Raw genomic sequence first — 144,179 nt, forward strand, 5'->3', positions numbered from 1 at the left:
ATGAAGAGAGAAAGTGTTTATTCTGGCTCACAGTTTAAAGGCACAGTCCACCATGGCAGAGAAGTCAAGGTCATAAGAGTTTGAAGCAGTTTATCTCATGGCACTCATGACCAGGAAGGAGAGAGCAATGAATGCATCCTTTGCTTGTTTTATCCATTTTATATACAGCCTAGGATCCCAGCCTAGGGAATGGTACCACCCGTAACTAAGATGAATCTTCCTACAACAATCAACACACTCAAGATAATCCCTCACAGACATTCTAGAATTACCTAGGAGACAAGCCTCTGGGCACACCTCTGAAGCTAATGGGTAGCCTTGAACTCACAGAGATCCAACTGCCACTGCCTCCCGAGTGTCTCCTGGTGATGACTACATTTTTAGCAAGGAGTGTCAATGTGAGTAGGACAAACTCAAAAGAAAAGGGGGTGGGGGAGTTAAAGAAAAATTTCTGTCTGGGGTAAACAATAAAGCATGATGTGGTGGTTGGAATGAAAATGGTCCCCATAGGCTCATATGTTTGAATGCTTGGTGTCCAGTTAGTGGAGCTGTTTGGGAAGGATTTGGAGGTGTGGTCTTATTGGAGGAGGTGTGTCACTAGGAGTGAGTTTTGAGGTTTCGAAAACCCAGACCAGACCCAATCTCTGTCTCTCTGCCTGCAACTTGTGGATCAGCTGTGAGCTCTCTGCTACTGCTTCAACACCATGCCTGTCTGCTTGCTGTTCCTCACCGTGATGCTAATGGACTGGCCCGCTGAAACTGTAAGCAACAAAGCAGTAACTAAGACGCATAGAAAAGGAGTGGTCTTACCCAGTTGTAGGTATAGAAAAAGGAGCTTCAGAGACAGAAGGCAAAAGCAGAGCCACAGAGGAAGGGAAGTGTGGAGCATCTCAAGACAGTGAGATCCCATGAGTGCTCCTCTGATGTATGAGCTCTTCTCCTCTCCCTCTCCTCTCCTCTCTTCTCTTCTCCTCTCCTCTCCTCTCCTCTCCTCTCCTCTCCTCTCCTCTCCTCTCCTCTCCTCTCCTCTCCTCTCTGCTATAACAAAACATTAAGACACTGGGCATCTTAAATAACTGAAACTTTTAAAAAAAAGAGTTCTGGAGGCTTTGAAGCCCACGATCAAGGTGCCTAAACAGCTGATTTCTTCTGAGGTCTCTCTGTCTTCCTGGATGACAGGTGGTCTCCTAGTTTTGTCTCATGTGTTCTTTAAGAATGAATGACTGGGGTCTCTTTCTCTGGTTTTCTACTTTGAGTGTGGACTCTAAGGACACTTGGCATGATATGTCTTATATCATTAAATTCATCAAAATTGAGGGTTAAATTTACTCACAAATAAATTTTCTGTGCAAGCTATGGCATATAATTTGTAGCAACTAACACTTGGTGATATTTATATTTTTTCTACTTCTGTTCTTCCTCCATACCAGATCTAACAGCAAGACCCTACAAATATTAAAAAGATTACTAAATGGGCAATGCTAAAAAAAAAATTCTCTATGAACATACTACTTTAACTGTAACTGATCTCATCTAAAACAAGGGGAGGGGGGTCATTAGTGCTTATAAGCATTAGTTCAAATGTTCAGGGAAGCAGCTGATGCTCTTCTAAATATAGGCCACCTGCTGTGCCTGAGGGCATCAGAGAAGAGCATTGGGGGGGGGGAGTCTCCATCCTGCAGCATCAGCAAGGAGCCTTCAGGAAGACTAAGGTGCTACCCCTGTGCCCAACAGCTGGCAATTAGGCACCAGCGCCTTCCCCCAGACACAAGTCAGCACTGATACCAACCTTAAGTATACATTCTCCAGGGACACAGGGAAGGTCTGACACACTTGGCAACAATCAACTACACCGAAGACATTGAGCTAGTGGGTGTCTACGGTACCTTATTTCATTCCATTATCATATTTTCATGTCACAGATAAGGAAACAAGCCTGGTAATGTGACATGTTCACAATGACGGGAGCAATGAGTGGAATATGCTCTTCTACCAAAGCCACACACCAAGTGTAGTGGATTTTCTCTCCCTGATGAGGTAGGTCACATTCTCTTTAGTCTTTGGTTTGAATTATGCTATCTGCTGTCTGCTGTCTGCCCTCTCTGCCAGACTGTAGTATTGGGGAGTGGACCACTGTTGAGGATTTGCTGAAGGAGCTGAGCCAAAAATCTCTCACCCTTCACTGAATAAGCAACATACGAAGTAAAACTATATGCAATCATTATAGGTCAAATTTTGTCAAAATTGGCAATTGAATGTGATTTACACTAATTGCTTATTTATGGTAATAACCCAAAGCACAGTAACTATTCATCTACTTCTCTTTGGAGAGTATCTACTGCACAGTCCCTTTGCCTCAGGCACACCTAGAAAATATGTCTTATACTGCCTGAGGAAAGAAGGCCAAAATTATCTTCCAGAAGCTTCCATCACCATCCACGTACAAGCTGGAAAGCAAAGAAGAGCTGTATTTGAATTAAGCAGAAGTTCAGGCATTCTCCCTGAGATTGTTATTTCTATAATTAAAGATGAGTGTGTCCTAGAAACACCAACAGAGTGTGTGGACAAAAACTAAAATACTAACCCAGAAGCAATCCTAAACAAGATCCTTCTCAAAGAGTCTTTAAACACTTAGCATAGAGCAAAGTCAGAAATATTGATGGTCCTTATACCAGAGAAGCCAATGCAAAGTTCATTTGAAGCCATTTATTCTGAAGGATGCTGCTGGATTCTTTACTGGCAAAGTCTGGAGTATATACAAAACACTGCATATCAGAACTTCAGGGAATGTCTCCACTTTTAAGTATTTTAAGTACCTTATACATTTTCATTTTTCCTCAAGTATTGGGAAGAAGGGTTCTGGAAGCGTTATGAAATCATACTTAATTAATGATTTTTACATCTCGTCTGTCTCCTTACCCACAAATGGAATGATTTCTGTTGAGGTGGAGGCTGGTAGAGGTGCCTTAACCAAGTTAGAGGCATAGCACTTTGCAAGAAGAGAAAGATAAAGAAAGCCTGGGCTGACTCGGAATCACCACTAGATTATTAAATTGAGCCCAAATAGTACTCACATCCCTGAATACAGAACAGCCACTACATTTCTTTAATTGTTTTTGTTTCCTAAGAAAAGAGGACTTGGATTGCAAACAATATAATAATGACAAAACTCGTCCTGAATGGACAGATACTGCTTTCATGGGTCTTAAATCCATCAAATTCGAGTTAGCAGACCAGTGTCTACAAACACTAGCTAATATTAACTGACTGTTTGCTTTATATCAAGCCCTTTACACATTTGTGGACTGATTTAATCTGAGCAAAGTTCCCACATACTGCTATCCATTCTATTTTAAAAATAAGAAACCTGAATTACAGAATGTTTGATGTCCCCAAGATCCCAGTGCCAGGAAGCAGAGGGCAGAATATTAAAACAGGCCTTCCAATTCCAGAGCCCATGTTTTTAATCACCAAGAACTGTGGCTCAGGTGCAGCAGGCTGGCTGGGCAGCCAAATCTTGCCCCCAAATATTATGAAGGTTTGATCACAAAAGAAAAATAGTCACTCTATTGTCAGAGAGAGACAGAGATAGAGATCTCCCACAAGACAAAATGACCCGTATTCTTTTGACAGTCCCAGCCTGTTTGTCTCCCCAACTGTAGCCATCCAAACACGACTGGTTGTGCCTGAAGACTAATGAGAAGGTCCAAAGTTCCCATATTAAAAATAGTCTCTTAATGAGGGGCCAGCCCGTGTTTCTTCTTTTCTTTCTGTAAAGCCGACCTTGGGTTGCTTTTGGTGTCCTGGGAGGAAGTGATGACAGCAGCTGGGCTCCTGTGATAACAGCTGGGCTCCCGTGCCACCAGCTTATGAGTAGCAGACTTCCTTAGCTTGGTCTCACACTTTTTTTAAAAACAAATTTACCTTTTCTTTTCTTTTTTATTTTTATTTTTAATGTGCACTGGTGTTTTGCCTGCCTGTATGTCTGTGTGAGGCTATCAGAGCTCCCAGAACTAGAGTTACAGACATTGTGACCTTCCCTGGGGGTGCTGCAAATTGAACCCGAGTCCTTTGGAAGAGCGGCCAGTGCTCTTAACTGCTGAACCATCTCTCCAGCCCCTGGTCTCAGGTTTTTGTCTTTGCCAACCAAATATGAACTGATTTAGTTTACAGTTATGTAATGATAAAATAAAATGTAATGCTTAGTCTCAACCACTGAAATTACAGAAAATTTCATTGACACACAAAACAACCCATGTTTGCTCTGATCAGACAGTGGTGTGAAAAGACTTCGTTCAGAGTTGCAGTCTTTGATACGAGTCATTAAAAAAATAAATCTTTGCACACGGTTCCCCACCGGGGACCTTTAAAGAAACATTGGAGCTATCTATTATTCAACTTTCTGGTCTCTGTCCTCAAGACAGATGAGGAAATGTCTCTGCCGAATGTCAAGATTAATGAGATATGCCATTTGTCCCAAATCTGCCAGGATAGTTGCAAACTTTAAACTATACCGCATACTGAGTATCGTATCCCCACATAACCGTGTCTGTAAGGGACCTGGAATTTTAAAGGTTACTCTGCAGTCTCTGTCAAGAAAAGCAAGAACTGCAGAAGGACACACACTGCCCCCTACTGAGAGGAGAGAAGAAATCAAAGCTTGTAAGCCCATAAACTCTGTAAACAGCAACATGTTCCAGGCTCATCAAAGGGAGCTAGTGGGCTCTTCGCTCTCCCTAATGGGTGCTCCCACTTGACATGTAGGAACAAATATATAAGCAACACGCCATATTTCCAGTAAAAGGGCATCAAAGGTTGCTTTGTCCAAAGTAATGAATCCAACGTTTCCTTACAGGCAAAATAAATGGTAACCTTCACCAGTATTTTACCTGCTGCCTCCCCAGAACTTTTCTGGGGTTTACATCTTTTAAAGGTTCACAAATCGTTCCCAAACCAATCTAATGCTTCCAGATAAGGGAAGAAAGTAAGGAGGGTAATGAGAGGTAAAGAGGGGCAATCGAGCCCAAATCATTTAAATTTCTGACTATGTGTTATCATTCTCTAGAGCTCACCATTCCTATTCCTTCCCTCTGGGTAAACATGCTGATTTATGAGAAAGTGTTGTAAGTATAAAATATTAAGCCTTTTTATAAGTAATGTTTATCTCATAAAGAAATAATCTTAAAAGGTGGGAGGAAGCCGGAGTAATTTAGAATTTTGTTCAGTTTCTGTTCCTAGTGCCAGAGTGATGATAAAATGGTAGCCATATGGAGGTCGGTAATGACTCTGTGGCTAGAGGAAAAAGAAGAAAGCGAGTTATCCCCCATTGGCAGAAATGGTGCTTCTGAGACAACATCAAATGTAAAGGATAGGGAGGGTAAGACGACAGTCATCCCTCTGTGACCATGGAGTTCTTTAACCATGTATTCAACCAAATATGGAACAAAGCTGTTTTTAAAAACTGGATTTATATGAGGAATATGGACCCCCACCTTAGTCATCTAAACTGACAGTCTTCTCACTTCTTAACATTTCTGGTTCAAGGACTAAGAACCACAAAAGAGAGTTGGGCGGTGGTGGCGCATGCCTGTAATCCCAGCACTCAGGAGGCAGAGCCAGGTGGATCTCTGTGAGTTTGAGGCCAGCCTGGCCTACAGAGCTAGTCCAAGACAGGCTCCAAAGCTACACAGAGAAACCCTGTCTTGAAAAACCAAAAAAAAAGAACCACAAAAGATAGTTATGGTTACCTGAACAAAACATGCACAGGTCAAGCCAGCCTGGAGTGGGGATGGGCTCACCAGCCCTCACCCCTGGCTGAGGGTCTATTAGCAGTTGATGGCTGCTAAGGGAAGGAGAATCAGTTTTCTTTAAGGGTGTGGCCTCTGGTAGGTCTATTATGTTCCACTGGATGGTCCCACATCCCTAAGTACATGGCCACCAAAAATTGCATAGTGGATTTAAAAAAAAAAAAAGGAACCTGGACACCTGGTACAGGTGGGAAAGTTGACCCCGGGGTCAAGATAGTGAAGAGTGGAAGAGCTGGCCCTGCCCCCGACTGGCTGCAGCACTTGGGAGAGTGGGTCTTGCACCTCACCTGGGCAGCACAGTAGAGCTGGCCCTGGTGGTGTAGGTGTGGGTGAGCTGCCCCCAAGGGAGTGAGAGCAGGAGAACAGGACCCATTCCCTGCAGCTTACTGCATAGAGTGAGCTAACTGGAGCAGTGATGAGAGCTCACCCTAGTGATGGGGATGAGGAAAGCTGGTGGGCTGACCAACCCAGCTACCCTCCAGAACCAGGGCTGTGAGTTGGCCCACCTCAACATCTACACCATCTATGATCTGCTGGAGCACATGAAGGGGCTAGTCCTGTAGATCCAAAGCTGCAGGATCAACATGATACAGAGCAACAGCAAGATGTCCAAGGGGAGTCTCAGTGAGGACCCAGCAGAAGCCAGAGGCCTTAGACCAAACCAATGACTCAGTTGCAGCGAACACTTGCAAGTAAAGATGTATGGACTAAAGGGGACACTGTGTGACTCACTGTGTCACACTGCAGCTTCCATGATGAGATTCTTTTTTCTTTTAAATTTTATTTTGTTTTTTGTGGGTTGCAGGGGCAGAGGGTAGACTTGAAGGGATGGGGAGAGGAACTGTTTTGGGATGCATGATGTGAAATCCACAAAGAATCAGTAAAAAATGAAAAAAAAAAAAGAGGAGGAAGAGATGTGAAATTGGGAGGGGCAGATCTGGAAGGAGTTAGGGGGAAGAGTAGAAGATGTATAGTAGAAAATATACTAACACAAAGACAACTATCCTAGGAATGTTAGATTTTATTTGATAAAAAAAGATCTATTTCTTCTTAAGACACTATAAAACATAAAATAGTTCAGATCATTACTACTAAAGTTCTGAAAAACATTGTGTTCTGTTTTCAAAAAAATATGTTCATATATCACAAAATTATTAATCATACAATTAGTAACTAATACGCATCACATGCTTGTACATACTAGATATTCATAATCCTCAAAATAGAACTATTATTATAACTTTTGAAAACAGGAGACTGAGAATCAGAGTGGTGAAGGCCTTCCCAACAATAAAGGGCAGAAGTCAGAGCATACATCTAGGTGTTTGTGGCCATACCACTCTGGGTATGTCTGACATCATAAACTAAGTGGGGCTGGTCCTGGTTAGTACCTGGATGGGAGACTGTGTATCCAGGCAACCTGACTCCACACTCCACAGGCTTTCTTATAGTATCATGCTGCCTTTAATTCAAATGAAAATAAATGGGATATGTTATTTTCCATATCATCTTGATTATTTAGGCACTTTTCTTTTGGTTATTTTTGAGACAGAGTTTCTCTGTGTAGTTTTGGTGCCTGTCCTGGATCTCACTCTGTAGACCAGGCTGACCTTGAACTCACAGAGATCCGCCTGGCTCTGCCTCCCGAGTGCTGGGATTAAAGGCGTGTGCCACCACTGCCTAGCATTAGGCACTTATTTTTAAGCAAGCTTTGGTGTCTAAAAATCTTAGTAAATATTCTTTTAAGAAAGACTTCCTTCCAGTCCTGGAATCTCAGGGCTATAATCCCAGCTTCTCAAGAAGCCGGGGAGGAAAACCACAAATTCAAGGCCAGTCTGGGCTACAGAAGGAATTCAAGTGCAGTCTGGGAAACTTGCCAAGACATATTCTCAAAAAGAAAAGAAACGAGGATGAGAGTACAGGTCAGTGGCAGAATGACTGCCTAGCATGTGCTAACCCAGGGTTTGATGCCCAGTACTGGGGCAGGGGTTGGGGGATGGGAGTGCGGGGGGCAGGGAGGAGTAAGACTTCATTGGTACATAAAGGCAAAAGGAATAAATCATTATCAGGCCAAAGCTGCCTACACCTTAGCTGGTTTATCAGACATTGAATGCCTACTAACACTGGCTGACTCTTTTGAATGGTGTAACAAAATAAGTACATAGAGTCGTATGAATGCCTTAGTTTGCTTTCTGTTGCTGTGATACAATAATGACCAAACCAATGTCAGGGAGGAAAGGGTCTATTTGGCTTATACTTCCATGTCATAGTCTGTCATTGAGGGATGTCAGGGAAGGACCACAAGGCAGGAGCTCGGAGCAGAAATTGACAGAGGAACACTGTTTACTGGCTTGCTCCCTCCTGCTTGCTTAGCTATCTTCCTCATAGAATTGAGGGCCACTTGCCCAGGGATGGCATGGCCTACAGTGGACTACACTGATTAACAAGATGTCCCACAGTCATATCCATAGGCTAATGCAATGGAAGCAATTCCTCATTTGGGGATCCCCCCCTTCTCAGATGTGTCAAGTTGATAAAGATTTTAACACATGAACTAAATCCAAAAGAGTCCCAAGCATGTGTCTACTCCTTTAGAGTCTTAAAAGTAGCCACCACAATGGAGAAATAAATAGGCTCTTTGATAAAAGTGTTGGAGAAACAGTTTCTGCATACAATAAATAAGACTATCTGTATTGCTGATTTGGATCTGGAACGTGTCCTGAAGTCCTATGTGCTAAAGGCTTGTTCTCCAGCTAGGCATTTCTGGGAGGTGGTGGAAACCTTAAGAGATGGGGCCATAAGGGAGGTTCCAGGTCAGTGGGGGCTTGTCCTCAAAAGGGATTATAGGACCCCCCCCATCGGGATGTTTCTCTCTCCCTCCATTTCTCTTCTATCTCTTTCCCTCCCCTCCATCTCTTCTTCTCCCTCTCCTTCCCTCCACACCTCCCATCTCTCACTTCTCTGCCTAGTCATGAAGTAAATGACTTTGCTGTGCCATATACTCCCTCATTTCCTTTATTACAAGCCCAGGAGCAACTGGACCAAGCAGTTCTGTATTGAACCTTCTAAAAACACAAACAAAATCAAATCTTTTCATAAGCTGATTTTTATTATCTTAAGATATTTGATCATAGTGGTGGAGAGCTAACTAAACCAAATACTGTACACTATACACAAAAGTCACCTCAAAATCCATTGGAAATTTTAACACCAAGACTGGGAAATATAAAACTCCCCGAAGAACCATAAGAGGAATGTACTGTGGCACTGTTCTTGACGGTGAGTTTTTGGACATGAGCCCAAAAGCACAGGAAGTAAAAGCAAAAAGTAATGAGACTATGCCATCTAAAGTACCTCCAAGGAAACCATAGGCAGAAGAGAAGCAGGGCTGGTGAGACGACCCAGTGGGGAAAGGCAAAGGCACTTGCTGCCAAGCCTGACAACCTGAGTCATCAACCCTGGGACCCCACGTGGTAGGAGAGAACTGATTCTATCACGTTGTCCTGTCGCCTACATGGGCGTACTGTGGCATAAACAGGTAAATGAACAGAGCATGCACATGCATGGATACAGAGAATTGCCTTATTTGGCAGGGAAAAGAGGAAAATTCTGTCATCTGTGAAACTAGAATAGTATTGAGGACATTGTGCTAATGAATTCAGTCAGGCACAGAAATACAAATAGTGCATGATCTCAGGCATATACACAATCTAAAAAAAAAAAAAAAAAAAAAAGCCAAACTCAACAGAAACAGTAGACCAGTGGTAACCAAGGGCTAGAAGGTGGATGAAGTGAAAAGATACTGGTCAAAGAGTAAAAATTTTTAGTTAAGTGACAAATATAAATTTAGGTTACCGTGTGGTGATGCTATGCCTTTAGATCTTTGTTAGTAAATCTTAACATTCTCATTATGAGAGATAGACAATGGATCGTTAAAGATTTGTGTGTGTGTGTGTGTGTGTGTGTGTGTGTATGTGTGTGTGTATGTGTGTGTGTGTGTGAGTGTGTGTGTGTGTGTGTGAGTGTGAGTGGGTGTGTGTGTGTGTGTTCATGAGTTTATGTGTACCACATAAATGCAGGTGACCACAGAAGACAGTGTCAGATTCCCTGGAACTAGAGTCACAGCCCACTGTGAGCTGCTTAATATGGGTGCTGGGGAATAACCCTGGGTCCTCTGAAATAGCAATAAGTGCTCTTAACTGCTGAGCCATCTCTCCAGCACCCCAAGACATTTTTAATATTTTAGCAACAGTTTGGTTGTTTTCTTTTATACTTCAATGGTTTCATTCAGGGTTTTTAAATTTACTTATCTGAATATATATTCTGTTTAACACATCCTTAGAGATAAACTTACCTACATAAATTCAATGCTACTTTCAATGCAGAATGTATTTGCTGATGATAACCATTTTATTCTTTGTTATCTTACCCTCCAAGCATATAATGAAACACTACTCACAAGAAATTTTGTCTAAAACCTTTATTGAAGAGAAACTGTAACATCAACCTTCAGGTAGAATCTAGAAGATTCTAGAATCTAGAAGTACTGTAAAGGCACTCTGACTCCATTTATCAGTATCCTGATGCTACTGAAACACAAAACACAACTAAAACAATCAGTGACATTAACCACAGATTATGCTTGTTCCTGCCATCACCTCAGATAACATCAAGAAATGATGTAAGTTCATCAGTTTTCACGGTCATCTCTGTAAGTGAAGGACAGGCCGCTCCATGGGTGAGTTGTACAAAAAAAAAGGAAGCAGAGGAAATAGGCTCACTTGTTCTCTGCGAGTTCAAGGTCTTGATCACTGTTGCCAACAGCCCTGCTCCACAGCAAAGCCCTTCGGTCAACGCCATATCCTGCAGGAATTGTCCTTGCTACCTGATGAAACAAATTGCACGATCATTTCCCCCTTATCTTACTTCTGTTATCCTCTCTTCAAACAGGCGGACTTTGTCCTGGGTCACTGCTACTCAGCCATGTGTGAAACGTGAGGCTTTGCAAAGGACAGCTCATCAGGAAGTCACACAATTGCTGATAGTTGGGAAAAATGTTCAATGCATATTCTTTTCCCTACATAGTAACACTTTAGCCAGAAAAAGCCAAGAAAAAGACGTTTAAATTTAACATCTCTACTGGGCCATTTTCCACATCATCTGTGGAAAATGAAATGTCCTGACTTGTTTACATTACTGGTGTCTACTACCATCAGCTGAGCAGTAACCATCAGAAAAGTAGAGTAACCAGCTAGACAAGTTCCAAAATGGCTGCTTTACCTAGAGCAACAGAATTGAATTAAATTCACCATCAGTGGCAGAGGGCACTCTTGTGAGTCCTGGTGCAACTAAGCGGGAACCTGGCATGGTGGCTAATATTTCCAACCCTAGCACTGGGGAGGCTGAGATGGAAGGATTGCTGCAAGTCTGAGGCCAGGATGTATAGCAAGACCCCATTTCAAAATACTTTTTAAAAGCCAATAGTAAGAAAAAAAAGTTCAATAATGGAAGTAAAATGAAATTCCAGGATAAGCCAGACCCCCTGGAAAAGTGAGCAGAGGTTGAGCATGAACTCCTTTTAGCATTCTTCTTAAAATTCTAGTAGGCAATTTAAAAGGAAAACTAGCTCTGTGATGTGTATTTCTCTCATACCTGTAATGACTATATTTCCTTTGTAGTTGAAAGCACATGAAAATATTTCATCAGTGTGCCCCTCCAAGACCTGGAGGCACTGGCCAGTCTGAACATCCCAGATTCTGGCTGTCTTATCAGAGCTGCCTGTCAGGAGTCGGTTTCCTTGGGGATTGAAAGAGATCTGCAAAATAACAAAAGAGATGATAATAAGTTGAAGTTTGGGTTAACATATTCCCATTAGCAAATAGAGGGCTGAGTATCCATCTTCTCCCTGACCTAGTGTTCATTTTTACTACAATTGCTTCCTGATGAGAAAAATACAGGGACTAATATTTGAAAATTGAAACCTAGATGCTAATGTTTAATTGCTTACTTTCTCACAATTCTAATCGTAAAAGACCAAAGTGCCTGAATACTTAGGATATTCCCCAACAGTTTCTTCACAAAGACTCATGGTTCCCTCCTCACCCAAAAGAGAGGCAGAGCCGGGTTATAGATAAAAACAAAGCAGGCTCTATCTGTCAAGTCCAATGTCACCACTGCCACACATTCTTCTGTCACTAAAACCACAGGGAACACTCCCCCCTACCCCCCCCCCCCCCCCCCCGCCCAATCCATCTGTCTGTACCAGAGAAAGAGCAGGCACCCAGGGCCGCAAGGGGATTTTCATCTACTGCCACCCAAAATGCATCATTTTCAGATAATACGTTTGGATGCTTCCCTGGGGCCAGGCATTCTCCTTCAGTGTCTGAGTGGCAGAGACATTCGCTGCTGGCCCTTGCATTCCTCTGATATTCCCAGTGATAGCCCTCTATATTTATCATGAGCCAATGATTTGAACCACTTCCACCGGGACTGGAAACATGAGGAGGACAAGTCCATGTCTGTTTCTCATCACTGTCTCACCAGTATCGGCCAACACCTGGTGTGGGGGAAGCTCTCCAAAGGTGATTACTGACACCTGCACTCATCTAAGCCATGCTAATGAAACCCACTGGATCACACACACAAAAGTACGTGAAGCTAGAAAGAGGGCTAATTGGAAATAGGAAAAGAATCACAGGAAGGACAAGGGAAGGTAATCGGGATAAATATGATCTCAAAACATTATATACATGTATGAAAATGTCATAATAAATCCATTATTGTACATAAGGAATATATCCTAATGTTTTACGTGTTTAGTGAATGAATATGTAAGATACTAATTGTTTGAGCTCTGTACTCCTTATAATTATTATTGGAACAGTAATTTCATGAGCAATATATTTTTTTCATATGCATATAATTTAATAATATAGAATTCAAGATTTTCTTATAGTCACATGCTCACAAAGACAAATACACACTCATTGAGGGGAAATGCCAAACATGACGGTAGCTATCCTCACAAATATGGCCCAGGCTGCCCTTCCATGTCCTGCTTTCCCATACCCTCCTGCCATCCCATTTCCTCTCAGTCCATGAAGTGGTCAGCAGCACCCATTGCCCTGGATACCAGCACCTACCAGCCACAGGGCAATGGCCACCAGCAATAGGGGTAAAAGATGGAGGGACAGGAATACACATGGTCAATGCTGGAATCTCGCTATAACCTTCAGAATTCTGAAGCCATCAAGCTATTATTTCATAAGGGAGTGGCAGAGAAGATCTCACATAGAAAACCAAGAATGTGGGCTGAGCTGGGAGTCAAGAGCCCTCCTTACTCAGTCTAGCATACGCTGTCATGTTCTGGGAACACATACAAACCTCAGACACTCACTGAGTGGCTCTGCTCTGTGAAGCTTCTAAAAAGTGTGTGATAAAACCCTGAGATACAGCCCTAGAGTTTCAAGGATAAGTTCACACTCTGTTAAATATTTCCAAATATCACTCCTTCCATTCCATCTAATTTACAGAGCCCTTGAGGCACCGCATGCTTTTTTGCATAATACAAACTTGCATGCTTACTAGAGCTAGAAAAAAGCACTTCACAAGCTCCTTAAATTGCTGAGTTGGGTATTTTCAGCTAATTAAATATTTGCTGGTGTTTGAAAAGAATACTGTTTCATGCTTTTTAAGTGTCTAGGAAATCATTTCTTTTTGCTGAATCAGAGGGGGTATGCTTAGAAAGAAAGGCTGAGGTAGTTGGGTTTTAGGGCAGGATGATATAATTAAAGAGACTTGAACACTTTAGTCCCAATACACCTGGCTTTTGTTTTGTTTTATTTTGTTTGTGGGGTTGGGGAGGGTGGTTTTGTTTTTTGTTTTTTTTGTTTGTTTGTTTGGTTTTTTTTTTGGTTGCTTGGGACAGTGTATCATACAGCTCAGACTGGCCTTGAACTCCTGATCTCCATCTCCAACATGCTACAATTACAAGCATGTGTCACCATGCCCAGCTAATCCCTGTAAGATCTAGAGAACACTGCATTTTATGTAACCAACACTAGATGTAGCTCCATCTCTATGTATTTCTCTATGAAATAAATGAGCTTACTAGTATTTTGAAAGAAAAATTAACTGTGGTGGTATTCTAATTGTACTGAAATGTGATTTTGATTGTATGTTAATAAATAAAGTTGCCCGGGGGTCAGAGCTATTAGAGCCATAGACAGAGTGTGGCGGTGGTGGCACATGCCTTTTATCCCATAGATCTCTGTGTGTTCAGGGATACAGCCAGCATTGGAGACATATGCCTTTAAGACCTAGGGGGCTGTACATTCAGACAGTGACAAGGCAGTCACGTGTTTGGGTTTACAACCAATGAGAAGGCAGAATGACTAGAAAAAAACGACTTACACACAGGAAATAGCTCTCTTTCGGGAAGCTGGGACAGCAGGAGGAAGGGTGAGATTTTAGCTCTGAGCTCTGACCTCTCGGCTTTCTCTTTTACATTGTTTCTGTGTTTCTTATGTAATAAGACAGTTGATTACATCTACAATTAACTGAAATTCCTGGACTCAAAATCCAGTCTGATTCATCCATGTTTCTCTGCTCTCCAACAGGAAGCCACTTTGGTAATGGATGTAGGAAAGATAATGAGTAGCTTCCATGGTAGATATTTTCTAGAGGTGTTATCAGTTGCTTTAAGTGGTGTTTTCAGTCACTCTACATGAAAATTACATTCATCTTAAACTAATCATCAAGTACAGATATGACATAAGCAAGTCCAATGATGTTTCTCCTGAGCCATTCAACTCCAGGATCTCTAGCAACACTGGACACCATGTTAGACTCATTGAGGGTTCAGCAATATGTCATTCTAGGGATTGAAGAGATGGCTCAGCGGTTAAGAGCACTGATTGCTCTTCCAGATGACCCAGGTTCAATTCCCAGCACCCACATGGCAGCTCACAACTGTCTGTAACTCTAGTTCCAGTGGATCTGACACCTTCACGCAGACATACATATGGGCAAAACTCCAATGCATTTAAAAATGAAAATCTTAAAAAAAAATGTCATTCTGTTCACTTAACTTGGTTTTATCTTTCTTCTTTCTACCTCAAGCCACTTGATATCAGAAACATTACTTCTCTGCCTGCTCCATATTAATAAATATGTTGGTTATGCTAAAGGGTGAGTTCTGATCTATTAATTCAGAGAGTTAATTTGTAGCCTCTATTATACTACTCATATTAAAGATGCTCTTCTATTTTTTTCCAGGGAACACATTGATCCAAATGAGAAGGCAACTCACCTTTGAGATTTCTCCTTCATGGCCTTCCAGTTTGGTTATGCATTTTCTTGTGGTTGCATTGTAAACTCTTGCTGTCCCTTTTGGAGAGGGATTGGAATATACATTAATCCATCTGAAATGCAAGACGTCATGTTACCTAAAAATCCATCCTCTGACAAATGAGCTCTGCACTGAGTTTGTCCTTCCTGTGTCTAGAGTCATGCTCAACCTTCTAAACGCAAGCTGTCCCACTGCAGAAGAGATGGCACAGGACGTGCACTCTGTCTCTGACATTATTGGAAGAGATCATGGGCTTCCAAGTAGAAGAAAGTATATGTGGAATAAAAAAAAAAGTGGAATAGATAAAATGATTTTTAATGTTATTTTAGAATTGGTATGTTTACACACATAAAGCTTACAGCTGAGATGCTTCACAATCCAGTAACACAGAAATGTGGGGCACCTTAAAAAGGAAGACTAGGGACTTGAAATATGGTATGTGATGCACAGACCCCTCTTTGATATCATCGCCATGTACAAGACAGGATAAGAATGAAGTCAGAAGGCAGACTGCTGGTCCCACATCCCACTCCATAATATCCTAACTCTGTGTCCTGACATGAGGTTCCTTAGCTACTTTATGTACACTTTAGCTCCCTCAGCTGCAAAATGAGGACAACAATTAGGCCAGCCTGGGTTAATTATCTTTTACTGTGCAACAAACTAATCCAAACTTATGAACCTCAAACAATAAACATTTGTCATTTTGGAGATAAACAAGAATGTTACACATCTCAATGCTTCTTAGGGAGTACAGAATTAGAAGAGGTTTAAGAATACCCTAAAAGAAAAAGAAATTGTTTTTGAAGTAATGGTTTGTAGAACAATGGAAGAACAGAATCACTATTGGAATGAACAACAGGTAGCAAGGAGATAACTAGAATGGAACTTGTACTTTAGCAAACACTTCATTCCTTGTAGTGGGTAGCTGTTCCATCTTTGACCTTGAAGCACTGCCCCTAGTGAGGAAGCAGGTTAACTGCCACACCTGTCTATGACCTGCCCCTGGGGTGTGGCCGAGACGAGACCCTTTAAGATCTGAAATGTGTATGTGCCGGCTCTCTTGGCTCCTCGTGATCCTGGATACTGGATTGCAGACCAAGTCCGAGTTCTCACCTCTTCTGGATCCTGTAACCAACCCTTTATTGGTTGTAAGTGACCCTGAAATAAACCTCTTTCAACTACCAGATAAACTACATGAAATTGCCTCATTAATTGCTGCTATAATTCCTCAGCTTTCTGATCCTCCAACCTTTTCCCCAGCAAATGCTGTGGAGTGACTTCCAATATTCTATGCAACCTAACAGTTTATGTAATAAATACGTATGGATGATTAATTATGTCCTGTCTTGCTTTCCATAACATAATTTCATGAGGAATATGTTGAATTATCCACAGTATGATAAACTACCACATAAAATCATAGAGAGTTTTCAAGGGCATGATGTAGATACCCGTGTTACATTATGTGTGCTGTTGAGCAAAGAGGAGAGATTATGCAGCATTCCACACTACTCTAAGAAAACATGACACAGGTACAGCTTGGCATCATACACAATAGACAGAAGTGGTTATACAGAAATATACACTAAGAGAGTAGTAAGGTCAAGTATCACACAATTTCATGCAATATTATCAAGGACCAGACCCAGCCTAAAGCCCACAGGTATTTACTATGGGTATGCAATATTGTGTAGAATCACACATTATTCTCAAGGATATGGTGTGCATTCAATATGATAGCTTACACAGATTGTTTAAAGATTTGTTTTCTTTTTAATTGTGTGTATTTGTATGCATCTGTGTGTAGGTATTATAGGTGAGTGCAGGTGCTGGTGGAGACCAGAAGGGAATGTTGCAACCAACAGAACTGAAGTTGCAGGCAGTGGTGAGCCACCTAACATGAGTGCTGGAAACCAAACTTAGGTCCTTCTTAAGAGCAGTAAGCACCCTTAACAACTGAACCATCTCTCCAGCCCCTCTTATACAGATATGATACAAAGATATGATAAAAAGCCATGTGTTACATCACTAAATAATGGAAGCATAGTGTGGTAGAATGCAAAATGTCAAACATCTTACACATAGAAAGTGTAGCATCAGTAAGGTCTTCAAGGACATGAAGTTAGTGTAGCATTACACACAATCATTGGGAAGAAAAAGCAATCATTGTGTGGCATAATATATGGTACCAGCAGCTGTCACAGAAATAGCATATCCACATATGTGGTTATACATTGTTTGGAGTGGCAGAACACGTAAAGGAGATATGTCATTCATATCCATGGTATCACATATACGTAAAAGAAATGTCATGACATATTGCAGAATCAAAGTTGAATGTGGTGTTCAAACATCATCACCATAAATGATATAGATATACACAGTATCAGCATATGAATACTCAGAATAAACTATATAACTCTGTACAGTGTTTTACCTCACTCTTCCTATAGCTCAAACCAGAGAAATCAGTATAGTCACAGACTGTCTAAATATGGTATAATATCATATTAGGGCTTTTGGAGGTAAGACAGAACAGTATGACATGGGATCACTGGGAATATGGCATTTATAGAATATTAAAGCTATGACACAGAAAAGAGAAAGCATGGCACTTGGCTAAACAGATAAAGCACACATAGTATTGCATTATGTTAATCCAAGGAGGCCAGAAACTCATAGTGTGTATCATACATGGTCAGCATGCATAGCGAGGCACCATAATGACACATATATGCTTCAATATGTCACTCAGTAACCAAGAGATGGCACATATACATTTTAATACACTGTCATCAAAGATAAACCTATAATACACTCTTTCATCATAAGTGGACAGCAAACTGATGTGACAGATGGCATTTCACCATATGTGTCTTTCACAGAGAGCATGAGGTAGTATCTCAGGTCATTTTCAAGGCCTTGGATCATATCATACCAGACAGACACAGACTATCACCAGACATAGTTACTGGGGACATGGAGACACAATGCAGCACCACATGTGGCCATCAGACAGATAACAGAGACAGTGCATGCCACCATCTGTGGTCTTTCTGGAGATGAGGCACATTCAGTGAAGATTTCTGTGTGCTGATCAAGGATATAACACAATATAGTATGGGACTTAGCTATTAAAGTGACATCAAAAACACAGTGGAGCAGCATAAGAGATGACTTATATTAGTGTACCATGCTTTATGGCTGAATGATGGCATTGACTCATTAAATACCACTTTTGTTCATTTGTTTTTGAGATAGGGTCTCATTACGCAGTCCTGGCTGGCCCGGAACTCACAGAGATCTGCCTGCCTCTGAGCCCTTTCTCTAGCACCTGCTCATAACAACCTTTGTTCAAAGTTGCAAAGCTATGTTATAAGAAGTGATATTTCCATGATTGGTTTTATGATATTGATTTTATGCAAACAAATTCCTAGATTTACACAGTATAGCAGTCTTTAGTCAAGAAAGAACCTATGAGACCTATCTAAATTAGTTGTTATAAATTAAGGAATATAATAACCAATAAAGAATGAGGACAGGGAAGCAGGTAAAGACTAACAAGAATTAAAGTCATTTAAAAGGACAGCATTTGGAGAACTTTTCTTTCCTGACATCAATATTTTCTTTATGCCATAGTAAATAGGACTGTGTGGTCTTGGCCAAAGAATAGACATAGGTTACAGAGAGCTCAGAAGAGGTACACACATTTGGTTCCCACCCATTGCCCAGTCCAATTCAATGGAAGAAATAGAATATCATATGGATGCAGGTATGGGAAGCAATGAGCTCACACTGCTATTTACTCCATATACAGAAACTACTGCAATGAAGTGTAAAAGCAAAAGCTATAAAATCTCTATATTGTATCTTGCTGCATGCAACAAGTTCCCCAAGACTTAGTAGGTTAAAGACTTGTTTATTACCTGATAGTCACTGTGTGAAGAATTCAGGAGGGGCTTTGAAAGCTAAGGATATTCTTGTTGGAACTAAAGGAGAGGGGGTGCCACCATGCTCAGTTTAAATACCATTCTTTATGAATATCCAAAAGAAGAAGTGTATAGTGATATTACAATGATGTTTAATTTATGATTAATATATAGGGCAGCTTCATATATCATCAAAAAGATGAACCAAAATAGAATGTTACTTGAAAATGTTATTTATGATATCGTGGATATTATAAATCATACACTACCATCATGCATCATTATCAAAAAAGGGGTGAAAATAGAGTTTTCATGCCTACAATGCTATCAGAGATGTCAATAATGGCAGGGCATCGCATAGTCTTTACAATATATCACAGTATGACCATACTATGACATAAAATTTAAATATGAGGTACACTGTGTTTTTGTCATATATTTTTGTCATGTATGTAGTTCAGGCACCTACAACATCATTCCACATCATCATAGACTTTCATAGCAGGATTACACACAGTTATCAAAGAGGCAAAGTAGTCAGACTAAAGTGCCATATGTAGTATTCTAAAGTGTATATATATATATATATATATATATATATATATATAGTATAACATGATACATAGTTGTCATGTACATTACCTACAGAATAGAATCATGAATAATTATCAGAAATTATGTAGACATACAATATCATATTATTAACAAAGAGCTGACATATTAATGCAGCATCATATATGATCTTCAAGAAGATTATATAAGCATTGTGTATAGCTGATACAGTTAGTGAGATAATAAACCCAGTTGTAACTGAGATTATACTTATATAGTATATTACCATTATTCAATGGATTATGTGACATTGAGATTATCTGTAGAGAATATAGAGTAAGATATTGTCAATATTAATAATGTATATATATATATATATATATTCAATGGATTATGTGACATTGAGATTATCTGTAGAGAATATAGAGTAAGATATTGTCAATATTAATAATGTATATATATATATATATATAGTAGCATTATATAGAGTAAGATATTGTCAGTAGAGATCACACACACTACAGGATTGTATAGAGTAAGGTATTGTCAATAGACATCATGTATACATATACTGAAGCATCATATAAAGTAAGATATTGTCAGTAAAGACAATGAAGATATATATCTTCATCATATAGAGTAAGAAGCTACCAGTAGAGCTCATATATATACATATATATATATATATATATATATATCTCACAAATATCATAAGGTAAATAAGATAAATGCGGCAACTAAACTGACATAAATTTACTGTAGTGTCAGAGGTGTTTTTTTTTAACTTATGACTCTGATACACTGTGGTATAAAACATGCTCATCCAGAGGGTGTGGCTGACTGTGGATTCTCATAAGTGATCATCAGTGAGTTGACAATATACTGTCATTTATGGATAGAAAGGAAGTGGCATGGCTTGACACAGCTTCACATATAACATTCTCAGATGTCATTCACACAGTGAACAGCATCATGAGTGGTATTCAAGGAGATGAAACATAGACTGGTACCATACATAGGCATTTATGTGACTGTTTAGTGTAGTACCATAACTGGTCATCAAAGCCATGACCTGCAGCAGGCTGCAAGAATATATTATAGAGATTCAGCTGTATATTAAAGCTATACCTAGAAAAGTCAAGGCATTTTTCTAGAGGAAGCCATTTATCAAGGAATATTTGGTGTTACTCAGTGTTTTTTTTTTTTTTTTTTTTTTTTTGGTTTTTTGAGACAGGGTTTCTCTGTGTAGCTTTGCGCCTTTCCTGGAGCTCACTTGGTAGCCCAGGCTGGCCTCGAACTCACAGAGATCCGCCTGGCTCTGCCTCCCGAGTGCTGGGATTAAAGGCATGCGCCACCAACGCCCGGCATCAGTTTTTAATATATCAGCTGTCTTTTGCTATGAAATTCTTGTGTACCCATATACTACTAGGTTATAGGCAAACAGTTTAGCTTCTCAGACCTACTGCTGAACTACTAGGTAACACCCCTGCAAGGGCCTAGGAGACAGAGAGGCACAGCTTTGTTACTTGTGTAAATGAAGTTCAGACCACCCCTTGCCTTCAGGCCAATACCATTATAGCGCTATTGACTCAGAACAATAGGGTTTTTTGCAGAACCAGGTGCAGTGAAGATTAGAGAGGAATTAGGCCAGCCAGAGCAGAGTCCCATGGCCAGAGAGAAAGAACAAGGCAGTTCCTGTAGATGATAGACAGAACCATGTAGGCAGAGAGAAGAGAACAGGGCAGAGTTTCTCAGAGCCAGGGGTAAGGAGCAAGGAAGGAAAGATGGAGGACGAAGGAACAGAAGAAGAGGTCGAAGGCATAGGAACTTAGCTGGGTTAATGACAGGGCAGTAGGTACAGAGAGGACCTATATGTGAGGATGGAGCTGAAGCTGTACAGATAGAATTTTGTCCTAGAGAAATAAAGTGATGGACAAAAGAGCATGGTGTACACAGATTCCTTTCCCTCAGATACCCCACTCTGGACATAGCATGTTCCCCAGGACCCTGGGAGGAATTTTCTCAGGGCAGGCCCTTGGGAAAATTCCATTAATGACCAAGAGCATAGTGTTGGAGAATGGACATGAAGGAGACTTCATGGATACTGTGTAGCATCATGTGTGGTGATCAAGGACAAGGGCACACAATATTATAGCACCATTTGTAGTTAACAAGCAGCATCATATATGATAATCAGGCCAATGGTACAAAATCAGAGTGAGGACTTGGTGTTTCAAAAATATACAGGATCATCAGATGATGAGGACATAATATGGTATTGTCTGTCTTTGCCTATGAACAAGGTAATGGAAGCATACTGTAGGATATGTTTCTCACAGGGATTCGACAGCCATAGTGGAACAGCACATTATTTATAGAGTTCATGCAGTTTACTTTGGTTACATCAATAGTGACCAAGATGATAATCCCCAAATCCCAATAATCCCAAAAGAATGGAACATTGTGTGCAATCATCAAAGACATAACTGTGAACATGGGATATACACACAGAAGACATCAAGACCTGTGGAGACATGTGTGGCTCTATCAAGGAGGTGACACAGACAATGGAAAAACATCACATGTGATTATTAAGAATGCAACATAGACCCAGAATTTGTGAAACAATCATCAATGCCCACTATTCAGAGACTGAGGCAGAAGGATCACAAGTTCAGGCTAGCCTGGGCTATGGAGTAAATTCAAGTCCAAGATGGACAACTTAGAGAGATCCTACCTCAAAATAAGACTCAGGGGATATACTTCAGTGGGAAAAATGTTGCTGAGCTCACACTAAACAGTAGATTCAATCCCCTGGTATCACATACAGACAAAAAGAATGTGACAAGACACACACACGTCATCATGGAGATCAGACACATGTTTCTACCACAACAGGTTCTTGGGGAGATGGAGCATGGTATAGAGTCAGGCACCATTTCCAAGGCAAACATAAATTTCTCCATAAATTACCTGTGTGACAGATGACTTACCATCAGCAGAAGCTGTTGCAATAAGTTTTCCCGTGTAATCAAAGCAGCTGTCTAGTATTTCATCATCGTGGCCTGTTAAGGTTGCTACACATTTCCCACTTGTAGCATCCCACAACTGAAATTGGGAAAGACAGAAACCATCAACTAAGCAACTAAATCCCTCCCCAAATGGGAAGATGCCCAGTGATCTTCATGATATGAGTGTGCCTTGCTAAATAACTGTGCTAAAAGGATACGTATAATTCTCTCTGATCAGTTAATTCCACTTTGATTTATGACCAAAGACCACAGCCAACCATCTGGTCATGGGAAAATCAAAGCTGAGACACTCAGAGTTTTCCACATCATTAAGGAATTAAAAATCATCCTGAGTGATGTGCTTCAGGGATTGGTATGAAGGGATCTTTTCTGTGACAAAGATTTCAGAGGACTATGAGTTTGATCCCAGACTATTAAGACAGAAAATGAAAAGTATATCCATCGTGAGGTTTGAATGCTACTTGTATAAAGTTAAGTGACAAGTGATTATAACCTCTCAGTAATTATTGTTGAAGAGAAGAGACCCAATGGCAGGAAGAAACTTAGTTGAGGTTCTTTCAGGGCCATGCCAATTGAAGCATACTAAATAAACAGCAGGACACTCGATAAAATTAATGTAGCTTTTTAAACAAGACCTTTCTTGCCTTTGAAGCAATCAAAATAGTTTTTTCATCTCATAGTTCCTTCAAGCTTAGACAACTGGAAACTTGAAATAAAAAATAGCAATTATTATTATAAATCAATGTTTAACTGTATGTCTTCTTTGAAGTCTGTTAGTGTTATGACGAACACCTGATGTGGTATAAAGGACAGAGACACTGTATAAAGCAAGGCCAACTCTGAGCTCACCATGCAAGTCTTGTCCATGGAGCCTGTCAATATTAGAGAGCAATCCCAATTGAACAAGGCACTGCTGATCTCCGCACAGTGGCCAATTAAAGTGTGCACCTTCCTGCAAGACAGAAACGGTCACAGCTAGTAAACGATGTCCTGGTTTCATTTCTGTGTGAAGAAAGTGGCATAGGGGAGGAAGGGACTATTCAGCTCATCATTCTAGGGAACAGCCCATCATTTCAGGGAATCTAAGGCAGGGACTCAGACAGCTGGTCACATCTCAGAGGGAAGCAAGAACACCCCCCACCCCATGCTGCCTGCTCGGTGCTGCTTCTGTGCAGCTGGCTTTCTTCATTCTTAGCACAGTTTAGGGCCCAGGCCAGGAAATGGTGCTGCCCACATCCAGGGTGGGTCCTCCTACTTCAGTGAACATTCAACATGAATCTCCCACAGACATGTCCATAGGCCATCCTTATCAAAATGATTTCTCACTTGGAGTCTCTCTTCTCAGGTGACTCTAGGCCAGTGGTTCTCAACCTGTGGGTCACAACCCCTTTGGCAAACCTCCATCTCCAAAAATGTTTACATGACGACTCAGAAAAGTAGCAAAATTATAGTCATGAAGTAGCAATGAAAATAATTTTATGATGGAGGTCATCATAACATGAGGAACTGTACTTAATGGTCACAGCATTAGGAAGGTTGAGAACCACTGTCCTGGGTTGTGTCAGGTTAACAGTAAAAACTAGCTACCACGGGTGTTTTACTACAGCACATGCACACACAGTCAAACCCCCATGTGTGAACTAAATTTTAGTATTTACAAAATTACATTCTTTATAATGAAACAAAAATAGTTTCGCTGCTACTCAAAAAGAGAACACTAATTTCAGTAAAAAATACACGTAAGTTTTAAGCAACCAAAGATAATATGACTGAGGCTGGAGAGATGTCTCAACAGTAAAGAGGACTCACTGTACCCAGAAGAGTCACATTCAGTTCCCAGCATCCATATGGCAACTGACAACCACCTATAACAAGTTCCAGGCGATCCAATGTCCTCTCCAAGCCTCCCTGGGCACCAGATAGGCATGTGATGCATATACGTACATGAATGCAAAAACATTCATATACATTAAATAAAAATAAATCTTTGTTTACAAAGGAAATATGATTGTGTCTGCCTTATTCCAGCCCCAGACAGTCTCTGTTTTGATCAGAAACATATTGTATCATGTATTCACATATCACACTGTACCCCATAAAGATGTACAATTATCATATATATATTAGTATGACTTTGAAAAAACGTATTGAAGGAGATGGAGATGTTAACTACTCTATTTTCATCATTGAACACTTTATACATATATTGAATTACCACATTGTACATATAAATATGTACAATTAAAATAAATTTTGAAAACTATAACTTTACTTAAAGTAACATTTCAGAAAACGCTGGGTAATGGCTCATAAAGATAGTCTCAAACTCTAGAAATGGTCTTAAAATCAATAAGTACAGCTGGGAAGGTAGCCCGGACGGCCGAGTGATTGCTTTCTTACCATGAAGAACACTCTGGGTTTAATAAGCCCCAGTACTACATGAATCAAGTATGGTGGCACATGACTATAATATCAGCATTCAGAAAATGGAAGCATGGAGATCAGAAGTTCAAGGTCACCCACAGCTACAAAGTGAGTTTGAGGCCAGCTTGAGCTATATGGGACTCTGACTCCAACAATAATTTATTCTAATTTATGAATGCATGCATGCATGCATGCATGAATGAATGAATGAATGAATGAATGAATGAATGAATGAAAGCATATTATTGGATCCCACAGAGCCATGGGTGTTCAGAAGCAGTGCATCAAATGGTTGCAAGGTCCTTTCTTCATTCGTGCTCTTGGGTAATGAACCCCTCTATCCAAATTTGGAGTTCAAGAATGGAGCTTTCCAACACAAACATGCTTATTTAGCTAACTCTTGACAAGTAAGACTAACAACCTTTAGAAAGGAAATTGAAGTCCCTGGGCTAAATTAAGTTTAGGAATTAACTACAAGTTTTAATTCATGATATTCAGCCATACCATAATAAGATGTCATTGAAACTTCATTATATAGTACATGGGACTAATAACAGCTACGTAACCAAGCTCTTCCTAACTATCTCCTTTCATGTTGCCCAGAGTTGTGGGAAATCCCTTATTTTGTGGTTCCAAACCACCAAAGAACCAACTCTGGAGATTAGGGAGATGACTCATGGTCAGGAGCACTTGCTGCTCTTGCAAAGGACCCGGATTTAGTTCCTAGCACCTACACAGTGGCTTTCAAGCAGGGAAGTGCCAGACACATTTGTGGTACTCACCCATCCATGCAGGAAAATTACTAAAACACATTTTTTAAAAATCAACTATGAGATTGCAGAATTTAAGTCACAAACTCCTTAGGCAAGGCCAAGCTAATGTGTAACACAGAATCTTCTTAAGCTCTGCCACAGGTCAAAAATATCTAGAAAATTACCTTCCAGTACTGGCATCCCATACTACAACTGTGTGGTCAAAGGACCCTGTGATAATTCTGTCTCCTGAGGTGTCAAATGACAAGGAAATGATTTCTGCCAAATGACCCTGGAAAAAAAAACAGATACAGTCATACACATGTGTAGATAAGAGCACTCAGATAAGAATATGTGTAGATAAGAGTACAGTATCATCCAAAAGATGGGAGAAAAGAGAAATGTATGGGGAGACACAGGAAATCTGACTAGGCTGGGCTGGGCTGGGCTGGGCTGGGCAGGGCGGGGTGGGGTAGGAAGGGCTATGCATGTGCACAGCTTTCTCTGCAGGGTGACAAGGAGGTTGAGAGATGAGAATTTGGTGATGCGCACAGTAAGTCAGCAAAGTTCATTGTCGTGCACCCTTCAAGTGGGTTCATTGCAGGACAATGAAAATGTGATGGGACAGGAACTGGGTTATTTTAAAAATAAAAGAATGTGCTTGGAGAAACTAGAAGAGGTCTTTCCCATTGTCCTGGGAAGGCTAGAAGGGCTGTCTTTGGGTAGTCATGATAATAATGAGTGTGTGTGTGGGGGTGGGGAGACAGTAGACAGGATAATCTAGTAACTTTAAAAAGAGAGAAACTTCTATGGTAGTGTGATGGCAACTGGTCGATGATAGGCAGCTGCCCATGACCTGACTTTCCTTCCTCACAGGCTAGAGCTGAGAAGCCCACTGTATGAGACCCTATGAAGAAGTTTCTCCTGCAGTAAATTCTGAGATTCTGGAAAGCGGATCTTGTTTGCAATATGAGCATCATTTTCCCAATTATTTCAGTAAATAAATACGATTAAATGCCTTTATTTCTATTCACCATGTTTCGTTTTGCTTCTACACTATATCCTTGAACACACTCTTGTCTTAACCTCTGAACTGCTAGGATTACCACCACCACCACCACCCCACCCCCACCCGTGTGTGTGTGTGTGTGTGTGTGTGTGTGTGTGTGTGTGTGTATGTGTGTGTATGTGTGTGTGTGTGTGTGTGTGTCTGTCTGTCTGTCTGTCTGTCTGTCTGTGATGTATGTATATGTGCATGTTTGTGGGTGCACTTGCCTGTGGAGGCCAGAGGTCAACTTCATGTATCTTTCTCCCTCACTATTCACTTTAGTATTTTTGAGACTGAGTCTCTCACTAGACCTAGAGCTGACTGTTAGACTGGGCTGGCTGGCCAGGACCCATCTGTTTCTACCATCCCAGGCACTGGGGATACATGTCTGTGTCACCACACCTGACTTATATATGAATACAAGGAATCTGAACTCAGTGTCTCACGCTTACTCAGAGGGATTTACCCACTGAGATACCTACTCAGCCCTTGAGTATATCTGTGGATAATAGAATAGTTTAAAATCTTATCTACAAATTGACTGACTGACAAGATGAAACATAGCTGAGCATCTGAATTTGGGGCACGCACACAGGCTCCTTTCTACCAGCAGATGGGTATGCAGGCACACGTGTATAGCAGGCCTCAGTGTGCCAAACAGGCCCAGCAGAGTCAAGAGCAGGAAAATATATTGAAACCACAGACATCAACTAAAACGAAGTTTTCCTGAAAGAAAATGCAATCAAGAAATTCTGTCCCATGCTGATGTTAATAATGCTAGGTCTTCAGATTTAAAAAAGAAAAGCTATTGGAATAACTCTTTTTTTTTTTTTTTTTTTTTTTTTTTTTTTTTTTGGTTTTTCGAGACAGGGTTTCTCTGCGTAGCTTTGAGCCTTTCCTGGAGCTCACTTGGTAGCCCAGGCTGGCCTCGAACTCACAGACTTTTTAAATGATGATTTTTTTTCCCCTCTTGTTTTAGTCTACTTTTAATTTTCTTAGAGAAAGTATTCTGTTTGTGTTTGTCTGGTTTGTTTTGAAAATTCACTTACACTTGTAAAAGAACAAGGAAACCAGGACCACCATCTAACGGTTCCTACTCATTATAATAGGGAGCTACATTTATTTCACTTGTGGACACTTGAGATGGGTGGGACTAAGTGGAGGGTGACAGGTCCTGGGAAGGTGTCAAACATGGGGCGGTGACAGGCAAGACAGAAACCCATCGGCATCCCATCTGTGTGTCATGCCCTTTGCTCTTTCTGCTTCCATCCAGTCCCTTGTCTTTCTGTGTAACTCAGAAGAATTTGAAGCGGGACATGAAAGGAGAGGGAGAGCATGAACCACAATCTCGAAAAGAATCTTCTGGTGTGGTTCTTCAATGGTGCGTCTTCAAACAGGAACAGCCCCTACCCATTCCCTTTCAGTCAGATAGACAAGGGATGCTAAGATTATGTGATTTACATAATAAAAAACAAAAGCTGGGCTGGTTTCTCTACCTTTACGTGAGTCTGACCCAATAGTTAGAAAACCAGCTAACTATAGGATCTCTCACAGTTTAAACACCAGTGGCTCAAAAACTTCTTCTAACATATCCTTCACTCCATAACAAAATACAACTAATAATCAACACAGATGACAGGCTTATTAACAATATGGACCTACTGTTAGAGTGACCACTTCCTCTCCATTCTGGATGTCCCATAATTTGGCCGTGGTATCCATACTTCCAGTAGCAACCACTGTACTTTGTGGGTTGAATGATAAACACACCTACAACAAATGAAATGGGGGGGGGAGCTTTAGAAACATGATGTTTCAGACTCTTAATAATGCTTTGAAACTCTTTCAATTACCTTAGCAGATGTCAGTTTAATGGTTTGTGTAAGAACACACCAAGCCATCAGAGTGGGAAACTTGTTGGCTCCAGGTAGAATCCTGAGCAATCTCCTACTAAAGAGAGGCCTTGTTCCTCTCCTGTCACCTGCTCTGTCACAGATTCCCTTTATAGCTTCCAGAACACAGAACAATGAGAGCCAAAGCACAGCCCATCTCCTGTGAGTTTCATGCTAGGGGCTGTCTGTGTCTTTGTAGCTGTGATCACAGTCCTACTGAGAATGCTTTTCAGTGATTAACTGTGATTTCTGGCTCACTTTGTCAATTCCATGTCCTGGATGGCCTTTCTGCAGGCAGTTTTTCTAGTACTCCCAGACCCATGCCTTTGGTCTTCCCATTAGCAACTGTGCCTATGACTATAACTTCACTGCCAGCTAGTCCATCTCTGTTTACAATTCCCGAATACTTTCAGCTTTCTTCCTCACTTGCCATCCCATCCTCATCCCAGGAAACCTTCGGTGTCCTTGAGACCTCTGCCTTGTCTCCTGGTCTGTCATTACCATTCAGCTGATGGCACTGGGAGCATCACTGCCTCGGGCATACTCAGCCTACACATTCAACAGGGTTCCCAGAAGTTATCTTACAGCTCCTGTGATAACCTCATCAACCCTCATGGAGTCCTTTCTCTAATGATAAGCAAATGAAAACCAGAGAAGAGGTCTGCTCATCACACTTAGATGCCAATGACATCACATGGCTGCTTATAGTCATTGCAGGCTACTCTAAATGTATCTGTGAATGATTAAATCTTAAGTGGTGGGAATTACATGGACAATCCACGCAGACTAAAAATACTGGGTCAAGGTTTGAAAACTCAATATAAAAATAACCTTCACTCTCACTATGGAGTCCTAAAAGGAAGGGGAAGAGGAACGTGAAGGAGTCTTCAGAATGTCAACAGTACTCACGATCTCTGCCGTGTGGCCCCTGAAGGTGTGGTAACACTTTCCCGACTCTGCACTCCAGAGTTTACAGGTCTTGTCAAAGGACCCAGTGGCAATTTTGTCACTGCGAATTTTAAAGGTCTGGATTTTAGAAACAAATTTGGCCACATTGCACGATACCCTGAACTGAGACTATACATGCTGACATGTGGCTATCATGCTACTTGGGCATACACTGCACTGTTAAAATAAGAAGCAGTTTCCTGCTTGCTCCAGTGAATTACAAAGTCAAGGTCTGATTTCTAAAGGTATCAACTCATATGCATGGGTGTCAAAGACTTCTCATTAGAGGTATGAATATATTTTTGCAATTAAACAATTAACATAAGAACAATGTAACTTCAGAAACGAGTGAGAGAACTAGCTTTGCCCCACACCAGTTACATGGGTGAGCGGTCCCTGCGTCCCATCTGGGCAGCACAGTAGCGCTGAACCTGTTGGTGGTGGCATAGGTGAGCCAGCCCAGAGGGCGTGAGAGGAGGAGAGCTGACCCTGCCCCCCTTGTATGCCCCCTACAGCAATCGGGAGAGAGGGACAAACAGTAGAGCTGGGTCTCGCAATATGAGCGAGGGGGACCTAGACCTGAGGGCCTGAGAGCAGGAGAACTGCCCCCCACTCCTTGCTGCAGGCTTCATTGGGTGAGCTGGCTGAGGCAATACTGGAGCTCACCAGGGTAGTGACGACGAGGAGGGAAAGCTAGAGAGCTGACCAACCCAGCTACCGCTTAGGCCCAGAACAAGGGCTATGAGTTGGCCCACCCCAACATCCACCAAATGTATGAACTGTTGGAGCATGTGAAGGGGATGAGCCTACAGATCCAAAACAGCAGGATCTCCACGACACAGGACAACAACAGGATATCCAAGAGGAGCCCCAGTGAGATCCCATTATTGGTGGTGTAGTAGAAACCAGAGGCCTTGAGCCAGACTAATGATTCATGGTAATGAACACTTACAAGTAAAGATGAATAGATTAAAGAGTAAACTGTGTGTCTCAATGAGCCACACTACAGCTTCCATGACAAGATTCTTCTTCTGTTTTTTGTTTTTTTTTTTTGTTTGGTTTTGGGTTTTTCTTTTAAATTTAGTTTTGATTTGCAGTGGAGGGAGATAAATGGACTCTGAATACATGATGTAAAATCCACAAAGAACCAATAAAAGTATATAAAGGAAAAATTAGCTATATAAATTTCAATAATATATAATCTTAGCTATATGGACATAGAAAAACTCTATTGTAGGTATGCAGAAGGGAAACACTAAATTTTAAAGGGGGAAAGTCACAGAGATAAGTCTAGGAAAGCAAGTGGTTGATAAGATCTTGAGAAGTTGGACTTCAGTGATTTCCTTGAGAAAATAACACCAAATTATTCCTGTTGCAGAGGCATTTTCAGAGGATAGACTCGAAGACTAGAATACTGTGGGCAGAAGAAATGGTTCAATTGGTCAACTTCTTGCTTCACAAGCATGAAGTCTTGAGTTCAAGGCCCAGAACCCACATGAGAAAGCCACATATTGGAGCAGGAGAGACAGCGCAAGAGTTAAGAGTCTGCACTGTCCTTGAAAAGGACCTGAGTTTGATTCCCAGCACCAATATCAAGTGGTTCATAATTGCCTACACTCCAGTTCTAGGAGATCCAATGCCCTCTCTGGTCTCCACAGGTACTGTATTCACATGCATGCACTTGCAGAGAGAGAGAGAGAGAGAGAGAGAACTTGGGTCTTTTTCAAACAAAAGGCTGTGTTGACTTTAGGACAGGGATATTGTCCTTACTCAAAGGGTATAAATAGGTTAGCCTCCTTGTCCTTCCATCTTAGCACTGAAATCTTTCATTTCACCCACAATCCATATTTATTTACCCTTTTCAGAAAGTCTTGTCCACCCGGTGGGATTATTTGTTGCAGTGGTTTGTTTGGTTGGGTTGGGTTTGCCTCAGACAGGGTCTCATTACACAGCCCAGACTGGCCTCAATCCGAAGATTCTCTTGTCTTCGCCTCCTGAGCGACTCCAGATGTGCACCTTCATACCTGGCATTTTATTTTATTTTATTAAGAATCTAACTGTCAAGATGGCGGAGACAAGCAGACGCAGGTAGGCCTGTGGCGGCGGCCCTCAGAGGTGGACGGGCCCGGTGGCGGCCGACAGGGACATTCAGGCCCAGCGGAGGCCCACAGAGGTGGACAGGCCCTGAGGCAGAGATAAGCAGACGGAGGTGGACAGGCCCGGCGGTGGCGGCCGACAGAGACATTCAGGCCCGGCGGCGGCCCACGGAGGTGGACGGGCCACACGGCAGAGACAGGCGGACGCAGGTCGGTGACCTGCGGAGGTGGACAGGCCCAGTGGCAGCGGCCGACAGGGACATACAGGCCCAGCGGCAACCGGCAGAGACATACAGGCCCGGTGGCAGCCGGCAGAGGTGGATGGGCCCGGGAGCAGTGACAAGCAGAGGTGGGTAGGCCCGCGGTGGCAGCCGGCAGAGACATACAGGCCCGTTGGCGGCCCGCAGAGGCAGACAGACCCAGCGGAAGCTGACAGGGACATACAGGCCCGGCAGTTGAGACAAGTGGACGCAGGTGGGCCTGTGGCGGCGGGCCGCTGGGGTGGACAGGCCCGGGGACGGAGAGGGGTGGACGCAGCTTGGAGCGGGGATGCCCCTGGCCCCAACACCTGGGGAAGAGGCTATCTCCGTGGGTCGGAACCAGGGCGAGTCTGGGCACTCTGGGGACAACCCAGGGCCCAACTGCTGATCCTGTGAAACCCAACAACTTGGAGGTGTTGGTGAGACTACCCTGCTCAGCTGAAACCCATCTGGGAGAGGATTTAGATGCCTACAGTTTGAAGTCTGAAGAAACAAGATCAGCTGAGGAGTTGACAAATGAACAAAACGTGACCTGGGAATACAGAAGAAGGCGCTACCCAGCCACTAAACCAGATCACCAGAATCATAAGTATATAATTCACCGACTGAAATCAGCTGTCCCTGAAGAAACAGCCCAATAGCACCAATTTAACCAAGAACCCCTACTAAACCAAGACTAAAAATTAGAACAAAAGAGGCACTCTCAGACACAGACACCACCTGCACCACACAGAGGAAAAGATGAGTAGACGCCAGCGCAAAAATACAGGCAATAACATAAAGACCTATATGGCAACATCAGAACCTAGTGATTCTACACTTGCAAGACCTAAACATACCATGACAGAAGAAACAGAAGAAATCAACCCTAAAAATGACTTTAAGAAGATGATAGAGGCCCTTAAAGAAGAAATAAAACATTTCCTCAATGAGGAAATAAAAGCTTTCCTTAAAGAGGAAATGAAAAACTACCTTAAAGAGGAAATAAAAACTTTCCTTAAAGAGGAAATGAAAAACTCTCTTAAAGAGGAAATAAAAACTTCCCTTAAAGAGGAAATGAAAAACTCCTTTAAAGAGGAAATAAAAAACTCCCTTAAAGAAATGGAAGAAAAAACGAACAAAAAATGGGAAGAAATCAAATCAAGCCAAGAAAAAGCAATTAAACAGATGAAAGAAACATTCCAAGATCTGAAAAATGAATTTGAGACAATAAAGAAAACACATGCTGAGGGAATGCTGGAAATAGAAATCCTGACAAAACGAACAGGAACTACGGAAACAAGCATAACCAACCGATTGCAAGAGATGGAACAGAGAATCTCTGATACTGAAGACACGATAGAGAAAATAGATTCGTCAGTCAAAGAAAACACTAAAGACAAAAAAGTCGTAACACAAAACGTCCAGGAAATTTGGGACACCATGAAAAGACCAAACCTAAGAATAATAGGGATAGAAGAAGGAGAAGAATACCAACTCAAAGGCACAGAAAATATATTCAACAAAATCATAGAAGAAAACTTTCCTAACCTAAAGAAAGAAATACCTATGAAGATACAAGAAGCTTACAGAACACCGAATAGGCTGGATCCAAAAAAAAAGTCCCCTCGCCACATAATAATCAAAACACTAAACACACAGAACAAAGAAAAAATATTAAGAGCCGCAAAGGAAAAAGACCAAGTAACATATAAAGGTAAACCCATCAGAATAACACCAGACTACTCAATAGAGACTATGAAAGCTAGAAGATCATGGACAAATCTCATGCAGACACTAAGAGACCACGGATGCCAACCCAGACTATTATACCCAGCAAAACTTTTAATCACCATAGGCGGAGTAAACAAAATATTCCAAGATAAAACCAGATTTAATCAATACCTGTCTACAAACCCAGCCCTACAGAAAGTACTAGAAGGGAAAATTCAACCCAAAGAAGCTAAACACATCCATGAAAAATCAAGCAATAGATAATCCCACACCAACATACACCACAGAAGGACAACACAACACAACTACAAAAAATAACAGGAATTAACAATCACTGGTCATTAATATCCATCAATATCAATAGTCTCAACTCACCTATAAAAAGACATAGGCTAACAGAATGGATAAGAAAACAGAACCCATCCATCTTCTGCATACAAGAAACACACCTTAACTTCAAAGATAGACACTACCTCCGAGTAAAGGGCTGGGAAAAGGCTTTCCAAGCAAATGGACCTAAGAAACAAGCTGGTGTAGCTATCCTAATATCTAGAGAAAAAGGATGTTTCAAAAGAGAAGAAGTCTTGTGGCAATGCCTCAGTGGTCCAGGTAACTACCAGAACTCAGAAATCCGAGATGGAGACTAAGGCAGCAGAGATCTAGAGTGGAGTGCTGAGTTCTGGCAAACAGCTGCATCTTTCTTCCAGTAAGTACCTGAACAGGGCTGATGTGAATTATGTACAGTCCAGATTTTAAGAATCATACTCTTTCAGGGATCTCCACAAACTAGTGGGTGTCCTCCCTCATTGCCCCTGTGAGACAGTCTCTGTACGGGAGAGGCCTCACGTGACTTTGTCTCTGGTGTTCCTCTGGGGACATCTGTGTGAGAAACTGTATGCTCCAGAGCCAGCTCTCGTGTCCTTTGGCCAATGCCGGAGTGTGAAATAGTCCAACGTGAGAAACAAAAGATGATCCCAATCGGGAATCGTGACATTTTTTTTTTTTTTGGATGATGGTCATGTTCTGTTTTGAAATAACCTCTGTGTATTTCATTTATTTTCTTTTACCTGGCGATTTCTGAGCAGGCTTCAGATTTTGACAGTTGATGAAAGATACGACAAGCATTAATGTGTGGGTGAAATTCTGAGTGAAGTTTTAGTTAAAGTTGGTTGAACTTGGGATTGACTGGGAGGCCAAAGATTTAAAAAGCAAAAGATTCTCTCAAGACACAAGTTGTGTGATAATAGTGTGTTTTGTGTGTGTGAATGAGAATTTGTAAATGTTGAATTCTAGGCTTCGACAATCATTGTCAGTGCAGATCAAGCTGCAAGTATTTTTTCAAATATCTTAAGTTATATTTTCTTTTTCAGAGCTGCTTCTTATTTGGGGCTCCTTTTTTTTTTTTTAATTGAGGCGTAATTCATAAAAGGGTATATTGTTTTGATGAGACTTTTTACAACTGTGGCTGGATGTCTTTCTTTAGTCTTCCAAGAAGGGCCATTTTACTTTTTAGAGTTACTTTTTAAAGTCATGAGGTTAACAACTTGGACTACTATGCATGTAAGTGCTAATGCAAATTAAAACCCAAGTTGACCTCTAGCAGCAATTCATTCTATGTTGACAGTGAGAGAACACTTTGCCTGTTAGGATATTGTTACTCGTGGACTGAAATGCTGAAGAAACCCCTCCCCCTATTTTGTTTTTTGCAAAAATCAAGGTATATTCTAGGGTTTCCTGGTTGACCTCAACAGATAAACTGAGATGACAGTCTTAGTTCAGAAATGATCTGAATGTAGATTTACAGTCTACGTGTACAGCTGGCTAAGTGAGATTGCTTTCACAGTTCTGCATGTATCCCATCGGCTCCCCATTAGTCACTGAACTCTTAAAACTGGTATTGTAACATTATCACAATGTTTTGCGCCAATTTTATAAACTTTACAGTGCAATATGTGTTCCTTTTCTGTGGCAAACCAAAGGTATATTTCTCAAAGTTCTGCTGCTAACAGCAGCGTTGATGGAGGATTTTTTATACATTTGTAATAGATAGAAATAAACCAGAAAGAAAGAAGATAAAAAAGTGGTGGAGGAAAAGGTGAACACTGCAAGAATACTCAAAAGGGCTGAGAGTTGCAAACGCCAAGAATGGCTTTGCATAGTAAACGGAATAGAACAGCTCTGAACTATAGCTTACTTTTCCTGGTTTGGTCTGACAGAATGATTGAATGCTTTTGTACAAAAATCAGAGCCTTAAAAACAAGGATTTGGTGAGATTGTAAAATGGTGTGCCACTTTGGCAAAACAGTTTGGTGGTTGGTCAAAATGCAAAACATTGTTACTCTGTTACTCAACAATTCTACCCTTAGGAATAAATCCTCAAACTACTGAAAATGTGCACCTACGAAACATGTACATGAAAGTTTACAGCAGTGTGTTGCTAATAGTAAAAAAGTTAAAACAACTCAAATAGCTATCGAATACTGGAGAGAAATAAAATGTGGCTTATTCATACAATAGAATATTATTAAGACATAAAAAATGAATGAGAAACTGACAGATTAAATGACTTTGGTGAACCTTCATAATTTCATTTGTAGATCTTTCCATTTCTAATTTATAAATACATTTGGGGTTATAAATTATAAATGTACTGCATCCTGTCAACATTGTATACTTCTATTTGATGATTTCTGTGTCAAACATTATATGGAAATGTTTCCAAGTATTTTCTGTATTAACTGTGAATGAATAGAACAAAATAAATTGCCTGTGATGGAAAAAAAAAAAAAAAAAAGAATCTAACTGTCTGGAGAGAGATGGCTCAGTGGTTAAAATCACTGGCTGTTCTTCCAGAGGCCCTGAGTTCAATTCCCAGCAACCACATGGAAGCTCACAGCCATCTATAATGAAATCTGGTGTCCTCTTCTGGCATGTAGGCATGTATGCAGGCAGAACATTGTATAATAATAAATTTTTAAAAATCTTTAAAAAAAAGAATCTAAAATATTTGTTTTCTTTTGTTTCTCTGGTGTTTTCATTTTTCTTTTCCAAACCCAGGCTCTTGCCTATGCTGGACAAGTGTTCTACCACTGAACTATATCCTCAGTCCCTACATTATCATTACATATTATCTTGCTGAAGATTCTTTTTTTTTTTTTCAGAAGCATAAGGACTGGGCCATAAGGTCCAAGTCACATATACTAAAGAAAGTTATAAATGCCCGGGACAGGCATGGAACTTACATTTGTCCAGACAACATTGATGTCTTGCCTTTTTCCTCTGGTCCCAGGCTACTGGCTCAGTGTACCTGCAATCGCTCTTGACTAAAGGAAGCAAGGACTTTCTGTGGACGCTCCAGGGTAGCTCATCCTGGTGAACACCCACAGAATGCCCAAAAGCTTCCTGACACTCTAGGCTGGTCAGGCTCCAGAGTCTCAAAAGAGCTCCTCCTGTGACGTGGTGATTTGAAACAAAATGGCCACCCAGGGGAGTGCCACTATTAGAGGTGTATCCTTGTGTGGGTGTGGTCTTGTTTGAGGAAGTGAGGCATTACGGCGGTGGGCTTGGAAGCCTCACATATGCTCAAGATACCACCCAGTGTTTTAGACCACTTCCTGTTGGCTGAAAGATGGAGAACTCTCAGTTACCTTTCCAGCACCATGTCTGCCTGCATGCTACCATGTCCCACCAGAATGAAAATGAACTGAACTTGTGAAACTGTAAGCCACCACCTCAATTAAATATTTTCCTTTATAAGTGTTTGGGTGGAAGCTCCACCTCAGTCCCTGGCACCCTGGCATCCTATACCCAAAAGGTCTGGAATGTTCTGGTGGGAGAGCCATCTCAGTTCCCCCCACCCATCTCTTTCCTGCCCCTTCAAAGCCCGCCAAACACAGCTCCTCCCCGAGAGAGGCTCAAGACCACACCCACCGGGTATTTAAGCGGCATCACAGGAAACAGACATGTGGTTTTCCGTTCTCTCATCTCTGCCTCCTCTCTTGGGGCCAGAGAATCACCCGGGAACGCTTTACCCCGTTTCTAATTCGTTCTAATTTGGTCTGATTTGGATTGCTGCATCGGCGGAGAGGTTTATTGGGGTGCAAAAAACTTATCAATAAGAGTTGCCATGGTCATGGTGTCTCTTCACAGCAATAGAAACCCCAACTAAAATACATGGTATCTGGTCCAAGACATCAAGGCATTTTACTTTCACTTCTGCTGCCTTTCAAAGTCTGTTCAGCATGACCTCAAAGACTTGTGAGTTACCTCAGTCCATTTTGCTGGCCTTCCTGCCCTTCAAACACATAAGTCTCAAGCTGCCATTGTCTCTTAGTCAATTTGTACTCCATGGCAAACTGTTCTCTATGTCTTATGACATCATACCATAAAAGATAATAATAGGTTCAGTGTTTTAATAATTACACTATTGAGCCAAAACTTACCCTTTACTTTATAAAAACACACAAACACTAAGTGAGCACCACACACACACACACACACACACACACACACACACTTAGACTCAAATGTGTGGGTACACACACACTCACACGCCATCTTATTCTTTGATAGCTATCTCCATTTCTCTGAAACCAAAATGCAGTGATGTGCAATAGAAAACTCTGCTCTAGCTCATAAATAAATCATCAGTCTGGAATGACTATTTTCATAATTTGACATGTGAATTTTCTTCAGAGGCATGGGTAGACTTCAATAGAACAACCGGAATATATGCCTCTCTCTAGAAAACTTTGTTCACACAAGAATATCATGCCTGTTAAATAGACTACTAAGGAACATTTAGTAAAATTAAACACTGTATCAGTATTTTAAAAGTATCAATTTAATTTCAATACAAGATTTTTATTGCTACAGATTAGTTTAATATGGTACTATAAAAATTATTATTCTCTATAATGTAAAAAATGTATGCACCAAAGTTAATTTTTCTGCATAGTTTATCAGTTTACAATATCAATTTAAGTTGTTTGTGCTATCCTAATTAATGTATTTTTGGAATGTATTTTAAAAGATATAATGGCACTAGAAGCCGATATGTTGATTGTTTTAACTGTGATGCAAAATGTCTAGTCTCCCCTGGGAGTCAGCCCAGCCTGGTAGATTCAGTTGAGGCAGGTCCAGTCCCCTCCTCCCTACACCAAGGCTGAACAAAGTGTCTCAGCATAGGCCCCAGGTTCTAAAAAGCCAGCTCATGCACTTGCCTTGGAGGAGGTGGGAATGGGGGCTTGACTGGGGGGGGAAGGCTGAGGGGTAGGATGAGGGAGGACAGGGAAATCCATGGCTGATATGTAAAATTAAATTAATTATAAAATAAAAATATTTAAAAATAATAATTAAAAAAAAAAAGTCTAGTCTAAGTGCAAACAGTCTTGCAGACTCCATTGTCTCCCTCTGCAGCTCTGTCAAAGAAGGCGCCAAGCACTGTGAGGGCTGATCCCCTGCCTCCTCACATGTCCCTTTGACCCTTCAGTCTGCCAGAACAATCTTTGTCAAAAGCATTTTTTTACTGTTCCGTTCCTGTATCACAAGCCTCTGTGAGCAGTCCAGCCCTGAAGGGTAAAGTGTGCCTCCACCGCGCATGCTGACCTCAGCCTTGCACCCCTCTTTGGGAAACAGTCCCTTCAGAGACAGACCGGCGGCTTGCTGGGCTGCTGGTGAATCGCCAATGTAAAAGCCCAAGCGGCTACTGCCCCTCCCCCTGGTATAGTCACCAGGCTTCCACCTTCAGGGTTCAGCTTTATGTGAGTCACCTTAAGACACCCAAACCAGGAGGAATCTCCTTGGTTTCCTCCTCTTAACCCTTTAACCATTTACCATTTTGTTCTTGTCGTGATGGTGAGATCATAAATAAATCAGATTCCTCAAACCATTTTCACTAATGGAAAAAGTCATTGTAAGGGGTCCATTGTGAAAGAAAAGTCCAATTTTTGAAATTTTACTCAAATGTATACACTCACGTGGCACCCTTATGACAGAAAACCAAGGTCTCTGAATTCACGTAACTGGCTCAGGGTCAGCAAATGGATCACCTGGGTTACAGAAATCTGACTGAATCCCCACAATTCCTAGCTTTGTTTTCTTTCAAATGGGATGAGGAGGACTTTGAGAGATGGTTCGGGAGTAAAGGTGCCTGCTGCCCAACCTGAGAAGAGATTCATCTCTTGGTCCCTATGTGGTAAAAGAAGGGAAGTGAAATATCCTCTGGCCACCACATACGCACTTTGGCATCTGGGTGCATGTGTATCTATCTGTCTATATCTATATCTATATCTATATCTATATCTATATCTATATCTATATCTATATCGATATCGATATCTATATCTATATCTTTATCTTTATCTATATCTATATCTATCTATATAATTTTATATATATGAAATTTTAAAAATTGAACATATATTTTAAGATTTTAAATAGGACGAGAAATTTGAAGAATTTAAATACACTAGAAGGACAAATTCCATTGGCTCTTACTCAGAACTTCATCGGGAAGAACTTTCTCAACCATTTCTCTTACTGCTCTCATAGAAGACAGAAACTCTCTTTTCGTCTTTGCACCTCATTAGTTTAGGTAGTATTTTTTAATTATTTTGATAACTTGTTTGATTAGATCCCATAGTAATTTCCACAAGGATGGTTGAAAGCCTAGGTCTGTGGACATACAATGACCTCTTGTGAAGACTAGACTCTCACCACAGGAGAGTCAAAGACAGTGACAGGTAGGTGACTTTGTGGCTACAAACACTCACAGTGGCATGGGCATCAGAAACATGGGTGAAAACAGAATTGCTGAGTCAGCTGGCCAGAGGTTGGCCTGAAAGGGGCCGCCATTGTTCTTGGCACTGTTTCTTAGCATATTACTATACACATGTTTTTTCTGCCCCACAAGACTGAATATTCACTTAAAAGTGAAAGAAACCATGTTATACAGTTGATGCATGTCACACTGTCCAGAGCCATGAGCACAGTGCTGTACATCAATAAGAGCCACTTCTCGGGAATTTCAAACTTCAGCTGAGTCTCTACACTGTGATCCTGGGAAGGGCACTTCAGCTTCCAACATTTTGTAAAACTGATGCCTATCCCAAAGGCAATCAACATTAAAAGAAACTTGGAAAGGCTTCCCAAGGAACATGGCAGAAACTCAATAAATCTGAATCCTGTCTTCTTCCCTTGTCAAGCAGTAGGTGGCAGGATGAATACAGGAATGACGAAGGGGTGAGGGGATGGAATGAACATACCCGTAAGGATTGTTGAAGGCTATGGCATAAACCACGTTCCTGTGGCCCTCCAGCGTGTGCAGCTCCTCTCCAGATGCAGTGTCCCACACCTTGCACGTCCGATCATAGCTTCCTGTGATGAAGCTAGCACAGGGGATATGAGCACATTGCATGATAAAAATGACAGGCATTGCACTCATCAATACCTCGCTGGGTTTTGTGTTTTGGTTTTGTTTTCTCCCCACTGGATAATAACCCCTTTACCATCCTTTAGTATGCTTTTAATATTGGAAATCATACATTCAAAACAAAGAACAGTTTGCAAATCCTTTAATTTAAAATATCACTAAATAGAAAAGTAAACCTTCCAGCTCTATTCCTATAATACATACTCTTATACAATTAAAGTGTGTGCTATAATGACTTGTAAAACTTTTGCGAAACTGCACATACTTCATTGTGAGTAGGACTATGCTCCCGGTTGTTCAGATCATAGCTTTTGACATTACCATTGGCCCTCTCTTCCCTGCACTCTACAAACCCCTGTCATTATATTCTACAATATCAAAATGCGTTTCTATTTGAGAGCCATTTAGTCTGAGCTGCTTTATGACAGCAATCGCAGCAGACGGATAAGACATATTTGCATGTCTGTGTACCAAAATGATCCTTTTATCTCAAATTTTCTGAACACAGCCTTGGTGGTTCTAAGCGTCATACACCAAAACAGAGCTAGACAGGACAGGCCCACTCTGAACGAACACATGCCAATCAGTCACAGTGCTGCATCAGGCACAGTGCTGCCCCTGACTGGCAGCTCCTACAGCCCAGGCAAAGATGCAGGCACCCAGTGATGTGAGTCTTGTTGGTCTCAGCTGTAGTTCTCAATGAAACCTCTCCCACAAAATTACACAAACGCATAGAGAACTTGGGCTACAGCCATGGGAACAAGTGCTTTCCTCTGTGGTCATCAGGGTCAGACAATCCAGGAGATGGGCACATTAGTTCTGTAACTAACTGAACTACTTGAGAACCCCTCGGGAATGTTCATCCTTGGCTTGCTACAAGTTAAAAGGAGCAAGGGGACCTTACCAGGAGCCTGCTTTGTTGAGCGCCACATTGGTCAACGGCAATATGTGTGCTCTGAGAACCTTCAATAGAAGGAAACACCGTTTATTGTGGACTCACACCAAATTAAATGTATCCATTTGCACTTCAAAAAATGGTGACATTCGATGTATTCTTAAACATATGTGGTAAATAGACAAGATCCAGCAGTCAACCAAATGAGTAATAAAACAGCAGTGTGTCTCCGATAAAGACAAACTATATTCTCAATAGCCATAGATAATTGTGAAAAGTAATTGACTCTTTACTTCCCATCAATACCAATTTACTGTTGAGATAAATTATGGCTACCAAAGAAGATTCCAAACGGCACTTTTTGGTGACATTGTCTTGTACATGCTGCATATGGTTTTCTATGGATGTTTGAACAGTGTACATAAGAAAAAACCTTAAATGTTTCAAACACATTTTACAATTCATTGTTCTTTTTTTAATCCTAAAACTGTCTTCAAGTTGGAATGCCTCATTTATCTTGAAATCCCTACATTATCTATCAGTTAGTGGGTGCTTAATGGATGTTCATTGACGAAATACAGTAATTGAATAACTTATAAGCTGAGGGGTTAGCTAGAGTTAGTCAGCCTCAGATATGTCTGCTTCCAGAGTACAACTACTAATAGCTTCCTTTTTTGGCTATCAAGTATGTTCTCTTACATGAGAACTCACAAGGGCAAGGTAGTTACACAGCTTATATTTGTAATTAAACAGTGCCACCTGCTGTAGAAAAAAAAAACAAAGCATGAAAAGCCTTACTTTCTGGGAACTTGAATGGATAAGAACCAAGGAGAACCTGGACATTTATATCAGGTAGAACCAATGAACACAAAATATAAAGAATGTCTGTTATAATAATAATAATAATAATAATACTTCAAAACATAAAGTCAGTGTAACATGAAGCAATCTTAGAACAATTTTTTAAATTTAATTTAAAAAGCTGTTCTTAAGTAATTACACAGATACAATTGTTATATTTCTAATTTAGTCAGAAACTAACAAAGAAAAAAGCATATTTATACTACATTTAGTTAATAATTCACTAGCTTGTAGTTTTGTTCATGATAAAGCTGAAAATAGGAAATGTTGATATATCATGAAATACAACTTCTTAGAAGTACTGTAACTAGAAAATAATCTTAGTAATTCAATTAAAAAGGGAAATAAATTCACTGCAAATCCTTATTGAGCATCTCAAGAAGTTAGCATTGTGAACTTCATTTATTCTTTCAACAAATACTTGGCCAAATGCAGGCAGAACACTAAAACCACAAGCACGTACTTTACTAGAAAAAAAAAAAAACTAGTTGGGTGGTGGTGGTGGTGCACACTTTTAATCCCTGCACTCAGAAGTCAGGGACAGGTGGATCTCTGTGAGTTCCAGACCAGCCTGGTCTACGAAGAGAGTTCCAGGGCAGCCAGGACTGTTTCACAGAGAAACCACTTCTTGAAAAAAAAGAAAGAAGAGAAGGAAGGAAGGGAGGGAGGGAGGGAGAGAGGGAGGGAGGGAGGGAGGGAGAGAGGGAGGGAGGGAGGGAGGAAGGAAGGAACTAAACGTGTTTTAAGGAAAGATCTCACTTGTAAGAGAAATCAGTAACGCACCCAAGTTGTCCTTCCTAGTGTCCCTAACCATAACTTTAGCAGGTAGCAGCCATGGGCCTGGTGTCCCTAAGCACTACTTACCTTGAACAGGTAGAAGTTGTGGTCACAATGCTGCCTGAGTTTCTCCTGCAGCCGCTGGACCAGGAGTCTGACTTGCTGTGTTCGAGACACTGTGATCAGAGGCTCCACTTTCTGGATCTCTTCTACTAAGGTGTTGACATCAGTACTGAAATTCACCCCAAAACACTTGCATGTCAAATGTGTATCTATGCTCACAACATGAAGAAATCCATCATTTTGAGCTGGGGGGACATGGCTTGGTGGGTAAAGGTGCATACTACACAGGCATGAAGACCTAAGTTTGAATCCCCAAAAGTTGGATGCACAGTAATCACTGTGCTACTCTGGGGAGGTGGAGGCAGAACCAGAAGACTCTTATTTTCTGGTAGAAAAAAGTTCAAGACCAAAGCTTGTGACTTCTTTGAATTGCTGTGGGATGGTCTGTATGTCAAATCTGTTGCTCTGATTGGTCAATAAATAAAACACTAACTGGCCAGTGGCCAGGCAGGAAGTATAGGCGGGACTAACAGAGAGGAGAATTGAGAGAACAGGAAGGCAGAAGGAGACACTGCCAGCAACCGCCATGACAAGCAGCATGCGAAGACCCTGGTAAGCCACGAGCCACGTGGCAAGGTATAGATTTATGGAAATGGATTAATTTAAGCTATAAGAACAGTTAGCAAGAAGCCTGGCATGGACATACAGTTTGTAAGCAATATAAGCCTCTGTGTTTACTTGGTTGGGTCTGAGCGGCTGTGGGACTGGAAGGTGACAGAGATTTGTCCTGACTGTGGGCAAGGCAGGAAAACTCCAGCTACATTGAATGGTATATTACTGCTCCATGTTACATGCTGGCTCTGCTTGTGCAAGTGGAGATTTGCATGGGGTTTCCTACACAGTGAATCTTGGGTACTTAAACCTATGGAGAATTTCTCCAGCCTCACACGGGGTTTCAGTGGGAGACCTCTGGTCTTAAACCTCTGTCCACTTTCTGACAGTCCATCAGCGTTATGAAATACTTCTTTACTGAGGAAACATCAGGCTCAAGTGTGTCTTTCAAACTCAATAACCAGTACTCCTCAGAAGTGTTAAGACTACCAACAAAAAGGAAAGTCTGAGAAACTGGTACAGCCAAGAAGAACTTAGGGAGACATGAAGACTAGATGACCTATGGGATCTTGGCTAGAGTCCTGGAACACAGAAGGGAAAGGGGGTAAACCTCAGAGAGTTTGTGTACAGTTTGGACCTGGACTGATGATAATGTATCAATACTACTATGGTGACTGTGACAATTCTACCAAGCCAACCTAGGACACTAAATAGGGAAAACTGGCCACTCTGTCTTAAATCATTTTCTAAAGCTGTTCTAGACTAGCCAGCTCATATTTTGAAACAATCCTGCTCAGAAAAAGAAAAGAAGTAGCAGAGTGATGGCCTTGTAGCTGGAAGTTTTCCTTTGTCCCACCCAGTCTGGCAGCCGCTCAGACCCAAGTAAACACACAGAGGCTTATATCAATTATGAATTGCATGGCCATGGCCTATGGCTCAATTTTCTTGCTAGCTCTTATAACTAAACTCAGCCTATTTCAATCTATCTATATGTTACGACATGTTCAGTGGCTTTACCTGTGTGCCTTTATGTGCTGCTCCCTGGATGGCAGGATAGCATCTCTCCTGCCTCTCTCTTCTCTTCCTATCTATCCTCAACTTCTGGTCTACCTATAACCTGACTTGCCATAGGCCAAATGGCTTTATTTATCAACCAATCAGAGCAACACATATTCACAGAGTACAGAAAGACATCCCACAGCACTTCCCTTTTTCTGTCTAATCAAAAAGGAAGGTTTTAACTTTAACATAGTAAGATTATATATAATAGAACAGTTATCAAGTAAGAATTACAGTTACAATATCTAGTCTATTTGTATTTGGCAAAATTAAAGAAAATATTCGATCATCTATCCTATATTTGTGAGTCTAAAGTCTCATACCTAATTTATCTTTTATAATAAGCAAGGAAAGCTATAATTTTAACTCTCTAGTCTTCAACTACATCAAGGATCCCAGAAGGATATAATATTACCTAAGTAAACAGGAAGTGCATTGTACACAACTTCCAAAGATCTAGAATGACAGAGACAGTCACCTCTGCAACTTTGGGGCATCCACCTTTAGCATATAGGCTTGGAATCTCTCAGTCGCTTCTCTCTGTCATGTAGAATGTCTGGCAGTCTTCTCAGTGAAGCAGAAAACTGAAGGACCATTACACCTTGTTGCAGCAAATTCAGTGGTCATTTTCTTATAGTTCTGTGTGTCCAGTTTATACAACATACTATCAGCAGTTCAGGCAAAAGCAGTTTGTTGCCCAAATGGCTATTTTTGCCAAGAAGAATATAAACTCTATATGGTGTGTCTTTGATGCCCATCTTCCTCTTTGAAGTAAATTGGTGCTGCCAGGAGCAGACATGTCTCACTGTCCAAAAAGTCTAAGTTTTTAAAACATTTTAAATGCCATATTCTGTAGGTCTTTGAAGTGTTTGAAGATTACCTACCTAATTGAAATATATCTATGTATACCTAAAAAACTTAACTAACATGATTATAAGTGTGATTATCATAGATGACTAATTATTAATCTGTATTCTTAATTATACATTACAATTTCAAATGAGCTGTACAAACATGATACCTTAAACAAGAGTAGAAATACACACACACAATATAAAATATTTTAAGCAAGTTGTTGCTCTTTTAAAGTAGATTCAATAATCTACCCTTTTATCCTATCATATCTATATCCTATATTTTTATATTATATCCCTCTTTTTTCTCTTAGAAAGAGATTGACTATGACCAATAACAATTTGTAACCAGTCCCCTAAACAAAGACAAACATTCATAATCCATTTTTTAGGGATGTGGGCTTGTGTTCAAGGCTACTTCGTGCTGATAAGGGGTGCTGGTAGTCTTATGGGGATCCTGAGAAAATTAGAGATAATATTCAAGTCCTGGGAAGACCAGCTATAACCTTTGTTGATAGGTGACCACTGAATTTTGCAAGGTGAAATGGTTCTTCAGGTTCCTGCTTCACAGAGGAGACTGCCAATATTCTACAGGACACAGGAAGAAATGACTAAAAAACTCTAGATCTATTGGCTGAAGATGGATGCCCCAACATTACAGAGGAACTTTGGATGACTGTCCAGGCAGGCAGGCAGCTGTCTCTGTCATTTTCAGAATTTTTGGAAGTTGCTTATAATGTACTTCCTGTTCACTTAGGTAATATTAAATCTTTCTGGGTTCTTTGATGTAGTTAAAGACTAAATAGTTATAATTATAGCCTTCCTTAGTCATGATAAAAGTTAAATTAGATATAAAATTTTAGACTCACAAATATAGGATAGATGATAAAAATATTTTCTTTAATTATGCCAAATATAGACTAGATATTGTAACTGTAATTCTTGCTTGATAACTGCTTGCTATATGTAATTTTACTATGTTAAAGTTAAAACCTTCCTTTTGATTAGACAGAAAAGGGGAAGTGCTGTGGGATGTCCTTCTGTATGCTGTGAATATGTGTTGCTCTGATTGGTTGATAAATAAAGCCATCTGGCCCATGGCAAGTCAGGTTATAGCTAGGTGGGAAACTGAAGAGAGAGACAGGAAGAAGAAAGGCAGAAGGGAGAGAGATATCAGAACTGCCAGGAGAAGCAAGATGTGAAAATACCAATAAGCCATGGCCATGTGGCAACTTATAAATTAGTAGAAATGGGTTAAGTTATAGGAGCTAGCTAGCAAGAAACCTGAGCCATTAGGCCATACAGTTTATAAGTAATATAAGTCTCTGTGTGTTTATTTGGGACCAAGCAGCTGCAGGACATGGGTGGGAGAGATTAATCCCAATCGCAGGGCCCAGGCAGGACCACAGAAACTTCCAGCTACATGACCTTTATGTTTCTAATAATAGTTATTCAGCCCAGCCATGCATATATCCTCTTTGGTGTGTTCATCTAAAAGGTTCTGATATAAAGCACATGCTACATTGCATGGCTAACTTACCTTGGACTGAGCTCAAGCAAATCTATGGATTTGGTCTTTAGTTCTCCACCTTTTTCGTATTCCAGCATAATTCCTATATAAAAAAAAAAAAAAGCGTGATATAAAGTGCTTAAGAAAGTGCTAGAGAAAGGTTTATGCACTTTGAGTTCTTTTTTTAAAACTTTTACTTTTCAGATTTTTAATTGTTTTGTGCGTGGTATATGCACAAGTTCATGTGCAAAAGAGGGTGTGCACATACTTGCGTGAGCACATATGTAGAAGCCAGAGGTCAACGCCATGTATCTTCATCTACCGTTCTCCACTTTATTTTTTGAGGCAAGGTCTCTCAAGCTCATCAGTCTGACTAGGCTAGCTTGCCATTGAGCATCTGGGGTTTGCCAGTATCTGACTCCCTAGTGCTAGGATGCCTTAGATCTGAAATCTGGTCCACAATTTTGTGTGGTACTGTTGTTTGAATATGAACTCTCCCCCCATCAGCCAGTGATGCTTTTAAGGAAGGTCATGAAACCTTTAGGAGGTAGAGCCTCCTTGGCAGAAGTGGGTCACTGTGGAGCCGGGGAGGTTATAGCCACACCCCATTTCCTGTTCATGCTCAGCTTCGTGAGGGTAAATGAAATGTGACCAGCCAACAGAACAGCCACAGTGGAAGCCCTGAGCTATCCTGGTCCTAACACCTAGGTGCACTTGGCCCTGGCAGGTAGACGCAGCACAATAGAGTTCCATGTGTCCTTAGCCTTAGCCTGTGCCCCACAGCATGCCCAGGGCTGGTGGAAGAGGGACACAGGTCCAGCACTTTTCTCCAAGGCTGATCGCTGGAGGACAACCCATCCCACCCATCCTAAAAGGAGAAACAGTAAAGTCCTAGTGTGCCAAACCTGTCTACACCCTGAAGCAATGCTAGAGACACCTCGTGTCTTCTTGTCCTCCAGCCAATGGCATCACCAATCTGGTGGGGTGACCCAAGGGGTCACTCACAACCTGCAGAGAAGTACTTTCATGCCCCTCGCTGAAGTCACAGAAGCCCCAAAACACAAAGCAGAGCACAGTAATATTCTTGGGGATCAGGAAAGCAAACAAACTGTTGTTGGCACTAAAGCCCACAGAAAGGGACCAGACCTGTTTATTAAATGTAACAAACAAATGCTCTAGAAAGGATCTTAACAATAACTTCATGGTGCTAAAACCAGGAAGAGAGAGTCAACATCATCAAATGCCATTATCCATAAAAAATAAACAAATAAAAATAAATAAGTAAATAAAACACCCCTCTACTGATAACCAGCAAAGACCAATAACAAACACCAATGCTGAGATGAATGAGACTTTTTAATAACCTGGTGTACACATTAAAGAAAGCATCAATAAAAAGTGTCTCAACATGGCCTAGAAAGATGGATCAGTAGTTAAGAATGATACTGTTTTTGCAGAGGACCCCAGTTCTGTTCCCAGCACCTCCAACTACCTGTAACTCCAGCTTCAGAGGAATCGGACTCCACAGACATCTGGAACTCACATGCATATGCTCACATACAGACACATACACATAATTAAAAATAAAAATAAAATTTTAACAATAGTAAATGTTTCAACAGACTCGCGGCGGCTAATTTGCTGGCATAAGACCTATGCAAGGGGGAACCAGGCAGCATTATAGCACTGAGAGAGAAAATGAGCTCACAAGTCCCTATCCCTAGCCGAGGAGCTGATGAACATTGGAGAGGGAGAGTCGGTTTTATTTAACAGTGTGTTCCCTGGTAGGCAAACCATGACCCAGGGGATAGCCCCACACTCAGAAGTGTATGAACAGGCATGACGTTGAGGAGTGGGTGGATCTGAGAGCAGTTGGAGGAGGAGTGGAAAAAGAATATCCAATTATTGTATACATGTATGAAATCTTCAAAGAATTAATAAAAATACATGTTTTAGTACTTCAACAACCACAAATCCACTTGCAATATTTTTTAAGAACGGAAAAAATTCTCTGGCAATAAACAGAATCATATGAAAGTTTAAAAAAAAAACGGAGAGAACAATAACTTGCGGAAGCTGTCTTAGTGGATTGGCTCCATCCTAAAGATGACTAGAGGCATGATGTGTGTCTGTGAAGACTGATGTATGAAATATACTCAACCCTCACAGCAGAGAAAGAAGAGACGAGCGGGAAGAACTGATCACATCCTAATCACACTGCCTGCCTCCTTGTACTTTCTCTGGATGCCGCACCGCCTCCACACTCAAGCCTGGGCCACAAGAGTGTCTGAAGCTTTTCAGACATCTTGGGACAACAAATATGCTTTCATTGTGTAATGGTTTCCATGTTAAAGCCGAGAACTTTTAAGCATTTACTAAGTGGTTTTATAACAGATTCATAACATGCTCACGTAACAGTATACTATTTAAAAAACAGCCGTGTGTTTCCCCAAGAAAACCATCAGGACAGCGGCACAGTGGTTTGACATGCATCTTCAATGCCCAGCCTAACTGAAGCCAGCTGTTCTCTCATTCCCATTTCTGCATTTAAATTCTTGCCATATATATGCTGTTTGGGATGAAATAGAAGGGAAAAAATGGTCATATACACATATGTAACATGTAATAGCTTTTCCAAACAATGCTGGTTCTTCATTAATATGATATTAAAACTTAACAATTAAAAGTTCTTTCAACTATCAAGTGACAGATGTAGTATAGAACTACAACCACTTCTGTGAGTTCTGTGATATCCGGATACACTAAAATCCAGACTTTCCGTGAATTTGTATCCGGGCATAACTGAGAAACACTCTCTTTGAATCATGCATAGCTTCTGGTGTTCACAGACTCTATCATGCAGCTTCCAGTGACCACATCTGTTAGCAGTACCTCCAATCTGTCATCAAAAATCTCTCACTGATGGCAAACCATCATGACCATGTGGTGGGTACAAGTTTTCTGAAGTTCTTGTTTTCTTTGAAAGTTCAAATTTTATTGCTGGCAAGAAATCTTGTGGCTTTTAGTAGAAACCTTGTCTCCCAAGTGGCCCAAATCTGAAAAGTGTCAGTTTTCTGTCCGTCTGTCAAGTAAAAATGATCTTCAAGGGGTAGGAGTTGATGGGTGGAGGGAACACCTCATTCTACAACTCACACAACTGCAGATATTTGTCCTAAGGACCACCATGATGCTCACTAAATACAAGAACATGGTATGTGGTTGGACATGTGTCCTCAGACTGCTTATTTAGATTGCGTCCCCTGCCTTTGTACCCATGACCCTTCAGAGATAGCCAGTTCTGGAGTTCACATTCCCTTCTACCTCCAATATATCTTACTTGGGCTTTTCTGAATGTGCTCCCTCTTTCTCCTCCAATGGCTTTGTTTCTTTTAACCTGAATATATGGCCAAGTACTCTTCTCACTTTATCTATCTATATGTCCCTCTAGCTGCCTATCTATCTATCTATCTATCTATCTATCTATCTATCTATCTATCTATCTATCATCTATCTATCTATCTATCTATCTAACATCTATCTATCTAACTACTCTCTTTCATTGGTGCTCATGGCTTTGCCATCAATATGCTAACCATTAATTATCATTATAAAAATTAATTATAGCTCGCTCCCCACTATAGGCTTGAGTTCCAGACATGTCAGTGATCTGCCCTCACATTAAACAAGCAAGGCTCTTTTCCTAGCCCTGCTTCTCCTCTAAGGTCCCTTCTTGGTGTCACAATCTTGGAAGGAATTCATCTCAATACAGTCTTGTGACACTTTACTTGCAAAACACTGCAGATCACCCAAGTGTTTGTTAAATAATGAAGTTTACTATCTTAGAATAGAAAAAGCATTCAGAATGCTTTTAATGACTGATTGAACTGCCCAGAACCTTCTAGCACAGGAGAATGACTGAACTTAAGGCACTATTTGCCATAGTTTGTCTTGACATAGTTTGTCTTTGTAGAAGATAGTTGTAGTAAAGATTTGGAGTCAGACTCAGGTTCTATAGTTGCAAAATAAACTTAAAACCAGAAAAAGTTTTGAAGAAAAGTCTTGTTTATTTAGGACAGAAACAGACAACTTTGACACATTGAAATTTTCAGCAAAATGTGGATATTACAGCATTTTTTTTTCATTTTATAGTCCTTTAAGAATGTCATATAATATGTTTTGACATATTCCCACCATTCTCCAACTCCTCCCAGATGCACACTTCTCTTCCCTATCCTCTCAACTTCGCATCCCTAGTTTTTATTTAAATCTCTCACATTTTTAAAATCTTTTAAGTACATAGTTAAATACACTATGATCTAGAAATAAACTGAAGGGAGTTTAAAGGAACCATTTAAAGATCTAAGGTTGGAACTGGATAAATTATACACATATTTTAACAAATGAAGATGCAGTTAATAGAAAGATCCCATTTACAATTGCAAAGGAAGCTTCTGGGTGCCTAAATATAAAATCAAAGAAAAATAGACAAGATGTATCTGAACCATTAAACAACAGCCCTAAAACTGTGACAGCGGAGAGATGCAATTTTGAAAGACAAAAGTCAACGTTGTAAAGATGTCAAATAAATACATGAAACTGGTACATGAAATTTTCATATTTGGAACTTAAGATATTATTTTACTACGCAGAACCGTAAACTATAGTTCTGATACAAAATAAATTACTATGATAGAATTATCTACACATCGACGTTTCAAAGTAAGGTCAAGGGAGCAGCGTATAGAATTAAGGGGCAAGTAATGTGTTATTTAACAAGCAATGATGTAAAAATCAGTTGGATTTTAAAAATGGCATAGCTATCTGCCACACACATATAAAAAAGTTGATTAGAAATAATATTTGTAATAAAATATGAAGCAGTTTGAGTAATAGGACATATTTATATTTCAGTGTCTGCAATCAGTCTTTTAAGTATGTGAAACTCAACAGCTAAAAATGAAGTTTCTGAAGGAGACTTCTGCAGTTAATTTTAAACTCCTGCACAGTAAAGAGTTAATGCAACCAAGTGAAAACATTTCAGCTCGGGAAGTTCAGTATGAAGAACTCTAAACCTAATTTTAAAGAAAACTGAACAAAAGGAGTGAGTGGCTAATTTTTTTTTATGGGGTGGCGGGGGAAGCGGGCAGGGGGATAGACAATGATGAGTAAATATACAAAATAAAATAAAAAGTCTCTGTCTCATTAATAAGAGAAGAATAAAAATATGATTTTCCTAGATTAATGAAGATTGTGGGTGCTAGCAGCCTGAAAAATGGAGCACATACAACTCTATGAAGAGACTTTATCAAAGGATCATTGTATCCTCTGCAAAATGAGAGCAATCTTAGTTCTTTAATTTTTTTCTTAAGATTTATGCCTAATTAAATATTCCCATAATTTTTTTAAAAAAAATATAAAAAAACTTTTAAAATTGAAGAGAAGAGAAATGATAGGAGTTATCATTGTTAGAATATAAACTCTTAAGGAATGAGACCCCCACCAGATTAACTGACCAAATAAGGTACAGCATTTTAAACTATATAAAGCCTACCTAAATGTGAGGCAATGTTATCATTAAAATGTTTTTCCTTTTCTGTGACTGTAGGATTTTATATTATATATAAATGGACTTGTTGTGTACTGTTATTGAGGAAATCCAGCACTCAAAAATGTTTTCTAGGAAGTGCTGTAAGGTAAACATTATCAACCTGTGGGTCGTGACCCCTTTGGAGTTCAAACTTTTCCACAGGGTTTGCATATTGGATATCCTGCATATAAGATATTTACATTATGATTCATAAAAGTAACAAAATTACAGTTATGAAGTAACAGCAAAAATAATTGTATGGTTGGGGATCACCACAACATGAGGAACTGTATTAAAGGGTCATAGGATTAGGAAAGTTGAGAACCACTACTATAAGGGGTGGATATGGAATAAGATCATCTGTGTTTTAAAGTTTCGAAAAAAACAGAAGTTGACACCCCACATTATACAATCTAATATCCTAAGAAAATGCATTTTCAAAATTAGCAAATGAACTTTAATCCAAAGCCTGGTCCGCTCTTTTTCTATTCACTGCTTACTTATCTTCTTTCTATCAAAATGAGTGATGTCCAAAGCCCTGAGGCTGACTACTAAAAATCAAATTAAATTGTTGTACAGCGAGGTCTAGAAAGTAAAGTACAAAAATCTAAAACATGCACCTTTGGCGGCATCGCCGTGACAAAATGTCAAGGCTGTGTGTCCACCTTGTCCACAACTCCTGGGCTGCAACAGGAGCTGAAGACTATGGCATGAGCTACAGAGAATACAAGCGAGCAGAAAAAGGTGCTGATGGTGTCCATCTCTTCTCCATGATTCGTCTCCACCTCTCAACATTCTTCACCTTCTGCTGGTCCTCAGTTACTATGCATAAGCCTAATTCTGAAAACATTATGGAAAGAAGCCTCTCCCCTCATACTGTGGCATTGCATCAAGAAATATTAGTATTCTTTACTCAGAACAGCGAAGCTTTTGAAGTGCTGGGAATCTTAACCAGTTTAATTGATGCTTATTTAATTCCTAACCAAAGAGCAAGGAACTGAACACAAAACAACAAAGGAGACAAAGGCTGTCATAACTGCATTGGTGGAAAAGCTCGTCAGCACCCAAGCTTCAAAAAGCCAACACCTTTCGGTTAATGAACTAATGAACATGACCAACATAGAGAGTAAATGGTCTATGCTGGATCAGCCACATCCTGCTATGTGCATTTAGTCACCAGGTATTGAGGCAGGGACTGGGTTGCTTTAGTAGATGCTAACAGAAGGGTGTTTCAGACTTGTAAGTGGGAGGATTGAAATGAGAACTTTAGAAGGCAAAACAAAATTGTTCTCTATATAGACCTCATAAAGGGAGTATAGGAAACATTCCATGTCAAGCATTTTTTCCCATATGAAAATATTAGTAAAAACACCCACTTGCTATTCAGTAATGTCTGGGAAACTTGCATATATAATAGCACCCCGAGGATTGGAATTTAGAAATCAAATACCTAATTGTGCTAAGTAATATGGCCTCACTATAAAAATAATCATCAAGTCAAGAGTGGCAAGCCAGAGTGTGCAGCCTGCCTGAAGTCTGAGACACCTGTTAGAATATTGGCTGTCAGGGCTGGATCAAGTAGAGATCAGATTTCTCTGATCTATTCTTGTTTCAGCAGAAATTCCAGCATCATCCTTGCATATCATCTCATCAAACTTGTTTATTCAACACATGTGAGTGGATATTCTATGCACCAAGCTCTACATACCTGCTGAAAATAGATGATAAACAAAGCAGGCAAAGCCCCTCATAGAACTCTTATCTTGTGAAGAAAGTTAAGCAAAAAAAAAAAAAATAGTAATGAGATAGTGTGTTGGATTGACATAGCCCTGAGGTAGCGTGGGAGAAGAAATCAGGAAAGGGGTCTGGGAACTACCTTGAGAAGATGGGACTTTTAGAAAAAGAAGCAATCTAGACTTCACTTGATACACCTTTAAGGAAACGGCTAAATGTTTGGGAACACCTATTATGCAAACAACCACAGAAAAACTATTCCAGGAAGATGTAGTATCAGCCTAAGGAATTCTAAGTAGGACCACATCCAGCTGGTCCAAAGCACACAGAAATTGGTGGTGATGCTAAGAAAGACTCAAAAAATATCAGGATCAGAGAGGCAGAAGGATGAGGTCCTGCAGGAGGCTGGACGGCATGACCTTTTGACTTTGAGATTAAAAATGAACAAAAGTGTGTGGGGAGCTTGAGTCCCAGAGTGATTTCTTCAGATGGACACTTCAACAGAGTCAGCAGTTTGCTCTGTTGACATGGGGCAAGGTAGAAGCTATAGTAAGAGAGAGAGTTGATATCATGAAATGAAGGTGGAATGGGGTTTCCGATATCCGGTGATACTGGTATAATGTTTTATCAGATAGATGACAGATGGATGGATGGGTAAAGAGATAGAGAGGATGGATTAGTGGGTGAGTGGATGGAGAAAGAAAGTGTGAGCTGACAGAATTACTCATTGAACAAGATATGAAGTGAGAAGTAAGAATGACACAAAATCTTTGTCATGAACTAGTTTAGAACCAAAGGTGCAGCTGAGGTAGGAAAGACCACGGGAAACTTATCCCATGTTGAGGTGCAGATTGGATGTACCTATGAAGATGTCAGGCAGTTAGGTTGCTCTGGACTACTCAGGGTGGTTTCTCAGCCTTGAGGACAGTTGAAGTCGCCCAGCAAATGAGTGCAAATAGATGAGAGAAGTTCGAGGTCAGAAGTCTGGGGCATTCCAAACTAAGAGAGCAGAGGAGGGAATGGGGCAGATGAAGGAGAAGTGAGATACAAGAGGCCGGGCGGTGGTGGCGCACGCCTTTAATCCCAGCACTCGGGAGGCAGAGCCAGGCGGATCTCTGTGAGTTCGAGGCCAGCCTGGACTACCAAGTGAGTCCCAGGAAAGGCGCAAAGCTACACAGAGAAATCCTGTCTCAAAAAGCCAAAAAAAAAAAAAAAAAAAAAAAAAGTGGCAGAGTATTTATCTGAGAAGTCAGACAGAGTAACCACACGAGTCCACTGCTGCTGTCTGCTAAGGGCTGTGACACAGCCAGTGGATTCAGATTCATGGAGGTCATCAGTAAGGATCCTGAAAAAAAGAGACAGGAGTTGGGGTGTGGTAACTGTGAAAAGAGGAAATGAGCTAAAGAGAGAAAAGAGGTAGGTTGGAGGGCATGTGGCTCAAAGTAGGCTTAGACTGAAGGAACAGGGCATCTGTGCTGGCAACTAGAAAGCCAGCAGAAGTGGGAGGTAGGAGCTACTGACTGACAGCTTGACATACCCAATCCACTTGCCCCACAGAAAATGTCTAATGTGCTGATAATTGGCTATTTGGGCCTCACAGCCCACACCCCTAACCCAAGCTCCTCAGCAAAGGGATCAAGTGGGACAACATTTACCAGACTCTGTTCTAGTTTGATTCCCCTTGCCATGAAAACACCATGACCAGAAGCAACTCTCAAAGGAAAGAGGATTTATTTAGCCTACACATACCTATTACAGTCTATCAATGAAAGAAGTCAGGGCAGGAACTCAAGCAGAGGCAAGAACCGTGGAGGAACAGTTCCTACTGGCTTTCTCCCCATGGCTTGCTCAGCCTGCTTTCTTAAACAACCCAGGACCACCTGCCCAGGGTTAGCATCACCCATAATGACATGGGCTCTCCTACATCAATCATGAAGAAAAAGCCTCATGGACTTGCTTATAGGCCAACGTGGTGGAGGCAACTGCCCAACTGAAGCTCCCTCTTTCCAGACGACTCTAGATTGTGTCAAGCAGCCAGCAGTGCCATCTGGTGATAAATACAACAAAAATACAAAATGGTGTAGAGTAAGTCAGTAAGAGGTACTTTTGACATGGAAAAGGAAGGCTTCTCTGGGTCAGTGACATTAACTGAAACAAAGTAAAGAGCCTAGCCATTGTGAGGTCTAGGGGAAACTTTGTCCAGGGAGGGGACATCGAGCGACAGGCCTGTAGCTGGAAGTTTTCTTCGGTCCCGCCAAGCCCCTGCAGTCCCACGGCCCACTTATAAAATGATCACTCAGAAGCTTACATTATTATAACTGCTTGGCCATTACCTCAAGCTTACCACTGACTAGCTCTTACACTTAAACAGCTCATTTCTGTTATTCTCTATGTCACCACATGTTCTGTGGCTTTAACTGTATGCCATTACATGCTGTTCCCTGGATGGCCAACTGGCATCTCTTCACTCAGCCTTCCTCTTTCCAGCATTCTCCTTGTCTGCTTATCCCACCTACACTTCCTGCCCGGCTACTGGCCAATCAGCGTCTTATTAAACCAGTGTAAAAAAGCATGATTTCACAGCACAGGCCCTCTTTTAAGTTTTGGAAGACTGGTTCAGAGGTCTAAAGTCTAGAGGGGGTAGAGAGTAAAGTTCTAAAGTCAACAGAACAGGCTGAGCCAATTCTTTCAGACGGCAAATTTTATTCTAAGCCTAACAGGGGCATAATGGGAGACTGCTGGAGACTTTTGGTTCAGATTCTACAGGCAAACAGTAAATGAGAGTGAAAACCAAGACATTGAAGTTTCCCAACAAGAGATGGCAGATGCCTGAACCAAGAGTCAGACTATGCTAGCAGATGGAATAGATGCTGAGCCAAGAAAACTGTGTGATGTAAAGAGGGGCGAACTGGTGGATTCATGAAATATTTTAGAAGTCGCGGTGATAGAATTTGTTGATAGACGGAAAAGAGCAAGCAGAAAGAGGCAGTGAGCGGTGGTCAGGGGGAAATAAGGGATGGACATGTGGCTTCTGCAGGGAAAAAAACTGGGCAAGAAAGAAAAGAAAGAGAGACAGTTGACGATAACTGCTGACAGTGGACAAACTATAAAAACAGCAACATCAGGATGCCCTCAAAGAAAGGAATAATGATATCCATGTCTATTCAATAATTTGGTTAGAATTATGAACTGAAATGTTGGCTGCATTGCTGAGGAAAATGGGACCTCTGTCCTGAAATTCTTCTAGTCCACATCCATAAAACTTTCTTGGTTAAACTGCTACAAAGTGAATTAGCTCGCCTCTGAAATTTTTGCAGTTTCTTTAATCAAATATGACGCTCAAGTGTGTTTAGCAGTTATTCGGAGCCAAGTGTTGAGGACTTTCTTTTACATATTTCATTTTATTTGCTATTTCAGCCGCACTCATTATTTATGTTACGTGTGTGCACGTCAGCACGTGAAAAACGTGCATATATTCCACAGTGCATGTGCGGAGGTCACGGGATAACTTCGGTAAAGTAGTTCCCCTCCAGCCCCACCCTGCTCAGACTCGTGAGTTCCTAGAAAGCTTTTAAAAAGTTTAAAGGCTTCCTCCGAGAGTCACTGAAAGGACTCTGAGGAACAGCGGTCAGCGTGTGAAAGGGTAGGAGGCCCAGACAGAGAGCTCTGGCTTCCTGTCCCACTCAGTGGCACCAACAGGACCTCGATGCCCCTCCCCAAGTTCCCGCCCCCTCCTCAGTCCCAGACCGTCCCAGTCTGGGTATCCCGGGTCCACACGTGAAAACTCCGTACCTGGTGGGTAATACCGAAGCAAGAGGCTCTTGAGCTTCATTTTCTTACTCGTCCAAGCTGATGGGCTTCGTAGCCATGGAAACGGACAAACAGTACTGGGTCGCTGAGGCGCATGCGCAAGTCTTTTTGCATGGCCTTTGGAGAACCCCGCCCGGGCTTGTCCCAAGCTTGGAATGCTCAACTGGCGGCGGCGAGAAGCCAGTGTTCCCTGGGGGTGGCGCTAGTCTACCTCATGGGAAAGAATTCATCCTTCAACTGTTTAAATTTTTTCCTGATTAGACTCGTTTATTTTAGCTCCTTTTAGGGTGAAAGAAAAAATAATTACTATTGTGGAAAAGAAAATGTTCATACAGTTTCCAGTAAGGAGCAAATAAAGTTATGCAGTTTTAAGAAACTATTGGATTAGTATTCTGTCGCCTGCCAAAGCCTCTAAACCGATGCTTTCTCTTTCCTTTCTTTGTTAAAAATATAACAATCTTGTAAGAATTTAAAACGACAAACCAACCAAGACTACTTGCTCAGAAGATTGGAAAGAAAGTTGAAGGAAGGCATTTTGCTGATAAATACAAGCAAGCCTGGTAGCAACACACACCTTCAGCTGGAAGTGTCACCCATTTGTCAAACCGACATACATGTGACCTTCTGCCTCTTCCTGCCCTACCATTCTACCAATCATTACAAGCCTCAACCTGGGGAAGGGATGCGAAGGAAGAGATGAAAATCTCCCTTTCTAGAAATGAGGAAGTCTGAGGCAGGTTTGTTCACCCATGTAATTGCTTCCGCACTTGCCATTTGCAAATATGGCTTTTGGAAAAAACAACTTCACTGTGGAGAAAGCTGGTGGACAGCATCTAAATCATGTCATCCAAGTCGCCGTCACCAGTACTGAGACACACTAACATCCCATACTCGCTGTCACGGTACACCAAAGCGGACACAATTCCGGAAGTCCTGCCTGAAAAACATTACTTGACGCAACCCAGGAGGAAGTATCTCTCATTCTCCGCTAGCTTTCTGTTACTGTAATAAAACACCTGAAAGAACTCAACTTGAAGGCTGGAGGGCTTGTTTTGGGATGGTGGTTTTTGAGGTTTGAGTCTATGGTTGGCTCTGTCACTTTGGGGTCTATCCTTGGGAAATCCTGGCATATGCTGGAGGAGGCTACTCACACCTCATGGTGGCCAGGAAGCAAAAACAAGGGGAGGGAAATGGATAAATTAAGAGAACCCCTAAATGTTATACTTCTTTGAGGTAGGCCCCAATTCGCTAAGCTGCCACTAATTCCCAATAGACAGTTAAGCTGTGACTCTATCAACAGCCAATCTGCTGATGAAGTTAGAGTCACCAGTCACCTCAAAAAGACCCCACCTCTGAACACCACTGCATATTGGGGTCCAAGCAATCAATACATACTTCTTCAGACCAAAACTATAACACAGCCTTGGAGTTGAAGCTCAGTCTCCCAAGGGCTAATACCTCCCAGGGTGGGCATCAGGCCTTGCGTTGGTCTTTGGATGAGAATAATTTTTCAGAAATGTGCACACTAACTTCCATTCAGTTTCCAAAGCCCAAGTAGCTCCTTCAAGGTCCTCTTATACAGAGAGGGATATTAGGGTCCTAATTTTACAACCCAGAACTCTTTTCAAATAGCCAAGCCCTCTTCCTAGAAGACAACAGAATTGTGTACAAACAAAAAGGTGACCCAGAAAGGTGATCCAGGAGAGAGTTGAGTTGCCTTGGATTTCTCTTGGCTTTGGCCTAACTTGAGGTTAAAGCTGACTCATCACTTACTCACTGACAGAAACCACAGCACCAGCCTTGCGGCCTGGGTGAGGAATTCTTTCATCTCCAGTGCATGTGTTATGAGCAATTCACAAAGAAAGTGCACACACTGCCCGGGTGATGGTCCCCATCACAGTGTGGGCTGAGCATAACTTCCTCACAGGTCTACATTACTGCCCTGCATGAATGGAACCCTCCATGGTTTTGTACACTAGAGGACTGGTTGACATTCACAGGGACTTACACACAATGTAGTGTTTGATTCTGGGTCTCTTCCCTGCGGTTGACTGACAATCTCTTCCACTGCCCCCAAATTTCATATGTTCAAATTCTTACCCAAATGGGATAGTATAGGAAATGGGGTTTGGGGAACTACTTGAGTCCTGAAGGTGAGGCTGTCATAAAGGGGGCCTGTAGAGGGTTCTTTAATCCCCTTTCTATGTGAGGATATAGTGGGCTGTTAAACCCAGAAAAGAGATTCACCAGAACTAACTGGAGTGTTGCCCTGAGCTCAGACTTCCTGCCTCCTGAATCATGAGAGATCGCTTTCTATGTATCAGGGATCAGCCGGTCAATGACACTTTATTGCAACAGCTTGAACTGAGAGGATCCTGTGAGGACCAACCCTGAGCAAGCAGAAGCTATACACATAGGGGCCTTAATTTCCCCCCTCTAAACCAATCCGGATTAGTCAAGTGAAGTAACTGTGGCCTTCAGATCTCACATTGTGGTCCAGTAATGGAAGCAACAAAATGATCAGGGAATCCTTCAGAAATGTGTGTTCTGGGCTCATTTCCTCTCTCCCTAGACTTGCTGAAGCAGAAAAAATCAACAAGGAGGCCCTGCAAATCCCGGTTGAAACAAATTTGCTGATGACAATCATGAATGAAGTTTAAGATGCATAGCACTAGGTTAATAAGTTTTGTTGATACGGCCAAAACTGAATGAATCAAGATGGGCCCTGTCTCCCATGGCCAGATCTTTGGTGTACTATATTCATTACATAGGTCTCTTCGATTGTCAGTGTATTAGTTGGTTACTTTTCTGTTGCTGTGACCAAAGCAATTTATAGAAGGGAGGGTTTATTTGGCTTATAATTTCAGAGGGAGTCCATCACTGTCATGGTAAGGAAGGGTGGCCATAAGCAGGCACAGTGGCTGGAGCAGCAAGCTCGGAGCTCACACTTTAAATCACAAGCACAAAGTGTGTGTGTGTGTGTGTGTGTGACAGAGAGAGAGAGAGAGAGAGAGAGAGAGAGAGAGAGAGAGAGAGAGAGAGAGAGAGAGACTAGAAGCTTAGAAACTGCAGGATTCTATAAACTCTCAAATCCCCCTCCTCCAAAGCCTCCCAAACAGAACCACCAACTGGGGACCAAGTATTCAAATGCCATAGACAATAGAATATATCTTCTTCAAACCACCACAGACGGGAACCTTATCTTCATATCCTCGAATATGAATGGGACCCCCCAAAAAAACATTTGGTAAGAAATTGAAGTTCTTTACATAACGTTGCTCCGGATATCCCAGTAATTGGCAAAGGCCAGTGGACACAGATGAGAGAGTGATAAAGTCACCAGGAAGGTAAAAATAAGGTGGAGGGCAGCCCCTAAAAGCGAAAGAGGCAGAGAAAGGCAAGGAGACTGAGGGGAGAAGTCAGACTAGGCAGCAAGGGTCTAGATTCAGCACTGAGGATGGACAGAGGGGAGTGGAAGTACGGCTTCCATCTACAGTTGGACTTTGTGGAATCCATTGGGACCCTCCTTGAGAAAGTCACAGTATCAACCAGAGGTCTGTTCCACTGGGCCTTCAGTGGGAACAGCAGATAAAAGACGGCTTCCATCTTCTGCTGGAGAGGAAGGAAATGTGTGGATGTTACAAGCCGGGTAGGGGAGGGCGAGCTACGCATGGAAACCAGAGTTGGCCTTACCGCACTGGGACTAAGAGCAGAGGGCCTGCTTTGCGCTGTTGTGCATGAGAGTTCCCTGCACTCTACCTCTTCCCATACTGCTTGCACTCCCACGGAAGGACACCAGAACATCTGCTCTTACCTGGAATTTGAAAATCGACACTAAGAATCCACTGAGTCATTCAGTAAATACGCATGAAGGAGCTGGTAAAGCTGGATAGGTTACTGTCAGTGGTATCTCCTTCTGAACAACATTGCAAAGGAATCGGTGTTCAGGAGGATTTGAAATGAGTCATACTTAGGTTACGGTATGCTCTGGAAGGTGGATAGAGGGAGCCAGCCCTTTTCTTTCTCTCTTTGGAGTCTCAGCCATGAGGTGGACATCTTGTCTCCACCACACACTCCCCAGCGGGATGTACTACCTTCACCACAGCCCCACGGCCACAGAGCCTTCCATGACTGAAGCTTCCAAAACCATGATCAAAATCATCTTCCTCTTTTAAAATTTGCCTTGTCTGTATATAAACAAATATATGAAGAGATTTCAAATGAAGTTGCCCCTGTAACAGGACAAAAATGCCCCTACTAGATACTATAGGCTAAAAAGAATTTAAAAAAAAATCTTATGCCAGGAACGGATTAGCTCTTTCAGCGCTGTTGGCCACTGAGACCCCATAAACCCTTAAACATTACAGGCTATTGCCAATGCTATTGGTTACCCTCTAGAAATTGATGATAACCCTCTACTGCTGAAGACACCACGTACTTCAGACACAGAACGTGGAGATGTCAAGCTGTTTCTGACCTAGAAACGTCATTCCTCCTAGCTAACTTTCATGGTGCAGGAAGGTGCTATGGACACAACACTACAAGAAAATAAAAGTGATCATCAATCTTAGCCAGCCACCAGCCATGTGAGCTACAGTAACATCTCTCCTGACCAGACATACCACTGGTGTATTAGTGGTATGAACATCATGTGAGTAACCAGCGACACTCTGATTGGATTTATGGCCTGCTCCACAAGATAAAACCTATACCCTAGTGCTGTCACCAGGCCAAGAACCTGTGGCTACACAGGTCATCAATCTATTCATCAATAGAAGGATCTACTCTTATTATTCTGATAAGTAGATAGAGATTTGAATGGACTCCTAATAACTTGTAATTATACCCATATATTAATGTATCTCTTTGCCCTCATCAGAAGAGCTTCCATTTGTAGTGCATGGTTAGTAACACAGAAACCCACAACTGTCTAAGGTGAAGAGAATAAAAGACTACAGAATGTTTGGCCCTAAATGGGGCATTTATATCACACTCACGGGATCATTGTAGAGGATGGGAAGAAAGATTTTAAGAGCCAGAAGCAGTGGGTGAGTACAGGGAAATGGTGTTCTCTGAAAACAATGTGAAAAAGAACTCAGAGAGATTGTACAGAGTGCACAAGCCCCATACAAACTAAAGCCAGACCAAATCCCATAGAGTAGGGAGACAGAGGTAAAGTCCCATTCTAGTTAAGGAACAATTTGGGATAGACAGCTGCTGGGTAAAGGGAGAATCTGTTTTCTTTCAGAGTGCTGCCCTTGGTAAGTCAACCAACATCCAAGAATACATGGGCAGCACAAACTGAAAATGATGGAAGAAAGAAAAAAAGAGGATGCAAAGTTGAGCAGATAGGGAGGGAGTGGATCTGGCAAGAGTTCGGGGAGAGGAATGACTATGATCAAAATTCTCAAAGAACTAATGAAATGTTAATTGCTTTATCTTGGATATTGTTTCAGTGATGGCAAGCTAACTCGGGCTGCCTCTGAAGCTCAGAGAATTTCCCAGCACCAGAAATGTTCTCACTGGTACACTGTGACCAGCTGCCAAGTTATAGGACTTGGTGCCAAACTGACTCATAGACAGAAATAGATGAAATTCCCCTCACAATTCTATGAGTCTATGATTCTGCCCTCTTAACGTATTTGTGTGCTTCATAAGAGATTAAGAAATGTTGTTGTTGTTGTTGTTGTTTTTAATGTGGGTTGCTGGTTAGAAAACTACACTTCCAGAGTCTGGACCTCTCACCCTGACCGTGATGAAGCAGGTTCTTTAACTGGCTCGCCTTTGGTTACTCAACTCGAAATGACTTTCTTCCATTCCATTCAGCACTCATATCCCACAGCCTGCCCTGGGATTTTATCCTCCTCATTGCTGACACCCAATAAGCCTCCTCTTCCATCTGCTTAAAGCATTACCAGACTAGGATCATCTTTTTGACATGCTCAATTCAATTTCATTCCCAGGGTATCGTGCATGTGGGTTACACATCACATATTCCACAACATCCCTGCTCTGCCACTCCCTCTTCAAGCCCTCACATAGACAACCAGTCTGGATGCTTTCAGGTATGACCCACGAATCATTCCTCAGTCACTTCATGTTGAAGGCTCCATTACATTTAAATTTCTTTTTTTCCTTTCTTCCAACCAATTTTATTCTTTTGTTTGCCCCACCCCTGTGTGTGTGTGTGTGTGTGTGTGTGTGTGTGTGCGCGCGCGCGCGCGTGCGCGCGCACCATGATTTCTTCTATCTTCTGCTAATGGGACTGAATCATGTCATATAGCTCATCTAATGAACCCTTATCACGCCTTTGACCGCAATGACCTCTTTCTTTTCTTTCAATTGCTCCACTACCTTGGATTCAAGTTTTCTAGGCACTAGAAGATCCAAAAGGTCTATAAATAAACTCTAGATTCCAATTTCAGCATAGAAATCCAGCCCTAGAAGATCACTAAGGGTTTTCTTACCAGGATACCAAGTAACACTAAGTAGGAGCTGAACTACTGGTAATGAAGCTTTCTTTGAATTCTGTGTATGGGTTGGCCACATGTTGCACTGGGAGCCTCTTGTGGTCCTTGTTGGCATTCCTACACCTTTTTACATTCTACCCTGGCCAGTGACCAGGCCCTGTGGTCAGTCTTAGCAAGTTCACTCACATCATTGCCAGACAGTTACCGGAACTCCTCCTTTCACGAGGTGTACTTACAGCTGGTCCAGATGAAACTGTTTGCTCTGTCCATCAAACTTTCTCACATCTACACCATCAGATATCCACACTGTAGATGGGAACTTCACCACATGATCCTTTAAGAAGTTCTGCAAATTGTTGTAATTCTCACACTCCACTCCAGGGTCCAGTGGTCTTTCAAATGCATTAAGTTTTCAGCTCCATAGGAAAAAAAAAAAAAAAAGAATCCCACTTGAGTCTTGAGTCTGTGGCAGGTTGCCACTTCTGTTCAATTTCGGCCCATGTTGGCAGGACATGAAAATTTCTCTGTGGGACTTTTGAAAGCTCGTTATCACCTTAGGGCCCTTACACGTTGTTCTTTTGTTCCCATCTGGGATCCCAAAATTTCAGTGAAGTTCTACAACCTTGCCCTCCTACATGTAGCCATGACAAGGTGTCTCCCTCCCTTCCTCCACCACACCCAGATAATTGGTCATCATCTAAACACACTACTGGGCTACTGGAGATGGCATGATTGGAAGGGGATGAGCTGGAAGCAGTTCCTGGGTGCCCTTTGTCTTGCTGGAGGAAAGAGCCTTTGCTATGGTTGCCAATGATGTGCCTCTTGTGGTAGAGGGTAAGACTTCACATTTCCAGGACCTCGGGGATGAGGCCAAAGGGGATATCTGCACAGCAGGGAGATTAGAGCTCAGTAAGCTAGCCTTTACCCTGCCTATCCTCCCTGGCAGGGTTTTCTAAGCTAATTAGAGTTCCCAGCCACGTATGCCTAGCAGGGAGCTGAGGTACTGGCCCTTAGGAGTTCTCCCTAGGCTACTGGCCCTTAGGAGTTCTCCCTAGGCTACGACAGCTAGCAATGAGGCCCTTGCACATTGCCTTATTTGGGCCATATACCAGACCACTCTAATGTGCAGCGGTCTCTCACTTAAGATAGTTCGACTTAGAATTTTTTAGGTTTTTTTTTTTTTTTTTTTTTTTTTTTTTTTTTTTTTTTTTACTTTGTGTTGGTTGCAGGAGCAATACATACTCAGTAGAAACCATACACTTGCATTTTGAGATTGAATCTTTATTCAGGGTTTCTGTGTTGGAATCAATGAACCACACAGAGCAAGCACCAACAGCCAACAGGATACCATATCGCTAAGCTGCGGTCCTCAGTGGATGCATTCTCGGTATAAATGAGTTCCTTAGAATACAGCCTCCTTGTAAGTGAGAAAGGCACCTGTGCTTTCTTTCAACAAAGGACACGTGTGGGAAATGTTGTAATGTGTGACTAGGCTAGAACTGCTGAGAGTCAGACCCCTGCTATTAGAAAGCGTCCTCCTTAGGACGCAGCGCGTCGTATATCAGAGGGCACAATTATGAATCAGAGGAGTTTGGTATTTGAGTTTCAATTCTGCCAGATATTAACACATTCACTTTTAAAAGGTCAGTTACTTCCACTTAAAGCGAGGATAATAATTCTTCCTGCTTCATGGGACTTTAAGAGTTGATGACATACATGCAGTACACTGTACCCAAGTTCTAGACACTAAGAACATTATTCTAGAAATCTTACTTCAGCTACCCCCTTCCGTAACCAAATGCTTTAACTCTTGAGTATGTCTTGGCATGCAGAGTTTATCAAAACATCCCATTCAAAATAAATTATCATTGAAGGACTTCTGCCATCTGGGAAAAGTTCTGCCCGTGTTAAGTAGCTCCATCGACAGTAGGGGGCAGCAGCGTACATGGTTCTATCTGGCTGCTGCTCTTTTCCTTTGGTCAGACCAAAGGGTACTGAGTGGATTAAACCCATTCCTTTTAACTGCGTGAAACCTGTCTTTAAAGGTAATTCCGTGAATATAACAAAACACTATAAGAACAGATTTTTTTCCCTTTTCTGCATATATGTTGTGGTTGTTTAGCTTGGTATTTTTGCAGGACTCCTAACAGTGGGAGTGGGGGTGTCTCTCACTCTTGGGACCCTTTTCCTCCTACTGGGTTGCTTCACCCAACCCTGATATGCGGGTTTGTGCCTAGTCTGATTGCATCTCATTACATTGTGTTCAGTTGTTATCCTTGGGTGGCCTACCCTTTTTGAAGGGAAACAGAAGTGGACCTGGGGAGAGGGGAAGTGAGGAAATAGAACTGGGAGGAGTGGATAAAGGGGAAAATGTAGTCAGGATGTATTGTATGAGAGAAGAATACATTTTAAAAATTATGCATTTATTTACTAAAATTAATGTAATCTGAAGGTATCCCTGTCTTTATTTTGAAAAAAAGATTTCACCATGCTGCATACAGGTTGAAATGTCACTGTACTCCATAAAAACTACAATAATTAGGTATAAATTAAAAATAAAGTATATTTAAAAGAGTTTTACAATTTGTGAACTAGATTCAGCTGTCATTTTCTACTGCGTTTAACTTTCCTTAACTGTTACTACTGTGTTCTTAGCCATATTTTAACATATTTGAATGACAAAAATTATAACCAGTCTTGAAAATATGATTAATTGCTGATAGCTGCATTAATACAGCTATAAAAATTAAAGTTATGGTTTAAGTAGCCCCACAAAAGACAAAATGCTAATAATACAAGTTATTATGAAAGGTAATAGTTATTAAGAACCTACTGTGTGCCAGACATTGGGCTAAGTGCATGACAGAAATTATGACACAAATCTAATATTCTCAAATCTTTTTCAGAGATTGTTGTCCCCATCTTATAGATGAAAACCTGAGGTCTTAAAAGATTGATTAAAAAATACAAGCGTACTCCTTCCTGTATTTATAACTTTTAAGTAGTTCTTTTATTTTGCCAACTTTCTTGCTTGCCTTTTAGTCTGCATTTTTGACTTAAAAAAAAACTTTTTGCTTATAACTTTGTTTCCAAGAATGTCACCATGAAAAAGACCTGCAGCTATTGCTTCTCTAAGTGTGTCCGTGTGGAACTCAATACCACACGTTCCCTGCGGCACACTCACTCTAATTTATGATAAAGTTCAAGATAATAATAGCTCTGGCAGATCTCAGGCAGAATCTCGGTGACAGGAGCTGAACCAACTACGTGGTTACTAAAAAGCAATATTTTCAATCAGAAAACAGAAAATCAATCTCCCTCTGTTTCCCTTTGTTTCCCATGGGAGTATTTACAAAAGGTGACATTTTAGGACCTGGGTCTGTGCTCTAACTGCCATGTTTTGGACCAAGCCTGATGTCCCATGGACCGTGCAGCCATACAGAATAATATCATTCCTGGATAGCTGTGGGCGACAGACTGAGCACATGCTTGGACTCTGGCAAAACCAGGATTCCACATGTTTTCTGTCTCGCCTCTCTCTGGTTCCACTTCTGTCCCTTTCCTTCCTAATGCATTTTGGCTTCTTTCTGGTCTCCATTCCTCTCAGTTTTAGTCCATATTTCTGCCTCTAACTCTACACCCATAACAACCCCTCCGCCTCGCCAGCTCTTCTTCAGCATCTTGCTAGACTCTTCTGTCTCATATTTAATCACCCAGCAAGACCTTTATTTTCTACAACACTTACACGGTGATTTTGGCTGCCTGGGCGGGTGGGTCACTGGGCCCTATTTCATCCCCACCAGAGATGGCCTAGTGCCTGTGGCAGAGTGCATGCGTCCTCACAGCCCAGGTGCAATACATGGCTTGACTCCCAGCCGCAAGTGACACCTTTGTCCTTTGAAAACAGAAGCACTGTTTTAAGCGCTTTCCTTTAAACTGCCACTGAGCTCTGTCAAGTCATTCATTGGTTAGAGAGGTGAGTAGAAGCAACAAACTCTCAAACAGCAGAGTCTGGGGGTGGTTACTGGGTGTTTGGAGTCAGTGACCAGTACAGAAAGAGATGCAGAGAGTTCTCAGGTTCAGGGACTCGGGTCATCTCAGTAGCCATGCTACTTCTCTGTGACATCACTGCGCTGCTAAGATGATATGAACACAAAGTAACAAGCTATCTGATGATGACCTAAGAATGCCAATGGTTCAAAGATAAACTCTCTGAGGGCCTGCCACTTCACTGGCATTTCTAGAAGACTAATGTCCTTGGACTTGTCAGTAACTGAAAGTGGAAAAATACGATGCAGAGTGAACCCCATCTCATTAGGAAATAAAAACCAGTAAAGGCAAAAATGTTGCATATTCCTACTGAGTAAACTTGTGAATCAATGAACATAAACAGAGGTAAGTATAAGAAGAATTTGCATCTGTTTCAGGAAGAAATGCAAGTGACCATTCTGTCACTTACGCTTGTGAGTCCAAAGGTCTCTGGCTTCACAGAACATAGTATAAAACCTTCCGGCAAGCCTTCACAGAACTGCAGCTCAAAACCTACAGTTAGAAGTGAACCATCTCCTATGCCTTGAGTAGCTCTTCTTTTAAAAATAGTTCTTGGTTTATTACAGAGACCTGGTAGAAACTAATCCTCTGCCCTTGACAAACTAAATGGGAAAGACAGCATCTAACATCCTAATCAAAGAAAATCCTGATGCACAAGTCACTAGGTAAACAAAATTAAAATTTAAGCCCCAATACACCCATCTGGAGACACTAACATCTTTTCTTCCACATACAGCTTTCCCCTAATGGGGAGCTCAGTTAGTTGTAATAGGAAATATAATCAAATATGTCCCCGTAAGTGGTGAGTAGATGACTATGAAGTTACAGTCCCAGCCAGAGGAACTCTGTCCTATGAGAATGCTCCCCAAAGGTCTCCATGGGAATGGAGCTTATCAACAATGGCTATGTGTGTCGGGGAAAGGGGGTGTTCTCTGGTTTCCTTATTAGGAGTTGACCTCATAGCCTCATACACACTACACAAATATTATACCACTGAGCTACATCCTAAGCTCTATGAATATTACCAATAATCAACAACAACAACAACAAAAAACCCATGATGGAGAGACTTGTCAGCCTCCTCCCCATCAACTCCATTTTGAACTCTAGAGGGTCATGCATAAGCTGGCTCTTGAGGCAGGGATGGAGGAAGACATGGATGGCTAAAGAGAAGTCCCTCTCAGCAAGGCTGACCTGTTGTCACTGAGCTGAAGTATATATTGCTTGCTGAATGTTCAGGCCACCTTCAACAGAAACCAACCTGGAATCCCAATTATGTATTGCATCCTGAAAGGCCAGGCTGGCTCAGTGGAAAACAGTAAATTTGGATAAGAACATTCCTTCTGTTCCTTAATGAAACACAGGCTGCTTTATCCATAATCACAGTGTCAAAGCAATATTGCTTCTCAACATGAACATCACGTCCAGGCCCAAGAACAAAGGTGTTCAAAGGACTTCTTCCTCTTGTCAAGACACTACATGGCTTATAAGTGACAGAGAATGCAGTTACAGAGTTGGATGGAAAATAGAGCTTTGTTACCCTGATATGATTATTTGCTCTGAACTACAAACAATATTGAGTGCAAAGTCTTTGTAGATAAAACACAGAGATCCAAAGAATGGATATGGTTTTGGCATCTCTGAAAATTCTATCTAGCAAGTCACTGAAAGGGGTTTTATTGTTATCTTTTCAACCATCTTTCCCTTTCCTTGGAAATTTGAGATTCCCAAGGACAAAATTAGTCAAACAACATACGTATGTTCTCCTAGCTAAAGAAAGACTTCCCTTTGGCCATTCCGGGGTTGTTTATGTCCCTTGGTAAATATAACAAAAAGGGGGTTTACCACAGTGACTGGAAAGATTAGATTATCAAGGGGAAATGAGGTTCCTGTTAAAAATGAGAGACTATTCCTCAAACCTAGATTTTCCAAGGGATGGCATTTTTGTGCCAAGTAGTAAAAGCTGATAGGAAGACAGTGGGTACTAGAACAAAGTCCTCACTAATTAAGATTTGAATTACCTTGTGACTATAGACCCTAACCCAGGAGATGGATAGCTGAGGCAGAATTGACAATGGAATGGGAAGCATACAAAGAATACATTCTAATTAAACCTTATGGTCAGTTGCAAAGGAACATTGTTCATTGTTGCAGCTAAAGTATTTCCTTGTTTGTCATTTTATTCTCTCCATCCCTTTACCCTCTCTTACATGGGGAATTGTTGGTGGCATGTAAGTTCATAATTTTATCCACACGTTAAAATATAATAACTTTAATAGGAAGAAAGAATGATGCCCCGAGATGAGTGTTGCCACTGATAACGACCAGGAAAAATGTTGCATGTGTTCTCATTTTCATGAGAGGAGGTTTCATTACAACCATGAGAGCATTTTTTTTATTTGGTTTGAAATCTACAAAAGAGAGAAGAGTGAATATGGATGTCTAGCAATTGATGATGTAGTGGGAGGCAAAAGCAGCCACTGGCTCTGTGAAGTCCATTTCAACCACTTTGTCTCTGGCCTTTACTGCAAGCTGGAACTGAAAAACCAAGCTAAATTTCCTAGCTACGCTTGCTCAGGTTTCCACTGTGTCCAGATCACACGCAGGCTCTCTGTGAACTGTACCAAAGAAAAGGCAAAAGAGTGTCCAAGCCTAGATTTGGGCTATTTTTTAACCAAATTTCTAGAAAGCTGAGAGCTGTTCAGGTCAGAAAAGTAGAAATTTGAACCCTTCTTCTGTTGCTGAATTCTATAAGAATGCAGGCAATTTATGGGCTTTATACATCTCTGAGCCTTACTATCCTATATGGGCAAAAAATGAATTCCCATCGCTAGAAGAATTGAAGAAAAAGACACGTAAACCACCAGCAGAGGACCTGGCACAAATCACAGAGTACCAGTCCACTTAACAACTGACAGATGGGTTTGGCAAGGTGACATCTGGTCATGCCTTTTCCAGCTACAACTAGAGTAGAAACTGGGCGGTCTTTCAGGAAGGCTAAGAGACGAATTTGCAATATTATCTACCTGGGCACACAGCCAGGGGAAATCCTAGCCTAGCTGGAGCCTGATTTCTTTTCTGGATGTGAAGTTACCCAGACAAAGCCTCCCAACGTCACAGCAGAACTGGACTATCTCATGGCTTACAGGGATATGGGACAGAAGTATATCCTGTACATCCCTGTATCAGCTACCGTCTTGCTATCTTTCCTTCTGGGAGCAGGAAGTGCTATTTAATACACAAAAATTTCCCACCGTGACCCCTTTCGAGTACTTCCCACATGTTAAAGTTCCTGAAAGTTGTTGTTACACGCCCTCCAGTCTCTTAATAAACCATTTGAATGCTCACTCTTAAAACTCCTTACCCAGGATTTTAACTTCTAGACAGGGAAAAAAAATTCAAATAGTTTGTTTGCCGACGGAAAGTACCTCTTTTTAAACAATGAAGTGAAGTGAACCATTCTGCCAAGGCTGTTGCTTCAGAAATGTCTCACACCTGAGCACCTGGGCAGAACAAGAGGGCTGTTGATTACCCAGTAACAAAGCACATGGTATGTGATACAGATTCTGGTATAAAGCTCTAGGCACTTAGTATGCCCAGGGTGGGGCGAGACAGTTCCTCTTTTGAGAATTGATTTGGAAGAGACAAAGAACTTATTCTTTCTGTTATTGAAATATGTCAGGCATCCAAAGAAAGTCACATGTGAAACTTTATACATTTTCAGACTTACTAAGTTTATATTTTCTCTGCAACCAAGAATATAGAAATGATGAATAGATATCTTAGAAATGTTTGTATCTACATAACAGATTTTGTTCAACAAATGTGTTAATGCTATCCATATATTAACAGGTAATGACGATATGATAGATGGAAGAATAAGTTGTAAAAGACTAAAAAATGATAATAAAATGGGAAGATAATGAATCAGAATTAGAGAAAGAGGAACAGAAAATGAAAAACAAAGGAAGGGAGGGATGGAGGAGAGAGGAGAGGTGGAAATTAACTCTAAAGTATAAGTAGAAAGCACTGTCTTAAATAAAACTCTGCAAGTCATCAGAGGTACGTGAGTCACCCAGCTCATTTCTGCACTTTCCAATGATGTGTGTTATCTACCACCACATCAAGTATGCTCCACACCAAACCAATGAACTGTTGCTCTGCATGAAGCTGAAGAATCATCACAGAACCACAAAACCACAAGTCATTTGAAAGACCTGAAAACCCAGACCCTCTCCACAGTCACTGTTCAGCTCTAATGGTTCTTTGCAATAATGTGGGAGATGTTTTTCCGGGGTTGTTGGGCACAGTTTTCTCTTAGTATTAAGTCCTTCTTTTGCTTTCTACAGCCAGGTTAAATCTTGAGACTATACTCAGCAAGGTTAGCTTTCTGAGAACAGCTCAGAGGAAGCCCTTAGGGCGTGCCTTTCAAAAAGGCTTCCAATCCCATCCCTTCCTTATACCAATCTCTACTGCCTTCATTCTTGAGATCCTGTTACGATTTGAGATGAAATGCCCTCCACATGCCCATATATTTAAACACTTAGTCCACCCCTGGTGGTGGTGTTCTGGGAAGTTGTAGGATTGAATGAGGTTTGGACCAAGTTGGTTGCTGAAGAGGAAAGGCTTCAGGATTATAGTCCAGCCTCACTTCTGGTCAGCACTCAGCTTCCTGGTCTAATGATATCTGCCAAGCCCCACTACCAGCCTCCTCCACCATGCCTTGCCCACTATGATAAACTATGTCCCTTTATACCGTGAGCCAATTAAACCCCTCCTCCCTAAAGTTAGCACATCCTTTGAAAATGCTTCCCTCCTCTTTTCTTTTCCAAGCATGGCTCATTCTCTTGTTGTGGTCTGAACAAACAAGGGAAAGGACTGGTATGTCTCTTACTCTAGAAACTCCAAGTCCAATGTTGTGCCTTTCATAAATGCCTGCATGGGAATGGGAGGCAGCCACATGGTAACAGAAAACTTTCCCTGATGGGAACTTTATAGGATACACATACTTCACACTAAGAGTCAGTTTCTGTCTCCTTCTGGAAATTATTTAAAGAGATCAAGGAAGTGTGTCTTTGCACAAACGGGCATCCATGCTCCTTCCCACTAGGGATGTCTCCATGTGCTCTTTTCTTTCAGTTTCTGCCTTGAGGGAAGCTCTCCCTGGATCACCCTTGAAAGCTGACACACTGTAAGCCTGAACACCCAGTTTCTTCTTTAACAATCCCCTTGTAAGCTCTTTCCCAACCAGACTCTAATTTCTCCTGCCCACCACTCTAGTGAAGAGATAAATTCTGAGTCAGGCAACATGCAAAATTATGTAGGCACAAGCAACATGAATCCAGGCTGCAGATTTAACTTCCATTTCCTCTCCTGCAAAATGAGGTTGATAACAATGCATACCTGCTTGAGTCCTGGAGAGATGTGGTAATCCGTGGCCACCCCAATGCATGCCTGGGGACTCAGTGAGCACTCAGGAAGTAATACTTACGTTACAATGTAATCCCTGGCCCTGCCTCCACAGAGAATCCCTGATTTCTACAGTCCCACTAAGGAGTGGCTAACTCTTGGCTCTGGAGTAACATGGGCAAGATGCCCTAATATTGAGCAGCTTGTAGAACAAATATAAAATGACAAGCATTTCTCCCTAAAAATTCTCTGTTATGGTTATATAATATCTTTGTCTGGGGAGGTCCTATAACTTCTACTGTGTACCCCACACCCCATAAAAGTCATCTGGAGTTAAGCAGTCCTTGGTAGGACTATAATACAATAGGGATGGGAACACAGAAGCATGACAAGGTTATGAACACAAATGGCTATCTGATCACTTGAGTGGTTTGAGAAAAAAAATAATACCTGTGCCCCCAGGAACTATGGGTCTAAATGGAGCTGAGTCATTGTCTGTCCATACAACTATACAAACAGGAGGCTCTGGTCAGCTCTGGACAGCCACTGGCTGGCAAGTTTCCATCATACTTTTCAAACACAATGAAAAATGGTGAGTTCACAAACAGACATTGGTGCTATAGTGTATATTCAAAAGAAGGGTCCCCTGAATGGAGCTCTCTCATTTGGACCTACACTAAGCTCCTGGGGTTCAGTTTGGGGTACCAGCAGATCTCATGAAAGAAATGTCCTGGGTCTTCCGATTCTTTCCTTTCCAGTGGCACAAACCACCAAGCACAGCACCTTCTTCCCTGAGAGTGAGACAAGGCAGGGTATGGCTGAAACCCCGAGGTTACTTCTTTAGTTTGACACAGAGTGCTTTAGGTTGGAGAGAAATTGACTCAAGAACATTGTTTCTGTTTCTGTCCACATGTGCAAACAGATTTCCAATAATAAACTGATAAAATAAAATCATATTGCACTAAATATAAGCTTGTCAATTGATAACCTAGAATAAAAAATGCAAGTCAAGTAAACCACTGTGATATTGTTTTTATTTCCATCTACCTGAATTCTTAAATACCCTTTTAAAGACACCCATGTGTCAACATGTTCACCTCCAGTCACTTCTTACAATATTTCCTTTTTTTCTGAAATTGTTCGTCCATATTTTTTAGTGTTAAAACATCCTTTCATTGATAAAATGGTAGCATGTTTGTTCATTCTTATATCCATGACTAATGGTTTACAGTGGCAGGGATGACAAAATGTATGAAGTGTTTGAAGGAAGTCAAGATTAGTGGTTCTGCAAGTGTTCTTTTGAAATAAAGGCACTCAAAGAATAATGGTCCTCAGTTGAAAGGATAAGGGGAAATGGATACATGGTTGAATGGTGGTTGGGTAGCTGATAGAGATGTTGGGAGACGGAAATAAAGAGAGTAGAAAGAATTTTGAAGAGAGAGAATTCCATGAAAAAGAGGAGGAAAATAGAAAAGAAATAATGCCTGGCAACATTAAGGAATAAAAACTGCAGCTGGGTTATCTATCAATCACACATTCATTATCCTCCTCTGAACAGGAACAAAATTATTCTGATCATCCCAGTGTCCTTCCTGCCTACACACATCCTCATCCTGTAGATGTAAGCAACCATCTTATTAAAATAAGAAACACAGAACCAATGTAAAAGAGCAAGTCGAGAGGTCAGAGCTCAGAGCTAAAATCTTACCTACTGCAGTGCTCCTACCTCCCTGAAAGAGAGCTACTTCCTGTGTGTCTGTCTTTAAATAGTCTTTTTGTTCTGCCTTCTCACTGGTTGTAAACCCAAACACATGACTGCCTCATCACTGTCTGTAAGTGCTGCCCTCCAGGTCTTAAAGGCTGTATCCCTGAACATACAGAAATCTACCTAGCTCTTCTACCAAGTGCTGGGATTAAAGGCGTGTGCCACCGCCGCCACCGCCGCCGCTACCACCACGCTCTTGCTATGGCTCTAATAGCTCTGACCCCCGTGCAACTTTATTTATTAACATACAATGAAAATCACAGTTCAGTACAAATAAAATACCACCATATTTCCCCTTTTCTATTTTAATAAAAAGAAAAAGGGCAAAAGGTTATAACTAACAAAAGAAAAACTATATACAAAAGTACAATAACTGTATACAATATATACAAGTAACAAATACCTAAACGATGTCTAGTCCATTTGTATTTGACAAATCAGAGAAAATAATTCCCTTATCTATCCTATTTTGGTAAGTCCAAAATGTATCTAATTCACTTTCTATCCTAATTAATCTTCAACTATAACTAACTAACCTTCAGCTATAACTAACTAATCTTCAACTCCCTCAGAGACCCAAGAAGGAAATAATATAAGCTAACAAAAATAAAAACAGGAAGTGCATGCAAGTAACTTCCAAAAATTTTGTGAGTTGACAGAAACAGCCAGCTGCCTGGACAGTCACCTGAGGTTTCTCCATAGTGTTGGGGCATCATCTTCAGCCTATATTATCCTTTGCATCTCCTCAACAAACAGAGAGAGAGGGAAAGGAAGGGGAAAATATGTGGAACATAATTTCACTTAAAAAGTTATGCTGGGTGTAGATGAACTTTCCCTGTGTCCCACCTGGCCCGCGGTCAGGACAAATCTCTCTCACCCACCAGTCCTGAATCCTCTCAGACCCAAGTAAACACACAGACACTTATATTGATTAAAACTGTTCAGCCATGGCTCAAGCCTTTTGCTAGGTAGCTCTTATATCTTAAATTAGCCCATAACTGTTCATCTATATATCGCCACATGTTCCATGGCTTTACCTATGTGCCATTACATGCTGCTCCCTGGACTGCAGCCTGGTGTATACTGACTCAGCCTTCCTGTTCCCAGAATTCTCCTTGTTTGTTTACCCCGTCTATACTTTCTGCCTGGCTATAGGCCAATCAGCTTTTTATTTATCAACCAGTCAGAGCAACACATTCATAGCATGCAAAACATCTCACAGCACTGGGGGCTGGAGAGAAGGCTCAGCAGTTAAGCACACTTGCGGCTCTTCCAGAGAACCCAAGAGTGTTTTCCTAGCACAAACATGGGACAGTTCACAATCAGCTATAACTCCAGTGCGAGAGAATCTGTAGCCCTCTTCTGGCTACCATGGTACCTACACGTGGCATACCCACACCCAGATAGATACATAAATAAAGAATAACAAATAAAATAATGATGCTATTTGCCTGAAATTCGGAGTTCACAGCTTATCCTCTAATTTGTTTTATCTAACAACCTTTCTTAGAGTCGTATCACCCAACTGGATGGGAAGACATCATGGGGAATGATGATCCAAGAAGTGTTTGTGGTCTATGTTGGACCAAAGTTGCTCATCAGCCAGCTGTAGCTGAAGTTTTCTTGGTCCTGCCTGGCCCACAGTCAAGACAAAGCTCTCTCACCCACCAGTCCCACAGCCAAGTAAACACACAGAGACTTATATTACTTATAAACTTTATGGCCATGGTAGGCTTCTTGCTATCTAGTTCTTATATCTTAAATTAACCCATTTCTATTCATCTATACATGGCTTGTGGCTTACCGGTATCTTTACATGTTGTTTTTCATGGCAGTGGCTGACAGCATCTCCTGACTCAGCTGTCCACTTCCCAGAATTCTCCTCTCTCTTTGTCCTGCCTGGCTACTGGCCAATGAGCACTTTATTTATTAACCAATCAGAGCACCACATTCTACACGCAGCGTGATATCCACAGCAGCAAGCAGCCTCTCAAACTGGCTCCATACTCCTGCCAGTGCCTCCCAGGTCATGCACCAGCTACACCAGTCTCTTCTGCTTTGCTTCCAAATGCCAGTCTGGTCATATTATTACTCTCTATCCCGGGACTTCACAGACTCTCTATGTGTTCTGGAGACACATGTCTGGATCTACTTCTGTAGCCTCATGGATTTCTTGCTCGTTCATGTCCCTCACTTCCATTTTGCATCCCTCTTAGAAAACTTTGATACTATTTGTATCAGAGAGGGGTACATATAGGCACTGAACTGCCATTTAATACCAGGGCCAGGCCAAGAGGTCTGGGGCAAGTCTGCTTTCCCCGCATGGCCCTGCATTCTGTTGCTTTGCTCCATGGATGTTGAGCCTAGGCTCTCTGACTGGCTGCAGTAACTTTTCCTAGCATCCCCAAAAGGGTAGAATGGAAACTGATTGCACAGAATAATCCAGACTGTGCACTTGTTTTAAGCGATGGGGGGTGTTTAGGTTTCTATTTGGAAAGGAAAAAAAAAAGCATGACCTAGTTTTCAACTAGGTCAAGACGTGGTAGACTGAGTGAAATCACGAAAGTCATGAATTACTCCAGAGCACAGGACTGTGTGTCACTTCCTTAGTGCCCCGTTGGCTGGCATGTAACTTGCCTTTCCAGCAGAGCTAGTGCTTAAGCCCAAGGGCAGGAGAAGATGAACTCATCACTTAAACAGCATTCTACTTGCATTTTCCCATCTGCCTCTCCAGTTTTATCAAGCTGAGCATTCCTTTCTGCAATGGTTGGATTTCCCCTGCTTTAAAGACTGGGAATGACTACAAATGCATGGTCTCATGGTGTGTTCTCATCTTCTCTGCCTCCTTTCAGTTTTACTTCTAACAAAACAAGAAGCAAGTAGCACTGAATTTAGAAAATGTTGGAGTATTATGATCTATATTTTCTTTGTGTCGTTTGTGCATGCACACATGTTTGGACGCCAGGTTCATGTGTCCTCAGGAATATGGTCCACAGTGTTTTCTGAGGCAAGGTCCCTTCACTGGCTAGGAACTGGCTGATTTGGCCAGGCTGACTGGCCGGCAAGTCCCAGGAATCCATCTGTCAGGACTTCCTCTAGTGTTGCCACCATCCCTGCTTTTAAGGAGACTTTGGAAGGATGGAACTTAAGTCCTCATGTTTGTGTGGCAAGCACTTGAAATTCTGAGCCAGATCTCCCTGCTCTCTTCTCTATCTTTTGTGGACGGCTGTAGCTGAATGTTTTTCTGTGTCCTGCCTGGTCCACAGCCACCCAGACCCAAATGAACACACAGAGGCTTATATTAATTACAAACTGTATGGCCTCCTGGTTTAGGCTTCTCGCTAGCTAGATCTTACAGCTTAAATTAACCCATTTCCATAAATCTATACTCTGCCACATGGCTCGCGGCTTACCGCTACCTTTATATCTTTCTTCTCATGGTGGTGGCTGGCAGCGTCTCCCTGTTCTGCCTTTCTCCTCTCTACTTAGAATGTCCCGCCTAACCCTATTTCACCATTGGCCAAACAGCTTTATTTATCAACCAGTCAGAGCAACATATTTTCACAGCATACAAAAAGACGTCTCCATCAGATCGCACCAATTGGACCTTTCCTTGATTAATACCACAGCCTAAATAATCCAATTATGAAGATGTCTAAGTCATTGTTGTTTTCCTATTACTTTGTCTTACTGAGCTTTGGAATGTGAACCCTTCTGATTTCCTATAAATGTTTTTTTTTTCTTTTTTTTTTTTTTTTAAGGAAAAAAAAGAAACAGAACTAGCCCCATTTCATTTTTTCCTCATGAACTTTTGATTTTCATGTTTCTTTTAAATCTTTGAGTAATTTCTCTTTTCCTGACCACACTATTTTTCATTGCTTTTGACCTTTGCCCTGTCTTCCTCCAAGTGGGAAATGGGCTTCAGAACCTAGCTGCAGATATTTCTTCTGTTTCTTGTTTCTCCCCTCTTGGCATAGTTCTTCCCTCTGCTTTTCCATTTTATGTCTCTTCTCCTCTCTCTCTCTCCTATCCCTCTCCCCCTCTTAACCCCTCCTCTCCACTCAGTCTCTAGTCATTCCTCCACATGGCTCTATGCTTTAATTGTTCCAAATTTCCCTTGGCCTCTTTTTCTGAGGATCTCCCTGATTTTGCCAGTCTTTGATTCTGCTCGTTTGTTTTAAGAGGAGAAAGACATTTCAGATCTTCCTTTTCATAACAGAAATTGAAAGCCTGCGGAGACAACTCTGTCTCTGACCTGTTTCATCGGCCACCTTGCTCATACTCTCACATAGACCTAGCCTGCTTACCAGCACAATCACTCTTTCCTAGAGCAAGGCTTGCCTCTGCTTCAATGCCCTGCCCTTTATCTATTTATCTCTTAGCTTTCCAGGGTGACTTTCCACAAGACCTTTTTAGCATGGTCAAGAAAAGTTCACCTATGCATCCATCAGCCCACAGATTAAACTTCCTCTCAACCTAAATTCAAGCTAATATTAATCTTTGTAAATCTATGCTGTTTATAAAAGCATGTGGAATGCATAAATAAATGCATGGTATATTAAATAATTAATATTTCATAGAACCTCTGTAAAAATCAAAGCTCTCCAACCCCCCACGCCTCCTGTCTCAGCCATTCTCTGCTCATCAGTGCGTTATCACCAAGTCTTTTCTGTCTTTCCGGCAGGCACTTCCACCCTCTTCTATCTTCACTCCCTTGGCATCTGTACTGAAACACAGAGTTTACTGTTGACCATTTCAACTTTTCAAGAATGAGATCCCCCTAAGACCTCTGTCTTCTTCCTTCCTCTCAAATCCGTGTTGACAATTCCAGGATGTCATCGCATCTAGCTACACATTATTGTGATCTCCTCCGTGTAGACTGCCATTGTGTCCGACAGCCTACATTTCACTTGGCCATTGTAAAGCTGCCGGACCAGTTTGGAGCTCCTGTAAACAATGCTTCTGCAAACATTCCTGAACAAGAATCCTGGCCCACATGTGCATGTGTCTCTGCAGGGCAGGTAGAAGAACTGCTGACTCACAGCCGATACACCTGCTCTGTTACCAAATGCCAAACTGATTTTTTCCAAAGGTGTCGCCAACAGTTTGCACTCCCAGCATCGGAGCACGGAAATTCCTTTCACTCTACAATAATGACAAAAGCCTTGCTCATCTGGTGGGCAGGCATGGTGTTTTCATCGCTCCATGCCCAGAGCTACCAAATTGACGGATGTGTAGGAGGACCATCCATCTATTTGTTCATTCATGAAATTCCCTTACACTTATGAATCCTTACTGACCTCTTTGGTATCTGAAATTCCCCAAGGATCAATTTTGGGAGGTCTTGGGGCTGAATGCATATGGACAACCCTGATTAGAAGACTCATTTTTCCAGTCATTCATAAAATGTTTTCTTTAGTGGTACTGTGGATTTATAGAGAAAAGTGGACTAACTTTTATTCAGAGCAGAGTAAGGGAGGCAACAGTGGATTGTACAGCCAATGTCTAAAACCCTAGGGCAAAGAATGGAGGATGCCCATCTCTCTCTCTCTCTCTCTCTCTCTCTCTCTCTCTCTCTCTCTCTCTCTCTCTCTTAGCAAGAGCTCCACACAGAACCACATCCAGGAAAGATGGAAGGATGTGAGGAGGAGGAAGGAACCAAACATGAAAAGAACAGGCAGTCTGGTTTCTGCTTCTGTGGAGTTCTTTTACTCATCTGCACCCATCTTTGCCTCTAGAACTGTTGGTAAATATTGGAGAGAACATTCTAGGGTAAGGATAGTTACATCTATTTAACTTTTGTTAGAATTTATAGAATGATACTCAGTGCTGTTCTTCACATTTCACTAAAAAAAAAAAAACGACATTAGAAGAAATGAGACATTATAAGTAAACATTGAGCCAGAAGTTAAAAGGTTTAGAAGAATATATTGTTTGCCCTTTGCAACTTACTTTGAAATTCATTCTAAAACATGTTGGGTGGATGAGTGGATAGACTCAGTAGAGGAAGCAAGGATGTATATACATACATACCCAACACACAATGCAATCGTGCAATCGCTCTAGCTTGTAAGCACCAGTGCACAAATATTTCAATGTTTCTATATGTTTGTATTTTTAAATAATAAAATGCTAGAAAACCATGAAATAAAGCAAAGGAAAGAAATGAACCTAAATATTAATATCAAATATAATACTTCAAGAAACATTTTAATATAGCACTTTGTAAAAAATGCATGGCAGTATTTATTCCAAGAAGAGATAAATCTAAAATAATAAATAAACAACTCCACTCAGTGGTTTAACTCTTTTTATTTACAGAAGCCATCTATTAATGCATCATTTTTTCAATTACTCTACAAAAGTTACATGTAGAGGTCACGGGACAACTTGCAAGAGTCCATATTCTCTATCCACTACTCAAGGCCTGAAGAATCCTAGTCAGGTCATCCAGTTTGGCCCACAGAAAGTGCCTTTAACTGATAAACTATCTCACAGGGCCTGAAACATTTATTTTAAAACCATGACCTTCATGTCTCAGGAAGTCAAATGCTGATATTATATATGTTATATATTCATTATACCTGAGCTACATAGCAAGACCTTATATCAAAAATGTGGGGAGGGAGGCACTGATAAATGAAAATAAAGGATTCTTGTTTCTTGAAATTATCCTCCATCCCAAATTTCTACTTTGAAAAATAGCAACTTCCTAAGGACTATATATTGCCTCCCAAGGGTTAGAGAAAAGTCCAGCTTTGTAGAGTTTGCAAATGAGTATAAAAAAAATAACAAGAGATTTTAACCACCAAAGAAATAATTGACTCAGGACCATCAGGCATAAAAAGCTACCAGTAAAATCATGGCGGAAGCTGGATTTGATGTCCAAGTATCAACCCATCGGCTAGTATTTGCCAAGGGGAGGCCTCCCTGATGATGGAGAGATCTGACCTTTGAAGCCTTATCAAGCAGTTAAATTAGCATTACTAATAGCAGGACAGGGTGGCATAATGTGCTTTGTGGAAACAGGCACACACTCCAAACCTCGCCTAGGAAATCATATCAGAAAAGTTTATGTACAACCATACAACTATTAGAATTGACTTTCAGCTTGAAGACAATATAAAAGGCTGAAAAAAAAGCTTAAAGAAACAAACCATCATTAAATACTTAATGTGTAAAGGTCTAGCTTTTAGATAATGTCAACGGGTACAATGTGTAAGTCTTTGTGGGACCCTAATTTGGAAAAGGTAAAAAGGTTTAAAAAAGAAAAAGAAAAAGTGTGGAGCACTGTTTGGGTATGTATAATATAGATCTACACACTTGAGAGGAATAATTACATTTATTAGGTGTGACACAGTGCAGATTATGCCAGAGAATCAATCTCGTGGTCTCTCCGTTTCCACTGAACATTTAGAGGTGAGGCATAACCATTTCTCCAAATGATATGAAGAATCCAAGCCAACATGTCATAGAGAATGGCTCACAAGCAGGAGTGCAATGTGGTAAAATGCGCACAGGCATTGAAGACTGCTTATCATGGTAGTTCTCAACCTGTGGGTCTCGACCTCTTTAGGGGGTGGAACGACCCTTCCACAGGAGTTGCATTACAATTCATACAGTAGGAAAATTATAGTTATGAAGTAGCAATGAGATAATTTTATGGTGGGAGGGGTCACCACAACATGAGGAACTGTATTAAAGGGTCGCAGCATTAGGAAGATTGAGAAGCACTGGCTTAAGATATGCAGTTGGTCACTCAACTTTCAACTTTTCTGTACATTTGAACTTTTTTCAAAAAAAATGTCAACAGAGAAAATGGGAAATAATGAATAAAAGCTTTAGGATCTCATAATAAAGACTGTTATTTCAAAATACAGTAGCATCAAACCAAAGCAAATACATTTAAAATAAAATTAAGCATCAGTCGAACCTGGTGGCACATGCCTGGAATTTCAGCTACTTGGGAGATGAAAGTAAAAGAAGATCTGAAGTTCAAGGGCAGCCCAAGCAACGTAGCCAGTCCCTGTTTCAAAATTTAAAAAGGCTGGAGAAGCATCTCCATAGTAGAGTGGTGCATGAGAGGAGGTGGGTTCGAATCTCCATAGTAGAGTGGTGCGTGAGAGGAGGTGGGTTCGATCTCCAGTATTGTTCCATCCATGATCATACCTGGCATCTAGTCCTAGACTCATCCAATGGATCAACATCTTATCATCAAATTGCTTTTCAAAGATCAGATCATATATTCTATCCTTCTGTGTTCTAGAAACAAAAAAATCACAGCTTCCTTTGGACACTTCCTGACTGGCACACTCCTGCTCAGTCAGACAGGTGGCTTTGCCCTGCAGACTCCTCAAGGACTCCTCTGTGCCCTGTCCATGATGGACATGGCTCTTTTCATACTCACCGCTGTCTCTTTTGCTCACTTTCTAAACTGAGAGGCTAACAGCTAGAGAGTCGGATGTGAGTCAGGATCAGCCATCAGATAACCTGCCTCAACATTTGAGATACATGCCTACAAGTAACATTATACAGACTGAGCAGGTTGTACTTGCATATTTAGGAACATATATGTATATACAAATGCATACATTTATGTAACAACAATTGATAAGAAAAGAAGCTATGAATTTGAAAGAGAGCACGGAGGAGTATGTAATGAAGGCCTGGAAGGGGATGGGAGAAGAACTGTAGTTATATTATAGTCTTTAAAAAAAATAAAACATAATTTTAAAAGATTTGAGATTCAGAAGTGAGACACCATCACCTTTAACATCACACACACACACACACACACACACACACACACACACACACACACACACACACACACTTCTATTTCTAGATATTCACGTCTGGAGAAGTCACAGAAGCCAACCTGTTTTGCTGCCCTCTCACATCTGCCTCAGCTTCCTGAAGAGACTTGCAGTCCCTGGACTGCAGCTGGGTGTCCACTTTCCAGGGTCCTGGGCACGTACAGGTGGCTGGAGTCCTGCGACACAGCCCACACAGCAGCGGGCCGCTCCTCTTGGTGCTCTCAGCTTCAGAACTGCACTCGGGGGGATCCGTCCTTTCACATTTCTAGAACCGTTCCTAAGAACCTCAACTGTGAACTCACTCCTTCAGGTTCCCAGGAATTTTCTATAACCCACTTTCCTACACTAAACCCCATCTTGATTAAAATGCCTACAGAGGTTTTTGGTTTCCACGTGAAACTCAAACTGACAAAAATTTTGTGAATCTGGGAAATAAGCATCTAAAAAATAAATTATTTTAAAATAACAGGAACTTACGTATGGACTGGGAGTAAAAAAAAATCTGGGACATGAAACTGCCTTAGACAATTGAGGATGGAAAATACAATACTCGACCCCACCCTAGACCTATAGAGTAGGAATCTCTCCAGGCAGAATACCGGATACATTATGCTAACCCTCCAGGTATTCCTGATGCAACCTACCCAGTGTAGAAGTCCAAAGGCTGTCATGTAAGATTATTAGATGTGAGGTCATTGGGCGTCACGAAACCCAACCTGCTACCTGATTGATGCAAGAGTGTCAGGGCTGACATTTTCTTATTTCCCAATCCTCCTCTCCATCTACAAACACCATCGGCAATTTGTCAGACAAGTGGGAACTCTCTACTACAGGAAGCCACCATCACAGAAAGAATGAAGTCACTGCTCTCAGAACTAAAGCACAAAGCAAATGCCCTTGCTAAACTGTGATTTTAAAACTGAAGTTTGCTTTAACTTTGTATGGACTACACAACTCCTAAGCTCTTTGAGAGATATTTATTAGTTGTTATGGTTTAAATGAATTTATTTCTTGTCATAGTAAAGTGTCCATAACTGGCTCATGCTGTTGGCACTATTGATCTTCAGCCGGTGATCCTTTTTGGGGAGGTCTGGGGACATGAGCCCTATGTGGTAGAGGTGTGTTACTAAGCAAGGGCCTTGTTGGTATAGCTGCTTCTGGTTCCAACTGAAGCTCTCTACTTCCTTGTCAGCTGCCCATGGTGTGACCAGGCACCTCTTGACACTCACAGCAGCACAGACAGAGCCACTGCTTATCCCCTGACAGACTGACATCCCCAGACAGACTGACATCCCCGGGCAGAAACAGGAGCCAAATAAACTCTCCCTCTCTTGATCTGCCTCTGTGGTGTGTTTTGTCACAGCATAGAGAAAGCAATTGTTCTACTAGCTTAAAACACATTCCAGATATCATAGATATGCCAAGTGAGATTGTTGCTGGAGGGCTTCTCTCCAGGTTCCCCAACCCCGCAGTCCCACAATCCACATATAAAATAATCACTCAGACGCTTATATCACTTATAAACTGTATGGCTGTGGCAGGCTTCTTGCTAACTGTTCTTTTATCTTAAATTAACCCATTTTTATAAATCTGTACGTTGCCACATGGCTGGTGGCTTACCAGCGTCTTCACATGCTGCTTGTTCTGGCGGTGGCTGCAGTGTCTCCCTCCTCAGCCTTCCGCTTCCCAGAATTCTCCTCTCTCCTTGTCCCACCTACTTCCTGCCTAGCAACCTACTTCCTGCCTGGTAACTGGCCATCAGTGTTTTATTTATATAGAGCAATATCCACAGCATGAGATATGAAAGCAGTACATCAAGGAAACATGGAATTCCATACTTAGAAGCAAACATAGGGATATTTATTTGATAACAGAGATCTATAGTTGGAAGCACAATTTGAAAGCAAGTTCATTGTCGGGGGAAAGAGAAGTTGAGGGCCCTTACCTTTTTCCTTAGTGACTATCGAACAAAGAGCAATGTATTTAACAGGGCGTTCTAGGGGCTTTTCAAATAAATGCCAATACAGTTCCATTCCCTATTTCATGTTACTGAAACCTTTCTTTGAGATGTCTACTGGCCTAATCCTGTCTATAGATCCATTTTTAAAATAAAATCAGATCTGATCAGAAATAAGCAGGAAAACCATTTCTGTAAAGTAGCAAAACTCTGTAATTTTTTTGGAAAGAAAAACTATAATAGAAAAGCTTGCAGCAGTTAAGTCAGAAAACCGAAGTAAAGAGAGAAAGTTTCACCCACTGTCCCCTTTTGAAGCTTTCATTCCAGAAGGCTCTTTATTCTAGATGCTTGTGCGAGCAGTAACAGTGTGACCTGGCCTTGCTTTCTCTTGTTGACAAAGATGGTTCACAGCTATACCCAAATTCATTTTATTTTCTCTTTCCTTTTTTTTTTTTTTTTTTAGACCTACATGGACATGACTGAGCAGCTATGTGTTAGTTAAATATCACAGAAATATCCTGAACTGACATTTAGGGTAGAGAACTCACATTCACAAACAAACAGACATGTTAAAATCCCATCTGGATTCGTTCAGAAGCTCATGACTAACGGCTTTGTATAAACTAATCCGACATCAGGATCTCAGATTTAAGAGTAGAACTGGCTACTGCATCCTAGCATTGTGACTGGAGATGGACTCCTGAGCACAAAAAGGAAGGCAGACAGGCAGGCAGTCAGGCAGGAAGGAAGGAAGGAAGGAAGGAAGGAAGGAAGGAAGGAAGGAAGGAAGGAAGGAAGGAAGGAAGGAAGGCCAAGAAACTTTATTCAGCTATTTGAAACATAGAACATCACACATTTATGGTGTTGTTGTTACACCAGTGAATTCAAGACAGTTCACTAACTTAGAAGATGTATACTAGGTGCCTGGCATGTGACCAGGACTCCTCCTAGCCTGGGATAATATGGCAAACATTCCAGGCATGCTACATCTATCCGGAATGTTACCAGTGATCTCAGTATTTCCTTCTGTCTGGACACTTTAAAGTTGTAAGCACTGGAGCCACACTGGTCAGGACTCAATTCTCAGCCTCACTTCTTACCGATCACACAATCCTGATAGTGAGACCAATCTGCTCCCCCTCCTCTTCAGTTGCCCATCAGACAATAAGGTACCAACCTTGGAAACAGCTTGATCCCATCTCAGTGACAGCCGGTTAAAGTCCTTCAGATGAGGAAGAAAAGCTCTTGGGGAAAGAAAACAAAATTCTTACAAACTCCCTCTTAAAAGATCTGTCTTGAGAGCCCCATCCAGATAGGACATCTGCCAGCTGACTTTGACCTCCACAAAGAGGAAAACTATTCTCTTTCCTGTGGACGAGGCCCAGAGACCAGGCCCGTCCAACAGTGATGATCAATTAGTCTAGATATCTCTTCCACTCCAGACCTAATCATCAAGTACCAGAATCACCAGGGATTTCAACTTTTAACAAGCAACATGGAGAAAAGCTATTTAAGGACCACACAGCCCCCCAACAAAATCTAATGATAAACCCAAACCAGGAGGCTTGCTAAGCACAGGAGAAATTTTTCTCCCAGAGTACTGACAGAAAAGGTAACCATCTAATTTCTTTGAACATCTCTAGAATTAGCCTTTTTAATTAGAAGTTACAAAGGAAGAGAGTTGGCATGTGGTACCTTGTTAAAACTGTCCCTACTGTTTGGGTTTTCTCTGAAATGGAAAGGTTTCTGTCCTTTTAGATTCAGAAACATTTATCTTATGTATCCTACAAACTACATTATAAATTTATCACAACAACCTATTGAAATGTTAGATAACATTCTTTTTGAAGACTTTCCTAATTAAGAAATTAATACACATAGAGTTAATATAGTATATAATATAATACACATATTAACAAATAAGACAAAAAAATGGAGCCAGGTGGTGGTGGCACAGGCCTTTAATCCCAGCACTCAGGAGACAGAAGCAGGCAGATCTCTGTGAGTTTAAGGCCAGCCTGGTCTATAGAGTGAGATCCAGGACAGGCACCAAAACTACACAGAGAAACCCTGTCTTGAAAAACCAAAAAAAAAGAAAAAGAAAAAAGACACAAATGGAAGCTTCTTGTTATCTGACAATTTAAAGTTTTTAAAAATTATTTGATCATTGTTTCTCCTTTCATTTTATTTCCTGTGCATAATTATTTTTCTCATAATATTTAAAAATAATACTAGGAATACTGATGTTTGCTCGTGCATATTCTCACATGTGTCTACCTGTAGTTGAACACGTCTGATTGCTATTTCACAGAAGTTGACTTATTTCTCTATTATTGAGGGGGCCCCCACAAGCAGATGCTGTTACAGGTGTTGGGAATACAATGATGAGTGGTAGCCTGAAATCTGCATCTTAATAAATTTGTCATGGTGGGACATAGTTGAGAGACCAGCTAGACCATGTTTACATGAATAAAAAATAGTTACAGGTAATGAACATGTCAGAAATGACAACATTTGGGTGCCTGCCAAGAGTCAGAAATAACGTTTCAAGTGTAAGTTCATTTCATCCTTCCCATTTTTTGAAGTGCTAAAACAAATGACTTACCAGGCATCTAACTATTAACAAGATATTATAAAATAAATAACTAGAAAAACCTCCTGAGGTCAGGTGGCCAGAAAGGCCCACCCTTGTGGAGATGTTTAGTAGTTATAGATCACAATTTAGAGAGTAAGATGGAGGCAAGGTGATCACTGTGTGCAGAGTCACACTGTGCGAATTCATGGGGTCAGCTCCAAGATACCCACAAGGCCTTGCGGTTTCCTATAGCTGGCTACCCCCACTTATAGGATCCTGACATCACCTCCCTCCTCAATGTATCTACATTAGAAAACTTCGTTGTGGGCTTTTTTCCCCCAACTCATTGAGATTTAAGTTTTTGAAAAGCCATGTTTAAGAGCCCAGGCATGACTTTGTCTAGGACCCGAGAGTCAGCCTTTAAAATATAATCATCAAGAACAAGAACCTAATACCCTAACCTCCCAGCTCTGCCCTTAGGAGAAAAGCCTAACTTCTGGAGCCAAGTATGGTTCCAAGATGTAGCTGTTTCGTCTTAAAATTAGGATGAAAGCATTTCCTTAAGATGACGACTACTTTTTGCAGCCCCATCTCCAGGCACTCTGCAACATAGGCTCACATACACTCACTAGGCCATCCACACACTCCCTAGCACATACATACCCGCTAATATTTTATGAACAAGAGCTTTGGTGTACAGCTGTTGACTTTTCCACCCAACAATGTTAGTGACATTCTTACTCACTTGGCAGCATATTTCTTGGAAACCCTGGCAGAACCTGCAAGGCCCATGTAGAACTCCTGGCCCTTCCCTTAACTATTAAAACTACTTCCACAAGTTTAGAAACTGTCTCTTTGTGCTTCTTAATTGCAGGATAAATGTAGGACTTAAGGATTTTTTTAGTGGGGATTTTGTGGTTGGTTAGTCTCAAGGGAACAACATTTTATACCTTTGTTGTAAAACAGGAAACATCTCTTTAACTTAAACTGACATTGGCACCCACAGTGACTCATGTGCGGGCAGGTTCTACCATCCAGAGAAAGTACAGCTACCTTCCACGCAGGGAAGGGAGGAGGGCAGGGTGTGTCAGGCCCAGGCAAGGTCAGACTAGGCTGTGTAGGATGGCGGAGGAGCAAAACCAGGCAGATTGGCGGGGAGCAGACCGGCTCATGAGTCCTGAGGGTTGAAACTAAGGAAATTAAACCCTTTCAACAGCAAAATGTAACATCTCAGGCAAGATCAGATTGTGCCCAACCCACCAAACACAAGGAGTCATGACCAGAAATGGGTGATGAAAAGAGGGTGGGGATAGCTGTCATAATCACTCTAGACTTTATCTTGTTGAAGATGCCAATGGTACCTATGGATCTACTTGGAGTCCGGACCTCATATGCTTTCAACAAAATTCCAAGGCCGAGCTGGCTTCATTAATTAAAACAGAGAAAGAGAGCTCACTGACTCCCCACCGCCATCTCAGGATGGGGAAAGGGTACAAACACACATACACACATAGTGATACCCATGGTATGCTTCAGCATGCCAGCCACTTCCTTGAGATGTCCATAAATTGCTCCCAGATAATTCAGGTGGTCTGGGACCATTAATAAAGAAGTCTTACCTGTGCTGTCCCTCTGTCCTCACAAAACAGGACTAAGGAAGACAAAAGAAATTTCTGTGGTCAAAGAATTTGCATTAGGAACTGAAGATCTTGTATCAGAATGTGGTCTTGGATTGTGGAGGTGGCTCAGTGCATAAAATGTTTAGTGAGAAAGGATAAGGACCTGAGTTCACATCCTCAACACTCACATCCAACTTGGGCCCTTGATTAACCATAGGCCCTTTGCTGTGTGGCTCAGACAGTAGATTCTCATTGCTTACCTAGTCAGTCAGTCTAGCCCAACCATGAACCCAGAACAACCAATGAGAGACTCTGCCTCAAAAATATGGTGGAGTACTAAAGGAGATGACACCCAAAGTTGACCTCTGGCCTCCAAAAGCCCAGACATAAAATAATTATGTAATAATAAAATAAATAAAATAACTAAAAATAAATCAGTTAAAATGTGGTCATAATAGACAGTAGAAGAGAATTTATGAACAGATATGGTAAGTGTATGATCAGCCTCCCTCTGCTCTCCTTGGCCTCTTAGCCTCAGGATCCTGTCCTGCCTGGATGCCTCAAGTGCTCACCAGTCAGGTGAGCAACTCTGTCTTTCCTGAATTATGGGAATTCTGTCTTTCCTGAATTATGGGTTGCAAAGCACTAAGCTCATTGTGGCCTGGTCCTAATGTATCTCACTCTAACTCATCTCTCACACCTGGAGATGAAGTAGGGTTCAATTCCTTATATCACTGTAACAAACTACTGTTATTCAGCCTAGAAAGGAGAAAATAGGAATATAAAATATAAAACGATGTTCTTGGGGCAGCCTTTCAAACCTGTGAACAGCAGGTTCATATGTCCTATGAAAAAGCTATGCTAATCATAGGAGGAATGGAGACCAGTGTCCCACTTTAGACTACGCACAGCACTGTCCATAAACTCAGCATTGGGCCAGAGTCCTTTACAAACACTGTATGCATGCTTTCACTGAGTCCAAACCATAGTAGGGAAAATAAACTTGAAAAGCTGCCTATCTTGGTGGGTGTCTAGGCATCTTCTCATATTATCACTAGAGGCCTGAAGACTTGATGGAGTTCATCACTCGATACACTATGTCACCACCATTGTGTGGCCCTAAGAATGACCATGAACTTATGATTTGCACATACAACTAGAAAGCAATTAAGAGAGAGATTCTAGTTTTATTTTTAATAAAAAGCCAGATACCAAAACATATATTCTGTAGTTTCATAAGTATGAAATCACAAAGAGGCTATCTACTGTGAAACAAACCCAGACATCTGTTACCTTTGAGCTGCAGGTGGAAGAGGCTGTGAAGACACACTCCTAGGTGCTAAAAATATTTACTGTCCCTATGTTAGCAAAGTTGCTAACAGATATTTACCAATATGAAAGAAAATTCATCAAGCTATATATGTAAGATGTACATATTTTAGTGCATGTAAATTACACCTGAAGTGAAAATTAAGTAGAAAAAAATGTGCATTCCAAAATGAAAAACAAAAGACCTGTAAACTAAGAATTATATCCATGATCTAAGACCATGATTGGCTCAATAAATTAATGCATTAAATATTCAAGATACATAGTAAGGTCCCCTGTGCTTGGAAGTCAAGTTCAACTATGATTCCAACATGATTTCTGAAATAGCTTGCTCAATTAATATACCCACAAGCATATGCCCATGCATCGGTCACCTTTGTTTTTTCATTGTTGGCTGTTAAACTGGCACCTGTCCTGGAGACAACAGCCTCTGCAGACTTACCTAGCAGTTATTAGAATGCTTTATTCCCACAGCTTCAGACATGTTCAGTATATTAATAAAATATATTCCTTTTCTGACTCGACAAGGCTTACCTAGTGACCCCTCCTATATGTCAGCCAAATTTCCCATGCCCTGACAATGGTTCTCTTCATCTGTGTAGTTCCAAGAAAGGGTGATGCTTAAGAGTGGACCGGAGGTAGCTAAGCTATCTCAATATTCACCAGCCTATCTCTTCTCTACCTTTCCCTCCGCCTTGACTTTAGTTGAGGTTTCATTATCTCTCACTCTTTGAAGCAGCTGTAGTTTCCATTTGTCTCGCCTCTCTCTCCTCCATTATCAGAGACCCCACCCGCCTTGGCCTTTTTAGTGGTTCTGTGGCAACCCCATGGTCAAGCCCAAACCACTCTACTCAGTAAAGGCAACCGTTTGACTGAATCTGCTGTCTCATACCCCCGTCACTTCTTGCATGCGGTCTGCTTCATCCAGTATTGCTCCATGGGTGCATGACTATGATTGACATCTCAGGTGGGACAATTCTTCATTGTGCAGAAGTATTCCGTGCATTCCAGTAGGTTTAGCATCCCTGGCTCCTGCCCACTGAGTGCCTGCGGTACCCACCTTCAGATATTGTGACAACTAAAACATGCCCCAGATGTTTCCAAGCATTCTGAGCTGCCCCCTTTCCAACTGACTACCTCCTACTGGTTCTTCATACCTCACTTCAAGTGCTGAGCTGAGCCACATGGAAATGCTTTGGTTATTGTCCAAGAACATGGTATTAGCTACTTAATATGGCTAACCTAAATAGTCTGTTCTCCAGGAAGCCTTCCCTAGTGATGTACAAGTATACTCCATGACTGTCTATATTAAAGTGCTTGCTACCAGGCACTGTAATAGCCAGGCTACTTATCATCCCTTCCTCTTACCACATGGTTTAAGCCTAATTAACTATGAGCACATTATCAACTCTTACATCATTTCATCTCTCTAGCACTTGTGTTTGGCGCATAAGGAGACTAACCCTGGTCTGGCTGAACCAATGAACAGGATGTTAGGCATACTTTCCCTGATGACTCAAGGTTACTATTCCTGGGCATGGAGATGTCTGCAGGGCATACTGAGGCCACTATTCTTTTTAGCTTGTTGTCAAAAGACCCAACTCTGGGCTACATTGTAGGTGTGTGTGTGTGTGTGTGTGTGTGTGTGTGTGTGTGTGTGTGTTATGAACTTTGCTTTACTTCATCACCATGACTAACTCCAGTGGTCCTTGGTGCTCTTTAGAAACAAAAGCAGGCCATCCGGAGGGCTATGGAAGCACACTGGTGAGCCTCCAGAATGATGCCGTTCTTTGAGGGTCCTATTGCTAGATTCTCTCTAGTTTTAACCATCTCAAGTCTCCCCTCTGGCTACTAAGGCTTTGGGGTCCTAAGACCTTCCTAAGTAGTTATTTTCCTTTGGAAGACTGCTGAAAGGTAGCTCAGGACTTAAAAGCACAGAAATATTCCCAGCCGAGATGAAGAGCGGCTGATAGAAAGATTAGCCAAGTGACTTTCCCAGGGGTTTTCTAAATGGTTGCTGTTTCTATATAGCCACTGAGTATATGATCCTACTTATTTATGTTAAAATGCTTATATTAATAAACACTGGACTGTGCATCTCAAATACAGGACCATTCTAATTTTGGGGGAATGACTGCCAATTACAGAAGTGAAACCTTGCTGTTGTAATCTATACAAAAAAGCCAGGCCATGAGGAGCAGAAGCAAAGGGGAAAACCAGGCAAAATTAAATGAAGATACATCCTTTCAGAAAAATTCATGTGTGTTGTACCCTTAAAGATCCTTAGTATACATCTCAATAAATAACATGTGATTCCATCAACAAGTAACTTTTCAGTCCTTTTATTTTCAATATATAATCATAATTACTTTCTGCTTGACAAGGCAATTACATCAATTTAAGAAACAATTAAATACACAGAAGAAAATTAAATATTTTTTACAATAGCTTATTACCTACAGGAATGACCACATAATCTTATTCCCTTAAACATAATATTATACCTTAGATTAAGCCCTCCCATAGCTTGTGGGAAATTAACATTAAATAGCTACACATAGAAAACCTAGATCTATAAATAACATAAAACACAACTTAACTCTAACACGAGCTTAAACAAGACACACTATGATGCAATATGAATCAACTTCATCCATTGGACAAGTCCAGTGAGACACAAATCAGGTCCGTACAGTGATGTGCAGGTGCAGCCTCCAACCCCAGTTGTGTGTGAGCATTTCGTCCTTGGACTGTGTCCAATTCCATGCAGAAAAGCATCAGTGTTTACATCCTCTTAACTCTCAAGCTGTAACAAAAGAGGGGAAAAAGTGTAAACTGCGAATAGAGGAATGGATGGTAGGAACGGCTTTAGTACCTGAAGTTACTTCACAGACCTTCACTCTCATCTCGATATGAAGAGCAGCTCAGAGTCCATATGAGGAACTTGAGTCTGAGAAAGGATGGCCTTGCTCAACATAACTAAGCTAGCTCACAACAGGAACAGGGTATGAACACTTGTCTAGGGTTTCTAAGTTCAGTATATATGGTGCAACAGTGTTAGCTACCATCTATCGATTAAATGCTACATTACTGATGTAAACCAGAATCACTGGTCTCTTTTTAATTAAATTTATTTTTCAGGGTTTAGCAACCAACCAAGTGTCAGGAAGTCTATAAAGGATAAAAAGAGGAAACATCTCAGCAATGAAAATCAAGTAGCTAATGACTATCAGATGCACGGAGAGATCTGATACATCATGTGAGAAAAGATATTAATTTAAAATAATAACAAACACAATGATGGAATTGACATATAAGCACAAAAATGCACTCTATGCTTGCATGGTCTAACCCAAGTTCCCCCTTCTAAAATCCAATGTCTCTAGACTGAAGACCTCCTCCGGGCCTGCCCACCCTCTGCACCCTTCTTCCCCCATCGTTCGGGTAGACTGCTTGTCCTTCAGTGATCCATACCTGAGCAGGCGCACGGCCCTTTTCACCCAGCCCTGCTTTGGATCAGCACACACGGCCAGTTTCTTTTTGGTGTGAAAGCTGAAAAATCAAACATTGAACATTGCATTTTCCTTCAGTGAGCACTGAAACGTGTTTGTGTTTCACAGACCATGCAAGGAAGCTTCACGCGCTAGTGTGCTGTTCCACACGCTAAGCATTTGGCTCCAGAGATGAAAGGAAAGAGAAAATGCTCATAATAAATCCTGATGGAAGGGATGGAAGAGACCTCTTCAGACTTGCCCTGTGATGTAACTGAGGACTCTACAGTTGCAGCAGATGCAGTCCAAGACTTGTCATCCAATGTTTGCTGCTGGTGGAGGTTTGTAATATGTATGTACATGGTGGGAAGCTTATATTACTCCAAAATATAACACCCTAAAAGAACCATGAGTATTTTAAGTGATATTATAATGAGCCCCATTTTCCATTAGAAAAATGCTGAATTCAAAGGTGTCTTCCATGTGTCACATTCAACAAGTTTATTCTAGAAAGTGACTCTGCCCTGTGCAATGTTTACTCCTTCAAAACCTAAACACTAAACTTTGGGCTTATTTCAGTCCTGCTTAAGCTTCGAAGTACATATGAAATAAAGCTATTTTGTTCCGTGTATTGTCTCTGAATAAAATGCCAATAAAATTAAAAAAATGTTTCTGAAATTCCCATGTATTCCTGACATAATGGAATCGAAGTTGATGGATAACTTACATGACAGCGTTAATGTCACAAGCTTCGTCAGCCAGCTGTTCTGTGAAACCCACAATTGCTTTGGAAGGAATGATGCTTTTTGTGTACCGAAGGCAGCAGTCGAAGCTGCTTGCTGCTAAAAGAAAAAAAAAAAAACCAAAGCCATTGAGTTCACAGGGATGAGCTGTCATGTCTTTGAAACAGAGTTGAGGGTGTTTTAGGTCTAATTTAACATAGTGCCCAGATATCGTTTTAAAAAATGGTATGGCTGTAATGTTTTGGTTCAACCAAACCAACACAGTATACAAGCCCGTGGCGTCTCTCAATCTCTAATAAGAAATTGAAATATATCATGGCAGTTTGCCATAATCACTCAAGAATATGGGTATCCGTCCCCACCACCATCCTTCAAGAATAAAAGACCTTTATAGAGAAGCATTTCATATTCAGAATATGGGGGGGGGGGGCGTCAAATTTCAATCTGTGCTCTGGCTACTGAGTAGGCAGTAGTGAAATTACACAGAAAATGTGATTTTCTAAGAACTACAAAGACAAAATTACAGAGGGAAATGTAGTCATTAGGAGTTGTGCCCAAAGCACTCCGAAGCTGTTGTATTGGCTGGTGGAATTTAAATCCCGTCCACGAAGTTCACCACGTGTTTTTCAGGCATGCACCTGCTGCAGATAGTGATATAATAAAGCAATACTTGGACACTCCTCGGAGTTAAAGTGTAACCTGCTGTAAGGCACTGGATAAATGTTATCTCAAAGTTGGAGAACAATGTCCTCAGGCCTCACGGGGACACTGAGGTCAAGTGTCACAGTCTGAACCTTAAAGGGAAATTATGAACTTTACTAACATTACTTCGTTGGGAGGTTAAAAAAAAAAGAAAAGGCTGGAAGTGAAATATTCTCCACATTTCTGAATGACCGTATATCCCGAGAATGTCACACTCAGAACATCACTCCCAGAAAAGGTATTTAGGCATTGTCCTGAAGTTGAAGTGTCTCCGGAAGCCCATTCACTCTCCAAATCTGCTGGAATTGACAGCAGAGAAGATCCCTGGTCGCTAGCATCCACTCTTTCCTCCTCCTCTTCCCCATGAGACTCCTCTTACCCAACCAGACCCTCTTACACACCTCTTAGCAAACTGCTCTCCACAGGGCATCCCAAGATAAGGCCTGGGGAAAAGAAAGCCTTTGTCCCTCCTGGACCAGCAGAAGGGGCCACACTTACCTTCTACCTGGCTGTGGAGGTGAGCCAGCAGCACCCATGCCAAAGCAAGGCAGAGCAGCCTTTTGCCACTGCAGAACATTCTCAGCTCCAGGAGTGATCTGCTCAGTGCTGGGTACCCAGTGCCCTGTGAGTGTTCTTCTGCTCCAGCACCAGCCCTACTTATAGCAAAATATTGGGAATGTACACAAGAAGGCGTGTGCTTTCTCGGGGTTTTCCCCCATTGATTAATCTGCCTCCTCCTCTCATCACAAAGAAAACCCACAGGGAAAACTTCCTTCCTTTCCCTAATGTTGGGAAGGTGTGAAGGTCAGGTGGGGGCTGGGGAGGGGAGGGAGGGGAGGGAGGGGAGGGAGGGGAGGCGGAGCACAAGGGAGGGGAGAACCGTGTTAATTCCTCTGGATGTAGGAAGAAGAAAGGCAGCTCAGACTAGTGCCCCAGAAATGGCACCCATCCAGGTTTAATTTAATATCTCTCTCTCTCTCTCTCTCTCTCTCTCTCTCTCTCTCTCTCTCTCTCTCTCTCTCTCTCTCTCTCTCTCAGAGAAGAACAGCCTCTGAATGGGACTATTTTCATACTCCTGTTGTTACACCAGTTTCCTGCCCACAGCCAGCGCTGGAGGGGGGAGATCAGGCATGCTGCAACACAAGTTTGTGATTACATGATGGAGATTTAGCAGTCACAGAAGATTCTGAATTTCTGGACCAACATCCTGAGCAGGTTGTAAAGCGACATGACAGAAGTTTCCCAAACAGTTACGGAAAATACCAGCCTCACCACCTCCCCTCAAGCAGCGACTTCATCTTGATTTTATACCAGCGTCTCTAAGAATTGTCTGTATTTATTTATATACCTTTAATCAGCACCATAGCCCAGAACCACCATCCCTCCACCTGCCTTTTGTTCTTTGTGACAATGGACTGAATATAGAGCCAAAGGGAGGGAAAAAAACAAACACTATCAGCAAGGGCCAATCGGAAAAGCAGTTCCCAAATGGCGATGGTGATGATAATAAAAATGTATTGGGAGCTCTTCTAAGAGCTGTCTGCCAGAAAAATCAAGTGAAAGTAAAAGAATCCAAAAAAAAAAATTAAATAAAAGATAACTGGGGTTTCCTGTCCTTATGCTAGATATGATAGATTTTAGACAAAACAGATAAACACTGTTCCAGATAAGGATGGATTCTCACACTATTAAAGGATCTAGACATTCATGAATATAGGAATATAGACACAAAAATTATGAACATACACACACACACACACACACACACACACACACACACACACACACATCAAGCAATCACACCACTAAATACATGACACAAAAATTGACAGAACTGAAGAGAAGAAATGAAAATTCAATAATACAAATTGAAGACTACCATTCCACACTTCAGTGATCATTAAAAAAAAAGTGAGCTGAAGATCTACCCCAAAAACAGGCAACTTAAACAATACTCTAAGCCAAAAGACAACAGACATCTCTAGAACGTTCTACTCAGAAATAAGATAATCATTTCTCTTAGTTGTACATGAAAGAATCTCCAAGATAAATTACATGATAGGTTACTGAAGACATCCTAAAAAATTTCAAAAGTGTTTAAATAATAGATACTATGTTTTTGGAAAGTACAATGAAATTAAATCATCAATTAATAGAAGAAGGAAATTTGGGGATTCACAAATGTATAAAAATTGATTGACATATTTCTAAATAACCAACATGCAAAAATAATCACTAGAAGTAGAAAAATACTTTGAGATGAGTCAAAACAAAAAATACAGCTTTCTAAAACTTAGAAGAGACTGTGAGAACAGTGCTCAAAGGGGAGCCCACAGCTGCAACATCTGCATGAAAACCAAGAACAATGTCAAGTCAGTATGCTTCTGCTTCAAGACACTCACAAAGTAGAGCAAGCTGAACCCAAAGCGGTCAAAGGGGAAACGTAAGGACTACAGCAAAGTAGCAGAAAACCAATGGGACCTGACCCTTATTCTTCATCATGTTTGACATTAGCAAACTTTACTTCCAATAACCAAGAAGATGGAAAAGAAAGTCCCCTCAGGGATGAGAGCACATCACTACTGACTTGAAAGAAATTCAAGAATTGTAAGATAAAACTATGGATGACTGTATGTCATACAACATACAACATGAATGGAAGGACTACATTTGTGAAATTGAGTCAGAACTAGAATAGAATATTGAATAGATTTAAGCAAGGGATCATATTAGTGACTGGAGTTTTTCTTCACAAAGAAAATCCCAGGATCAGATTGGTTCACTAGTAAGTTCTGTCAAGCAGTCAAAGAAAAAATGTTGTCAACCTTCCACAACTTTAACAAAAAATCAAGAGAGGAAATTTCTGACTCATTCTGTGAGTACAATATTGGTGGACAATAATGAGAGGAAGACCTCATGTGAAAAGAAAACCACAAGTCAGTACTTCTTAGGAAAACAGACACACAAGGAGCCATTCTAAGTGTGTACTGCTTTGCTGAGCACCCTAGCTTTCAGTTCCCAATATGCCAGCTGGGCAAATCACCTCTTACTCCAGCTATAGGGGAATCTGATGCCCTCTTCTGGTCTCCCAGACACATACGTACACATAATTAAGAGTAATATAAATCTTTGTTAGAAAATTTTACAAAGAAACAGACATGAAAGTCCTCAACAACACACTAGCAAACTGAATCAAGTCACTTATATAATAGACTTATGTATCACACTTAAATGAGATTAATTATACCAGCCAACTAAAACATTAGGCACCTCAGAGGGCATGGAATTAAAGGATATGTACTGCAACGTTTATTTAAAAAATCCATTTGGGCCGGGCGGTGGTGGTGCACGCCTTTAATCCCAGCACTCGGGAGGCAGAGCCAGGCGGATCTCTGTGAGTTCGAGGCCAGCCTGGTCTCCAAAGCGAGTTCCAGGAAAGGCGCAAAGCTACACAGAGAAACCCTGTCTCGAAAAAAAAAAAAAATCCATTTGGAAACATATTTGATAAACTCTAATGCTTACACATGATAAAAAAAAAAAATACCCAACAATCTCGGAGTCATAGAGAAATTCCTCAATCTGATAAAGTGGATTTGTGAAAACCCCAGAGTTAATGGCACGCTTACTGTTGAAAGGCTTAATACCTGATCCTGAGGGCATGAAGAAGACAAGATGTCTGCTCTCACCATTTGGCACTGTACTGGATGTGCATGCACAACTAATTAAGCATGAAATTGGGAAGGAGGGAGCACCCAGATGAGAGAGGAAGTAGGAACTGAATAAATGTGCAGACGATAGAAGCTTGCACATGCAAAATCCTTTTTTAAATCCTCTAATATGATTAGAACTGATTAATTCATTGAGGTCCAAGAATCAACCTCACTCTACAAGAACAATTGTATGTCTACAAACTATCAGTGAATAGTCTGAAAATACAACTAAGAAAATAACCTTACAACGTCATCAAAAAGAATAAAATATGAGATGTTTGTGGTGACACAGGCCTGTCATATCAGCACTCAGAAAATACAAAAAATAAAATAGGCATAAATTTGAGAAAAGAATGGACCGGAAAGATGGCTAAGTAGATAAAGGCATTTTCCTCTGAGCCACACCATCCGCATTTGATCCCCAGAACCTACGTGATGGAAACAGAGAACCATTCCTGAAATTCATCCTCTGACCTCCACATGTACACACTTGGCATATGCACACTCACAGGCACATGCATAACAAGTATTTTTTTTTAATTTGACAGAAGTAAAAATATACTAAAACCTAAAAATATCATTAAACAATTAAGAATAGCTACATAAATGGAAACATACTCCAGCTCCACAAAATAGATTAATATTATTAAGATATCCATATTCACTACATTCATCTACAGGTTCAATACAGGTCCTATTTTAAGTCAAGTTAGCTTCTTTTTAGAAATAGAAAAAAAAAACCAGTATTTAAAATAACATGGAATTGGAAGGGATCCTTAATGGCCCACACAATCTTGAAAAGAACAAAAACAAGTGGAAGGAGTCACATTTTCTCACTCCAGCCCTTATGGAAAAGCTGTGCTGACCAAGAAGTTGGTTTGAGGACATCTGTGGCCAGCAGCAAAGAACTGAAACACTGGAGTTTAGCCCCTGTCTTTGAAGAATCGATTTTTGCTTACTGTAACAATGGCAGTTAGCGAAAGAAAGAGTCTTCTCAGTGAATAGTGCTGGATATTCACATGAAAAAAAAAATGTAGCCGGGAGGGGGGGGGTGGGGGGGGTGGCGCACGCCTTTAATCCCAGCACTCGGGAGGCAGAGCCAGGCGGATCTCTGTGAGTTCGAGGCCAGCCTGGGCTACCAAGTGAGTCCCAGGAAAGGCACAAAGCTACAGAGAGAAACCCTGTCTCGAAAAACCAAAAAAAAAAAAAAAGTTAGACTCGCAACATACACAAAATAGCTCAAAATGAGTCACCAGCATAATAATAATTTTAAACTATAAAATTCCTAGAGGTAAACACAGAAATCAACCTTCCCGACCATAGATTATGCAATGGTTTTTGTTCCTGGCATCAAAAGTTCAAGCAATGGAACAAAAGAAGAAAGAAAGTGAATTACGTAAAAGCCAGCAAGAGGGAGGAAAAGGGGGATGAGGGAGGGCAGCAGGGAGTGAATACTGACTGTAAAGGGTACACCTGTGTGAAATGTTACAAAAGAAAAACATTTGCACATGCATGCACGCACACACACACACACACACACAAGCATATACAAAATAAATATATTGAAATTTAATTAACAGCCAAGCGGGTGGTGGTGCACACCTTTAATCCTAGCACTCGGGAGGCAGAAGCAGGTGAATCTCTCTGAGTTCGAGGCCAGCCTGGTCTACAAAGCGAGTTCCAGGTCATCCAGGACTGTTACACAGAGAAACTCTGTCTCGAAAAGTCAAGAATAAATAAAAATAAATAAATAAATAATAAAATAAAATAAAATGTAATTAACCTTTTAATGAACAAAGTGTCTGAGTAGCCATTTCTCCAAAAGGGCCGTATAAATGCCGGATGAGCACGTGCAAAAGCTCAAGATACTTAGCGTCCTGAGTCACACAGGAAATGCAAATCCAAGCCACCATAACATACCACATCACACCCACCAGGATGGCTACAATCAGTAAGTAAATAGGAAGAGCTGCTAGTGCTGTGGAGAAACGGGAACCTCATACACGCTACTGGGAGTGAGAAACGGAGCAGAGATTTGGGCATCAGTTTGACAGCTCATCCCGTGTTTAATCATGGAGTAGGACCCAGCAATCCCATCCCCACATATACACCCAAGCGAGTGCAAAGACATCCTCACACAAACTCCGTGGACAGCTGGACTCACAACAGCTAGCAAGTAGAAATAGTCCAAGTGTCATCGGCTGATGAATAGATAAATGCAATGAACTATATTACCTGGTAATCAAAATCAGTGAGGCAATAGAAACCCAAAAATGCATGAACCTAGGCAAACACTGTTCTCAGTGAAAGAGGCCATGTACAAGAGACTACCCCCATGCGATTCCTTCCACGGGAACTGTTCAGAACTGGCAAATCAGTCAGAGTTGAGAGGCAACAGGGTGATTGTCCCGGGCAAGGCTGAGGGAATGAAAGCAGAATGTGGGTGACTGCTGATGGTGATCTGTGATACTTGGTTCTTCTTTACCCCCCAAACAGATACTGGTCATGGTTGCACAGCCCGGGGAATATACGAAAACACGGCAAATCGTGCAAGCGGAGCTGGTGGTTTTTATGGTGTGTCAATTACACCTCAATAAAGACAACAGCAACAAAGGAGTGCCCTGTCTGCCCGTGTCTGGTCCCTGCCCCAGCTGCCAAAGCCTCTTTCTTCTCTGTCACTAGTCAGGGGGCCTTGCAGCCAGGTTCGCTTTTCCTGTTTCCTCCACTCCTGTCACACCCCCTGCTTGCCTCTCTCTTTCTCACGTCTAAATAGGCACAGAAAAGAACAGCTCTTTTAGATTTGGTATCGAGATAAGTAGGAGAGAAAACATAAAATTTGTCATCCTAAGCCTAACCTTTTTCACTTAGCATGATGGTTTCCAGTTGCATTCATTAAATGTCATCATTTCATTTTCCTTTATGGCTGTATAAAATTTATATAACACACATGTGTATTGTGTGTGTGTGTGTGTGTGTGTGTGACATTTTCCTTATCTATTCATATTTTATGAACATTCAGGCAGCTCCCATTTCTTGGTCATCATCAATAGCGCCCCACTGAACATAGATGCACATCTATACATATATCTCTGTGGTACCATTTAGAGTCCCTTCTATAAAACCAAGAGTGTATAGCTGGGTTACATAGTAGTTCTGTTTTTAATTTTCTCAGAAATTTTCAAATTAATTTCCTCATAGTTAGACATTTGCATTCCTACCAGTGAACAAGAGGTTTTTTTCTCTCACATCCTTTCCAGCATTAGTTGGAACAATACTGCATATTACTTTCTTGATCTCAGCCAGGATGAGTGAAATGAGATGGAATCTCAAAGCAGTTTTGGTTTGCATGTTCTTGATTACTGAGGATATTGAACATGTTTTTAAAATGTTTATTGGCCATTTGTTTTCCTTCTTTTTCAAAGTAACTTTGATTGAATTTGTCCTTTGACAAAAAAAAAAGCTATCAGAGGGATTTTCTTTGGTTAGTTGGTTGGATTTTTATGAGGGGTGGGGGTAATTTCTGGAATTTATTCTTTCCAAATAACTTAGACACAACTGTCACAAGTCCTAATTCCTACATATAGTAGACTCTCAGGGCCTTGCTTTCCACACCCTCCCAAAAAAAGTTGACAAGTATCTCTTCTATGGAAGGAGCTTATTGGTGTGTATATACAGACAGCTGAAAGCTGGTGTCTGCTTTCAGTGTAAGCATCTTTAAAAGCAGTATGTACCACATACATTTTACTTAAAACAGTAATAGAATTGCTAACAAAATGACCATCTAGACATTGCATGACTTATTTCGGTTTCTATGATAGGTGAATATTAACTTGGCGTGACAATCACGTTCTGTGTCCACCCAACATCCTCTGTCTCTGCTGAATTTCCATGACACATCTTAGGAAGGAGGAAGTTCGTTGCAAAGCTGCATGGATTGTGCCTCTATCAGGTGCAAGACAGGGAATGTGTTATGAAAGCAAGGAGCCATGATGTTTGATTCCTACTAAAGAGAGCACATTCCTGGGAGAGGAAAACTTCAAAAGAAGACATAGACCACCATAGATCCTGCAAAGTACTGCATCAGAGATAAACCAAGAGCTATGGCAGGACAAGGATGATGTCCCTGTCTGGAGCAGCATAGGAGGCATATCTGAGGATCAAATTGAAGGAAAGTTAGATACTTCCCTTCCCAATGTCAAATTCAAACATCCCCAGCCTTCCTTTCTGATCACCAAGAAACTGCCAGCTTTAAATTTGTAATCTTTTCATGAAAAAGTTCAACCCACAATGGAAAAAATGTTCAATTGTATGGATGCATATCTTGCACTCTTCCTGACTCTGTGACTTCAAAAGGAAGTAAGAAACTGACTCTCAGATCTCCTTCTCATAAATAGGGATAGTAAAATGTTTCATAGAACACAGTAGGTTTTCAGCAGGTATTCTCCTCTTCCTCCCTCTCAATTTTTCTTTCTGGTCTCAGGATTAACTCATTCCGTATGTCTCCTCCTAACTCTATGTAACTATACAGTCATATATCACATCCAGTGCTTATATGATGGTGCTCCGGTATGATTATGTGGAAACAGCAGAAATGTTATTGTCTAGGAATGCTGTGGCTATCTTAGCCACACTCGTGTTTGTGACGATGCTGATGTAGAAAAGCCTGCTGTTCTGTTAGTGTATATGATACCACACAGCTGTGTGCAGTGTGTGAGGCTTGATAATTATTAGTACAGTGTTACAGTGCTACTGAGTTATGTACTTATAATTTTCATGATTATATAAAGGTGTTATGAGATGGAGAGAGAGAGAGAAACTGGAAAACTACCCAGTCCTTCATGAGGTACTTCAGAAGAGGACATTGTTGCCATGTAAGACAACAGCTCCTCAATGCTATTGCCCCTCAAGACCTTCCATTGGCCAGGATGTGGAGGCAGAATTCAGTGACATACATTTCTGACCCTGGTCCAGCTATGGTTTGGATGTAAAATGTACCCTCATGTGGTGGTTTAGATAAGAATGGCCCCCATAGTTTTGTATATTTAAATGTTCAGGTAGTGGCAGTAATAGAAAGGATTAGGAGGCATGGTCTTATTGGAGAAAATATGTCACTGGGGATGTGCTTTCAAAAGCAACTCCCAGATCCTTCACCAGCACCACAAATGCCTGTCTGCAGCCATGTTTCTCACCATGATGATAACGAACTGAACCTCTGAAACTATGAGCCAGCCCCAATCAAACGCTTTTCTTTGTAAAACTTGCTGTAGTTGTGGTGTCTCTTCTCAGACATAGAACATTGACTAAAATATTCTGTAAACTGATGTGGCTAAACACCTGGACACAAGCTGGCAGCTCTGTCTGGGGAAGTTTCAGAACTTTTGAGACTGTGATCTAACCAGCAGAGGTGGGTTTCTGGGAATGGGCCTTGAAGACAGTATCGCCTTCTGGTTTTACCCTAAGCTTTCTATTTCTTGGTCTGCTGAGATGTGAACAAGCCATGTCTCGAGTTCCTGCCACTGGAAAGCCATTCCAGCTGCCATGCCCTCTACGTTGTAATGTACTACGCCCCCTGAAACTGTGTTCCCCAATAAGTTCTCCTCTCTTAAGTTACCTCTGTCAAGGATTTTGGCCACTCACACCAACAAGGAAAGTAACCAATACAGTGGTTGTTCCAGATAAGCCTGACCCTGTTGTGTGGTACCAACTCCCAGGTGCTGTGAGACCAAAGACAAACAGACCCAGGTCCTTACAGAGGGCAACTCATTGGCCACTTGCTGATGGGATCATGGTTATTGGGACAGGGCAAACCAAAGCAGGACTCCATAATTTAAGTCAGACTCTGTGGACTTCGAAAGCACCCAAGACAAAATGACCTCCTCTGATATGTAATGTACCTGATTTATCCCAGACTGGTATCAAAGAGTCAGACATATGCCTGGTGCCAGTGTCCAGTTGTAAAGCTCCACACACTACTGGTATGGACTTTGTCTATTTATAGTAAGCTGGGTAAGTATTTGGGGAATACCAAGCAGGTTTACTCTAAGGGAGTGGTGGGGATTAGGACTCATGATGACTGCAGCCTTCAGAGGGGGAACCCAGCGAGCAGGTTAATGTGCATGTTCGTGTCTTACTTTTCACAACTAAGTTTAGAAATGGAATAGTAGTAATGATGAAGAGAAAATCATGTTCTAAGAGATGAAACGATTTCTGCACTGTCCTATGGTGTCTTTGTGTGTTAAGCAGTGTTTCTTTACCAGAGTTAAAAGGTTTTAAAAATGTAAATGTTCATAAAGTAAAAGTTTCACAGTGTCTAAGGCTCAAATTCCTGAAAAAATTAAAAATTTAGTATGCAGTACTTATAAAGTGTGCACAAGTGTGTAGTAGTGTCCTGGGCCTCGTCATTCTTCCACCCCGCACCAGCCAGTGGTAGAGTGACTGCCAGCCCTTTGAGCTCCAGTCATGGTGCCTGCCTCATGCAAGTTTATCATCTTGTAACTTTTATAGCATCTTTTTATGGTGTCTGTCCTATGTTTAAGAACACAAATACTTACACTCGTCTACAGTATACAATGAAGTCACGTGCTGTGTGGGTTTATAACCTAAGAGCAAAAAACTGTACTTTGAGCCAAAACATGTAATCAACTATGCATCTCCATTTATGTAAGGACTTCAACGTACCCAACAGAATCTCCTATGTTTTTCTCAGAGCCTTGTTCCATTGTTAAGAAACACGTGGCTGCATTTCAATTCACTCATCTTCAAAATCTAACTTTAGCTTCAAGGGGTGTCCCACAAAAAATAACACTCTGTATCTGTCCTGTCTACTTGGAAACAAATGTGATCATAATAACATATACTATGACATGTGCCTCAGGAGTATAAAATTTAGTACAGAAACACACTGGAAACTGTAGCTTTTCTATTTATCTCTAAAACTACTATGGTAACATTTACTATATTTATGTGTTTTCAGTCTCTGAAAATGTAGCCTTTGGACCAATATTATCAGTTCTTTTCTTTTACAGTATCACTCTTCCTATATTTTACTTTCTCTTTTATTAAAGTAAAAAGACTCATATGGACACTGTTATGTTTTTCTAAATGAGCATTTTCCTATTTCTAGAAAGACACATTTGCTGGAAGGAAGAAAAGAAAGAACGGGAAAGAAGAAAGAAAGGAGGAGGGAAGGAAGGAGGGAGAGAAGAAGGGGAGGAGGGAGGGAAGGAAGGAAGGAAGGAAGGAAGGAAGGAAGGAAGGAAGGAAGGAAGGAAGGAAGGAAGGAAGAAAGGGAGGAAGGAAGGAAGGAAGGAAGGAAGGAAGGAAGGAAGGAAGGAAGGAAGGAAGGAAGGAAGAAAGGGAGGAAGGAAGGAAGGAAGGAAGGAAGGAAGGAAGGAAGGAAGGAAGGAAGGAAGGAAGGAAGGAAGGAAGGAAAGAGAAAGAGCCTTCAGTCCCACCCTAGCCCAGGCTCCTCCACAGACCACTCCTCACACTTGTGAGGCGTACTTTTTTGCTATCAGAACCATCCTGATAATTACAGATGCTGAGAGGCATCACTAGTGTTCTACTTACAGCAGCAACCACTGTCTCCCACCTCCAACTGTGACAAGCAAAATGCCAATTGTTTCTAGAGGACAAAAGTCTTTGTAAGTGAGAGCCATAGTCTCAAAGGAACAATAATGAATCCTCTTTTATATTTTATTGGATTTCTAGTTAAGTATTTTCAGTGATACAACTTACCTTTTAAAAATATATCTTATTTTAATATATAATATAAATCAATATATTTAGACATTTTCTCATATAATAAATATTTTTTTAACTGAGGGTCTATAAACTATGTTCCACCCACAAACCAAACTCAGCCCACTTCCTGATTTGTGCATAAAGCTTTACTGGCACCCACCACGCTCTCTTGCCTCAGCACGTCCACGGTAGAGATGAGCTCTTGAAATGGACTGTGTGGCCTGAAAAGCATAAACTATTTACTCCCTGGAGTTTTATCATTTCCCACATCCTGTTCTAGAATGTGGTCATTCAGGGACCCACAGCATTTGATCATTTGGGGGAAAGTACAGTTTCTTCATTCACTTGGGAGACTTAAGTTGTTTACAGTTTTTGTTATTACAATTTTTTTGAGGTGAGCATGCAACCTTGAGTACTTCTTTCATGGTTTTTGGAAAGTACTTAAGGTTTCCATCGTTCAGTTCAGCATCTCAAAAATAAGTTTTTGACTCTCACTATTACTTGTTGATACACAAAGTCCAGATGTCTGCTATCAGCAGCACTCAGGCCATGTATGGTTCTATGAGTATCTCCTCTCTCACTGTCTCTCTGTCTCTGTCGCTGTCTCTTTGTCTCTGTTGCTCTCTCTCTCTCTCTCTCTCTCTCTCTCTCTCTCTCTCGTGTGTGTGTGTGTGTGTGTGTGTGTGTGTGTGTGTGTGTGTGTGTGCGCGTGCGCGCGCGCGCACGCGCGCGCGCAATGTGATTAGGGATTACATCATGACAAGAACCAGAGGGTGTTTCACATGCAACTTTACTGTTCTTTCTTTGTGATGGAGGGGATTATACCCATGCCTTATACATAGAGACTGCAAGAAGCTGTAGAGTTGAGGGGGTCTTTTTTTCCAGAAGACCTCTTTAAATCCCAACTGGTCATAAATACTAGAAATACTTGAGCCACTTTCCACCCTTGGCATCAGGAGGGGTTTTTTAGGTATTACTAGGGCAGCACTGGTTCCAAAGGTGGAAATTTATGAAAGGTGTTTTGTTACATGTTGCATCAAGGACGAGTTTGAAGCCAGTGATTTTAAAGCCATTTGGTCATTGGTGTTCACCAGTTTGGTCTGAGAGAATCCAAGAACAGCAAATCCACAGGTGCCACACTAGTGAAAACTTAAATGTTCCAGAGAGTATCAAGACAAAGAGCACAACCAGTTACCTGCATAATAAAAGAGGGTTTTACAAACAAGTTTTTATCAGAATGTGAACACCATCGTTACTTGCAAAAGATCATTTTCAAAGATCATTATTATGACTGCAATTATATAATATTGCAATAGTTTTACATTTTGATTCAGGCCTAGTTGTTGATACAAATGATATTTTGGAGCTACCTTCAAATTTCAAGTATCCATGACACCAGAGACAAAGAATTAGTGGACAATTTTCGTGATAATTTTTTGAAACTTTAGTGATAGTCTCCATAAACTACATTACTTGTCCTTTTTTCATAGCTCACAATATTTTTTACTTAAAATGAAATTACATCATTTCCCTCTCCTCCAGCCCCTCCCATAAACCATCCTACCTTGCTCTCCCTCTCTCAAAATCATGTCCTCCTTTTCTTAAGTCACCTCGCATACATCCTAAATATATAAACTCCACCTGCTGGTTCTGCTCAGTGTTGCTTAAGAGCTTATGATTTCAGTGCTGGCCACTTGAAATTAGGAGATCAAGAAGTCGGAGCATCCCTGGGAAGAACTGTTTCTTTCACTCTTAGCTTTCCTTTGTTGCCTATAAACTATACTTCTGCTCTATTCACATCATGGGACACTTTGTCTTCTATTTTAGTAAACGTATAAATAGGGTTCGGAGCTTACTGACTGCCTGTCCCCCAATGCCATTTATTACACTAATTCCTCTGCCTGCCTTATGACTGTTTTGATGACTTATGAGTGCAGTTAAAGTGTTCTTACCCGTTTTTTTTCTTCTTGAACAGTGCCAAACTATAAAGTTCCTAAAGGCGAACAGCTTGAAGTCCATCTGACTCAATACCTTGATGTTAAAGGTAAGGTCACAGAGGTCAGGGAGACACGAGACATTGCCAGTATAGACCTGGGGGGCCAGAAGTGATGCTTCTGCCCTCCTCCCTAGGTCAACATCTTATTCCTCATTTCCTCCACAATGATTTGTTACCTAATTGTGGAGTAGATCACAGGACTATGCATCATTAACCTGCACATTAACCCGGCTTCTTTCAGAGAGCAGCACAAGTTGTAGTTTCTATTCAGGCTTAATCATATCCAACGTATTATAAAGATCACTGAATGAAATAGCCATGCATGCACAACTACTAAGGGATCTAAGACAGGAAGAGCATTCCAGCTCAAGAGTCATATGCCAGCCTGTGCAACATAGCAAGACTCTGTCTCAGAACAAACGAATTAAAACTGAATTAAAAGGCTACACTTTCATAAATGACAACAATGTGAAATATTTTAATGACTACTTTAAAAAAATCTTGATTTGGGGCATCTTAGTTTGGATTCCCTTGAAAGCACTGAAAATGCAGATAATGTAGTTGTGAGGTCATCTCAGGAAGCATGAAGACAGACAGGAAGAGGGATGAATAGCTTCCAAGGTCATCCATGGGCATTGGGAAGTTGGCTTTACTAGAGACTCCTGAGGGGAAAAAAAGGAAATGGTTGTCTTGAAAATAATCCCCTTGAAGGATGAGAGACAGCACCTTTGTTAGTGGAAGATTTCTTCATGGGCAGTAGCCTCCACTGGTTTTATTCAGTATGGGAGAAGTGGAGTGATCCAACATTCTCCCTCAGCTCAGAACACGTCTAGGAGCTGAAAGGAAGGCAGACATAGAAGAAGCCATTTCCAGCATGGGTGTTGGCAAGGGCTCAAATCAAAACTGGAGCTAACATTTACTACAGACATCTCAAGAAAATTCTTTAGAAGCAGCTATCTTTGTTGTTGTTGTTGGTGGTGGTGGTGGTGGTTTTGGTTTTATGTTTTTTGTTTTTTGAGACAGGGTTTCTCTGTGTAATTTTGGTGCCTGTCCTGGATCTCTATTCACATCATGGGACATTTTGTCTTCTCTTTTAGTAAACATATAAATAGGGTGTAGCTGGAGTTTTCCTGCCTTGCCCACAGTCAGGACAAATCTCTGTCACCCGCCAGTCCCACAGCCGCTCAGACACAACCAAGTAAATACAGAGACTTATATTGGTTACAAATTGTATGGCCATGGCAGGCTTCTTGCTAACTGTTCTTATAGCTTAAATTAATCCATTTCCATAAATCTATACCTTGCCACGTGGCTGGTGGCTTACCGGCGTCTTCACATGCTACTGGTCATGGCGGCGGCTGGCAATGTCTCTCCACCTCAGCCTTCCGCTTCCTAGAATTCTCCTCTCTCCTTGTCCCACCTACTTCCTGCCTGGCCACTGGCCAATCAGTGTTTTATTTATTGACCAATCAGAGCAATTTGACATACAGACCATCCCACAGCAATAGGGTTAGTAGCTTACTGTCTGCCTGTCCCCTAGTGTTATTTATTACGCTTTAGACCAGGCTGGCCTTGAACTCACAGAGATCCGCCTGGCTCTGCCTGCCAAGTGCTGGGATTAAAGGCGTGTGCCACCACCGCCGGCAAGAAGCAGCAGCTATCTTAAGAGCAATTGTGAATAAAAGAAACATCCTGCATGCTCAGGCCAGATGATTCCTCCAAAACTCCAGAAAGACACCTCAGCTCTTTAGTTTTACAAAACAAAACAAAAACAAAAAAGACCCTGTCTTCTCCAGAACACAGTGAATATCCATGGGCTGTTTCTTTATGATTCATTTATTCTGGAAGAAAAGATTTGACATATAAATTCATGATGCTGCAAGGCCATATAGCCCTGGCGGGGGGGGGGGGGGGGAGATACTCATATGCTATACTCAGGAAAACCAAAGTATCCTGGCTATAAGAGCTGCCGATGACTAACAATAGTGTCATTGCTGTAAAAAGAGAAAGTCAAAAATAATCACACTGGGGATGTTCAGAGCCAAGGCATGGTGGGACTTGCAAGCATCTTGAAGAAAACACCAAAATAAAGAATATTTTTGCAATTTTTCATAAGCTCCTTACAAAGAGTAGCTTGCATATTACCTCTCTAAGGAAATGTTATGAGGCCCTATAATTGACCTAAATAGACTCACGCAGCAACTGATGTGTGTGTGTGTATTATGAAGCACATGTTCATGTATATGCACACGTAAAAAGCCAGAGGTCAATAACAGATGTCTTCCTCAATGTCCCTCCACTTTATTTTTTGGGTGAGGGTCTCTCACTGAACCTCGAGCTCACCAGTTGGCTAGAGTAGCTGTACAGCTCTGGGAGGCTATTCTCACTCCTTCTCCTTACACTGGGGTTGCAGACATGTGCCATTGTACCTGGCTTTATTTGGTGGCTGATTATACGTACTCGTGTTCTAATGCTAAGATGGCAAGCACTTCACCAACTGAGCCCCTGCTGTCTTTTAGAACCAAGAAGTATATCACTTAAAGATCGCCTCCCTCGTGTGCTTAAACGGGCACGTCTTGTGGTCAAAAGAATTTGTTGTTAGGTATTATAAAAGAGATTGCTCCTGATTGTTTCGGATTATCATGTCCACTGTTTGAGGAAGTTGGGGACTTGGCTGCTCTCCACCAGCCCTTCACAGTAATATGATTCTGATTATTACTGTAACTGTAATGAGAGCTCAAAAGTTTCTGCAGAAATTTCCCACTGTGAATCCTGAAGCCAATAAGCTTCTCTTGCTGCAGTAAAGTAATTTGCATACCCAAGTCAGTCCGCTTTCCATGGCTAAGTTTATATTTCAATAAGATAGATTCTGTTCGACCAGATTAAATTTGTTCTTAGAGAGTTTGTTGCTTGTTTGTTTGCTCATTCATTTGTTTGTGGATCCTCATGTCTTTTAGGATACAATGGTGTTTTCAGATACTCCCATTTTCAAACCAACTCTGCATTGCCTTATCCAGTCAGTCACTAACTGAGATCCTCAAACCTGAATGGCTCAGCTAAGACTTATGCACTGAAACCCAGACTGAACGAGGACACGGATTCTTCTAAAACTCTGATGCTGAATGTGTGAATGCAAATAGAACTCTGAGAAGGCATCTAATTTTTCTAGGTGTATACGATTGACAGGTGCACAGTGATTGATTTGTTGTTTTGTAAAAATATTTTTGATTTTTCATGTCTGCAGTGTATAACATTCACCACACTATTACACTTATTTATTTAAATATTCTGAAGCATTCATTTTTTCTTCTTCAAAGGACTTTCCTTGATGAAATGCCTATGCCTCTTGTTTTAGTTGACTTCCCTTAAAATAATATCCGGTGGAAAAATATAACAAACACTCTCCAATAGTGTTACAGTTAATTGGCATATGAAATTTTCCTGAGGTGGCAAACAAGGCCAACCTTTATGAACCGCGCTGAGAAGGATTCTGAGGAGAGAGTGTCACAACGTGATGGAAATGGTGGCTTTGAATTGGGGGATTACCTAACAATCTAAGAACTATGCATGTATAAGCCTCAAAAACATCTCTCTCCTGAACTTCTAAGTATGATCCTAATGTAATGGTTAAATGGTCCCTCTTTTCCTCAAAAGATTTTACCACAAAACAAAATATGCTTGTTAAACTGAATATCTGAATCACTTACTGTCTTTTTCTGGAAGTTGGAGAAAGTCTATAAAGCAAAATACAGGGGGAAATTTTTTTTAGTTTATTACTTTAAAAATTACCATAGGGCTACTGAGATGGATTAGTGGGTAAAAGTATTTGCCACACGGGCCTGACAATGTGAATTTGATCCCTAGAACACACAGTGAAAAGAAAGTTAACTCCCAAAAATTGTCCTCTGATTACCAAATGACTACCAAATACATATGCCCCCCATAATAAATAAATTGCTATGATGCATATACCATGTTGGAATACAACAATATATAAATCTAGCAAACAAAAAAATATCATATGCTCAACATTCAAAGAACAGAGTTAAATACTAAATTACTTTTAGACTGGTTGCTAGTCACATGTTTTGCATAAATTATGAGCACCTTAAGGTGTCTCCTTTTCATTTAAGTCTATGAGTCTGGCTATTGACCCATACCAACAAATGAACATTCTATGTCATCATTTTCCATCATTTTCATTTCCTATTACATGTTTATCCATGATTTATCTCCATAGGTTGTTACAAGTCATTCATTTCCTATCACTTGTACTGCAAAAAAGTATTTTTTTTTTTTTTGCGGGGGGTGGGAGGGTGGGGAGAGGAAGCATTTTTCGTGAATTTTTGCACGTATCCTTAGTTATTTTCTTAAGAGAAATCCAAAATACGGAATTGTGGAATCAAAACACAAGCATATATTCAATAACTTTGATACAGCAAAATTCCTTCCAGAAACTCTCTGTAGAGTCGGCCCATTCTCCTGTACAGCTAGCAATGCTGGGAAGTGAATGAATTTGCTCAGAGCATATGAAAACAACTAAGACTCATTAAGTGGAGTCTTCAGTCTGTCCCATGACCCAGTGCTCACCCCTCCTGTGATATACCCTGGTGCAAACTCACTAGCAGCTGATCATTTTTAACTTTTCCTCCTGGAGAAGAGGAGAGAATGTCCCGTGGTGCACATGTGCCACACCCTAAGCTCATCAAGTAAATATTTGCCAGAAAAAATGGAAGAACAGGAAGAAGAGAGCCGAGGGATAGAGATGGCATTCCCGTACTTTCCAGAGGAGCCTCGGGGTACTGAGTATATTTATTCAGCAGACCAAAGGTTTTAATATGTAACTGAGCTATGGCTCCAATGATGATGAAATCATGGTAGCTCCCTATTGTAAAGTGGAAAATTCCCCTACATATTTTTCTCAAAGCTGCCACGAAGAAGTCAGCTAAAAAAAACCATCTGACTGATCAGAAAGTAACTTGCTAAAGAATTCTGTTCATCCTTATCACCGAGTCCCCATGGTCATCCATAACATGAAGCTTCAAGATAGAGCTGAGAACAACCATTTGATCCTTACCAATGCCATTAGCTAAAAGGCCCACGTGTCGACATGATAATGGGCAGTGTTTCAATACTTCAGTTTTATACAGGTGTACATTTATTATACTTCTGTAGAGAAGGTCCACATATCCATTTATTACATTTCTCCAGTCTAGGACATCTAAGCCTAGTTGTTTATATAAGACAATACATATCTCCTGAGACTATCATCAGAGCCAGGCTCGACAGGGGCACTTGCTTGTTAACCCAGCTCCTCTGGAAGCTGAGGTAGGAAGATTACAAATGCAGGAGCTGCCTGGACTAAGGAGACCGTTTCAAAATAAAAATTAGAGGATGGCTGAGAGATGTGAGGCTTTGCGTTCACTCTCCAGTACTTCAAATAGTGTGTGTGTGTGTGTGTGTGTGTGTGTGTGAATGGTTGACTTTGGCCCACAGTTTGAGGGAATGTCAAGGCAGCAGGTGTTTAAAATAGATGCTCACCCTGTCCACAGTCAGGAAGTAGAGAGAGCTGAATGTCAATACTCAACTTCTTCCTTTTTTTTTTTTTTTTTTTTTTTTTTTTTTTTTTTTGGTTTCTCTGTGTAGCTTTGTGCCTTTCCTGAACTCACTTGGTGGCTGGCCTCGAACTCACAGAGATCCACCTGGCTCTGCCTCCCAAGTGCTGGGATTAAAGGCATGCACCACCACTGCCCGGCCTCAATTTATTTCTTTTTTTGTTCAGCCTAGGAACCCAGTCCATGGACTGGTAACATCCATGTGCAGGGGAGTTTCTCCCACTTCATTTAATCAGCCTAATCTAGAAATTCCCTCCTACATATGCCCAGAGGTTCATTTTTATGGTGATTGCAAGTCTTACCAAGTTGGCAACCAAGATTAACTATTACTGTGTGTGTGTGTGTGTGTGTGTGTGTACACGCACGCACACGCGCGTGCACATACACACACACACATGTATGAACATGTCTGAATGTAAAAAATTATATGTAAATAACTAGTCAAAAAGCTGAGAAGAGACTGAGTGCTCAGCCCTACGTGGAACATCTTTAACATCTTACCCGTACTGAAGCCTGAAGAACATCTCAGAAGAGGAGGCAGAAAGGTTGTAAGAGCTGGAGGATGAAAAGGATGCTGTAAAACACTGTCAGCTACAAATGGCAGGGCTATTGAAGACATAAAATCACAGCTGTGAGAACATGCACAAGATCAAGTCGGCCAAAATGCCAGAGACGAGGGAGATGAGGGAGACGAGGGAGATGGTCTCCAGGCTCCACCCTTTAGTGAGAAGCTATTGGCAGGAGATAGCTAGCTTATGGGGAGAGGAAATCATTCTTCTTTGAGGGTGTGACCACTTGTAGGTTTCCAGCAGGCCAATGGATGGTCCCACACCCATCCACAAATGGGTGTCACTTATCAGGCTCACTCAGTTATCCAAAAGAAAAAAAAAAGACAGGAACTTAAAGAGGGGCGTGTTGGAGGAATGTGGAGCAAGCTGGAGGGTGTAAGTGGGAGGAGTGCTTATGATCATATTGCACTGAATATACATGGATGAAATTCTTAAAGAATAAAATATATTCTAACTTTTGAAAATCATATGCAAAACTGTTCATTCGAGTGCAACTAGAATAGGGAATACGATGATAAAATAAACAAATATCCAATAACGCAGTCATAAAAGAACTATAAAACAACCATAAAGTTGGGTGTTTTACTGCCATTTAATATCTTTGAAGTACTTATGAGACAAGGAATGTTGTCACATAATGATAGGAGATGAGTCAGAAACAAGACTATAAACAATAGGTTAAATCATCATAGAAAATCATGCTTACTTACATTTATGTCAACAAAACCTGAAGGACATTCACCAACATTAAAATAGAATTATCCCCCATTGTAGGAAGGTCATACTTTTTATTTTCTCATTCTCTTCTGTGTCTTTTTAAAAAATCATATTGGTAAATCCATTTAAGAATAGGAACAATGGCTGGACAGTTAAGAGCACTGGCTATTCTTCCAGAGGACCTGGGTTCGATTCCTAGCACCCACATGGCAGCTCACAACTGTCTGTACATCTGGTTCCAGGGGACCCTACACCCTCACACAGTCATACAAGCAGGCAAAATAACAATGCACATAAAATAAAAATAAATATTTAAAAAAATAAAGAAAAAGGACAAATTGTTTTCAAAACCAAATGCAAAAAGAACCCAGACCCTAGTATAAGAAGTAAATTGAAATTTTATTTTTACTTTCAGTAGTTTTCTAGTTCAACAACAACAACCACAAAGGAACAAAAATAAAACAACAAAAAAAGTCACTAAAAGAGAATCAGGGCCTTGTTAACTTGGCATTCCCAAACCATGTTTTCACAAAAATAGTAAGATTAACCTTTCAAAATTCTCACTGCCTTTGAAGGTTTGTGGCTGGCCCCATAAAAGACATAACTCTGCCAGGAACACAATGACACATCTTGTTCTAGAGTTGCAGGATAAAGCAAAACCTTATGGGAGACAGTTTATACAGCTACTAACTCTCCTGCTAATTTAATTCTGAAGTTGCTTTGTTCAGTTAGGAAAATGTGTCTACAAAACAGTTTTAGAACACATTGCTCTATCTGCTGGGTCTGAAGAATTACCTAAGTATCCATGTCAATAGCTCATGTGTGACTGGGAAAGTCATCATGTTCTTTGGCTCTCAACCACTCTGCTGGAAAAAATATGCAAATACTAGCCTCTGAACTCTTCAGTAAGTAGAGGGTTATCAAAAGTTGTTCGCGAATTTCAATAGCATAAAATAATTTTTATAGATCTTGCTACCTAGTAAGTTCATTTCTACTCAGTAGCAAATGAGTCTCAGCTCTTGCAATACATCAGCCTTATAACTCAAACCAGCTTGTAACAATCCAGTTTAACCAGTAGATGTTTTACACCATGGCCTGGTCCTATCCAAGCCTCCATTTTGACCTGCGTATTTTCCATGACTGTATTCCTCTCATAGCACAGATGAGGTAAAGCCTGGGCTGCCTTGTACCTTCCTATTACATACATTACCATTTATGACATATATCTTCAGTGCTCACAGGTGCCATTGGGAGTAGACCCAATGACAGAACCAGATAAGCAACTGGAATGTTCCGCCATGCCCTCCGGCTTAAGCCGTGAGGCACTTACTTATCTGACTAAAGTCTGTAAGTCAGTTGAACGATGAAGTGAGTCATCAGCTCCTTTCAAAAGCTGGTAGGGTTGCCACTGGAATGGGGCAGGGTGATGGCATAGCTATCCATGGAATGATGCTAGTTCAGTCCCAAGTTCGGAGCCATTACTGGATGGCTCATTGACTGCTTCTGTCTAGGCCTGCCTCATGGAAGGGGGACAAATGATATAGATGGTGCTTTCCTCTGCCATAAAATCAGTCCATCTCCAAAATTACACCCAAAACCTTTTGTAAAGAATTCCCAACAGAATCCACCCAGTGTAATGAGTTAAGTATTTTCTGCAATGCCTCTACCCTATCTGAGGACCAGTGATTTCCCTCACTAGAGACTCACAGATGAAGCCAGGAACCCTCCAAATGCCAATGCCACACATAAAGTTGTCCAGGAAAGAAACTGCTCCAGCCATGAGTCAGATGTCTCTGATGACTTTACCCATGGGTAAGCAGGACCATTTCGAGAATAAAAATTTAAGGAAAGTTATTAGGTTATTCTATGAAATTGTATGTCCCGCTCTTAGACTCCCTGGAGACTTTTCCTCCATAAAATGGTGTGTTCCTAACCAATAGAGATCCGTGATCCCTTTCCCAATAACAGTAACTCAAACACCACTGAATAAGAAGTTTGGGACGCACCCTCCCAGGTACCCACTGTGCATTTTTTTACTCAGTGTTTTCTTTTAACATCCCTCACGTCTTGCTTGGGAACTGAAGCTTTTTTACTTTACTTCCTCCTTTCCTTTCTTTTTCTCCATTCCTTTCTTTCTTTTGCTACTTGATCTTTCTTTTTCATTTAAGTAGGCTATTGTTTTACACACACACACACACACACACAAAATACTGATTTAGGATACATTTTGCCTTCTCTTTTGACTCATTTTTTTATTCCTTTCTTTCTATACCAAACAGTCACACACAGGAGTAGAATATCTGCTTGCCTGCTCTAAACAAAGGCGTTTCCATTATTGATTGAAATATGTGTATTTAGTCCTATGTCAATCTTACACAGACCCTTCAGAATTTAGAACCAGTTAGTAATGATTACTAGGGTTACTATAGGATGACCATTTTAGCCATTTCACATGTGAAAACTTGGTTAGAGAGGAGGCGATAATAAAAGTATTAGCTGACATGTCACTCATCCCTTCATCTCCAGGGATCCTGACTCTCACTGTACACATAGTCAGATGACTGGGTACAGAAATGCAAAGAGTGGAACCCTGGGAGAATTTTTTAATACACATTTTAATTAGTTTTTTGGGGAATTTCATATACATACAATGTATTTTTATCATATTCATCTCTACTTCTTCCCCTAACTCTTCCAAGATCCTGCCATCTACCTCTCAATTTCATGTCCCTTTTTTCCCTTTTTTTTTTTAATAACCCACTGAGTCCAATTTACATTCTTCATATACTCCTGGGTGTGGGGCCATTCACTGGCACATGGTCTATCGACCAGGAACCACACCCCTAAAGAAAACTGTTCTCCCTTCCCTAGAAGCCACCACATATCAATAGCTCCTCAGCTAGGAGGGGGGGTCATGAGCCCCACCCCTGTCCATACTAGTAAATGTGGACTGGCTGAACCCCATGCGGGTTTTCCTTAGTAACTACAACCAGTGTGTGTTCATGTGTGCAGTGGTCCTGCCGTGTCGAGAAGACACTGTTTACTTTGGTCCTCCTCAGTCCTTGGCTCTTTCCTTCTCCCGCCTCCTCTTCCACGTGGTCCCTGAACCTTCAGGGGAGGGGGTATGATGTAGATGTTCCATTGGTGGCTAAGCACCCAAGAGATGCTTCTTTTATGCATTTTGACCAATTGTGAGTTTCTGTGTTAAGCACCTTCCACCGCACATAGAAAACTCTCCCATGAGGTCTGAGAGCTATGCTGATCTATGGATATAGAGAGATGAACGTAGAGGAGGGTTTGATACTATAGCCATTAGCAAAACAGGATCAATAGGGTCACCAATAGAGCCTGTGAGCTTCCCAACTATGGGGCTTTTTTTATGATTTACAGTACTAGACATGCATTTTATCCTATGGAATAGGCCTTAAATCCAACCTGAAAGTTGTTGTTACTCCAACAACATTTGAGCCACTATTACACTCATGGCATCTCTTACCATATTAGTAATTATTATAGGTTAACAGGTGGATAAAATCATTGATGACTTTCCCCCACAGCAGCCTGGATAGCACTTTCCAGTCCTATGAAAGCTAGGCAGCTTTGTGGGCTTCTGTGGGCTTCTCTAGCACTTTGTTTCTTCCTTTTCTCATGTGGTTTTCATTCACCATGGTCTCCTATTCCTTGTTCTCCCTCTCTGTTCTTGATCCAGCTGGGATCTTCCGCTCCCACAGGCTCTCTTTCCCTCGACCCTCACCCTTCATTACTCCCACTCATGTCCAGGTTGTTCATGTAGGTCTCAGCCATTTCTCTGTCACTGGGTGATCCTCGTGTCTTTCTTGGGGTCCTGTTTTCCAGGTAGCCTCCCTGGTGATATGAGTAGCAGTCCAGTCATCCTTGTTCCACATCTAGTATCCTCCTATGAGTGAGTACATACCATATTTGTCTTTCTGAGTGTGGGTTACCTCACTCAGGATGATTTTTTCTAGATCCATCCATTTGCCTACAAACCTCATGATGTCATTGTTTTTCTCTGCTGAGTAGTATTCCATTGTGTATATGTGCCATAATTTATCCATTCTTCAGTTGAAGGGCATCTAGGTTGTTTCCAGGTTTTGGTTATTACAAACAATGCTAAATTGCTAGAGAGGCCCACAGAAACCCACAACGATACCCCCACAATAGACGGCTAGCAATGGTCGAGAGACAACCGGAACTGACCTACTCTGGTGATGGGATGGCCAAACACCCTAATAGTCATTCCAGAAACCCCATCCAAGGACTGAGGAATCTGGATGCAGAGATCCACGGCTAGGCCCCAGGTGGAGCTCCGGCAGTCCAATTAGTGAGAAAGAGGAGGGTTTATATGATCGAGAATTGTTGAAATCAAGGTTGGATAAAGCACAGGGACAAATAGCCAAACGAATGGAAACACATGAACTATGAACCAAAGGCTGAGGGGTCCCCAACTGGATCAGGCCCTCCGGATAAATGAGATAGTTAATTAGCTTGATCTGCTTGGGAGGCATCCAGACAGTGGCACTGGGTCCTGTCCTCAGTGCATGAACTGGCAGTTTGGAACCTGGGGCTTATACAGGGATGCTTGGCTCAGCCTGGGAGGAAGGGACTGGACCTGCCTGGACTGAATCTACCAGGTTGAACTCAATCCTTGGGGGAGTCTTTGCCCTGGAGGAGATGGGAATGGGGGGAAGTGGAGGGGATGGGAGGGGGAGAACAAGGGAATCTGTGGCTAATATGTAAAATTAAATTTAATAAGTAAATGTAAAAAGAAAGCTAGGCAGCAAGGGGGAAGCTTTCTGCTCAAGGCCAACTTGATTTCTCCATGTCCTATGACCAAAGGGCATAGTATCTTCAGCAATAGGAACTTACCATCAATTCCTGGGCAATCAGAAACAATGGTAACAGCCTATATTGTTTGGGGGTGTCTCTGGGATAGCCTGACCAACAACTCAAGGGGAGGTATCCCATACCTGACACTGGATTTTTTATTTGGCAATCTGTGTCTTCCGGGAGAGGCGTTATCCCCTTTGTAGGGGTAAGCCAAATTAAACTCTTTCACATGACATTAGGATATAGTAAGTTTCCATATGGCTTTTTCAAATCTCCTCAGTGTTAGTTACACTTCCACTTTACTGCTGGAGGGCTTTCCTTAAAGGAGGAGACTGAAGTGGGGCTTCTTAGAAAAGCAACAAAACAGATGAGGAAGACCGACAAGGGCTCAAGAGAAGGTGACTGCTGCCCAGCCTGAGGACTTGATTTTGGTCCCCAGGATCCACGTGATGGAAAGGGGCAAACCAGCTCCCACAGGCTGTCCTCTCACCTCCACCTGTGCATGCTCAATAAGTGTGGTGACTTTGTGTTCCCCCAAAATATTGTGCACCTTAATAAACTTAACTGGGGTCAGAGAACAGAACAGCCACTAGGAACAGAGGCCAGAAAATGGTGGCACACACGCCTTTAATCCTAGCATTTCGAAGATCCATCTTGATCTCTCTGAGTTCAAGGCCACACTGGAAATAGCCAGGCGTGGTGACAAGAGCCTTTAATCCCAGGAAGGGATGACAGAAAGCAGAAAGGTATTTAAAACTAGAACCGGTTAAGCTTTTAGTAGCAGTTCAGCTGAGACCCATTTGGATAAGGACACAAAGGCTTCCAGTCTGAGGAAACAGGATCAGCTGAGGAACTGGCAAGGTGAGGGAGCTGTGGCTTGTTCTGCTTCTTTGATCTTCCAGCATTCACCCTAATACCTGACCCTGGGTTTGATTTTATTAATAAGACCTTTTAAGATTCATGTGACAAATAAGTGTCATTTTTAATCTTTAAAAAAAGAATGACTAGGGCTGCAGAGATGGCTCAGAGGTTAAGAGCACTGACTGTTCTTCCAGAGGTCATGAGTTCAATTCCCAGCAACCACATGGTGGCTCATAACCATCTATAATGAGATCTGGCGCCCTCTTCTGGCATGCAAACATGCATGCAGGCAGGACACTGTATACATAATAAATAAATCTAAAAAAGAAAGGAAGGAAGGAAGAAAGGAAGGAAGGAAGGAAGGAAGGAAGGAAGGAGGAGGGAGAGAGAGAGAGAGAGAGAGAGAGAGAGAGAGAGAGAGAGAGAGAGAGAGAGAAATGAAAGAAAGACTAAAGCCAGGTGGTGACACATGCCTTTAATCCCAGGCAGGTGGATCTCTGTGAGTTCAAGGCCAGCCTAGTCTATGAAGTGAATTCCAGGAAAGCCAGGGCTGTTACACAGAGAAACCCTGTCTCGAAAAACCAAAAAGAAAGAGAGAGAACAAGACAGAGAGAGAGAGAGGGGAAGAAAGGAAGGGAAAAAAGGAAAAAACTAAAAAGCCTAGTTTTTTTCACAAATCTGGATTATGCAAACACATATAAATAAGAAATGGATCCAACCCTTCCTGTCTTGAAACTAGCCTATGAGGTATTTATGTTTATGTCATAGGCAATAGTAGGTAAATAGTACCCCCAGTCATAACAGGACAGGAGAAGGTTCTGTTTGTATGAACGATGATCAATACAGCGACACTCAGCACTCGAGGTGTTAGGAAAAAGTAACAGTTCAGAGTTTGGTTCTAAATGGACCATTTCCATCACCCCCTCTAAGACTCTAAAAACATTATGGAAGAGGGAGCAGAGAGAATGTAAGATCTAAACTATAGAGGGAAGGACAGTGACTGTCTTCCGGGCAGAAGAGAAACAAGATGGAAGGCTGAGGACTGTGGTAGACTAGTACTTGCCTAGCCTTCATTGATTCCCAGGACAAAGAAAGGGAAGGAGAGGGGACAGGATGGGAGCGGGAGAGAAATAAAAGAAAATATATGCTTCTATACTGTGGGTTTCCCTGATTAAAGAAGACAATTCACCATCAAGCTATTGAACACCCACACTAATAAATACACTTAAAAAAAACAAAGCAAAAATTCAAGAATTAATTCTCTGTCCTCATTATGTTTATTAAAAGTAATGGGGTGGGGTATGAGAATCTGACACATTACCCTTTATCAAAAGATAAAATGAATTTGTTCATCTCTCCACACAGTTACCTCAAAACTTGTCATGACATAAGTAAGAACATTCCTTGAGTAAGAAGGAAAACACACATTCTGGAAATGGGAGGGGTGGAATATTAATTAATTAATTTGTTAATTAATTAATTTGTTAATAATTAATTAATTGAAAAATGTTTTTACTTGATGCAAAAAAACATCTTGGAAGCTCCCAAATGTGCTAAGATACCTCTGGGCACCTGTAGTCATTTCTTTGATCCAGTGGCTTAAAAAAATAAAATAAAACCCACACCCCTCTTCTTGCCTGACATTCCAAAAAAATATTTGCAATCCTCCTACACTCGGCATGATACCATCCTACGAAAGTTTCCCCGGCACGTGTGCCATTTAGCCAGAGGTCTAAGGATGCCACCACCTTCCCTCCTTGACTTCGACTCTTGCAGCTAGATGGCTGCTGATCTCAGAGGCCGGCCTCTCTTGTGACCTAGTTATCATTTCCTGCACACCAAGAAGGGACTTGACTTTGCCGGCGTAGAAAGTGGCCTGTCAGCATCTTATCCCAGCAAAGGCATTAGCTCTTGAATGTCTTCCAGTTCCCAGGAGTGAGTAATAGCCACCCGGCATGACTGTGCTTGAGCCACCTGATTCTCCAATCCGTGAAATAAGGCTCACACACGAGTTCGAGATGAGCAGAGCCAAACCACCCGCTCACTAGGGTGTGACCCAAAAGGAGGATGTAGGGATGGGGAGAGTGGGAAGACAATGTCTGGGAAACTGAATGCAAAAGGCACGTCAGCTTCAGGCAAAGGACACAGCCAGGAGCGGAAGTGAAGGGGTCTGCTCCTTTGCCTGAGATCCCTCGGCATCTCTTGGAGCCAGACTTCCCAGTCAACCATTGGTGTCCAGAGGCACCTAAGGCAGACAAGATTCCCTGGAACACCTACAGACCTGAGAGCGCTGGGCGAGTAAAATAAGCCTCACTTGTTCAAGTTCTAGTTATGGGCTCAGCTGCAATTCAGCTACCTAAGGACTGTGTAGAAACCTCTGGTCTTATCTCCTCCTGAGCCCTAGAGCTCTCCACTGTGCCTTCCCCCATTCCTGGAGCAACCACATCATTGTCTTTCTTAGATGTGGTATCCTCTATATCACTCAAGATGCAGCTTGAAGCCCACTTTTCCAGGCAGAGAGATGAAACAAGATGAGTCTTCACTGTGAACTCGCATGGGGCCTTTGTTTTCCACACCACGTGATCACTGGCGCCATCACAGCCTTGTCTATTTAGCACCTCGCAGACGCTTCTCAGAGGTTCACACGTGTCTACACAATGATCCAAACACATGGGATTACTCCCACCCTTATTTCCTATGTCTATTAGTCACGGATGATTTTTCACACTTTATCTCCAACTCACATTTCTCTCCCCAACCTCTGCTGTCTGGTCTCAGGTTTCAGAATTCGGTGTCTGTATTAATACACTAAGTGACTTTCTCACCCCAGGTACAGAATCAAAGAATAGTAGAATAGCAACACAAGGAACCTATCTCCAATGTTGTAGTTGGTTGGTCACCCCAGGAAATAAAAATATATTGGCATATCATACCAGGCTCTCTTTCCTAGGGGGCTAATTTTTTAATATGTCACCGTTTTAAAAAATTATACTACGTTTACTTATTTAAGTGAATACCAAGACATACACGTGGGATCAGACTAGAACTTGTAGGATCTGGCTCTCCCCTTCTGCGATGAGGATCCTGGAGATTGAACTCAGGTCATCAGGATTGGCAGCAAGCACCTTTACCTGCCATCTCACCAGCTTGTAATTCATTTTTACATTCATTTTTAAAATATCCATCAATTATACAAACCACCAGAAATTCTCAATGCATTATTTCTGGGTCACTGTCATCACGACACTTCAACAGAAACAGCTTATGAGAGGAAACGTTTATTTTGTCTGTGGTTTCTGAAGGTTCAGTTCAGGATGGGATTGAGGATAGGGCACTACAGATCAGTTCATGGTTTTGGGAGCATGTGGTAGAGGTTATTCAGATTACTGACAACAGGCAATGGAGCAGAGAGAGCCCTCCACAAACCAGGAGCCATGCATAACTTCAAAGGCCCATCACTAGTGACCTACTTCCAACAGCTAGGCACCTTATCCTAAAGGTCCCACAGCATCCCATAACACCCACTGGCTGGGCACCATATCCCAAAGGTCTCACAGTATCACTAGCCACACCACCAGCTAGGCACCCTATCGCATCCCATAACACCAGCAGCTGGGGATCAAGTATTAGATAGATAGATAGATAGATAGATAGATAGATAGATAGATAGATACATACATACATACATACATACATACATACATACATACATACATAAGTAGATAGATAGATAGATAGATAGATAGATAGATAGATAGATAGATAGATAGATACATACATACATACATACATACATACATACATACATGGATGGTGGATGGATGGATAGATAGATAGATAGATAGATAGATAGATAGATAGATAGATAGATAGATAGATAAGTCTGTGAGAAACATTTCAGATTCAAACTTTAGCAGGCTAGCAGTAACCGAATGTGAAATTCAGAGAAGAGAAAATAATATTTAAAGGTAATAGTTGGCCAGCCTGGAGAGGGAAGGGACTCATGAGTGCTGCCCCTAGCTGAGAGCTACTGGAAATTAATGGCCACCAGGGTAAGGACAGTCAGTGTTCTTCAGCGAAGTGCATTACTTATACACTAGTGGATAGCCCTATGCTCATACACACATAGACAACACTAACTGGATTCAGTGGGTTATAAAGGATAGATAGATAGATAGATAGATAGATAGATAGATAGATAGATAGATAGATAGATAGATAGATAGATAGATAAGATATGAGGAGGATATATTTAGAAGGAGGACATGGGAAAGGGGTTGTCCAAGAAGAGATGGGAGGTGAAGTGGGGAGCAGAGGGGAGAAATATGATCTAAGTACAGTGTATGCACATATGGAATTACCAAATAATAAATACAATTTAAAAATAAAAAAGGGAGTAGTATAGTGTAAGCTTATATGAAACTACTAAAGAATAAATACAATTAAAAAAATAAAAATATAGGCAGTAGTTTGGAAGATTTCATGCCTAATGGAAAATAAAAGACCTTGGTCTGCCTCTACAAAAAATCCAACATTAAGATGAACTTTATTTGTAAAAATTTTAAATTTTTGTGATTTCAACTTATATATTTACATATTTTTCAGTGTTGTGTAAACAAAGACCAGAAATCACAAATATCTTGCCTTGCATAGGCTCTAATAGAGCCTTGGGGTCATAAAATCTTAAGATCCAAGAAGAAAACCACCTCTTCTGTGAATAAAAGGAAGCTTAAGTGACCTATGTAAATATGTCAGTAATCACTGGGATGTCAGATACCCTAGAAACCATTCATTTCCCAACTAACTAATCTTGCTGTTCTAGTAGCTGAAGAACTCCTCCCACTTTTAACTCATTACCTACCAAAAGACATCCTAAGATTCTAATTTAAAAAAAAAATCCCCATTTAAGAGTAGGATGAACACAGCAAGGCATAGCATAATATTACATGAACAAAGTTTGCTAAAAATAAAAATAGACAAAACCTAATATCTCTGATGTTTTCAGTTTTGCATTAGGCCTCTCAATAGAGCCAGTTGCCACTTGCTGTCAAAATGTCACCTCTGCTGAAGTTGAACTAGAGTCCCATGTCAAGATAAAAACGACTACTCGGGGTTCTCCATGTAACATTTCATTTATATTTGCATGAGTCTTTGGGTACATATATCTGTACTTCTCTTTGAGATAAGGAAACTAGAGAATTGAGTCACTTGTTTTAGGTCCCCCAACTTACAGTGTCAGATCTTGGTTTGGAATCCATCCAGATCCACAGTCCATTTGGGTCTATTTTTCTGCTCATCGGTGTTGGCTATAGGGAATTAAATGAAGGTGAGTAAGATCACTGGGCTCTGAGCTTCATAGTAAGTGCTTATTCTAGTTGGCTTTCTGTTGCTGTGATAAACACCTTAACCAGAAGCAACCTGGGAAGAAAGGATTTTGCTGTGGGATGTTCTCTGTGCTGTGAATGTGTTACTCTGATTGGTTAATAAATAAAGTGCTGATTGGCCAGTAGCCAGGCAGGAAGTAGAGGCAGGACAAAGAGAGAGGAGAATTCTGGGAAGTGGAAGGCTGAGTCAGGAGATGCTGCCAGCTGCCGCCATGAGAAACAAGATGTAATGTACCAGTAAACCACAAGCCATGTGGCAACTTATAGATTAATAGAAAGGGGTTAATTTAAGATGTAAGAACTAGATAACAAGAAGCCTGCCACAGCCAGACAGTTTATAAGTTATATAAGTCTCTGTGTATTTATTTGGGTCTGAGTGGCTCCAGGAGCCAGGTGGACACAGGTATACTCCAGCTACAGGATTTATTTGCTTTACACATCTCAATCACAGGCCATCAGTAAGGGAAGTCAGGGCAGCAATTCAATCAGGAGCAGAAGCAGAAACCATGGAGGAAAGCTGTTTACTGGCTTGCTTTCTTATAGAACCCAAATACAGGCAGATTTTTTTCTTCGGGACCATCATCTCCCCAATAATGACACAGACGTATTATTATGAAAGTTTGGCTGATAGCCTAGGCTTGTTTCTAACTAGCTCTTATAACTTAAATTAACCCATTTCTATTAATTTACTTTCTGCCTCCTGGCTTTATTACCTTATCTCCGTAGTGCCCATCCTGCTTGCTCAGCATTTCCTGGTGTCTCTACCTTCTTCTTCCCAGTGTCCTCTCTGCTCTGAAATCCTGCCTAGCTATTGGCCATTCAGCTTTTTATTAAACCAGTCAGAGTGATACATTTTCACAGTGACCACAACTCCCAGGAGCATCTGCCCAGCAGCATCTGCCCAGGAGTAGCACTGCCCACCATGAGCTTGGCCTTTATACATCCAATATTAATCAAGAAAATACCCCATGGACCCTCCAACTGGTCAATTTGATGGAGGCAATTCCTCTTTCCAGATATGCTGACTGATTTTGTGTGTCAACTTGACAAAGGCCAGAGTCATTAGAGAGGAAAGAACCTCAGTTGAGAAAATGCCTCCATGAGGTCCAGCTATCAAGCATTTTCTCAATTAGTGATTGATGGGTAAGGGCCCAGCCCATTGTGCATGGGGCCATCCCTGGGCTGGTGGTCATGGGTTCTATAAAAAAGCAGGCTGAGCAAGCCAGAGGAAGCAAGCCAGTAAGCAGCACCCCTCCATGGCCTCTGCATCAGCTCCTGCTTCCAAGTTCTATCCCTGCTTGAGTTCCTGTTCTAACTCCCTCCAGTGATGGACTATGATCTGGAAGTGTAAGCCAAATAAGCCCTTTGCTCCCCAATTTGCTTTTGGGTCATGATGTTTCTTCAAAGCAATAGAAACTCTAAGTCACCATGTAACTAATTTATGTCAGGTTGACAAAAACTACCCAGCACAGCAATCATGCCCAAGTCCACACGGCCAGACTGTAGGTGAGCTACAAGTCCAGTAGTGACCTGGCTTGTTCCTGGATCCAAGTCTCACTGCCTTGTGATCTTGCTTTTGTCTGTTGCTCTCCAAGTTTTCTCAACCCTCCATGGTATTGCTTGGGGTAACTCAATCTTCTATGAGCTCTTTGCTCTCCTTTGGTGTCTTTGTATCATATCTATCACTTAGGGAAGTGAGTGGCAGTACTTACACACTGGAGGATTAACCTAATTTTTGTAGGTACCTAGGAACTCCTGGAGATAGGCTTCAAGAACAGTCCCACACTCCTGCAGTTGTAGGTAAAAGGTTGTGTTTGTGGGTTTTCCTTGTGAGTTAGCCCACAGCTTTTATTGGAGCTTTTAAAGAAGATAAAACCCCAAAGATCTGAAGAATTCTTTCAAACATTTCTTCAAACACTTGAGTTTTCTTTGAATTAAAAAAAAAAGAATAAAAAAAGAAATGGAAAAAATTAATGCTTATCCTTCTTGGTAATTTCCTAGTCTACCATGAAAAGGTTTTTAACTGCCCAGCATTTTTATGGAACATATAATGTGCTCAGAATTACTCTCAGTTGCTTCCTATGATAGAATTACAGAATTCCTGATATTTGGGCTATGGATTCCCAGTCCTGGTACTTCCCTCTTTTCCCCATTTGGATGACTATGCCGGATTGTGCCTATGCACTGCTCATTTGGAAACCTAAGTGATAAATGTTCCCAGGTTCTTATCTGCAGCCTTCCCTTCCGGGCCTGACTGAGCAAGTACTTTCCTAATGCTGGGACCAATGCCAATCAGTTCTTTAAAAAAAGAAAAGAAAAAAAATCCCCCAAAGGAAACCCCAAACCTATTGAGAAATGTGAAGAATGTGAGCCCAATTTATTTCCCATGTCTATTTCCTTCATCGATCCAAGCTTCAATAAGAAATGTAATGTTGATTTGGGATGAAAGTGCTGAAACTTCCCAATCTACAGTCAGGTTTTAATACAGTGAGCAACTTCAGTTATCAATATCTTAACACTAAAATCATCCAGACACTAAGAATCTTATCAAAATGTTAAAATTACTTCAGTGTAGTCAAGAGAACTTTTACCTCCATACTATTCTTTATCAATGACTCTTAGGCACATATACACATTTTTTTTAAGTGAACCAATATTTTCTAATTCTATACAGCCACTCTTCTAGCCCTGGAAACAGAAGCATGTAGGCAAATTCATTTGATCAATTTTTCAACCCCTAATCCTAAAGTAAATAATATAAATATGCAGGCTTGATTGTGTAGAATCTGGACTGAAAATACGTATGTTTCTATAAAAGAAAAAAAGCCAATAATGACCAAATTTGGAGTCACATGCAACCAGCATAAAACCTAAGGTTACCACTGGCCTCACTATTTCTGGTAACTATTTCCAAGGTTCAGAAGTATCTGAGACCCCGGCTAGGCATCAAATCTGCAAAGACAGCACTGTGCAGGAGTTCTTGCTTGTTAGAAGTTTCAAGTCCCCCCAAACCAGAAGCTGACCCACCTCAAAGGTCCTATAAACTCTACCAAACCCACACCTCACAACTGTAACTCTTCCAGGAGACACAAAGAGCAGAAATGGCTTTCCCCGTTAGAGGACATCATGCAGCCGTTGTCTGGAAGATGTGACCGCAGTGAACACCCTCTTCTCCCAGGATGTCGGAGGTTCGCTTCATGGTGCTATATGGATCTAGAATTGAAAAAGCAGCAAATTAAAAAAAGAAAGAAAGAAAGAAAGAAAGAAAGAAAGAAAGAAAGAAAGAAAGAAAGAAAGAAAGAAAGAAAGAAAGAAAGAGAGAAAGAGGGAGGGAGGGAGGGAGGGAGAGAGGGAGGGAGAGAGAGAGAGAGAGAGAGAGAGAGAGAGAGAGAGAGAGAGAGAGAGAAAGAAAGAAAGAAAGAAAGAAAGAAAGAAAGAAAGAAAGAAAGAAAGAAAGAAAGAAAGAAAGAAAGAAAAGAAAAGAAAAGAAAATGTTGAGATGACAATGTTGAAGCCAGGGTGGGTGAAGGGCAAGACAGTCATTCCTGAGACACAAGCAAAGGATCTCAAGGTAGCAGTTGGCAGAGGAATAACTCCAGGTGGACATACGTTAGAATCACCATGTAGTGTGAAAATCAGAATTTCTTTACATAAGGTAATTTCTTCTGGAATATAGAGAAATTTCACCTCTCTATTAACGTAGTAATACACTCTTACTTGCCATCAGGCGGTCTAGTTTGTTTGGGGGCTTGTTTGGGTTTTTCTTAGTTAATTTGCTTGTTTGTTTTGCTCAGTGTCCCATGAAGAAGTACAACCTAAATGAGAGTTACCCCCACTCCTGGCATGACTAGCAACCTCATATACGTGTTTATTCTAGCTTCCTGTCATTGACAGCTCACCCAATGGCTCATAGGTTCTTAATTTCTAGAAGGAAGAAAAAGGAGGAACTTTTCTTTTTCTAGCAAACACATGGTGCTTACATTCCTTTAATAGCAAACCCTGGCCTAAGTGATTTTCAAATATTAACTAATGAAACACAAAGCTTCCAGGCTCGGGGATTTTGTACCCACAGTTTAGTCTCCTGTTTCTCAGAAATATTTGCAAACTGTTCATGCCTAAGTCTCAGGAGGCTTGTTTAAAGGAAATTGTCTGACCCTCTTCTAAATCACTCTCCATAACTGTGAAAGATTTGTGTATTCGCCCTTATTTTATTGAGAGATGAAATCCAGGCCTGGATAACAAAAAGTCCCAGAGCCAAGATGAAAATCTAAATCTACCTGGCTCTAGAACTCATGTTCCTTCAGCAACAACATGGTCCATAGTTGAACACAGGAGGAAGATAGACATATTGATGTTGCTATGCTGCAGTTTCAGGAGTATTGAGCAGCCTCCAGGCTCAAGACATCCATAAGGGCACTGTTCTGTCTCACACACGGTTCCTTTGAGACCAATATATTTGGGAGTTGTACTAGCAGGCAGTGAGTCATCCAGGCAAAGGAACATAGTACTAGGACATTTGAATGAAAGAAATGGGGGTATCTGATAATTTTCACTATTATACATATATAATATATAATATTAATGTGAGTATACAGTGAAGATGGAATCTAGCAGGGGGCAGCCAAGCTGCTTGTTCATGATGAGGCTAGAGTTCCTGGGTTACCATGTGAAGAGTAGAATGGAATTGGGAATAAGCAGGGAAGGTACCAGGACTGAGAGCTGACCATAACCCCAACAATGAGAACAGGAGCCCAGAAATCACAACAGGAACACACGCTCAGGTTGGGCAAGGTAGCAGAGTTCCAGCAGTGTCTCCACTTAACTATGGCCCATTGTCACTTGAGATAATGAAAGCCAATACTGGATGGCCTTGGTCAATTCAATTTTACCAGATACTTTGCCAGTGTGTTTCCGGAGGCATTTCTATATGCTGCCTCCCAAAGTGGAACATGATACATTTCTCATGTGCATTTACCCATAAAACGGCTTTTCTGTTCCTTAACAGACATCAATCACCATCTTCTGAAACTCAAAGAAATCAGCTAAGAAACAGTGGGACAGTGTTTCTTACATCCTCTCTTTGCCTCCACAGTTGAAAAAAAAATCACTTCTTACTGCAATAAGGCTGTGACTTCCCAAGGGGTCCAGGAATCTGGACCATGGAGAAAAAAACATGTCACTGGGAACCCAGAAGAGTGCAACACACACAAGATGGAAAGTGCATTAAAATGTGACTCTCACTTTGCATAACTTCATATTCTATGTCCATGAAGTCTTTCCAGAGAGGCAGAAAGACATTCTCTTCCACTGCACTCAAAACACAGGTAGCATTTCCACAATGGTTCTACTGCCTTGTTCCTCCCTTTTCCGTAATCAGTCATTAAAAATAAAATGCAGCCTAGCCACACCACGAACTACAGATCAGCAAAACCCAAAAGTAGTCGTGTGTGCTGCAACATCGATGAAGAGCCTCAAAAACCCAAGCTAAATGGGGAAGTCCAGACACAGCAGATAACACGTTAGAGCTGTCGGTTTAGGGTAAAACGTCCTTAGTGGACAAGTCCACAGGTAGTCATCAGGGCAGTCGTTGCAGGAGCTGGAGGCAGAGGCAGAATGGTGCATTCCAAGCAGCATGGGAATCTGATCTTAATAAAGTTGTTTACTCAAATGGTCTACTGGGCTGGCAAGATGGCCCAGCAGGTGACGACGGCCCTTGCTGCCAGGCATGAAGATCTGAGTTTGATCCCTGGATCCCACATGGTAGAGGGAGAGAAGCAACCCCCACAGGTTGTTCTCTGGACTCCACACGTGCACTGTGGCACACACTCCACACACAAGCACACATACTTATACACAATAAGTAAATGAAATGTAATTTTAAAAATTCAAAGTCAGTGGCTGGAGAGATGGCTCAGCGGTTAAGAGCACTGACTGCTCTTCCAGAGGACCCGGGTTCAATTCCCAGCAACCACATGGCAGCTCACAACTGGCTGTAACTCTAGTTTCAGGAGACCAGACACCCATGGGAAAACACCAATGCACATAAAAAAAAAAATCTAAGTCTACTGGGAAGCTCCTGCATGTGTGGTTTCCCTGGGGCAGGAGGGCACTGGCTCTCCACTGCTGGGCTGAGGAGAACCTTCTCTTTCCTTCCTGTTATTCCTCTTCTCTTCTTCTCCTGGTAGCCCCACTCCTCTGTGCAAAGCAGGTCTTTCCCATCACATCATTACCTTCTTCCTGCCGTGGGCACAGTACTCCCATCAGGGATAAGAAGGAAATGGCTTAATCAGAGCATAGTTCTTAAATTTCCATACACGTCCTCCAGTTCAGAAAACGGTCATGGACAACATTCACACTCCTTTACCAGACCATTTAAAGTCTGAGAGCACAGATACCTCCTGGAATTCCAGTGGAGTAGACATGGGAGATTTTAAGTCAATGAGAAGCACAGACAAGGGGACCGTGTCCTTTTCACAATTAACGGAAACTCTCTCACATTCCCCAGGACTTGGATGCTTTTTAAATTTAAAAAAAAAAATGGAAAATGTTAGACTCATTTCCTCACCTATAATCTTTGTCTCTCTTGTTAACCTAGATCTGCAGCCTAAGGACTTTTAGATATCGGGGGGGGGGGGGGAGATAAATCTAAGAAAAGTGACCTATTTCATTCAAGTTCCGTGATATTTCCCTAGATCAGTGATTCTCAACCCGTGGGTAAAGACCTCACAGGGGTTGCTTATCAGACATTCTGCAAATAAGATATTTACATTATGACTCATAACAGCAGCAAAATTACAGTTATTAAGTAGCAACAAAATAATTTGGTGGTTGAGGGTCACCACAACATAAAGTTGAGAACCACTACTCTAGAGACTTTCAAGGTCAACGAATATAACCACTGCTGTTTCTAATCACGAAATGGGAGCCAGATGGAACTAACAACTTTAGTCCCCTAAGAAAGCAGAGGCTCAGAGCCCCCAACCTGAGACTTTTAATCCTAGAGCTGATCCTTCATGCACCCCACAAACTCCTTACTGCTGACTTTCCTTTAGATAAAAACATAAAATGTCAGACTATGGGAAAGGCGTAAAATTATTCATCGCTTAAAAAAAGGATATTCACAATCAAAAGACGAGTCTCAACGGAAAACCCGGAGGTAACAGCTACCTGTTCTTGGAAAGTAGCTACCTAATCATAATGGTATGAATGGTTTTTTACACTGTTTGATTCGGAGAAAAGCTATGCTTTCAAAGAGGGCCTTATCCTACAGCCCAAGGTTCTGTCCTCATTAGCCTTTCCCTGTCCTTTTAATACTAGGAGGTAATTAATTATACGGAGACTAACGATGTCATTAGTTTAGCACCAGAAATACCTCCAGAAAGGCAACTGATTTTGTAAGCAAAACATTAAGGTGGGAAAAGTCACCAGGAGCAAGGGCAGGCAGAGGACGAAGAACTCTAAGGGGTTTTGTATCTCAAAAGTAACCAGAATCTGGCTGTGATGAGAGAGTTGGGGGAGATGGATGGCCATATTAGTATGCTCCAGTGACAGGTGTCCCGGACACTACCAAACACGTGGGAAGAAAGACAGCAGATGTGATGAGTTCCCACCTACCATCTTGTTGGCTTTCAATCCTGGGAAACAGATCTATGCCCAGATAAACACATATGGCATAGGGAAGTGAATGGTGATTCAGTGGTCACTGGGGACGACTGTGTTTTAGAGGACATGAAGAGGCAACTGAAAAGCGTGAACTTCAGTCACACCACACAATCTAGTGACATGGGCCAACGAGCAATAAATAGGATTCCTCAGTTTCCAAATGTGTTCTTCCTCCACGCTCTCTCCCAGCTCCACTTCATCTTCTGATCTTTTTATTCTTTACTCCACATATTGAACGTCATTATTGCTTCTCAGAAGTTCTCAAGAGGGTTAGTACCTAGAGGAGGACTCAATAATGACCCCTAAACTTATGTAGACTTAACTTTTAATTTGCTGTTCATGGTACAGAAGAAAGAGTGCTTGGATCTAGCCAAATCCTTCAGTAAGTAATGAGCAACGAAGGCTAGCCCTTTATAAATCAGCTAATTAATTTATTTTTCCCATTTGGATTACAGGTCCATGCAAAAGAAATTCAAACTTAACCACTTAAAAACCCATCTGTCCTGCACTGGGTGCCATACCATATTTTCCAGAATATTCAGTTTCCCACTTGGAGGAAGTGAAACAATCCTCCAAAATTCAGCTGCCTCTTGTTTGGTAGAACCTGGGAATCTATCCTCTCCGAAAGCATTCATCTGGACAAAATAACCAAAGACCAACACAGAGATGGCTAGATCTGAGAGCAGTTAAAGAAAGAATCCCAGAAATGAAGGCGCTCTGAGGAAAATACCCATAACCACCCATAACACAAAGCTGGGTGGAATTGGCCGATAGCATCTTGGCTGTGTTAACTGTAAGAGCAAGCAAACAGAATTAGAATGATATGATGAGATAATAAGATGATGGTGATATGAAAATGAGCTTTGTTTAATAAATAAATGCTTCATTTCATAACAGGTTGATCAATTCAAGAATTTTCAGCGGAGCCTTTGCTTTGAGAAGCTAACACTTCCTGGCACTTAACCTTGGCTTTTAGAATGGTTATGTCAGCCTCATAGTTTGCCAATAGGCTCTGATCTTATAAGATTTTCCCCTGACTAAACATGAACCTCTGAGTCATCAGTATGACCTATGTTAAAGATGCTGTGGGCTGGCAAAACGACGCATACCAGAGATGCCTAGGTCCTAACCCCTGAGACCCATGAATGCCAACTTACCTGACCAAAAAAAAAAAAAAAACTTTGACGATCCAATTAAGGGTCATTTTGGTTTGACAAAAAGAACTTTGCAGATCTGATCGCTGATCTTGGTTTTTCAGGATGGCCCCAAAAATTCCATTACATGTGTCCTTATGAGGTGCAGGCAGCTGGAAACCTGACTATAGAAGAAGAAAAAAAAGCAGAGATGATCATGGAAGCCAAGGCTGGGAAGTTCTATGAGTCAAAGATACACAAGACCTCCATGTGCTAGAAGAGGCAAGGAAGCCAGATACCGCCTGTGGGAGGGGCCAGCCCTGCTGTGACGGGACATAGCCCCATGAGACCAACGCAGTACCTCTGACTTATGGTATGACAAGAGAGCAAACCTGGGTCATTTGAAGCCACCCACTTGGAGCTCTTCGTACAGTGTCAAGAGGAGATGAACCGGGATAGTAGGTGGGAGGAATTGGTTTTCTCTTATAGAAGCTGTCGAAGTAGTGTGGTGCTGGGAGTGGGATGGAGGGAAGCCCCTGGCCTCTAATTTGTCCCCTGAACCCTTACTCTCAATCTGTTAGCACAGTACTCCACAACACCTTTCTCACACTGCCTCGTTAGAGACCCTAGACTTGCTTCCAGGGCCTAAAGAATATCAAAATGAATAAAGGAAGTTAGACTGTAATACACATGTATTATTATTGATAATAAATTACCCAGGAAAAATTTCCAAGCAGCTTCCTGTACTCTTTCAGTTATCATTGTAACTATTTTCTTTCTAGTTAAGTAAAACTTTGATATACACGTACATTGTAAAATAGCTAAATCAAGCTATCACAATATATACATTACCTTAACAGTTACCTTTTATTTTATTATTCTGTGATAGGAACAGCCTTGGCAGTTTTCAAATATACAATATATAAGGCTTTGTTTTGGCCTAGGTTAGAAGTTTAGGGATTTTGATTTGATTCTTTAAAAACAACAACAACAAAAAAAAAAAAAAAAAAAAAAAAAAAACATGCTCTCAACCTGTCAAGGTGTAGCCCAGGCTAGCTCCGAATCATGAGCCTCAGCTTCCCAGGTCTGAGACTATAGGTATGAGTTACTACACCCCACCAACTGTAGTCGCCAAAATGTTCAATAGATCTCTTGAGTGTATTCCTCCTGTTAGTGGGAGCTTTTTACCCTCCTGCCAACATGCTCTTTTAAATCGTACACTATTTGAAAACATCAAGAATCCAGCAATATGGATTCCCCCACGAACTTCAGCAGGAAAGGAAGACTATGGCACGCATGATTGGTCCCCAGAACTCATCTGTTGAGCTCTAATTGACAACGAGATATAATTAGGAGGTAGACCTTGGGAGGATGAGAGGTCACAAGGGTTCTACCCTCATAAGTAGAATTAGTGCCCCCACCACAGAGACCATGGAGAGCTAAGCTAGTCCTTTCTGCCATATGAGGACTTAATCAAAAGTCATCGTCCACATGGAACGAGACTCCCGGGCACTGGATTTGCCAATACCTTGACCTTGGACTATGCAGCCTTCATAATTGTGAGAAATAAACATCTATCGTTTATAAGCCGGCTATTCCATACTTTGTTACAGCTGTGCAAATGGTCTAAAGCAGGGAGTGTTACAAAGTTACACTCTTCTGTGTCCGATGCTTCTAGGTTTTTCTTTGGAAAGTCTGGTGCCAGACAGATCCCAGTCCCTGGGATGAGACTGTATTCCAATCATCCAAAGGTATAGAACTTGCAGGCATGTCCAAGTTGTTGACATTGCCATTGACAAAATTTACTCTTAAAAAACACACCATCTAGTTACCAAAAAAAATCACAAAAAAACAAATCTCACAATGTTTTAAATACATTTATGATTTGTAATTAGATCACATTCATAGCTATCCTTGGCCAACTACAGCCTATGGACCATAGGTTGGATATCCAGGAGGCTGGTGCCTGACCAGATTCCTACTTCTTCTTTTTTTTTAAGATTTATTTATTTATTATGTATACAGAAGAGGTGCCAGATCTCATTACAGATGGCTGTGAGCCACCATGTGGGTGCTGGGAATTGAACTCAGGACCTCTGGAAGAGCAGTCAGTGCTCTTAACCTCTGAGCCATCTCTCCAGCCCCAGATTGCTACTTCTAATCCCTGCTTTGGGACGCTGCCATCGGAGCCTGGCAAGATCTCGGTGAAAAGCTCCCTGAGCCCTGCCCAGCATCAGGAACTCTTGTCACATTCCCCTATCCTTATCTGTGGAGAGATAAGCAGTAACATTACAGAAGATCAAGGGCATACAGGGAGATAACAAGCCACTGAAACTGTGTTCTATCCCTCATGGTATCTTCATTGTGTGCAAAAATGCTTACAAGTTCCTCCACTCTATCTGAAGACAAAAAAAAAAAAATAACATCTTGTAGCTAGAAGAGCCATGCAAGCGGAGGGAATGGTTGGTATTTCATGACGCAGAGGAACGACACTTCATCACACCCAAACAGCCTGTGTTTTGTTCCACTTGCTCTTCTTGCTATGACAAAATATTTCAAAAGCTCCCAAACCACCTCCAGTTTCAAGAAATGTCGTCGTGTTTTAAAACCAACGGAGAAACTGATTCAAGCAACACTGTAAAACCGTAGTACTTATTTCGAGAAAATGTGAAGCCGATGTGCTTTGCCCACACTGCCCGCCTGGCTTTGCATCTCATTTCACAAATATTTTTAGCACCCAAGAAAAAAATATAATATCAGCCTTCAGAGAATACCTATTTCTTAGGGTTTCAACCATCTTAACTGGCCCTGTGGTTTTTCCAGTGAAACTGGTATCAATGTTCACAGTGCTTTTACCAAGCATTGGTTTTTGTCCTGAGGCAAAAATGAATGTGCTAGAAGACACGCAGGGTTTTGTCGCTGGGGTCTGTGGATAGCAAGCAGGCAGCTTTGTCTGTCCAGCAGCCCCTCTTATATATACTTTTATTTTAAAGTCATGGACATGAGGAATTTATTCTTGACAGTCAATCTGGTATTACCAACGAGGGGATGGATACTGGTTGGCTTTAACCCTAAGAGCACAGTGGGATTTAGGGATGCAGGGAGGTGTCTCCAACTGGGCTAAGGACGGTGGGAAAAAGCTGTTTGTTTTGCAAAGTGAGGAGTCCCTGAACCTCTTACAAGTCTTTCCTCTTCACCTGCTTACCCTGTGGATAACTTGCCCCTGTGTCAATTTTCCTAGAAATTTGTTTAAAATTTAAATCTCTTTACATGATCAAACCTCTTCAGTGATTTCCCATGAGCTCAGCATGAAGTCCAAGCCCTTTACCAGACCCTATGAGGTCTCCCACAATGTGGCCCCTCCTCACTTTATCTCCCAACACCGCCCATTTTCCACATGTGGCTCAAAAACTGTAGTCTTTGTACGTTGGCGTAGCTGCTCTCTCTGCTCAACGTCCAGAACAATCATTTCTATTCCAGTTCAGCCTCTTCCAGAGAGCCAGGGACTATTCATTCACCTTCACTAGGAGCCTCCATTATTGCACTTACCACTTCTGACCGTTGGGTGGCAGCACGGAGTTGTTTTTCAGCGCTCCATTCAGACTCTACAAACAACAGTTTAAAGGAGCCCCTCATTAAGTTACCTCTTGCTTTTGTGAGCCTTGTTTTTCTTCTCTGTAAGGCATAGATAACAAAATCTGTTCCGTAAGATTTGTGTGTGGATTATGTGAAGCAGTATAAACAAGCTCCAAAATGAAACACGCTCCCACGATGCAAGCTCAGTTTGAGGGACATGCTGTTATATAAATCTCTGTTTAATGTCAGTCTCTTCTAGCCGACTGTGATTAACCTTTCGTGTTTAAACATGCATAACAGAAAATCCATCGCACTTCACTGGAGTCTCTTCGTACCATCCCCAGGGTTGAATATTTATCAGAGTATCTGAGCAGTTTCCTGGCTAGCTGTAAAACTCTCTTTGTCAACTGTCTGTCTAAAAGCGTGTGTCTTCTCACTTCTCCTCAGAGGAATGTTTCCACTCAGGGATCACACCTTGCCCCTGCTTCAAAGCCCCATCTGGTTGACAGTAGCCCACAGGTTATAGAAGGAATAAACACTCTTCATCTAGTTTACCAAGGTGGGGGAGGGAGCTCAAAACTAATTTTAGGACCTCCTCACCGTGGATCCTGCACATTCTCTGTACCTCCTGTTACTACGTCTGTACTTGGCTGTGGCTTCTGGCTAGAAGGTACTTCTTCTCTGACAGGCAAACCACTACCTTCTCAACATTCATGCCATGGATTACTCTAATATTTCCCCTTCCATCACACCCCCCCCCCCGCGGCCGGAATGTACGTAAATCACCTCTTTTCCCTATCCTATATCCACTGAATCTCGTATATGACACCATAGTAGATGCTTATTGTACAACATATGGCAATATTTAACAATGATGTATTTTATTCTTGGCCAAATAAGTCATTTGCTGTCTTGTAATTGTTGGTGTTGATATCTGTCGGCTTTATGAAAGGAATTTCATTCAATTACTACTAGTTGATCATTTTCCCCCTCAAAAAAAGATAACCTTCAGTTTTGTAAAAATTAATCTTTTTTCCCCTCTGCTCAAAAAACTATTTGGGGAGGCAAATATAGAAAGAAATTGGGGCTTAAAAGCAGCACACAGAGGCAGGAGTTCAAGGCCAGCTTGGGCTGCACAGCAAGAACCGGCCTCAGTAGACAAAACAAAAATCCCTAATGCCTTTCTTCCTTCCTTCCTCCCAGGTTCAGGGTTTGGGGGGTCGAAGAAGATGGGATGCGTTCAGGGAAGAATGGCTATGGACCATAAGGCCCTTCTTATGCAAACTTACTTGACCACTTTTTATCATAAAACAAGAGCCACCTGACTTAACTACTCAGAATGCAGTGCAGCAATTTACTAACAAGCATGCGCATTCATTCACTTGCATCTATCCAGGAACTTGTTCAAGGCGTACATAAATACAAGGTGTTGGCTGACTGCATTGTGAGCCATTGAATAATACAGGTGATATTTTTCCAATATAAAATTATTATAAGCATGGAATGATAGATACATAGACGTGCATGTTCTTTGCAACATGGGTGACCTCAATAGCAAGCCAAAATTGTCTTCAAAAAATAAGAAGTACAAATCTACCACCACGCCTTAAAGCCCGAGTCAGAAGTAAATTATAGGAACTGAGTAAGTGAACAGTAAAGCCCACCTCTGTCCCTCAGTCTCTCCTGAGTCTCTTCCCATCAGGACATGACCAGATTCCTTCCCTTCCCTGCACTCAAGACAACGCTCGAATGTCCACAGAACTCATGGTGGGCTCTTTCCCAGAACCCCACTGCTGTGGTTCTTGCCCCCATTCTTATAACTGAATTTCACTTTGCAGCCCTTCTTGTAGTTCTCCATGCAGAGACCTGGCAGGCAAGCTCACGAGCTACAGAACAGAAGGGGAGGAATACTTATTTATACAGGAGCAACATTTCTGCATGTAATAATGCATGCCACATCTGGTGTCAATCACCAAACCCACATGAACATGCATGCACACAATTTTGCTGCAGTATCAGGATTAAGATGCAGACAGCTAAATGCAAGAAAAGGAAGGAGTCTTCTGTACTGCTTTGTTAATGTGTGATTTAAGAGGCACACACAGACACATATATGCACATATTCAACAAAATGCCTCAAACAACTTTGAAGACAAAGAGTAGTCGCTACCAATTGAACATTTAAGGAGTCCTTCTGTTTACTACAAAAACAGCATCTGGGAAAATAGTCACAAAGGTGTATTATAGCCAGTGACTAAACTCATTCCTTCTTCAATCTACTGCCTTTTGCTCTCTCTTTGCTATGGGCCAAAGGGTCAGCACAAAAATGCTGGGTAACTACCTAGTGCAATATTAACCCTTGTTTTTCAGAATTATTGCTAAAGGGATGAATATCCTTCCATGCACTCTCTAAACCAACTCATGCTGAACATCACAGGAA

General features: G+C 41.4%; 2 protein-coding genes and 1 long non-coding RNA gene across 7 annotated transcripts; 1 reads left to right on the top strand and 2 right to left on the bottom strand.

The window, feature by feature from the left end:
* The first annotated feature begins 282 nt into the window (after positions 1–282).
* On the top strand, positions 283–15,452 carry LOC121822031 (uncharacterized). 2 transcript variants are annotated; one of them, XR_006062961.2, is made up of 5 exons: positions 283–398; positions 1,923–2,037; positions 5,066–5,123; positions 14,928–14,996; positions 15,084–15,436. It is a non-coding gene; the product is annotated as an uncharacterized LOC121822031 (long non-coding RNA). The 2 variants fall into 2 exon arrangements; XR_013044050.1 differs by lacking the exons at positions 5,066–5,123; positions 14,928–14,996 and having other exon boundaries at positions 15,084–15,452.
* On the bottom strand, positions 10,273–59,113 carry Daw1 (dynein assembly factor with WD repeats 1). 3 transcript variants are annotated; one of them, XR_013044049.1, is made up of 13 exons: positions 58,982–59,113; positions 47,899–47,971; positions 43,858–44,002; positions 42,142–42,200; positions 41,071–41,193; positions 29,698–29,797; positions 28,559–28,666; positions 26,034–26,140; positions 23,522–23,624; positions 22,634–22,748; positions 15,118–15,229; positions 11,460–11,622; positions 10,273–10,692 (listed from the first exon to the last, which is right to left on the bottom strand). XR_013044049.1 is itself a non-coding variant. In XM_042260017.2 (13 exons), exons 1-13 carry the CDS (start codon positions 59,019–59,021, stop codon positions 10,585–10,587), a joined length of 1,317 nt encoding a protein of 438 aa, XP_042115951.1. In that variant the 5' UTR covers positions 59,022–59,113; the 3' UTR covers positions 10,273–10,584. The 3 variants fall into 3 exon arrangements, 2 of the variants coding, with proteins under 2 accessions (XP_042115951.1, XP_006990401.1); XM_042260017.2 differs by having other exon boundaries at positions 10,273–10,688; positions 15,118–15,194; XM_006990339.4 differs by having other exon boundaries at positions 15,118–15,194; positions 58,982–59,112.
* Positions 59,114–95,316: 36,203 nt separating this feature from the next.
* Positions 95,317–98,633, bottom strand: Ccl20 (C-C motif chemokine ligand 20). 2 transcript variants are annotated; one of them, XM_006990341.3, is made up of 4 exons: positions 98,424–98,633; positions 97,208–97,322; positions 96,464–96,541; positions 95,317–95,795 (listed from the first exon to the last, which is right to left on the bottom strand). In XM_006990341.3, exons 1-4 carry the CDS (start codon positions 98,500–98,502, stop codon positions 95,774–95,776), a joined length of 294 nt encoding a protein of 97 aa, XP_006990403.1. In that variant the 5' UTR covers positions 98,503–98,633; the 3' UTR covers positions 95,317–95,773. The 2 variants fall into 2 exon arrangements, with proteins under 2 accessions (XP_006990403.1, XP_042115617.1); XM_042259683.2 differs by having other exon boundaries at positions 95,326–95,795; positions 97,208–97,319.
* Positions 98,634–144,179: the final 45,546 nt, after the last annotated feature.

Source organism: Peromyscus maniculatus, chromosome 13 (assembly GCF_049852395.1).
Source record: "Peromyscus maniculatus bairdii isolate BWxNUB_F1_BW_parent chromosome 13, HU_Pman_BW_mat_3.1, whole genome shotgun sequence".
Classification (NCBI taxonomy): Eukaryota; Metazoa; Chordata; class Mammalia; order Rodentia; family Cricetidae; genus Peromyscus; species Peromyscus maniculatus.

What these genes read in the sequence shown, in the direction of transcription:
- Daw1 (XM_042260017.2), bottom strand. Translation starts at nt 59,021, where the DNA reads ATGAAGCTCAAGAGCCTCTTGCTTCGGTATTACCCACCAG. An exon ending in AGGAAGTGGTCACTCTAACA is followed by an intron (nt 26,141 to 28,558) that starts GTAGGTCCATAT and finishes TTTTTTTTCCAG; the next exon opens with GGTCATTTGGCAGAAATCAT. An exon ending in TGGGATGCCAGTACTGGAAG is followed by an intron (nt 23,625 to 26,033) that starts GTAATTTTCTAG and finishes TCTGTCTTGCAG; the next exon opens with GAAGGTGCACACTTTAATTG.
- Ccl20 (XM_006990341.3), bottom strand. Translation starts at nt 98,502, where the DNA reads ATGTTCTGCAGTGGCAAAAGGCTGCTCTGCCTTGCTTTGGCATGGGTG. An exon ending in TGTGACATTAACGCTGTCAT is followed by an intron (nt 96,542 to 97,207) that starts GTAAGTTATCCA and finishes TTGATTTTTCAG; the next exon opens with CTTTCACACCAAAAAGAAAC. An exon ending in AGGGCCGTGCGCCTGCTCAG is followed by an intron (nt 95,796 to 96,463) that starts GTATGGATCACT and finishes CTTTTGTTACAG; the next exon opens with CTTGAGAGTTAAGAGGATGT.